Source organism: Rhinolophus ferrumequinum, chromosome 8, assembly GCF_004115265.2.
Source record: "Rhinolophus ferrumequinum isolate MPI-CBG mRhiFer1 chromosome 8, mRhiFer1_v1.p, whole genome shotgun sequence".
In the NCBI taxonomy this organism is placed as follows: domain Eukaryota; kingdom Metazoa; phylum Chordata; class Mammalia; order Chiroptera; family Rhinolophidae; genus Rhinolophus; species Rhinolophus ferrumequinum.
Genome location: NC_046291.1, coordinates 72704571 through 72848749, shown reverse-complemented (window position 1 = coordinate 72848749; position 144179 = coordinate 72704571). Strand labels below are relative to the sequence as shown.

The window sequence follows — 144179 nt, the reverse complement described above, 5'->3', positions numbered from 1 at the left end:
ATACAGGATAGTTAAACTCACTTTGTTAAACAATTAAAAAAAAAACACAAACAATGTTTAGATATAAAATAATATTTGAAAGCTATTAAAATTGCTTCTAAAACATAGTAAGCAGTATATAAAAGCTTATGTTTATCATTAACTGGTATTACTACTAGAAATAAACTTAGTTATTATTCATTACATAAACCACTCAAAACAACAACAAAAAATCGAGTGGCATCTTCAAAGTGCTAAAAAAAAAATCTATACCCAATTAAATTATAGTTTAAAAATGAAAGAGATACAAAGACCTTCTCAGGTGCAAACAGATAGAGAAAGTGAGAGAGACTGAGAGAGAGAGAGAGAGAGAGAGAGAGAGACAGAGTTCATTGCCAGAAGACATGAATTACAAGGATGTTAAACGCAGTTATTTAAGGAAGAAGTATGATACAAGGCAGAAACTTGGAGCTTCACAAAAAAATTTGAAAATACAAGAAAATGAATAAATGAAGGCAAAAATTAATCTTTCTTTTTTTAAATTGCTCTAAAATTCTAGCTGCATAAAGGAGAAATAGAAGCAATGGTATTGCATATATATTACAATTAAGTTAAGTAAACTGCACGGCAAAAATAGTATCAAGGAAAGAATTTGGAAATAAGAGAATATTGTTGTAAAGTCTTTACAAAACACATGAGCCACCATAATTATAATGTAATTAATTATAAGTAAATACTTTAAAATATAAGACCACCACTTAATTATTTTTAAATTGATATGAATATTTAGGCCATAGTAAAGATGAAATGGAATCATAGAAACAAAAAATTAATTTTAAAATAAGACAGGAAAAGAAAAGAAAAATGGAGCAAAGTACACAAATAATAAATCAAAATCAACTAACAAAATGGTGGATTTTATTCTAGCCATATCAATAAGTATACTAAATGTAAACAGCCTAAACATATCAGTTATAATATAGAGATTGTTAGATTGGATAAAAATCTAAAACACAACTGCTTGTCTTCTGTAAGAAACCTTCTTTAAATATAAAGAAATGTATAGGTTAAAAGGAAAAGAATAAAAAAAAAAAAAACACGTACCATGAAAACACTAATAAAAACAAAGCTGGAAGAGTTATATTAGTATCAAGCAAAATAGATTTCAGAACAAGGACTACTACCAAAGACACAGAAACACGAATGATAAAGGGGTCAAATATCAAAAAAGAGAAACACAATTTTAAATCTGCAAGCACTTTTCTGTAGAGCTTCAAAATACATGAAGCAAAAACTGATAAAACAAATGATAAATAGACAAATGCATGATTATGGTTGGAGACCTCAATACCCCCCTCAGTAACTCATACAACAAAATGTAAAACTTCACAGAATTCAAGGCAGAAATAGACAGTTCTACAATACTATTTGTAGACATCAGTATTGCACTTTCAATAATGAATAGAATATCTTGACAGATCAATAAGGAAATAGATGACTTGGACAACACTATGCCAATTCAATATAATAACCATAATGGCAACCTTGTACCCCAAAACAGTAGCATATATATTTTTCTCAAGCACACAAGAAACATTGTCCAGGACAGACCAAATGTTGGGCCACAAAACAAGTCTCAATACAAAAAGACTGAAACCATAAAAGTATCTCCTCCCATCATACTGAAATGAAATTGGAAATCAATAACAAGACCAGAATATTAACAAGCATGTGGAAATTAAACAACATATTTGTAAACAACCAATGGGCCAAACTAAAAATTACAAAGGAGTTTAGAAATTACTTTGAGAAAAATGGAAATGAAAACACAGCATACCAAAATTTATGGAATGCAGAGAAAACAGTGCTTAGAGGAAAACGTACAGTTATAAATGCCAACATATAAAAAAATCTCAAGTCAATAGAGCAACTTTAAACTTAAATGATTTAGAAAAAAAACAAACTAAACACAAAGCTAACAGAAAGAAAGACATAATAAAGACTAGAACAGACAAACAAAAAACATAACGGGAAAACAATAGAAAGAATAAATAAAATCAAAAGTTTGTTTTATAAAAAGTTCAACAAAATTAACAAGCCTTTAGCTAGACTGATTAATAAAAAAAAGGAAGGTACAATTAAGTAAAATTAGAAATCAAAGTGTGCTCATTACCACGGACCTTACAGAAATAAAAAAGATAAGAATACTATGACAATTATATGCCAACAAGTGAGATAACCGAATGAAATGGATACATTTCTAGAAACATAAACCACCAAAATGGTAAAGAAGAAATAGAAAATCTAAACAGATCTGTAATAAAAAAAAGAGATTGAATCAGTAATAAAAACAAAATCTAACAAATAAAAGCCCAGAACTAGATGGCTTCAATGGTGAATTCTACCAAATATTTCAAGAAGAATTAAGACCAATACTGCTCAAACTCTTCAAAAAAATAAATAAATAAAAAAGAAAAGAAAAGTTAAGACTTTCTAACTCATTCTCATTCTATGAGGCTAGCATTACCTTGACAACAAAGTCAGATAAAGATATAAAAAGAAAATTACAGGCCAATATCTCTTATAAATATAGAAAAATCCTCAACAAAATGCTAGGAAACTGAATCTAACAGCATATTGAAAGGAGGATAGACCATGAAAAAAGTGACAAATCATTTACCCCAGGAAAGCAAGAGTGGTTGAACATATCAAAATTAATCAATGTAATATTCCACAAAAATAGAATGAAGAAAAAATTACATCTCAATTAATGCAATAAAAGCATTTGACAAAACCCAACACTCATCATGATAAAAATATTCAGAATACTGGGACTAGAAGGAAAGTTTTCAACATGGTAGAGGAAATAGATGAAAAACCCATAGTTAACAATATAGTTAGTAGTGAACAATTGAAAGCTTTACTTCTAAGTTGGGGAATAAGAAAAGGATGCTCCTACGCCACTGTTTTTAAACTTTGTGCTGTAACTTCTAGGAAGAGAAATTACACAATAAAAAGTAATAAAGACAAACAAATTGTACAAGAAAAACTACCTCTTCACAGATGATATGATCCTACATATGGAACATCATAAGGAATCCACAAAACAGCTATTAGAATTAATAAATGAATTCAGCAGTGTCTCGGGGTAAAAGATCAACACATACAAATGGCTAGCAATAAGTAACCTGAGAAGGAAATTAAGAAAACTATTCAAAAGCATTAAAAAATGCAATTCTGTCCAAATTCCAGAAGCCAGTATTATTCTGATATGGAACAAAGGTATTAAAATAAAGAAAATCATAGACCAGTATGTCTCATGACAAATATGCACAAATCTTCAAGAAAATACTTGTAAATCGTATCCAACAATATTTAAGAATGATAACACATTATGGTCAAGTGGGGTATATCTTTGGAGTACAGGTCAGTTTAGCATTAGAAAGTAAATCATTATGATTTAACAAACTACCAAACTAAAAACACCACAAACACCAAAAAAACAAAAAAAAAAAAACAAAACCATCTCAGTAGAAAAGGCACTTGATAGAATTCAGCCCCCATTCTTGATAAAACTTCCAAGGAAAGTAGGAATAGAAGAGAATGCCTAATCGTGACAAAGGGCATCTACAAAAAACATACAGCTAATATCATACATAATATTAAATGACTGAATGCTTCCCTTCTGCAATCAGGAAAAAAAAAGGGATATTCACTCTCACTACTTCTCAACATTTTAGTGGACTTTTGAGCCAAATGCAATAATAAAAGTAAGAGAAATAAGAGGCATCCAGGTAGGAAAAACAGAATTAAAGTTGTCTTTATTCACAGATAACATAATTGTTTCTGAAAAATATGTGGGAGAATACACCACAAACTATTATAGCTATTAAGTGTATAGTAACATTAAAGGATACAATATACAAAAACAACTGAATTTCTATGTACTGGCAACAAATAATTCAAAATTGGAATAAAAGTACCATTTACAATAGATTCAAAATTATAACATACTTGTATGCAGGGATAAATGTGGTGGAGAATGTGCAAGTTTTATACACTAAAAACTACAATTTTAGTTAAAGAAACTTTTTGGAAGACCCCAAAAAATGTAGAGATAAATCTTCTTCATTGGTCAGGAGACTCAAACATTTTAAGATGTCAATCCTTTCCCCAATTCATGTACAGTTTCAGCATAATTCCAATAATACTCAAGGCGACTTTCCAGGTAGAAATTGACAAGCTGATTCTAAAGTTCGATGTGTTGCGACTTTGTTAAATTATAACTTGTTAAGTAGAGCCCCAGGGTGTTGGACGGTAGGCAGTGATTCAACAAATGGCCACAAGGTAATTGAAATAGAAAAGTTTATTCTTCACAGGTCCTGAACTCACAGGCACACACAGGGGCCACACAGGGAGGTCATGGCTGGGTGCAGGCTGAGAGGTGGCAAGACCTGGGGCACATGAATTTATTAGGGTCCCTGGGTGAAGTTCTTTGGGGTTCCTGGGCTGAGGATGGATTGTTTAATTTAATCAAAAAACAGCAGGGTTTTGGTATGCCTTGTGGGGAATTTCATCTATGGGGTGCACAAGAGCAAGGCCCTGGACCCACAGACCAGTGAGTAATAAGTATAAGTCAATTGTACCTCAATGATTAAAGGGAGGAGGAGGAGGAGGAGGAGGAGGAGGAGGAGGAGGAGGAGGAGGAGGAGGAGGAGGAGGAGGAGGAGGAGGAGGAGGAGGAGGAGGAGGAGGAGGAGGAGGAGGAGGAGGAGAGGAGAAGAAGAAGAAGAAGAAGAAGAAGAAGAAGAAGAAGAAGAAGAAGAAGAAGAAGAAGAAGAAGAAGAAGAAAGGAAATAGAAGTTTCTATTTGTATGGCTAAACTTAAAAACTTATGCTAGGAAAATGCAATGTAGTAATCTTATAATTCCCCTGTAGTCGGGAGAAACAGAAGTCATTGTTTATAGAAAATGAAAAAGGAAGCATACATGTGGAGAAAGAAAATGAGAGCTAGAGAGAGAGGATTTTATGGGTTCTCTGTGGCCTTCCAGTTTCTCATTTTAGACCACTTTTGAGACCTGTGGGCATGCAACCCCACAAATTCCAAGACACACTCTATTTCCTGTAGAACATCTTTATTATCAATTCACATATTCACATTTAGTTGTTTTGTTTGTTTGTTTTTAAGCTAGCACAAGTAGGCTTCTGTTCCTTGCAACCCGAAGTATCCGAATAATTATCCCATAACCTATTATACTTGAAACTGCAGAGTCAGTCCTTTTGTTCCTACAGGCAGATCTATTGCGGAAGCCAAATTATAACTTGTTTGGTGAGTGTGGATACAGCACAAAAATGAGTTAGCTAAATTGAAGTATTAATAGCGTCATACTCACATGGCCTTATATTTTAATGTCATAACAGCAAGGCTTGATCTTGCCGACCGGGTTGTAATGCACAAGTCCATTTTGTAAGGCTCTGTCTTCTGGACAGTATTTGGAATAACACTTATTTCCAATATTATCTTCCGTGAATAATTATTTCTATCTTCATGGCTGACCAATCCACATTTTGATACTATTTGTTTTAATATAGTGATACACTCTATTAAGTTTGAGTTGAAACTTGTGAGTGACTCTGCACATTTTTTTCCTTATCTAATAAATGTTGATATAAAAAACTAATATTTGGAGGAAAGTAATATTTTCCTTATTTCCAAGTTCTTCAGAGACACACCATTATTCCTAATTATATTGGTAACATAGCTTCTTAGCAGAAATAAATGTGAAAATTTTTTGATATTGTAAACTGAAAACTCTATTCAAATGTGAAATGTTAGTATTGGTATAATAGTCAAAAATAGTGTTTTAACACGGATTTTAGCCTCTGTATTCTATATGATTTTCCTTATAGGAAATGTAAGTATCTTTTTTCTTTAATCTCCCATGTCATTTAGTAGCTAAAGGATAAAAGACATTAGCCTAAAATATACATAAATAACACATACTCATAATAACCAGGAGTCACACCATCTTGGTCTGTACTATTGAGCCTGTAAATGATCATGTTAAACAAAAATCAGGAAAGAAATGGGATGGCCGTTATCTACCACGGATGGATGGATGGATGGATGGATGGATGGATGGATGGATGGATGGATGGAATATTAATAACCACGGAGAATTTAGGTAGTTGGTAGTAAATAAAATGGTCATGGGTAATTTGGGAATAAAAAGCCAGACATCAGTCATTAAAAGGTCCAGATATGTAAGCAAGAATAAGAAACTCACATGCTCCAGTGATCAAGGTCAAACTGCCTATCAGTAACCCAAATGAGCAAGCAAGCAAGACACCTCAAAGAGAGTCTGAAACTGAGGAGATATTTGGCCAAGTCAGAAACGTTATGAATTTATAGTCAGGGTAAATATTGTCCCTTGCCCAGAAGTTAAAAGCAACCTATTAGGAAGTATCAAAGAATGTAAAAGTTAAAATTTATTCTGCCGAATATATTTTGTTTCAAGAACACACTCTGGGGCCCTCTTGGGTTCTGATCCTCAGCCATTTACTGACTATGTGACCTTGGGCTTAAAAACTATCTTTGTCTCAGTTTCCTCATTCGTAAAATAGGTTATTAATTATTTATAGGGTTGTTGTGATGATTAAATAAGTAAAAGACTGAAGGCATTTAGGCATATGCCTGCTATGTGGTAAGTGCTTTAGAATGCTAACTATTATGATACATAGCTAAAGACAACTCCTCAGAACCTCCCTCTTCTCACCATTCCAGAAGGTTAGGCCCAGGTCTAGAGGGCCACATAAGTTTATGTTGTACATTGCATCATGCATGTATGAGTATATGAGAAAAACAAAAGAGTGTACATGTTTATACAAGTCTCTTCTTACTGCTAAAATATTCTTTACTCTTAATTGATTTACTTCTCTACGACTGTAATTTCTTTTTCTGTTTCTTGGACAATTATGCATCTCAAGTGTACTTTTAATTTCTCTAAAGAGATCTCAATACTTTTACTTTAAAAAGATTAATTTACACATTATCTACCAGAAGGGAAGTTCTAGCTTCTATACATATTACTCAAATTTATACTTACAAAATTAATAAAAATAAAAGTGTTTATTATGAGATAAACATTTTACTAAAATTCCTCCCTCCCACTCTCCCTCCCTCCCTCCGTTCCTCCTTCCCTTCCTTTCATCCTTCCTTCCTACCTACTTTCCTTCCTTCTTTCCTTCCATCCTAGCACATATCATCTTTACAATAACACTATGAAATAGTTATTAGTATTATGTCTGGTATACAGATACAGAAATTGAGGGAGAGAGAAGGTGAAATACGTTTCCACAGTCAGGCTTCTAGTAGGAAGCCAAGCCCGAATTTCAATCCAGGCAGTCTGGCTTCACAGAGAGTTTACTGGTCACCAGACTCAGTGTCAAGCATTTTATGTGGCTGCTGCCAAACTTTACCAAATACTATAAAAATCAGTTTCAAAATCCAACAGGACCCAATCTGTAGTGGGAAGCTTGAAAGATCCAGCACATTATTCTCAGTGTACTGGATTTCAGATACCAAAGTAGATACTACACATATAGTAATAAATAAGCCAACTACCTAATGAGGCCAGAGGCTGAAGTTAGGTCCAGAAATCAGGATGCAGGTGATAGTACGCACTCCCCTGAGCAGATGGTCAATCAACAACTTTTGGTCAACATTATAAGTAGCTATTATGCACATAGTGCTGTTTGTTGGGCACTGAATAAAGCCACAGAGGTCAAAACATGGCATTAGACTTCAAGGGTCATAAATTTCAATTCAAAATATAATTACACATTATAAACTATAGTAAGTGGGAATAACAAAATCATTGATTTTAAGAGGTCTGAGGAAGAAAAAAATCCTGAAAACGGGACATTAAGTATACTTTCTAACCAATTTATAATAGGAACATATTTTACTATGTATGTAGGTAACATTTGGCTTGAACAAAGAATTTCTTGGCTAAATAGAGTCCAAAAACAACCAGACTGTAAATCCCTTTCATTATTTATAGTTTATAGATCAATATACGGTAACTGAGACAAGTCTCTCCTTTCTACATTTATGAATCCCTTTTGCATCAGCTTCTCCCAATACTCTAGATTATGGGGTTCAACCTTCATTCAGATTCCAAAGTTGCTCCAGACAGAAAGGAACAGATAACCTTTTCATCCCTCCTCATTTTCCAGAACTTCTTGCCCCTCTACCAATTGTATAATTCTGAGTTTGGTAACAGAGTGTGAGGAAAGCTGTGTTCAAGTGACAGTAGAGAATTGGTAGGACAACAAAAAAGAATTTCACTGTTCAAAAAATATATAATGTACGAAGAAAGGAACACCTGATTACAGCTAAGTAGAGTTTTATAAAATTATCACTTGACAAACCAAAATAAGAGAGAGTATTCACTTTGGAATCAGATATATATGGGTTCAAATTACAGATCTTTTAATTAATCCAGATAATACTGGACAATTTCTTTAACCTCTAATTGGACCTCAGGAAATTGGGATAATAATATTTGAAGAATGAGTTATTGTGGAGTTTAGTAAAACAAATTACCTGGTATATAGGAAATATGGAAAAAAAAGAATTTTAACCTCTTATATTTGGGAAGACGGGAAGGAATATTGTTATCTGTTTTATTTTTACATATGTGGATACTGTGTTTTATCCTGCAAACATTTACTGCAAAACTAATTTTGGGGGGCACTGAGCTTTATAATGGGACACAATACAAAATGTTTTCTAGTAAAATAGTCCAGGTTACCTGGCTGGTGCCAGAATCTGCTTTCCCCAAAAGTCTGAGTCAAATTGATCCCCCGATCACCAGGTGCTGGCCACCAGCATCCTCACATAATTTCCTGTACAGCTGGAATTCTCATAAAAAGGACGTGCTGCCAAGTATTATCTTTTTATACCCTACTTGCAAGGCTGTTCTCACTCTTGTAGCATAACACTGTTGAAGTGCGGGGGGTGGGGGGGGTGGGCGCTCGGTTCCTCCCCTGGAGAATTACCCCACTGTGCACCCAGCAATGCCATAGTCCCAGCTTGTCTTTCTTTTGGATTCAGAGGCAACAAGAGACCACTTGCCTCCATTTAGCTGACCCCTGAATTATATTTCCCCAATAAAGCCTGTTACTTACCCACATTATATGACATTGTAATGTTTGTTTTTGCTCCCTTTGCCACATAAATGTATAATATGGTATGGCTTCTTTACTTGATAACTTAAAATATTTAGATAATATGATTTATAATATGTAGTAAAAGCATAAACATATTCTATTTAGAAAATATACTCAACATTTTAGGTTAATATTTGAGAAAGGTCATGCTTGATTTTTATACTGCAACTTAGAGTCCCTTAGTAATAAAATAATTAATAAGCAAGTTGTTGTAGTAGCTGGGAATGAATAAACTATATATGATCACGGCCAATATCTCTGCCTAGTGGCTTGAGCACATCTGGGGTTCTGGTATAACTTAGAAATGATAGAGACCATTTTAGTTTTCAGAATCTTGCAAATCAAGACGTAGTAATGTCTCCTGGTCAGAGGTGGCGGCAATGCTGCATTCTGAATCCTGTTCAAAACAGTATCTTGGATAAAAGTCATGCCTTTTACCACATTTAAAAATTATTTGGCATTCCAGACACTCTACCACTTGTTGTAATAAATTAATAAAGCATATCTCGTAAGAAACAAGAGTTTTTGAGGAGATATGAGAAGAGCAAGCCTTCAAGCACAACCTTTCCTATAGTTTGTAGTTATTTGTTTCTATTCATTTCTATCAGGTGGTTTTCTTATCTTTCTGTGGCAAGTTAGCAGCTTGTGACCTACACCACCTCCTCCTTAGCCTGGAAAGGTGTTGAGCTGAATTCAACCATTCCTACTCAAACATTTAGTGTCCCCAAAAAACAAAAATAAGAAAAATGATATTCTAGTCCATTTCCCAGGTCTTTCTAACCAATGTTAGAAAGGTTTCTAATGGTTGCTTCAATTCATAGATTTTTTTAAAAAATACATAATGTTAGACAATTATCCAACCACTGTCTAAAATGAGAAGAAAGGAATGCAGATATTACCTGGTTTAAAAATCTATATCTCCACAGACCAATTAATCAAAGTGCATCATCTTTTAGGGAAGTTAAAACAAAAGTCAGGAATAAACACAGAACTTTACTCAAAATATACCATAGACTTAAATGTAAATGTAAAAGTTAAAAGAATGTAACTCGTAGGAGAAAACAGGAGTAAACCTTCATGACATAGTGTCACACAATCTTATTAGATATGACATCAAAAGCCTAAAGAAAAAAAAGGTAATTTAAACTACATCAAAATTAAAACTTTTTTGCTTAAAAGGGCATCATCAAAAGGTGAAACAAACAACCCACAGAGTGGGAGAAAATATTTGCAAATCATATATCTTAAGTATAATAAACAAGTATCAGGAGTATGTGAAGAACTCCTAACATTCAACAATACAAAAGGCATCTCAATTGAAAAATAGACAATTTGAATAAATATTTCTCCAAAGAAGATATACAAATGACCAAAAGTACACGAAAAGATGCTGACTATCATTAGGGAAATGCAAATCTTTAGGGAAATGCAAATCAAAACCACAAAGAGATACACTTTATGTGCATAGGATGGCTATGATAAAAAAGACAGATAACAACAGGTGTTAGTAAGGATGTGGAGAAATTTGAGCTCTCTTATATCTTGATGGGAATGTTAAATGTTGTAGCTACTTAGAAACACTATATGGCAGTTCCTGGAAATGTTAAACACAGAATTGTCATATGATCTAGCAATTCCACTCCTCAGTATGTAACTGAGCAATGAAAACATAAAAATATGTATGGCCACAGAAAAACTTGTATACAAATCGCTTATAGAAGCATTATTCATAATAGCCAACAGTATAAAGAACCCAAATATCTATCAACTGATGAGTATATAAAATGTGGCATGTCCATATAATGGAATATTATTCAGCAAGAAAATGTAATGAAGTACTAATACATGTTACAATATGGATGAACCTTGAAAACATTAAGCTAAGGGACAGAAGCCAGTCACAAAGGACTGTGGATTATATTATTTCATTTATGTGAACTATCCAGAAAAAGCAAATCTATAGAAACTGAAAATATATTAGAAGTTGACCAAGCGTAGGGGGTTGGGGAGAAACAGAAAGTAACTGCTAATAGTTGCAGATTACTTTTGGGGATGTTGACAATGTTCTAAAATTGACTGTGGTAATGGTTCTCCGACTTTGTGCATATACCAAATAGCATTGAGTTGTCCTCTTTAAAGGATAGATTACGTTTTAAAAATTGTATCTTAATAAAGCTGTTTAAAAATACTCAGGAGTGGGATGATGTTTGAATAAGAGATTAATGACAATCTCACTACTACTGCAATGACAAGTTCAGAACAGAAAGCAGAGTGAGAAATTCCTCTAAAGATAAATCAAGGCCTGATTCCTAGGATTTGACCTTGATGTTGCAAACCTATTTAGAAGTAAAAGACTTTGGGTAGGGTGAGGTAGCATTCAGAGCAGATATGTCCAGAGTTAGTAGGTCTGTATGTCAACAAAATCTTGACTTAAAGAGTTTAACCATCCCTTAAATCAAAAAGAAGAGTCCCCAGCTTTCTTCCTGGTAAGTTCAAGAGTAAAATGTCAACAATCAAAAGCCTTCAAAATTGCCTAAGATCACCAAATCAGGTAGGAGCAGTCATGCACCAGAGATGGGTGACTTTACCACTGAAAGTGCCAACATATAGATGATGCTTAAGTAGACATCGTGGAAAATGTGTCTGCTAACATGAAAGAGAAGCAGATTCTTAAAATGATCTCTAACCAGGATCTGCGACATTATAGAAAGTGTAGAGGAGGTCACTGGCTGTCACCCCGTAACTCTTAGATGATGGTCATCATTATTATTAAAGGTAAGGGGCTCAGAGGAAGCTGCAAGCACATGGCATACATACACATAGAAAGATGCCAAGCTGACAGTTGTGGAGATGTTTGATGTACAAAATTAAAAATTCTCTCTTCTGTAAAGTAATTTATACTATAATGCGTGATATGCATTGTTTCAGACCGAACTCAAAAGTTAATAGTTAATATTTTCATTACATCAATTACTTTGGAAATAAAATGAATGATTTAAAATATATATTTACATACACATGCCATCAAGGAAGTTTATTGAAATGAGCTAATTAAGTGAATACTAAAGGGACCTGATGATAAACAAAAAAATTATCAAATGAAGCTTCATCAGGAGAATATACTCAATCTAAAAAGAAAATCTTGCTTTTGTTATTAAGCTATTGACAAAATTTAACCATAGTTATTTCACAGAGTATTGTTGAGAATTGATTATTATTGCTAGTTACACTTTAAAAGATGACCGGTTTAAAGACACACTCTACCTAAATCAGAGTTGCATTTAATTAATTATTTGTACTGTTTTCTTGGGGGGATTTCTGTGGGTTTTTCAGGAATAACTAGATTCACTGGGCCCAGGGACAACATTGTTTTCTATAGCACTTCTCATTTTTCTTAAAATCATGATCCATTTGATATCTTAAAAACAGCAACATTAATTTTAATTTGTCATATTGTAGGGTATAAATTGACTAAATGTTAATAGCATTCTTCTTGAGTAATCAGTTCTACATGATTAACCTAAAAATTGCTAAAACATTGTTTACTCTTCATTTGTATCCAAAGGAAAAAAAAGGCATGATGAGTCAGACAGAGTTGGATTAATTTACTTTCTGATTTGTATTAAAACTTGCCACGATGATTCATAATCATTTTACTCAATATTTATCCTGACAAAATGGCTTAATTTTGAAAGCAGCTGATTGGAAAATAATTCAAGGCCAAGAGACATTTTACTTCATAAAACTACAATTAAGTTGTATGGGAAATTATTCTATTTTATTCATTCATTCATTCATTCATTCATTCATTCATTCATTTATTATTTATTTCTGCTTCTCTATTAAATACAAATTGGGTAAAAATACAACCTCTGAAACCTTGTAAGCACTCTCTTTTGAAGACTTTTTTCCCCCCAAAATAAAATCAAAGTAGGTAGCTTGTGGTTTTATCACCATCTAGTGGGCTTCTTTTGTGATAGCAAGTGAAAGCTAAAGAGAGACAAAGAAGCAGAACACAGGCCACTGTGACATTTTAAACTTTCCAGGATTTTCCTGTGAGGGGATGTTTAATCTGCAGAGGGTTCACACTGAAGATCACACCTGGTTTTATGTCATATTAAAAGAAAAAATAATTAATTTGACATCTCTTCTTAAGAACAAAGAAATGGAGCAGTGATAGCACAAATACTTTCCTGTCTCTTTTAAACTTTTTCTTTTTTTTTTCTATAAACAAATAATTCTGACTATAGACTATTTAGTAATACAACAGAAAAGAATATAGCTAATGAAAATAACATAGTGGAATGTTAAAAATATAAAAGTTCTTTACCCTGTTTCACAAGAATAAAATTTTAACACAGCCGTTAAAATCTTATATCAGTCAATAACTTCAAGGGCATAACAATTGGATGATTTTAAATTCACTGCAGCAAAAGATGGAATATAGTTACTTCCCTTGCAGGGCATTTGGTCCTATCCAAAACATCCCCGAAGGCATTTGGTCCACGCCAAAAGGTCCTTGAAATTTGGTCCAATTCAAAATGTCTATGAGAATATTTAGTCCATGCTAAATAATCCTTGATACAGTTAGTCCTGACTTAATGTCATAGATAGGTTCTTGGAAACTGTGACTTTAAGCAAAACATATAATGAAACCAAGTTTACCACAGCCTAATTGCTATAAACAAGAGCTAAGTTCCTATGACATATTTCTGGTCACAAAAACATCACCAAACTTCTAAATAAAAACCCAAAACACTTCTAATTTTAAACATTGAAATAAATGTGAACCATACATACATTTTTAAAAGATCAGTAAAAACAAGTTAGATAATTACTATCCAACCTGTTTATTCCAGTTCAGGGTCATGGATGGCCAGAGCCTGTCCTGGCAGCTCAGGGCACAGACAGGATCCACCTTGGACACGCTACTCTTCGACGGCAGGGCCACTCACTCCCACTGTCACTCACTGCAGACATGGAGTGAATGTGCAAACTCCACACAGACAGTGGCCCTGGATGACCAGGAATCAAATTTTTTTTTTCCTCATCAATGTTGTAAGAAACAATGTTGAACAAAGCAATGTTATGGGAGGATCGCTATCAATAACGTACACTCTTAAAATATTTCCCTTGGTTCAAACAGCCCATAACATTTATTTATACTTTTGGTTTATAGGATTAATACATAAGAAATACTATCATGTTTTCTTGGTCCTATAATTGTGTTGTAGCTGTATTGCCAATAATAACCATTCTTGCCTCAGTAGACTAGTTGGTCATGGCACATGGGATTAGAAAGATGGGTGGGTATGGACCAAATGTCTCCATGGACATTTTGGACAGAACCACATATCAAGGACCAAGTATCAAGGACCTTTTGCCAGAGACCAAATGCTTCACTGGTTGTTTTGCTATAGGACCTAATATCAAGGACATTTTGGACAGGACCAAACGTCTGCTAATCATCACTGTACATTCTTTCTTTCAAAGCTATCTGGCATTAAGATAAGATGGAAACTGAGTGATCATAGTTTATATATATTTCACACTACTCTAACATTACATAAAATCTTTGCCACATACTATAACAACCTATATATTCAAACTTAGCTTATCATAAATAATTTGTTTTCACACACAGAGAAAGAAAGAGAGAGAGAGAGAGAGAGAGAGAGAGAGAGAGAGAGAGAGAATGTGTCCTTCCCTTATGACACAACCTATAAAGAGAGATATATATTAAACAAATGATTACACAAATAACAATAGTTAATATTTACTGGATGTTCAGCATATGCTAGACACCTTTTAAGAGTATAAAGAAACTAACACTTTCAACACCTACAGTAATTCTATTAGGTAGGTATTATTTTTCTCATGTAGAAATGAAGAAAAAAAATTGAGGTAGTGAAAGATTAAAGAATTTACCCAAAGTCATCAATCTGGTAATTGACAGAGTCAAGATTTCAATTTAGGCAATCTGACTACAGAAGCTACACTTTTAACCATATGTCAAGGGCCTAGGCTCAATTTTTCATTATGTAAAAAATTGTATTAAATTCATTGGGGTGACATTGGTTAGTAAAATTACATAGGTTTCAAGTGTACATTTCTATAATACATCATCTATATATCGCATTGTGTGTTCACCACCCAGAGTCAGTTCTCCTTCCATCACCATATATTTGGCCCCCTTTACCCTCTTCTACACCCCTTATGTCCCTTCAATTTTGCATTTCTTAAAAAGAAACCTCTGTTGGTTTTCTATTGCTGGCTTAAAACAACTAATTATTTATTTGCTCAGAATTCTGTAATTTAGGCAGGACTCAAAAGAGTGCAGTTTAGTTATGTTTCTATAGCATCAGGGGAGCAGCTGGACTGGGGCTAGAAGAGCCACCTCCAATGTGGCTCAATTACACGGCTGATAAATAAATGGCATTGGCTGGGAGCTCAGAGCTCAGCAGATGAAGTAGAATGGAGCCCTCCATTTTTTTTGTCAGCTAGATCTCTTGGTTTCCGCAATGTAGCCTCTCCACAAGGCTACTGAGTGCTTCCTCTCAGCATAGTGATGTCAAAGCAGAATTTCTTGCATGGTAATAGGCTTCAAAGAACATAAAAGTCAAAACTCCCAAGACTTTTTACATAGGCTTAAAGCTGTCACAGCATCACTTGTGTTACTTTCTGTTTGTTAAATAAGTTTTAGCACCAGTCCATACACAATGATGGGTTCTACACAAGAATGTGAATACCAAGTGTGATTCATTCAGGGCTATCAAGAGTCTATAACAGCAAGTAAAACTGAGGTGGTAAGAACTAAATGAAATACAGATAATGCTGGAGAACTTTAAACCTCTGAATTTATTGCAACCAGTAGCTAATAAATATTAATTGAACACCTATGTGGCACCCTATTTTGTTCATTCATACTTGGCATATAAGGAAAGCATGAATGTGAGTCCTTTCTAGTTATTTCTACCAGTTTCCAAAACATAATTTTATAACTTTTGGTAAACACTTGTACTCATGAATGAGTTATAGAATAATATATGATGATATATATTCCCTTATTGATAGGTACAAAACAAGCTTTCCTCCAGATGTTCGTATAGAAGAGCTAATAAAAATCAGAGGGGCAGAATTGATATAGGTAACTTGAGAGCTAGATTATTAGTGAAAACAATGAGAAACCTATTCATAGAGGTCCAATTTAACATGAATCAATCATGAAGTCAGTAATGAATATCACAGATTACAGATGACAGAGAAGGTAGAAGAAATCTTAACACAGATTTGTTGGTGATGATGTTTGAGGACCTAACTGAGATGTTTGAGTGTAGGGTTAAATGCATTAATGAAACCATCATTGACCCTTAGGTAAAAGGACTTGGTTTTAATAATGCCCACAAAGCCAAGGAAGTTGTTACATGACCATTCAGTAGAACTTTACTGATCCACTTATTAGAGAGGTAAAATTGTTCCCATTTTATAAAAGAGGAAAATGAAATCCATAAATGAATGAATAAATAAAGTTCTGAGAGAATCCTAAGCTTACACAAGTTCTCAAACCTAGAAAAGAGGAGGGATCAGAGCCTAATTTACTCACTCAACACCCAGGTTTCATCTAGCTATAACACAACTGCTATTTGAGTGGTCAAAAAGAAGACACCGGGATGTTTTAATTTATAAGAGGATCCCTTTATCTGTTCTTTCAGCAAATATTTATTAAATAATATCCATGTTTAACCACTGTTCTGAATGTTTTGATGTATCGCAGAGATCTGGTCTCTGTTATCCACCAATTTACAACCCAGTTTTAGAAAAAAAACATGTATACAAATACCTACCCATAATAGTAGTATATGATAAATTTATGAGTACTACAAAATTATGAAGGAGTAGAGTATCTTTGAAAGATAACTTTGAACAATCCTTTTCAGGCCATGAAAGGGCTTTCCTTGCCATTTCCTATACATGGACATTGCTTTTGCTTGAGAATGTTTGGATTTGTCATACTGTCACAAAGAGAGCATCATACTGCAAGATTTAGACCGTATGACTCCTATAAAGTGATTGATCCAATAAAATGGAAGTAGGACAAAAGCACAAGATGTTCTATGATCTTTATGCCTTGCACTATGTTATAAGAGTTTTGCTATTTGTTCTCTGATGCTAACTAGAAGAAACCCTCTACTCTGGGCCCCAAGTGAGGAAGGAATAGAGATTGGGTGTCATTGTCAAACACCTTGGACATAAGAGGAGACAGAAGTCACCTCAAGTGGAAGGCAGAGTGAGCACAGTTGTCAACTAGCTCCGCTTAGACTTTTGAAACTGTTCAAAGAGAAATGACTGACTATTAGAGGATGAAATGATAGTGCACTATCTGATTTAACTTAAGGTTATCTTGAGGTACAATTTAGCTATTTTTAAGTCCTTTGAACGATGTCTATTTCTTGACACATCTTCTACGAAGAGCTAATTAAACAATGTGGGGCCTGAAAAGAAGAGTTTCTCTCCTCACACAATCCCATTCCCTCCATCACATAAGACATCCAGTCAAGGAAAGACTCAGAAAAGGTGTTTCTATAAAACCTGAAAAACAGAATAAGATTTTGATAAGTCAGAGGAGGTAAGAAGGTTCTAAAGTTTGAATGTTGTGTCTTTCCAAAATTCATATGTTAAAACCTAACCTGCAGTGTGAAATTATTTGGAGGAGGGGTCATTGGAGGTACCAGTTTATGAGGGTGGAGTCCTCATGAATGGGATTAGGGCCCTTATAAATGAGGCCCTAGAGAGATCGCTCACACCCTCTACTAGGTGAGGGCACAGCATAAAGCCAGCCATCTGAAAACCAGGAAATGGGCCATCACCAGATTTGTTGGCACCATGATCTTGAACTTCCCAGCCTACAGAACTGTGAGAAATAAATTTTTGTGATTTAGAAGTCACCAAGTCTATGGTATTTTGTTAAAGAAGCCCAAATGAACTAAGCAGAAAATGAGGACATGAACAAAAATATGAAGGTGGCAAAGCTCAATGTTTAGGGGAACATCCATTAGATCATATTGAGGCTTTGTTTATTTGTCTGCTTATAGGAAAGATGTAAGTTAGGAAATGTAAGTGAGTGCCAGGATGTGGAATATAAGGACCTAGAAGAAGGATTTTGAAACTATCTCTATAGGTAATGGTCAGTCCCTCGATAAGACTGTGACATGATCTTAGATAATTTGGGGGAAATTATCTTGGGACGGAGTTATTACAGAAGGCAAAACATCAGAGGTAGAGAAACCTCTTAGTGTCAATTGTCTAAGTACAATAAACCTGGTTTAAGCAGTTCATAACTGAAATAGGGAAAATCTTTGGACATGAAAATGATGTACATGAGATTCGTGGAAAAAAGAAATTAGCAGGAATGAAAACTCTTCCTGAAAGTAAGGGGTGACGGGGAGGGAGGAGCAAAAGGGTTTAAGCCAAGGAGAATGACAGAAAGGAAAATACAATTAACAAAAATTGGAATGTGAGAAATAAAAGCAAATTTTAGATGAAAACGGAATAGAGGTAGAATAATATTTATTGATCTTGAGATGCTGTTTGGATATCTATTTGGAAACATCCTATAGGCATTTGGAATATCAAAACTGGAACACAGGAGAGAGTTCATGGATTGCAGTGTATGATTTTTTTATAAAAAAAGAATACAAGGATTTAGCAAAAGAAGAAGAAGAATCAGCAAAGAAACAGATTAGGAAATTCAGAGAGGTTGGAAAGAGGTCAAATTAGTACCACCAGGGGAGACCCCCTTTTCAAGATATGAATCAATATTCATTTCAGCAAAATTCATGCTCAGAATTTAAATTTAACTCCAAAACTGTCAATTATCTTTCATCAAAAATTATAAGTAAATGGGTCAGTTTAACAATAATAATAAACCACAATTATTCAAAGAAAATGTGACTTTATTCTAGCAACGATTCTTGCCAAAATTAGTTTCCTTAAGATATTAGCTGTTCTAGAGCTGAATGTAACTTATGCATTACAATAAAAAAACTACATACTCTATCAAAGGATAAAATTATATTTTTAAAGACATGGATTCAATGCTATAATTCTAACTTTGTTATAATTCTAATTCTATTTGAACTATCTTTAATTTACATTTTACCTAAATAAAAAAAAAAACGCTTTCAGGAAATGTGGAGCAAAATTTTTCAAATCATCTTCTTGTTTTCTAGAAAAGTTAAAAAATATTTTAAATGCCATGATCTTTCTCAGAGTTCCTGAAACATTCTATCAGAGACAATATTTTTAAGTACTATAGGCGTTGTACCAGACACATCAGAAATCCTATCTTATAGCTTAAAATATCATATAAATACAATCATTTTTCAATTAATTTTTGCCTAGATATCATGTACCTGTTCATTCATTTTCATTCAAAAAAATGTATTGTGAACTTGAGATGCCTCAGTGAACAAAACAGACAAAAAATGTCTGCCCTCTCATTAAATAAGGTTGGAGTTCAGATAGTAAGGTTGAACCCAAATTCTAACTTGACCCTATGAAAGTGAAGCATTTGCTATTAAATGTATCACTATGTTTATGCTCTGTATGTGCACAAAGCTTTTTGTTTCCTCTCAGAAAATCTATGTGTTTCAAGTATAGGGAAACCAAGTGACCTTTACTCCTGTCTACTTCCATAATACTTGACTGTTAACTCTCTCTCAAATGTCCTATGTCCCACTCTTAAAAGCAAACATACTTTAAAAAAAAAAAAAAAAAAAAAAAACTTAGATTATGGCAAAAGATAAAAGACAGAACAAATTCCAAACAACTGACCATTAAGATCCTATGTCTGAACTTTGTCCTTCCTGGAGGGACCATAGATTTTGCACCTAATTAAGTTGTGACTGAGCAATGGATTAGCACTCTCAATGATTTTCTGATTTAGTTGACTAACTGAAAATTTCCACAGGGCAGAGTGCAATTTACTTGTGTGCCCCAATTAGCACTGCTAACTGGGGCACAAAATTGGCATAAAATTGGGCCCTGATTTTGTATCAGCCACCATTCCCAGAATGGCAAATAGCCAACAAGACTCAGAGGGAAGGAAGTCTTTAGCATCTTTCCCTTTCTTATTTGTTAAACCATACAGTGGCCAGTTATTTTTATAAGAAAGTTTACAGTTTATGGATTACTGTGGATCTCGAAAGGAATCTGATTCATTAAAAAAGGGTGTGAGGACTGAAAGCCTTATATGGATGGGAAGCTATAAAGGCAAACCAGGCATCGGTAACACTTTTCTAGTTCTTGAGTGCCAAGCTGCATCCCAAGTGCAGTATCTTTTGTCGACAGAAATACATTAAAATGTTGAAAGTAATTTTGTATCTGACTAAAAAAATTTGTGCCATTTTTTCCATAGATTATTGGTTTGTGAGGCCCATGTAACCACATAATGAAATTCCCTATCTGTGCTTCACAGGTTTCCTCTGCCGTTTTTTACTCTTTCAGAGGTCCGTGGAGCCACACGTAAAGAATGAGAATTTTTAACACATTTGCTTGCCATTTAAAAGCCCAACATTTTCTTCAATCTAATATTACATTTTCCTGCTATTTATTCATTTAATAATAGGCCTCAATACAAACACACAGTAATGTTACCAAAAGGGCAAGTGCAGTAAATAGCCTTATGAAGGAAAGTCTGCCAGCTTTTCATAATGCAAATTGGGAATCTTGTTAAAACATGATTGTGTTTTGGACCTTTACAGAATGAAAACAACTCCTCTTCAGAAACCCATCTTGACTTTGCTTAAATTATATCAGAGCAAAAGACCAATTGCAGCTCTTTCATTAGCCTCTACCCTGTACTGCCTCTCTTCTGTGGATTGCTGCAGGCACCAATCCTGTGCTAATACAGGTGAGTGGTGCTAGTGAAAGCAGGCAAAGCAAAACTGAAGCAACAGATTTAAGATAATATCAGTTTAGGAGAACATGCAGGTATGGTTCAGGTAGGTCTCCAAAACTTACCAACCATCTCACATAACTCTGACACTAACACCCTACCTCCACACCATTAGGATGAGAGCTTTATAGCTTTTGACTGCCCTAGATTTTTTGGAAATGACACAAGCAACCAAAGCAAAACTATACAAGAGGGAATTTCATCAGGCTAAAAAGTGTCAGCACAGCACAGTAAATAATCAACAAAAATGAAAAGGCAATCTACAGAATGAGAGAAAATAGTTGCGAAACATATATCTGATAAGAGTTAACATCCAAAATATATAAAGAATTCATGCAACACAATAACAGAAACAAAGAATCCAACTAAAACCTGGGTAGATGACCTGAACAGACCTTTTTCCAAAGAAGGCCTGGAAATTGTCAACAAGTACATGAAAACATGCTCAACATCACAAATTATCAGGAAAATGCAAATTAAGACCACAATGAGATAGTACCTCCCACTTGTTAGGATGTGTATTATCAAAAAGACAAGAGATAACAAGTGCTATTGAGGATGTAGAGAAAAGGGAACCCAGGTGCACTGTTGGTAGGAATATAAATTGATACAGCCATTATGTGAAACAGTGTAGGAGTTCCTCAAAAACTTAAAAATAGTACTACAATATGATTCAGCACTCCCACTGCTGGATCTGGATCTGAAGGAAATGAAATCAGAATCTCGAAGAGACATCTGTACTCCTATGTCCACTGCAGCATTATTTACAAAGCCAAGACACAGAAACCACCTAAGTGTCCTCTGATAAATTAACTGATAAAGAAAATGTATCACACACACACACACACACACACACACACACACACACACACACACGGATATTATTCAGCCATAAGAAAGAAAGAAATCCTGACATTTGTGACATCACAGATGGACCATGAGGGCATTAAGAAGCTGAAATTAGACAGATAAAGACAAACCTTGTATAATCTTACTTATACACGGAATCAATCTAAATGAGCCAAACACTTAGAAGCAGAAAGTGGGATGGTAATTTCCAGGGTCTGGGAGTTGGGAGAAACGAAGAGATGTTGGTCAAAGAGTACAAATTTCCAGTTATATGGGGAACAAGTGCTGGGATCTAATGTACAACATGGTGACTACAGTTAACAATTTTGTACTGTATATTTGAAAACTACTTTGAGAGTAGATTTTAAATGTTCTCACCATCACAACTACAAAATGGTAATTATATGAGGCCAACGAATGTGTTAACTAACCTTATTGTGGTAAATATTCTGCCATATATACATATAGCAAACCATCATATTGTATATTTTAAACTTATACAATGTTATATGTCAGTTATAGCTGAGTAAGTCTGAGGAAAAAAGAAAAAGAACTGTAAAACAATTGCCAGCAAAGACGTGGAGAAATTGGATCTTGCATATGTTTTTGGTGGTGATGTAAAATAGTATAGCCACTCTGGAAATCTGTCTGGAAATGTCTTAAAATGTTAAATATATATTAATACTTAGTCTATGATGCATGAATCTCAATCCTGGGCATTTATTCCATAGAAATGAAATTTTTATGTCCATTCAAAATCCCTATACACAAATGTTCATGTCAGCTTTATTTGTAATAGCCAAAAACTGGACACAAGTATCTTTCAATGGGTGAAGTTTAAACAAAAAGTGGTACATCCATACCATGGAACACTACCCAGCAAAAAATGGGAATGAATTATTAATATATGCAAAAAAAGGATTGACTATTGGGTCATGTGACTGTATTCATATACTCACATTTATAGTTATAGTTACGTGACCCAGACCATATCTTTACTTGCTAATAAAAATCACTCAATCCTAGGTTCATATTATTTGCATGTGTTTTTGTGTGTATGTGTGTGTGCATGAGAGAGAGAGATAGAGAGACAGAGACACAGAAACAGAGGAGAAGAATGAGTTACAACTGGATGAAGGAGAGGAAGGGAAAAGGTAAGAACGGGAAGGAGAAGGAGGAGAAGGAGAAGGGGAAGAGAGAAATATTGGCTTTATTCCCACGATGGAGTCTTTCATACCTAGTCATGACTGAAAACCCACTGTAAAAGCCAAAGATTGTCTTTAGGTGTTCCCAATGTCATCTCTAAATGTCATCATTTTATACCAGTCTTGGTGATTTTGTTTATATTTGAGTTTTTAAACCACCTCAGTTTAACTTTAGAAGACTAAAAATTCCCTTTTCAGACTACGGATTCAGGACTAGAATGTGCAATTTTGTTCACGCTTCTGAATAGCAATGCCATCATCACTAGAAGCCACATTAAATACACGAATCTGTTATATAAAAGAGATGGCAAAAACTTTTCTGAATTCAAAAGGAAAGTTGGGACTTACTATTCCACTCACAGGCTGTTGACCTGATCTATTATATGAAAGTCACTTGATTTTGTAAGTTACACCAATTACATCCATTTCCATTCAGTTATTTCCAGCTATTATATCTGTATACTCTTGTCATTCAACAGCAGTCAGATATGATTGTAACCTAAAGGAGATGATGAAGTCATAATTACTTCATACTAATTTATCTGTCTTTAATAATAGCCATAGACTTACGACCTTCGTGACATTACGTTTAGTTATCAACATATTTCAGTCGTGAGTTGAAACTAATTCACATGTTCTTCTTGTTTTGGTTACTTTGCTGACAGTTAGTTATATGCTGAGTTTAATTTTAATATTTCTGTGTTTTACTGAATAAAGGAAATTTTGGAATATAACTAATGCAGTTTTTGATTTTGCTGTTTTTCCTTTAGCATTTGTTAGATACTTCCATATAGTTCATATAATTTGATCCTTACAAAAATACATATGAAGACGCTGGACACATTATTATCCTTATTTTATGTGATAGAACTGAGGCTGGGAAAATCACTTGACTCTTAGGTGGCATGCTTGGAACTAGAATCTTGTTGTATTCTTTGCAGTATCACATATACCCCCTCAACTGACATAGAAAAAAATAGGCTCCCTTGTGATAATTTTATATTCTTCTACAAATGAGGAATTGAATCAATATCTGTATGAATTGTTGCATGTGAAAATGCAACCCTGCACAAAAATGAACTAAAAGTAAACCATAGACCTAAACGTAAACTACGAAACAAACAAAAAAAGGTTAAACACACAAACACACACACACACACACACACACACACACACAATCCCTATATTATAATAGGAGAAAATCTAGGTGATCTCACAGTTGATTATGATCTTTTAGACATAACACTAAAAGCACATGAAAAAAATTAACTTGGACATCACTAAAATTAAAGACTTCTGTTTTGTAAAATACAATGTTAAGAGAATGAAAAGACAAGTCACAGACTGGGAGAAAAATCTTTAGAAAAATGCATATTTGATTATATCCAAAATATACAAAGAACTCATAAAATTAAACAATAAGAAACGACCCAGTTAACACTCTGTAAGAGCTCTAAATCGACACCTTAACAAAGAAGATATACAGGCAGGAAAAAACCATATAAAAAGATCTTAACATCGTATGTTATTAGGGAATTACCACTTAAAATAACGATGAGATACCATTACACACCTTCATATGAAAATGTTTAAAATTGAAAACATTGACAACGCCAAATGCTAGCAGATATGGGGCAAGAGGAAGTTCTTTGCTGGTGGAATACACAATAATACAGCCACTTTGAAAAACAGTTTGGCAGTTTCTTACAAAACTAATCATACTCTTATTATATAATCCAGCAATCATGTCCCTTGGTCTTTATTCTAAGGAATTGACAACTTATATCCACATAAAAACCTGCATACAAATGTTTAAAACAGCTTTATTTATGATTTTCAAAACTTAGAAACAACCGGGATGTCTTTCGAAAGATGAATGGATAAACTGTGGTACATCCATAAAGTGGAATATTAATTAGCAATAAAAAGAAATGAGTTATCAAGCCAGAAAAAGTCATGGAGGATTCTTAAATGCATAACACTAAGTGAAATAAGTCAATTTGAAAAGGCTACATACGCTGTGATTCTAATTATACAACGTTCTGCAAAAGGGTAAAATTGTAAAGATGGTAAAAAAGATCGTGGTTGCCAGGTGTTTGGGTAGAGAGAGGGATAATAGAGCACAGGGGGTTTTTAGAGCACTGAAATTGTCCTGTGTGATACTATAATGGTGTCACCGTACATTTGTCAAAACACATAGAATGTACACTGCAAATAGTGAACTCTAATGTAAACTATGAGATTAAGTTAATAATAGTGTATCAATACTGGCTGATCAATTATAACAAATATATCACAGTAATACAAGATATTAATTATGGGGGAAATTATCATGTGTGTGGGGTGTGGGGATACATGTGAACTCTGTATTTTCTGCTCAATTTTTCTTTAAATTGAAAACTGCTCAAAAACAGTCTATTAATTTAAAAAACATAATCTCAGAAAATATATAGCACAGGTCCTTTCAAAATCCTGTGAATCTTGTTTTTACAGAATTAATAAAGATAGGATTGCTAGCCTCTGCTTTAACAAGCCCATAAAATGTTCATGTAACTGCTCAGAGTGAAAGATGAAGAGATAAATTAACGATCCTTCTTCACTCAATAAATCCCCAAAGCCTTTATTCTTAAGCTGCTCTATCTACAGTGTTAAAAGCAAAAACTGAAATCTTATGCAGTGAGCACTAAATGCATTTTGTACTAAACGTAGCACAGTCATCACATGTACAAGAAAATGTGTGTAAGTGATGTCTGTATACATTTAGTGTTGTATGGTGCATAGGATTTTGATTTGGAGCTCCTAACTGTTAAAGCAATAACAGTGCAAATATAAGGGTTAGATAGAGCCATATGTATGTATATGTATATCTATATCTATCTATCTATCTATCTATCTATCTATCTATCTATCTATATCTCTCTATATATATACATTCAAACACATATACAAGCTGATGAATGCAAACATGGACACTATTAATGCCTTTGAGTTTAACTTTCCATAGATGATTTTTATCTAAACTAAAATTTTATATGTGAAAATCATAGAATTGAAGCTTTCTCATCCCTTTCAGAGGTGAGATAATATCTATGTCTATTTAACTTCGATCATGAAGTGGTAGGAAAGGGACCACATCATCTTCCCCATTGAAAATAAGGGTAGGACTCAGGCCCCCACCCCCCACAACAATTAACAACAATAGTAATAATGGTAATGTGAGAGCCAGCTTAAGCTATAATGATACCCTAGATAAAATGAAGATCTGACATCCTCCCTATCATTGCATTCAGCAGGCTTGCTAATCAAATACTGGCAGAATGAACTGGAGTTTAAGTAACATCATTATTACAATTTAAATGTAAGCTCTTGTGAAAGACTGACAACCTTGGAAAGTAAAGTCATCCATTTATTCACAAAATAGGCAGAGCACTTGCAGTGACAATGCTTGCTTCCCCTTCACTGACCTGCCAAGCAGTCTGAACTCTTTTCCAAAAGACCACATCTGGTGAGAGGAGAGTCTTAACCATCAGGGAGCAAATACCCACATCATCACAACTAAAATAACAAAGCTGGTGAACGGAGGCATAAAGTGCCCTATGTGCTCTTCCCAGAAGACCCACAGAAGTTGAGGCTACTGCAAATGTCAAGATATTGGGATGTTATACTTCCTGTCCCAGGAAATTTGCATATGATAGAATCTAATTAAACTAAAAATGGAAGATATATTTTAGCTTGCATTCCATCCCCAAATGTTACTGTGTGAGAGTTTTTGAGGATCTGATATTCTATAGGGACTTGATGGGAAAGACCAATATAATCACCTATCCTTTCTTTACTCTTCACTTACCAACTACCCAGCTATTTCTTTTTTATATCTCAAAACTCATGGAGGACACTGTAAGCAGGTTGAAGTATGTATAATCAAATTTGCATTACACTCTCTTATTTTTTCTTACACCAACATCACCCCACAGTGTCTTGTTCACCATCAACTTCCTTTGAACTCCCACGACACTCCAGAATCACAGTCTTTTCCTTTTTCCCTGAATGAGCAACCTCAGGACTGAGATTCTCTTTTATTGGGACAAATGCCAACCACTACATATACAATCATACTAAAAGCAGATTCTCTTTTTGAGCCCTTTGTGATGAATTATTCTATGTATTTTACCTGTATTAATTCATTCAATTCTCAAAAGCAACCTGACTATGGTTATCTCCATTTTACTGATGATAAAACTGAAGTCACATCACTAAGCTAATACTGGTGGATCCTATATATAAAGATTGATGGTCTTGTTCTGCTTCCTTCCTCTCAAACCATTGAAGCAGTATAAAAGCAAGTCCACAGGACACCCAATACTACTTGCATTGTTATCGAATTCCATTTGGTTAAAAAATAGGTTCAACGGTAAATATTTGCATAGTCTGACTCTTGCCTTGACGACTATTTGGCTTCTCTCAATCTGCTTCAGATGTGTATGTGAGAAATAATTAAAATCCAGGGAAATTCCTCAAGTATCTCTATTTCAAGAAGTAATTTCTTATCTGGAGATACAATTCATGTAGAACAATAATAAAATCTAGGTGGGATAAGTCAGAAAGAACCTGTGACAAAAATGTGGTAAGTTCTATGTATAATCAATAGCTAGTTTCCTCTGTCCTAGCCCTTTATGAACTATGTACCCTCACCTTCTTCAACCAGAAACAAAACAAAACAAAATCTACCAATGCCACCTCCAAAACACACCACACACACATACACACACACACACATACACACTTATGAAATTATAAGTGTTTCAGATATTTATATATTTGAAATGAATTTTTAAAACTAGATAATTTATAAGTTATAATTAACAAATTGTCTCATGGAGAGATGTGAACTCAAATGTCCATGGCAAATACTGATAATTGATTGTGTTGGTCTTTCCCATCAAGCTGTTATAGGGTATTAGAATCATTCATAACAAATGCATCGCGCAGCAACATCTGGAGTTGGATTGTAAGATAAACATATTTCCATATTTCCTGAGAAAATACAAATACTGTACGAATTTAACCATTAGTGGCAAAGGCATTATTATTATACAAGTCCCAAATACACAAGAAAAAATGGCATATGTATTGTATTTGGCTGCGTCTCCTTTCAAAATCACCTGTCACAATTAACTACCTGGTATATTGTGCTGGGCAGAGTGTTCAGAAGTAACCCTCACAGAATCCTACTTCTTATTCACATGGTTTGAAAAATGGTGTGTTTCAGTTTGTTACCATGTTCAGCTATCAATCAACCTTTACGTATTTTACTTTTTTGCAAGTTTTGTTCACTGTATTTTTTTTCAATTTGTAGGAGAAAAATATGTTAATTCCCATGAATAAATCTGCTATCTTTATTTTTCAAGGACTATGCTCCCTTCTGGAGATGTACATTAAACGGAGGGAGAAGGCAATCTAGGAAGCTGAAGTCTAAAAGTGGTCTTCCAGTAACTGCAATGAAGCAGAGTTTACTTGTACTTCAAAGATTCTACATGGTATACAAAACATGAAGTACCTTCTATACCACCGTTTTATAAAACAGGGAATGGGTGAACATGAAAAACACACCTATTCCCCAGAGGAGTCAAAAGAAAAAAAAATCTCAAAGTTAAACTCATATTTATTGAAAATTTGACCTATTTTGAATGTAAAGAAAACATATTTTGAATAAATGACAAATAAAAAGTTGAGACTGCCCCTTATCATAAACAATATTCTGTCCTAATGTAATCTACTTTTTATGGTGCTTGATTAGTTTAAACAATGTAATTGTAAAAAACTGATCATTGTTCTGAGAGACCACTTATTTGAGGTTAATAACTCTTACAAAAGAACGGAATGTACATTTTCTATATTAAGAGCTTTGATCCCCATTCCCATAAGGAGCTAGACACATTTCTGTATTCTAACTCACAATAAAGTTGGTGAATATTAGGTAATCAAAGGAGAAGCTTATTGGACAATTAAATGAATGAGATAGTGATGGTGACATTGATAATGTGCTCCAACACTTATTCTACCAGCAATCACCTCTTCTCCCACCTTGCTCCTTAACCTTTAATCACATTGCATTAGGAGGGAGATCAGGGTGAACAGTCATGTTTTATTTGTTTGTTTTTCATTCTCAAACAACCAAACAGTTTTAGATAATTGGGCAGGAAGCTCTATTCTGTCCATGTTTTTTTTCTTATTCAAAGAATTTTACAGACGGAAATACATTGATAGGGTGTCTCATCAAGCCTCTTATGTCATTACTTAAGAAACAGAAATAAATAAGATGAGGGTTTTCAACAATATCATGCAGCTGAATAGACGGTTGTCTCCAGAAACCTACTCCAGTATAATTATTATTACTTCATATTATCTCTGAAATCTTTCACATCTTTTATTTCTCGTGGATTCTTGACTTATCTTTAACTCATTTTTTTCTTTTATTTTCATCAAAGAGCTTCCAGGCATCTGTGTAGCCATTCACTCATCAAATGGAGTTCTTATGGAATATGGCATTCCATATTGTAAAGACTGAGAGATGAATCATAGTCAGGGGTACAATATGCTCTTTTAGAGATATTACATAATTTTAAGTCAATGTAACATTAACAAAGCTATTGATTGTCAGGAGAAAATTACCATTAATCTGGATCTAAAAATATTAATTGATCTTCATAGTAGAGTGGGCTTGAGAAGAAATGTGGGTATAGACAATATAGACAATCCGGGAAGTTCTGGCTTGGAGAAATCTATGAGGGATCTGCTTAGCTCTCTTCTTAACAGAAGTCTGATATAAATTAGAGGGCTTCTCCACTCCATCTTCAGTGTACAGTGAGGTTGGCTCTACCCTGGACATCTCTACTTCAGAGTTCAAGCCCAGCAAGAAAGCTACGTTCACTCAGCCTACTTACCAACCTTTCAGAAATTCTGACTCAAGGCACTGACATTTCTTAGCTGCTTCATTTCTTAGGAAAAGCTACACTTTTCCTCTCAGACCCCAGTTCTCTTTTTTCACATCTTAAATAATTCATACCAGATGTTCTTCAAACTTTTTAGAGCATTCTCTAATTATAGATATTTACTTATCAAATAATAACTTATTTATACATTATTATTCTAACAATGCCGTGTATATAATAAAATGTACACAAAACCCAGACATTCTTAAAGGATAAGATGATGACAAAGTAAAGATTTTTATATTTGTTTCTTTTTTCATTTTCTGTTAATAGTACAAAATAGTTTTATGTCTTCAAAAAAAATATGATTAACTCTATTTTAATGAGAGAAATGTGAGTGAATTTACTATATTATTTGTGAAAATATTTTTTCAGAACTTTAATGGCATAGCAATTTTTCATTCAGTTTATTTCAATCATTGGTTTTAATGATTCTCATAGCTTAAAAGTATATCTTGCAAAAATATGTAGATAGATATAAAAGAAATGCATTAGTATTTGCTCTTTCTAATTAATTATACTCATTTTTCATCTTACTCACCAATTACACAGTTATTTGTTTAAATGTATCTAGTAAATTTCTGCTCTCCCTGATATCACTCATTTTTTTCTTCACAAACTAATGGAAAATCACAGTATTTTTATATTATAAAAATTAATTCAGTATTCATTATTTTCTTCAATGGAAAGGTTTAAAATGTTTTAAGCTTTCAAATATTTAATAATCCTCATCATAACAAACAGTAATTGAAAATTTCCCAATGTCAGATCATCTCTTAACTTTTTCAAATTATTCCTCATGGTAACTAAGAAACAGGTATTATCTCATATCTATTTATACATGAAGAAACACGTATGAGCTTTTATAAGTAACAGAGCATTTCCTCACCATCTTCTAATAACTCTCTATAATATCACTTTTATTTTGGAATGTTGTTACTTTCTCAGTCAGGTAACATAACTTGAAGGAACACTAAAGTTTAAGAGAATGGTTGTGGGTGTGTGTGCGCACATGTGTGTATGTTTAAAAATTATCTATATACCATAGTACTGAAAGCCATCTGTCATCCCAAAATTTTGCAGCAAATTTGACATCCTTTCCATAATCACTCTCAATATCTTCACATAATAATATAAAGATTTTACCAAAAACATAAAGCCCAAATCCACACCTGGCACATGAAAACTGCAACTGGTTGCAATAAGGTGAGAGCAAACGATAACAAAAAGGAGCCACTGTCAAGATTTCCTCGTGCTGCTCCCTCTCCTGCTCTAAAGAAAGACTTATTATATACCAACCCAGTGTCAAGTCAAGCTATACAAAAAGGCTTTATTTATTTCTTATTTTTAGATTGAAATAAATAAAAATGGGTAGAGATCCAAGATGGCAAAGTAGATAAACACTGTGCCTTCTTTCTTCCCTGAACACATTAAAATTACAACTAAGTTATAGAACAATCAACCTGTAGAATCATTTGAAGTTTTATAACTAAGGATATAACAGTTTTTCAATTAAGGATAGAAAGAAGAAGCCACAGCGAGACGGGTAGGAGGGGCAGAAACGCGAAACAGGAAGGTCCCAAATTTCCATGTGGCATTTGAGAATCAGAAGGAATATCTCAGACATGAAAGTTCCCCTAAGAGAAGTGAGAGACCCCAGCCCTACACGAGGTTCCCCAGGCCAAAATACTGGTGCTGTGAAGAGGAACCTCCACAACATCTGGTATGAAAAAGAGTAGGGACTCTGACCATCTGGGTGGGACTGAATGCTGCAAGAATTTCAGAAGTCTTCTTAAAGGGTGCACACACAGACTCACTCACTTGCAGGCACTCACCCTGGGCTCTGGAGGAGGGACGGTGACTTGGAGGGATGTTGAAGATGTACTAGAAAAGACTGAGTTGTGTGGTCACAAGGCAAAAACTGGAGGGACAGTTGTCATTTTCCCTGTCTGGGTCCTTCTCCCATGCAGCTGGCAGGCGGGAGCCATCTTTCTTGTGTTGAGCATACCCCCACGTGGCCAAATCCGAATCTGATTGGACTGGTGAGCTCTGCTGGGACCCTGTCCCTCCCAACTTCTCCAACATTGGAAGCACTTGCTCAGCAAGCAACCAGCCTGCCCACTTTGCACTCTTTCTTGAAAAACCACCAGAGTCCACAGGCCCCAGGTGGGCAGTGACTAGCTTTGGAATGCCCTGACACTTTTGCTGAGTAGCTCCAGGCTCAGCACTGGCACCAAACCAGAATCTACATTAACCTGATAACCACAACTCTTCCCACTCTAGTGATTCTCTGAGATCCTGCCTCACCTAACTTGCATAATACATGAGACTTTATCAGTGCCTGAACATTAAAGGAACTAGCAGGTGGCAGTAGGCCTCGGGGTGCAGAGCCACCCCAGGCCCGGTACTGGTGTCAGCGATTCTTGGTTCACAGTGTGGCCTCTCCCGTGTGCCTCCACTTTTAGCACTAACAGCGAAAAACCACAGATTGCTTTGTAGCTCCTACCAGGTAGTCTCCAGCCAGTCACAGGCAGTGGGTGACCTGGGCCTGCACCGGAGCCCCTCCAAGAGGCCCCAGAACCAAAATACTTGCAGTATGACTTTAGAACACAGCTGAGCAGTGCCCAATTAGCCTCACAAGTGGCAAACCCCAAGGGCAGTCTTAACAGGCACCAAAGCATGCTGGGGTGAATCCCACTCAGTAGGGTAAACCCCCTGCACAGCAGCCAGTATGCTGTGGACGTGGCCAAACCATACAGCTTCTCAGCCTGAGAGTCAATCCCCCCCCACTGCTGTGCCAATAGCAATAAATGCTCAACTATAACAGGAAGACACATACAACCCTCACAAAGGACACTCCTGGAACACTCAAAGCAGGTGACTAGGGAGACTGTGCCAGGGCCCCGCAAGGCACGTACTACGTAAGGCCACCTGGCAAAGACTGGAAGACATAGTAGGTCTACCTAACATATCGAAACAAACACAGCGAGGCAGCCAAAATGAGGAAACAAAGAAATGCATACCAAATGAAAGAAAAGGAGAGAACTCCAGAAAAATAACTAAACAAACTGGAGGCAAGCAACCTACCAGATAGAGTTCAAAACAATGGTTAAAAGACACTCAAATAACTTCAACAAACAGCAAGCATAAAAAAAGGATATAGAAACCATAAAAAAGAATGTGTTATAAGTGAAGAATACAATAACTGAAATGAAGACTGCACTAGAAGGAATCACCTACTAACTAGATGAAGCAGAGGATCAAATCAGTGATTTTGAAGACAAGGTAGCAGAGAATATCCAGTGAGAACAGCAAAAAGAAAAAAGGATGCAAAAAAATGGGGATAGTTTAAGACACTTCTGGGACAATATCAAGTGTAGCAACATTTGCATCAGAGGGGTACCAGAAGAAGAAGAGAGAAAGTAAGGAATTGAGAACCTATTTGAAGAAATAATGTCTGAAAACTTGCCTAACCTAGTGAAGAAAATAGACATACAAGTCCAGGAAATGCAGAGTCCCAAACAAGATGAACCCAAAAAGGCCCACACCAAGGCACATTATAATTAAAATGGCAAAGGTTAAAGATAAAGAGTGAATCCTAAAAGCAGCGAGAAAAGGGTAACTAGTAATTTATAAGGGAATTCCCATAAGATTGTCAGCTAATTTCTCAACAGAAACTTTGTAGGTCAGAAAGGATTGGCACAAAATATTAAATGTGATGAAAAGAAAGAACCTACAATCAAGGGTACTCTACCCAGCAAAGCTAACATTTAAAACTGAAGGACAGATAAAAAGCTTCCCAGACATGAAAAAGCTAAAGGAGTTCATTAACACCAAATCAGTAAACAAGGAATGTTAGAGGGACTTCTTTAAGATGGAAAAAAAAAGAACAAAATTATGAATAATGAAATTGCAATAGCTACATATCTATCAATAATCATTTTCAATATAAATTGATTAAACACTCTAATCTAAAACATAGGAGGGCTGAATGGTTAAGAAAACAAAATCCATACCTATGCTGCCTACGTGAGACTCACTTCAGACTGAAAGACACAACAGACAGAAAGTAAAGGGATGGAAAAAGATTTTTCATGAAAAAACAAACAAAAAAAACCCTGAGGTAACAATAATTATACAAGACAAAATAGACTTTAAAACAAAGACTATAACAAGAGACAAAGAAGGACCCAGTAAGCCCACTTCTGCTTATTTACCCGAAGAAACCCAAAACACTACTTTGAGGGGATGTATGCTTCCATATGTTCATTGCAGCATTTTTTACAAAAGCCAAGATGTGGAGGGAGCCTGGGTGTCTGGATAAAGAGAAGGTAGCACATATACTCAATGGACTACCATCAGACCATAGAAGGTCATGGGTTCTTGCCATCTGAAGCAGCACAGATGGACCTGGAGGGTATTGTGCTGAGTGGAGCATGTCAGACAGAGAAAAAACAGATGGAATGTGATTTCACTTATATATGGAATTTAAAGAACAAAATAAACAAACAAAACAGAAACAAAGTCATAGATATAGAAAACATTTTGATGGTAACCAGATGGGAAGGGGGTTGGGGTGTGGGTGAAAGGGGAAGGGACTAATAAGTACAAATTGGTTATTACAAAGCAGCCATGGGGCTGTAGGGTATAACATAAAGAATATAGTCAATAATATTGTAATAATTATGCATGGTGCCAGGTCGGTACTAGATTTGTTGGGGTGATAGATTTGAGGGGGTTGGAGAGCAGGGTGAAAAAGGTGAAAGGATTGAGAAGCACAAGTTTGTAGTTACAAAATAGTCAGGGGGATGTAAAGTAAAGCATAGGGTATATAGTCAATGATATGGTAATAACTATGTGCAGTGCCAGGTGGCTACTAGACTAGTCAGGGGGATAATTTCTTAAATTATATAAATGTCTAACCCCTATGCTGCACACTTGAAATTAATACAAAATAATATTGACTATCAACTGTAATTAAAAAATTAAAAAATGGGGAAAAGGTGAAGGGAAATAAGAGGTCCAAATTACCAGGTATAAAACAAATAAGTCATGGGGATGTAACGTACAGCATAGGAAATATTGTCAGTAATATTGTAATAGCATGGTACATGCAGTGTCAGATGGTTGCTGGACTCATGGTGATCACTTCTTTAGGTATATAAATGTTAAATAACAATGGTTTACCCCTGAAACTAATATAATATTGTATGTTAGCTACATTTTTAATAAAAATCTTTAAAAAAAATAAAACTAAATTTTAAAAATGAATATTTAATGATTTGTTTTAATGTTTTATTCTGCAATTTCCCCAGCATTTTGAGCACCCCACGTTGGAGTTTAATCATGCTTGCACCATTAGGGACAGAAATGTGTTGCTAATGTCTGTTGATGTGAAGAAATCTAGAATTAGATTAGCTTTTCTGGAGATGCTAGAGGTTTCTCAATTTCCAGTCTATTTCCATCCCTCAACTGACAAGTACAGGAAATTAAACTTCTTACGTGGACTGCACTGAAAACCAGATATCTGCTTGCAGAGAAAATAAGAAGGGAAATGGCTGTGGGAGGATCAATCTGATACTCCTCATCTCATCTCATGTTAGGATTTGGGGCATTTAGAAAGAAAATTATACCAAAAACATTATTTTTTGCTATGGTAACTTTTCCTCTTGAAACACAAAAAGGAGTATGTCAAAAGACACAAAAAATTTCCCACTTTCATTGTGACACTATAGATGCAGAATCTTGGCAACTTCATTTTATCTTTTACACCTTAGTTTCCTTAAGTGTAAACTGAGAGTTAGCTGTAGCTTAGTGGTGTTCAAACTATAGTTTGCCAGCAAAGCCTTTGATTATGACATCTTAGGTTGGCATGATAAACATTAAAAGGGATGAGGCTCCTTTCCTCCCCTACAGCAGCTTGCAAGGTGTGTCTGGGGAACCTGAAAGTGCCACAGAACACAATTTGAAAAACACCAAACTGGGTCTCAAGGGCCCTCTCTAGCTCTAAGAAACTATGATCGATGAGTCAGGAAACTTAATTCAGTTTTATACCTTCTCCTTGACTCAACAGAGGATGACTCAGGATTATAAAATGGGAAATTTATGTAACTCTGTCACTTCAAGGCAGAAAAATTGTAGTCCAGACAATTCTACTGAAATGTTTTTATCTACATGGAGTTTATCCTCAACAAGGTCACTGAGGTTATTGACTAGACCCTTTATACTCAACCATTCCCAAATAAGTTAAGTCGCTATTCATTAACCTTTCTCTTTCTTGTTAAATAGCAGCATTAGAAATCATCAATAGATGAGTGCTCAAATTATACTTCTCATGATGTGTATTCTTATTTTTGCCTTGTTTTTTGAGGTCAGCAAACAAGCCAAAAGCCCAGGAAGGCACAGAGGCAATAGGGACATGGCTATATAAAGAAGGCTTTCATTAACCTTTCTGACCCACCATAATTTCAAATGTCAGCAGCTAATCAGAGACTCACTGACATCATCAATGGATGGAGAGGAGAGATATCCTGTGGGATCAATCTTTTCTCTGAGTCTGAAATATATATTTATAACGCCACAGGGTTAGTTTTGCTCTGAAGTGATGGTGGGAAATTTTCCCTCTACTATTGAAATACAAGCTTCTAATGCTGAAGTCAATCATTAATTTTGATGGAACAGCAAAAACATTTATTTAAATGTCAGAAACTGACTACATTATTGGCTTCTCTTCTACTAAATTCTCCCATGGCATTTTGACAACATGGGCAGCTGTAATGTTTAGCTCACTAATCCAGAAAAGAAAAGGTAACCTATATTTCTTCTCTTATAAAGAATTTTTATTGCACAAATTGCATTTATCTCAATGGGGAAAAGGTACATAATTTCTTTTACTGCTAAAATTTCTAATATAATAAAATGTCCAATAATTTGCCATTCTCCTAGTAGCATCAATCTCAGACACATACTAAGAATATTTAAAAAGGTTTAACCAAATCTAAGAGAAATGGGAGGTGAAAGTTTACCTAAGAAAGATAAGAATTTGCAATTTGAATTTTATTAATATCATAGCTTATATAAAAATTATCATTAAAATGGGTTTCTCTTGGTAAAATCATTGCTTGGATCATTACTGACCCAACAAACCTAGCTGAATATGCAAATAAATATGCAGTGATACCCCAAATTGTCAACATATATAATGTATAATTCCTGGTTTCTAACAATCATTTTAGATCTAAAAAAAAAAAAAAAAAAACTCGTAAAATTCCTGATTCAAGACTCTTGTGCCTTTCATGAAACTCAAATAATCTTGTCCCCATTCATGGAAAGCAGAGTGAGACTGTGGGAGCCTAAAATAAGCACATTTACATTTAATTTGATTCATTTCATCTCATTTAAAAACTATTCTCCAAAGAGTTGAGCTTATACTTTAAAACAGTTAGTTGATCAAAACACGGAAGTAGAATCTGAAATGGATCACGTGCTCTTTGGCATAAAATATCAACATATGAAAGTGAAAAGGAAGAGTAAACCCTATAAAAAATGTTTTTGAGAAAATAAGAGGAAAAAAAATCTATAAATTACAGTTAATCATTAGTACATGTACAGGGAACATCGGCACCTAATTTTCAAGGTTAAAAAGCTGCTCTTAAAATGCAAAATGAAAATATTTACAACTAAAGCTATATTTTCAGTTGTAAGAGTATATTAATAGAATAATCAATTCCTTTACAATAATCCAGAAACGTGTAGACTGTTCAAAAGTACTGCAAAATTACTGATGGGTTATTTAAAATTAGATTCCTCGTTTTGCAAATTAGAATCCTCTATATAGCAAATTCAGACTAATGAAAGAATGACTCTATACCCATTTTCACTTCAACTGATTTGAAAATCCAAGTAATTAATTTCATCATGGAAATATTTCATTACAAAATAATAGACAGAGAAATTGTTCTTACAATTTGAGTTCAGAGTCTGTCTCTTACAAATTTTGTAACCTCATGTGAATCACTTAATGTCCCTGGTACTTTTATGAAGATCAACAAAATTTAATAATCTCATTTGAATTACTTAATCCCTATGAGATTGTATTGAAGATTAAATAAAAGACAACAAAAGAAGTCATAACATTTTCCATTGACCTGATATATTAGCAAAACAGCTCCAGAACTGGCATATTTCTGATCCCACCATTTGAATCATGTGCTTACACAAACCAGGCTCCACCAGATGTGCTTGCTTTACCGTAATTTAATTTAATTTAATCTAATCTAACATGAAATAAGATGATAAACTATGGGTGAGAAAAATAGATGTAGAAGAGACAAGTATAAAAGTTTTGGGGGAAAGCAACATAAATTTTCACTCATATCATAAGTATATTTAAATTTGCGTCCTCTTAAAGAAAAGCATACTGGAAACCATAAAACATCTAACATCATTTGTTTATTCAATAAAGTTAATTTTAAATCCTAATCATCAGGCTCATATTTCAAGAAAGGAGCCTAAATTCTATATCAAAAGATTTCTAAATGGATGTGCCCATTTTGATCTAAAATTAAATGTTTATGGTTTATGTAATGCTTTTTGTGTCTCCTGATTTTTTCAGCTAACAACTTCAGGTTCTAATAAGTTTATATAAGAGAAATTCTATAGATAGATTAGATAGATAGATGATAGACAGATATAGATAGATAGATAGATAGATAGATAGATAGATAGATAGATGATATATAGCAGATAAATATAGATTTTTCTCACACTCTGTACACACACACACACACACACACACACACACAACTATAAAGTGTTAAATCAAGCATGATTTTTAAGCCTTCATGATAAATCTATTTGCCCAAACAATTTAGAGTGACAGTATACCATATGCTTGTCTGTATATTATTTTTCTTAAATTAGTTCTGAATATTAAAATATAGGAAATAAAGTTATAGAATTCTGAGGATTTAGTGCATAAGATTTTAGGTTGTCTAAGCCAGGCTGTTCATTTTGCACAGGAGAAACTGAGCACCCTCAGCCTCAAGATGAATTGCCTTGTGTGAAACATGGAGAAAAATATAAGTGCATATAACAGTTTTCTGTTATGGGTCATTCAGATGTTCTAGCCTCCAGCTCCCTCCATGACATGGTTTATTCTTACAATGTCAAGGTCTTGGCTTAATTTCTTCACATATATGAGACTATAAAATATCTAGCATGCTATTAATTTACAGATACAAAGGTCAGTTTAACAGAAACAAAATTATTGAAATTCATGATATAATTTATAGTATATTATTTGTATACTTGGAAATGATAACTTTTATTTCTTCTAGACAACTGTTACAGACTTAATAATTTAGAGAAATATTTTGGAATAGAAGTTGGATGCTCTCAGCATTAAAAACATATCTTAGGTACCAACCCATGAACAATGTCCACTTGGGAAGTGCAAATTATATTTTTATCTTCACTTAATTCTTTTTTAATTTTCAATTAAATGGGTGATATGCATTTTATTTATAATGTGGTGCTAATATCTGGACTTAGGTGAAAAAATTAGGGGCTTGAAGCACAGTCCTGATTACCAAAAGCCCTTTGCTTTACCGTAAACATATCTGATTGTCTCCTATTTCTATATTTTGAGCCTCTGTCTATAAAGAAAATGCTTCAGCAAATATAAATGCCATAGTAAAAGCTAACCTGTCTTACTAGGTAACTATTTTATTTTCTGTATACCATTATGCCTGGCATATAGTAAGTACTTTTTATTTTTGAGGGAATGAATAAGTGCATTTGTTTATATAGATGAGATGCATAGAAACAAAACCTACCATTTGTTCAAGTCCTATTTCCCAAAGATGACTTTCTACAGCATTTATGTATTAACCATTCTTTTTTTCTGTTTAGTGTTTCTGCAATCTTAAAATTCAATTAAGTGTTTTTTAGTTTTATCTATTCTAAACTAGCAGTTGTTACTCTTTTTCTTGCTAATGTTAGCATTAATTTCTGTATATAATTCATTCTGTCTTTAAAAGCTCTGAGAAAGACTCTTACATCCCCTCATTACCCACAACTTATTTGGGCATTAAAATTTCTTAAATTACCCTTTAGTGCTGTTGTGCTGGTGACCCTTTTAAGTTTGTAAACAAATACATTTGTTCTCTATATGTTTATGTTTCGCCTTCTAAACAGAGTGAAAATGAACCTAGAATCTTTATCTTATTCTCAACAGGCTTTGATGATACAATTAAAATACAAAGTAACAGAAGTTAAATTATCAATAAGAGTCATTTATTTTGCATTTTTATTTTAAAGAATACTTAAGAGAATTGTGATGAATTAGCAGTGACAAACTACTTCTTGCAGGCTGATTTTGTGTGGAGAGTTTAATTAAACATTGCAGCTGTTTATCTCTATGGTGATTAAATTTTCATATGTAAATTACATGTATTAAGATCAAGATACTTATGTAAATGTCACTTGCCTTAATGTTTTGTGTTACTGTTATTAACATCTAACCATCAGTTTATAATCTTCTTGTATTAAAATCTATTGGCCTGGATACATTGTTAAGACAAGTAGATTCAGATCCTAAGAACAAACAAGTTTATTTTGTATTTTTATATACAACCAAACGTTTATCATGCAATCTAAATATGTTTACAGAAAAAGAAAATCTAAAGCATCTAGGAAGAACACCTGTCTACTTCCAAATTCTATTCCTTAAAGAGTACACTCTATTTATAACCTAAATGTATATAAATAGATGGTTAAGAAAAAATACCAACAATCAAAAACAGTAATTGTCCTTTCCAGAAATGTAAAATGTGTAGACAGGACCAACATGGCATGTGATTTTGGATCACTATGTGGGTATTGTCAACACAGATAACTTTAGAAAATGTAGTCAATTCATATCACTTCCATGTAAACAATCTGCTAAGCTTTTGCTTTTCCGACTAGCTCTTCACTTCCTGGACAGAGGGAAGGTTAGGATAAAGCAAGGTTATTGAGAAAATCCTCAAATAATGGTGGTCCTCACATTGCTCAGCATAGCTCCTACCCCAAGGTCAATTTACTCTTTAAATGGGAAGAAATTTGATCTCTAAGTGCAATAAAAGAGAGTGGCTTACTAAATGTCAGTCAGCCAAAAGGCCACTGACAATACAAATCTTTCTTTGCAGACACTACAGACTGGTATGAATTGGAGAATGCGTCACCTTTGTGACAATATTTGTGCCAAGTCTTGATTTATTATCCACATTTGGATTCTCCCTACTATAGCACGTGAGGTGCTATCATCATTTGAATTATAAACAACACTCTGCTTTGTACTTGTATGGCTCCAACAAGATTTTTCTTAATAAATCAAATTAAAATTAAAAGAAAAGGGTGATTTCCCTTTTACTTGGTGAGTACTGTTGTTTATAGCAATGGACTCCAAATACTCTAAATACAGACCTCCTTCAAAAATGCATTGGTCTTGCACCCCAATATATGTATATTTTTTATAAATTACATATCTGTCATTGCTATGTTATATATTTGTAAAGCTTCATTTCTTTTGTATATAACTGAAATATATAGAAGTTCTAATATTCACTTGCACATCCACTTAGGTGCATACTCCACATATTTGAGAGCACTGGATTAGTATATAAGTAATCTCAGGTCTTGTTAAAGTTCTTTAGCATTCCTCTGCTTCTTGAGTTTACTAACGCTTTCATCTATATTTTAGACATATTATGTTCATAGATTATGAGAGGATAGGAGCAAGAAGAGGAAATGAAAGATTTGGGTAGATTTGTACTCCTACATTATTCTATTGTTAAAAAAGTTAACATCATATTATAACAGTAACTCTGAACTTCTCTAATAAGACACTAAGTATTTTCAATTGATATATGTTTACACCTTTTTTTTATGTGCCGTGGTCTAGTACATTTTGGGTCTTGATACGTATTTGTCAGAATATTGTTGAATAATCATAGTTCGTATAATCTCACACAACACTTTCAACTACTTTTTTCTTTATTTTTACTTTGGGCTTAAATAACAGTTTTGTTTTTGTTTTTGTTTTCTTTCCTCAGTTTTGGAGGGCTGAGAAGCCAAGATCAAGGTGCCAGCAGATCTGTTTCTTGATGAGGACTGTCTTCCTGGCTTGCAGACAGCTGCTTTCTGGTTGTATGTTTACATAGTGGAGAGAGAGAGACAGAGAGACAGACAAAGAGAGAGAGAGCAAGCTCTGTTGTCTCTTCCTTGTCTTGCAGGAACACTAATCCCATCACACGGGCCCCACCCTCATCACATTTCATGGATGTATACTGATCCTCAAACTTACTGAATTATATGCATTAAATATGTATAGCTTTTTACATGTCAATCATACTTCAACAAAGTGTTGGGGTTTTTTTTTGTTGTTTTTTTTTTTTTTTAAAATTGAAAACGACTCAAGAAAAAATTCCTATGAAAAATCTAAAAGTCAGGCAAGTAAACAAACTTTCTGGGAATCAGATGAAGTGTGGTTTTATATGTCTGTGCATATGTACATATGGTTTGGTTTAATAGTTTAATAAAACTACTTAAAAAACAAAAGAGCTCTCTGAGACATAGAAGCAGAAAAAGGGTTTTGTCTAGTATTACAAAAGCCAAAGGAACAGAATGGTTCAAGGTAGAGAAGGTGATCAAGTCCAAGGACGACTGTAAAGTGTCCATGGACTTGGAAACATGGAGGTCCCTGGTAGTTTTGATAGATGTAATGACGATCAGTGCCAGACTGGACCAGAAACATATGGAAGGTGCATGAGTGGAGACAGTGTCTTTTCAAATTACAAGTCATTTGAAAAATAAATGGAAGAGAAAGAGCAGAAAATGGAAAGGAGCATGTGATGCTGGGAAAGATTTGTTGTGTTTTTTTTCAGAGAGGGAATGGTAAAGCATGTGTATCCTTTATGAATGGGTTTGGTTGTGAGATTGTTATGGACTGAATGTTTGCTTTCTCCCAAGGTTCATAATTTTGAAGCCCTAAACCCCACTATAATAATATATAGACATTGGGCCTTTGGGAAGTAATAAACTCAATGAATTTATTTTCAAAGAGCTCTCTCAGAATTCATATTTTTCAGGTATTTATTATTACTTTAATACTTACAAGCCTTCTGTCAGTGTCTCCAACTTTCCATTGATACTTTATATGCTTATAAATTACACTATTTTTTTTCCTTTATTCATCTTTAAAATGAGAAAGGGTAAAGAAATATCACATACCATAGAAAACAAGATTTGTCATTATCAGAAGGACATTTAAAGATAATCATCTTCACCTATCTCCTTCAAATGAAAACATTTAGTAAGCCTATTGATCATAAGCTTACCAAACTCCTTCTTCCTTAATTTAGGAGAATTGAATATGAAAGCAGTTATTTCTTATTTAATCCACAGATAGCTGAGTTCCTTCAAATTTTATCTCAGTATAGTGAAATATTTAAAGAAAATACAGATCTGACAAACATTTTGTAAAAACAATGTAAGTCTTCACTGTAAGTTTTCTTGAATGGTGATGCATTGGTTTACACAAAGCATCTCACAACACAATTTTGTGAACCATTTCACTTTTCTCCCATACCCCCGACCCCCACTCCTGAGAGATGATAAACATTTATCCCTCTCGCCCTAATTATTCCAACTCTTTATCCTTATCTGTTTTCTTGTTCTCTTCTTCCCAAACATCATACTACTTAGCTACAGTCTTCCTTTCGAAATTCTGGATCTTTGTGTGTATACGAGGTCTGACAACTGAGTGTGTGAACTCAATTTCATGTTTGTGAACATGAAAAATATGTTTTCAATGATATTGCTTTGCTAACCTTTTTTGATACCAGAGGGATTACTCATTATAAATTTGTACCAATTAGATAAACATTTAACCACATTTACTATTTGGGAGTGTTGAAAAGGCTGAGTGAAAAAGTGAGACAACCTGAACTTTCCACCAACAATTCATGGCTCTTGCATCATGACATCGCAACAGCTCAGAGGGCTCTGTCTGTGAGGGAGTTTTTAGCCAGTAAATAAATAACTGTATTGGAACACCCTCCATACTCACCTGATCTGGCCCCCACTAACTTCTTTCTTTCCCTGAAGATAAAGGAAATATTGAAAGGAAGACATTTTGATGACATTCAGGACATCAGGGTAATACGACCACAGCTCTCATGGCCATTCCAGAAAGAGTTCCAAAATTGCTTTGAAAGGTGGACAAGGTGCTGGCATTGGTGCATAGCTTCCCAAGGGGAGTATTTGGAAGGTGACCGTAGTGATATTCAGCAATGAGGTATATAGCACTTTTTCTAGGAAGAGTTCACAAACTTAATTGCCCAACCTCGTATTTCCCCTCCATGGGAATCCCCCTGAGAAGTCTCAACTAACTCCCTTTCTGACTCTTGTTCTCATAGAAGTTCTAACATTGGAAGTCTGGAGAATAAAATCCTCCATTTTGTTTCACTCAGTTGAAGGTGAGATTTAATGCCCACTCTTTCACTTACTTGAAGGTGGTCCATCCTTTCTAAACCTCCCTATTTCTTTACTTGTCAGCATTATTCCCCACATTTCAACAAAGAGCAGTCATAATTATTTATTAACATGTTTAAATCAAGATTTCTGGATTCCCCGTAGGAAGACAGTGATTGCGTAAATTTAATTATCTCCAAAAAGCATACAGATCACTAAGGAGAGTTAATACAAGCACATACTTTCAGCCTAACTACGGAACAGAATTTATATATGAGTGAGGAAATAAACATTCGATGTCATTGAAGTGGACAGTCTGGCTTGGAAACACATACTCTGACACCCATGTTTCTCTTATCTTGCTAGGTAGGAATCACTCCCTTACCCAATGTTCTTCAGCCACCCTGCTCTATTTTCCTTTCCCAAAAATGTAAACTCCTTCAGAGTTTACAGATTTTTCCCAAGCTTTTCAGATGGAAGGAAACTCTTGCTCCTGACTACATGACTGTAAGTTTCAGCTATCTCCTTTTATCTGTCTGTCAAAAAGAGCACTACCCAGTTCACTGACTGCCCCAGGATAAGCACTTGTCTCTGTGTGATATTTTTGGTTGTTTGTTTGTACATTTATTTTTTTATCCTCCTTTTCCTGACACTACAATGTCAGTTCCATTAGAACAGGAGGCACAACTTCCTTGTTTAATATTTTCTTACTGGTACCAAGACCAGGGTCTAGACATAAGTTATACTCAGTACACATTAATGAGTTGATGTATTTGCTCTAAGTCTATTATTATTCATGGCTATGGTGATTGAATCTACATTTTCTTGTAAATGACACTTTCTCAAATACTTGAAGACAGCTATCTTGATATCTTCATTTCTACTAGCTAAAAATCCCACATTTTGGAAGTATTTTTAGTCTATCTCTGATCCTGCTTCTTTCTTTCCATACATTCCATTGTGCCTATACATGAAATGTGTGGAAAATTTAGAAATAAATTTGTTTCCCCTTTAAAACTACAGTGTACAAATAAAATTATATAGGACTTACCCTTAATTACATTTACATTTTAATTATGAATTTAGAAAAATACCAAAAAATATTTATCCGTTTCTACCATAAATGTTTTGACACATATTAATATTTGCCTTCTTTGCTTCAGAGCCATCATTTTTCTTATCAAAAACAAAAACACAAAGATACATTTAAAGCATTGAAGCTTCCATTCTCCACCCTCAATTACTTTTCTCTTCATTTCCTTGCCAAATGTTGATGTTCTAAACTAATTAAATACTGCTTCTCTGATAGGTGGGGCCAAATTTTTATTTTCCATATACTCAGGCAATTTTCCCTGTGATATTTATTCAAAAGGTGATTTTATATTGTTATCTCTGTCATATGTCATGTTTCCATGACAATACAAGTGGCATTTATTATCCATAAAATTATTTCTCTCTTTCTGTGAAAGTACTGCTATTTTAAATACTACAGCCCTTTGATTAACCATAATATGTGGTACAGGAAATATTTGGAATTTTGATTAGCATTATTTTGATTTTATAGATTAACTTTTGGGTGAAGTATGATCCTTTTCAATTTATCTTTTTCAATATACAAATTTAAGGATATAAATTTCTATCACGTTAGTTTTATCTCTTAAATTTTGATATGTACTAGCATAATTGTTCAGTTTTAAGTATGTTCTAACTACAATTATTATTATTATTATTATTATTATTATTATTATTATTTTGCTGAACCATAAATAATTTGAAGTGTATTCTTTAATTTCCAAATCATGGGATTCAGGTGATTACTTTTTTGTTATTTCTTTATTAACTACTTTGCAAGATCATGGTCTGTATGATACTGAGCAGTTGGCATTATTTTACAGTTGCTTTTCTATTTTCATACTTTGTAACATTTTTGGTACTCTTGGTTACTAAATTCTATCTTATATCATTTCCCTTCAGTCTAGAGGACATTTCTGTCAATGAAATCTGTCAACTTTTATTTAGCTAAAAGTATCTTTATTTTACTAAAATGTTGAGGAATTTATCACCTGCTACAGGTTTTTTAACAGTTTTTTTTGTGTCCCCCTCCCCTTATTTAAAGATATCTTTTGGCCACCATTTTTTTCTGATGAGAAGTCTACAGTAATTCTCATCCCTGATTCCATGTACACAACACATCTTTTATTCTTTGAGCACTTACAAGATTTTTCTAAGATTGATTGGTTTCTAGCAGTTTGAACATTATGTTCCTAAATATGGTTTGTTTACTTGTTTATGTTTTTATTTACCCTGCTTGAGATTGGCTGTGCTGACTAGATATATATGCATAAGTAGGTGTTTTTCATCAAATTTGGGAAGGTTTTGCCATTACTTTTTTCAATTTTTTTTTTCCACTCCATCTTTCTTTTCCCTAAACTCTGATCTCTGTCTCCTTCACTCAGGAGAATTGTCATGCTCTACTGGGACAAAAGCTTTCTGAGAGTTTGGGAACTCGTCCCCCATCCTTATGAATTAACTATCTCCGGGATGGCCGGTTTGTGTGCCTATTAGCTCCTGTCTGAAAAAGTTAAACAATTTCCTTACATATATTACCTAGCTTTATAAGTTTCTTTTTTTGTTTTTTCTATGTTGGAAGAGTCAGTCTTTAACCATTCCCTGCATTTTAGAAGAATACAACATCTTGATGTTGTATTTATCAATTTCTGAACTCAAATTTAACATCTTCCATGATAGTTTTAGATTTGCCTATTTGTCCAAATAATTTGTTACATTTTGCTTTATATATGTTGAGGGTATATTATTATTTGGTATATAGTTTCATAAAATTTATAGTCAATTTTCATTTCAGCCCAGCCCTGAAAGATTGTTCTACTTTGCTTTCATATGTATTCAAGTCTACTTTATCTGGTGTACATATAACTACTCTAGGTCCTTTGTGATTAATACTGTCAGGTATTATGCTCCCAAATCTTACATTTTCAGTTTTCTAGCAACAATAATATTTCAAGTCTTTGAGATAATAAAATGATTTCAGAGAAACTAGGGTTGGCTGTGGTAGAGGCTGGGCAGGGCACAGTATGTTTAAAAGAATTGAAGACGCAGCAGAGTATATGGTAAGAGAGCAGATCCTGGAGTCAGAATGTCAGTGTTCAAAGCTTGTTTTGATCATGACCTAACGGGGACCTGGGAAATCCATTTAACCTCTTTGTATCTCATTTTCCTTAACTGGCAAATGGGTAACAGTAGTAGTACAACATATTTTGTTATAAGAATTAATTTATATTTGTAAAGTACCCTGAATTGTGCCAGGGAAATAATAAATGCTATGTGTTTGTTAATTAAAAATAGGAATTAGAAACCTTAAGGAAGGAATAAGAGGGCTTTAGGTTTTGTCTCAAAGAGAATATAGCTATATTTATTTCACCAATATGAGAATATCTAAATTCCACAAGTAAATTTCATCTGGCCACACTTTTTTGTGATTAACTCTACATTTAAATTTCATTCTATGATCTCTGTTTCCTATTGGCCAATTTTTTTTTTTCTTGAGTGTGTTTTCCTCTTCTTTCTTATCTTCTATTGAATTGAATGCAATTTCTTTATGCCACCTTTGTACACCACCTACTGATTCAGAAGTCATCCATTCTGTTTTCAGTCCTTTAGTGGACCTTTTGGGAGACAACTCTCTATGAGTCATTTGCATTTCTCCATGTCCTACAAGCAGAGCCACTGATTGCCTTTGTTCCAGACTATCTCGTCAAGCATGTTTGCACAGCAGACAGACTCTGAAGAGATAGTGTCTGGAACAAAGGGCAGTCTTGTTTTCTGTGCACTATAGTAAAGATCATGTCTCCTCTTGAGCAAAAGTCAGATAGGCTTCCTGTTCTCTATAAAAAATTCAGGTTCTCTAAGCTCAAGGCTCCTTAGTTGAGCCCAAGATCCTCGAATGCGTGTGCAGCGCCTACCTGAGGCCTCCACATCACACTCATAATATATGGGGGTGAAAGTGAAATGATACAAACATAAAATTCATGCTGCTTGCTGCGTCACGAGTAAAACCGTCCTTGGCTTCTCACCCAGGAATCTCACGTCTTCTGCCAGCATCCAGGAAGCAGAATCTAACAAGTTAGTATTCAAGTGGAGCAAGGGAGATAAGCCATACCACTACAGGGTCAGACAGTGGCTTCAAATGTTGATATTTTGTTCACCATGGAGTTTTGACATTAATTTGCTATCTTTCAAAGTATTGCTTTAAAATATTACTTGTCTTGGTTACTCAGTTTGTTGGCAGCTCCTCAAACTTTGTGCCCAAAGTGAGAGCCACACTCCCTCATTTTGGTGTAGACCCGTTTTGAGACAAGAAATGCCCAGAGCTATCAACAATGAGGATGTAGAGATTTTCATGAATAGGAAACACCAGAAATTGGTGCAGTTTTAGCTATGAGCAGTTGTCCAACCACGCAATACTGAAAGTAATGTTCCTTATCTACTGGTATGGAGCTGTGCTCTCCCTCCATGCACCCTGATACCTTTAGGCACTTCTACTTTGAACTCAGCTGCTTTCAGGGCAATATGTTTAATGATACTGGGATCTCCTCATCCCCAAAGAAGACCAAAGGTCATCCGCACATATCAGAGTATAATGGGTAGCTGTGGGGGAAAGAAGGGGCTCAACTTGCATAGCTGGATACAGTTTCCCAAGGTAACATCTTAACGGGTCTCACAAGGTAGTGAATACCCAGAATCAGTTAATGGGTTAGGGAAGAGTTCACAGTAGAGAATAAAGTTAAAGTAACCTTGTGGGAAAACTGTTGGGTTGATTCCATGTATTTATTTTTATGGATTTAATTGCTAAAAGTATTACATACATGCCTGTACTGTACATGTTCTCTAATAAGACCAACTAGTATAAATCTGCTAAATGAATGGGCATCATCTATATCGCTACCGTTGTTTCCAGTAGCCATTATTGTGCCAGAATGGCAACACAGCCACTACCATAGACAGGACTTAAAGTAAAGGACTCCATGATATTGATGCAGAGGCTCCCACTGCATGCCAGAATTGTGACTCCTACCAACATTTGATACTGTGCTGTGGTAAGAGAGGTCACATTGCATGTTTACACTTAGCACAGGGATTTTTCCCTGATCCTGGCAGATTGACTCTGTCAGACTTTTAAATGCATTCCATATACATCTACTTATTTTTTATATCATAAAAGTTATGTATAGGGGAGGAGCAGGGTGGAAAAAAAAAGTTATGTATATATGTTCTTATCTTTTTTATAATTTCATTGTCAACTTTTTCTTTGGATGTGCAGTACCTGTTGTATTTGTTTATAAACTTTTTTAAATTGGAACTTAGTTTTAGAATTCTAGAAAAGTTGCAGATATGGTACAGAGAGTACAAAACCCAATTTCACCTATTGTTAATATAGTACATCATTATGGTACATTTTGATTCCATAATTTTAGAAACAATTTTGATAAATTAATATTAACTGAAGTCCATACTCTATTTAGCTATCTTTAGTTTTTACCTAATTTCTGTTTTCTGTTCCATAATCCCATTCAGGTTACCATATTACACTTACTTATGATATCTAAGGCTCTTCTATACTGTGATAGTGATTCAGATTTTCCTTAGCTTTGATGATGTTGGCAGTTTTGAGGAATACTTAACAGGTATTTTATAAAATTTTCTTCAATTTCGGTTTGTTTTACATGTGTGTTCATTATTAGGTTAGGGTGACATTCAAATCGTATAATATCACGGATTCATAGCAGGAACATGACTTATTATTGATGATGAAAATCTTGATCACCTGACTGAGATAGAGTTTATCAGGTTTCTCTACTGTTAAGATTCTCATTCTCATTCTCTCTTTCTCAATCTCTCTCTCTCTCTCTCTCTCTCTCTCTCTCTCTCTCTCTCTCTCTCTCTCTCTCTTCTGTAATCTTTGGATGGAAGTCATTGTGTGCATTGCATAGTTAAGAGTCGAAAAGTCATGTTTCACCTTCTTAGAGAGAAGTGTCAACATAGTTATTTGCAATTTCTCTATATAGGAGATTGGTCTATTATCCTCTATTAATTTATTTATTCAAACATTTATGTATGTCATCTGTTTGGGCACATGAATATTTGTTGTATTTGGGTTATAACTTAACAGTACTTATTTTGTTGCTCAAATTTGTTCAAATTGTTCCAGGATTAGCTATTTGGAGTTCTTTAAGTTGGTTCATGTGTCCCTTTGACATTTTGGGTTTTAAACACCTCCTTACTTTCTTGCAATGCAAAATGATACAGGCTTATATTGTGTATTTCCTGCCCCAGCCTAAGATTCATCCTCTTTTCCAAGTAGCTCTAGATCCTTCTGCTGGAGTGAAAGGTATTAGATACCAAATGAAATGTCTCTATTTTTCATTCATTTCTTGGATAGGATTCTAAACTTAAAATTTTTCAATCTTTCTTTTTTTCCTTTTTTTTCCAACTACATGTATTTGAACTCCAAAGATAGTGCCCCTTGAGATAGTGCTTTACCAAATCTAAAATTTTAGTGGATAGTATTTTTATTACCATTATGTTCTAAATATTCTCTGATATCAATCTTAATATATTATTTGATTAGTAAATCATTGAGAAGTAGGTTTCAAAATTTTCCAACGTGTTGTTTTTTCTTTTTTTTTCTAATTTTATTGAATTACAACTAGAGAATGACATCTTTACAATAATAAAAAGATGATATTGGTTGAGATTTGTTTTGTGGCCTACTTTTAATTGTTTTTTGTTTTGTTTTATATGTCAACTTTCTTTTATGTATTTGGAAGTTATGTTTTTAAATGCAGGTATATATGAAATCATTTCACACTCTCTTATTGTGCAGTGTATTTCTAATACTGATTTTACTTTAAAATATGTTTTGATTAGCTACCAGGTTTTTTTCTAAAGGCATGCTTCAATTTTTATTTAACTTGAAATTCTGGTCATTTAAAACATTTAATGCTTTTATCTTTACTGTGATGCCTTTATTATGAATGTATTTGCAACTGATTTTTCTGTTTTCTACTTGCTATGTGTCTCCTTCTTCATTTTTATGTTTCCCAGCTTCTGTTTTATTAATCAAATGTTGCTACTTTCTCCCCACTAATCTGTAAGTTCTGCATTGTGTTTGTATTCTTGTAGTGCTTAATCTTAAATTTTAACATGAATATTTGACTTAGTCTCCTCAAAATCCCTAACTCCTACTGAACAATATTTATGTGTGTACGCCTATTACTTGATTCTCTCCAACATCTGTTGTTCAACACATTGTGACCCATTTTATACTCTCCAAAGGAGTCATTATTTAACGAGGTGTGATAAAAATATATGGTGAATGTTTAAACAAAAAATTACAGTAAAAGACACATTGCCACTAATCCCCTTCCAAATACTCCCCCTCGCTTCGAACACACTTATATTTCTTGCCATTTTCTAAAGCAGTTCTGGAAGTCCTCTTTTGTTGAGTGTCTTTGGTTGTGCTGTGGCTGCCTCCATGTCCTGAATCATTTTGACTTTGGGGAAGAGACAGAAGTAGCATGGTTCCAGATCCGATGAATAAGGTGGATGAGGATACAGCATAATAGTTTTATTTGACAGAAATTGCCGTATATCAGAAATGATGTGTGACACGGAGCATTGTCATGATGGAGGATGATTTACAGCACACTTTAAAACAAACCTTCTCTCAACCATAGCTCATACCTGACTTACTACACTAAACAAGTTGAAACTTGTCACACACTGTTACTAAGGTTCAATATGCCACTTACTGTACTGAATGAACACCACTGACTTTCTGTTGGATGGCACTCGGCAGCAGCATGCACCACATTTTGTGATCAAAACAGAAAAGTTCTGTGTCACACATTGTTTTGGTATAGCAATTTCTGTCAAATAAAAACATTACCATGTGTCCTCATCTACCTTATTCACCGGATCTGGCACCATGCAACTTCTGGCTCTTCCCCAAATTCAAAATGATTCAGGATATCGAGGCAGCCACAACAGCGCAACTAAAGACACTCAAGAAACAGGACTTCCAAAACTGCTTCAGCAAGTGGCAAGAACCATAAAATAAGTGTGTTCAAAGAGAGGGGGAGTATTTTGAGGAGGATTAATGGCAATGTGTCTTTTACTATAACATTTTTTAAAATTTAAACATTAACCATATGTTTTGATCACAACTCATATATTACGTAGCATAATTCTAATTCAATATATAATGTTTATTAAATCAATGTTGTTCAAAAAGCAAACTTGTTGACCAATTACTTCTTGCATTACATTCTTTTGTGTTTCTGAATTATGTCTTTCCAAGATGTTGGTAATTCTATAAGGTTGTTCAATTTAAACTACCTCTCTATACTGAAGAATAAAGTGGGGCAGTTACTCTTCAACATACAATGTTTTATTTTGCTCAACAAATTGATAATTTATCCTATACCTACAAAATAATATATGTAAAATGCTTAGTATGGTTTTTATTTTAAATTAATAATTTGCAGTAACTCATGGTTCTAGGGCTATTATATGGCAACCAAATAGTTTTTCTTTTTTCTTTTTGTTGAGTCACATCTATAATCTCTTGCTGCTTTTTTTTTCCTGTTATACTCCATACCATTCAATGTGATAAAGGGTACACAGATGTCATCTCTAGAAAATATTTATTTTGAAAACCTGTCAGTCCAACTATTACTAGGAACTAATTATAATCTTGGCTTTGTGACATGAACAATTGGTAAATGAGCAACACCATATTGTTCTGTGATACAAAATGAACAAAATTAATCTGAGTCATTTATGTAGCTCAGTCAGTGTCTGTATCTTCACAATCCATGTCCATTATTGAGAGACTGATATAAATTAAGCACCAGAGAAAAGAGATCTGTTATCAGGGAAAATGTTACTCTTGGAATCATATATCTCAGTAATTAGTAATAATAAGGAAAAGTTCTAAAACGCACGCACACACACACACACATATTTGTATATGTATCTGAGTGTATGTAATATTTTAAAGAATTCCCATATTGTCATATAGCTTCACTGATACTTTAGGTTCTTTTCAAATATTTATATACAGAATATTTGTTGGTGATTTTTATATTCTCCAATGAGAATAAAAACTTAGTTTGGCCTGCATTGTTTCATTTCCCATAGACTTATTTTATTAATTTCTCTGTTGGTAGTTGAAAACTATAACAATGAAAAATAGAATAGTTAGTCAGTTGAAGATTCTCAGCAATTACCAAGAGTTAATTAGAATTATTAAGATAACAAACACTCACACATAATGCTCTTGTTGATAAATTTTAACTACATTTAATAAGGAAATCCAAGACTAAGCTAATCTCATAAATTGTTTTATGCTACATTAATGCTCTCTCTGACTGGTCAAATTAAATATTGATAGACTGTCCTCTCAGAAAGGGTTAGACAAAGACATTTTATTTATCTTGAAGACTAAACGCAAAAAACAACAAACCTAGAAACAATGTGTTAAATCAGTTAAGCAGTAAAAATGAACATCATTATTTGTTCTCAATTCTATTCTCATCTGATGAAGAAGAGAAATAATACTATGGGGCTGAGATCACATTGGGTTCTCAGCCCATTTCTTTTGTTGTATTTTCAGTGTCAATAAATATTTTAAAAATGTGTTTAGTTTTTTTTTCCAAACAAATAAGTTAAATGAAGTTTTAATGGTAATTAAAAATCACTAAAAACAAATTATTGCTTTCCTGAGTAGATATTTACTCTCAGCATTGCTAAGTGTCACAGAGAGATTTCCACGGACATAAAAGACAAGGCATCTTTCTTAAAGAAGTTTCTAGTTGCATGGAATAGCAGACTGATACACATAAAATAATTTATATTATATGCTATAAATGCTTATATTAACATTTAGTGTTTATCTTAACTATTACTAAATAGGATATCAAATAAGAAGCAATATTAGTGAAATAAACTTTTGGGAGTTACTAAGAGTAATATAGAAACATAGATTCTAGATGATTTTCTTTTAAAATTAATATTTCAAAGTGCAATTCATTTTCATCTTAAAGGAAGCAGTTGCTTCATCTACCAATAAACAAAAAAAAAAAACAAGGCACACTGAGAAACTGTCTAAAAATTTGATTGCCTTATTTTCCTATTATTGATATTTGAATAAAAGTAAAGAAAGTTCAAATATGCTGCATGCTGTCTATTTCTCCAGTGTCATACTGTTCTTTAAACTACTGTTTCACTTATCTCTAACACCAAAGCATTTTAAAGTCACCCAGTTTGTAGAAGTTTGTTCCAGCAGCCCTATGAAACTAGAGATAAACTAATTTTCATATCATGCAACTTTACCTCTTAGCTAATTCAAGAGTACACAATAAAAGATGTGATCATTTTATCTCTAGTGGTAATTAAAAATAACAGAGCTCTGATTAAGTTAAAAATCAGCTTGATTAATTAATGCTTATCATCATTACCTCTACCGTCCTTGTCATTTTATCAATATGACAATTTGTAGCTATGAGGAACTTTGTGATTATTTATTAAGCTTTGTAAATCTCTAATACAAAAATTTAAGTTGGTTTGTTGTTGAATATTTCTCCAAGTATTCATGAATCAGACTGTGCTGTGCTTTATCCCATAGTCTTAGGAGTTCAGTGTTTATTTTATAGTGATAAGAGTCTGTGCAGCATTTGCATACTGAGGATAGTAAAAGGTAATAGAGCCTAAGAAAACTGAAGACTGGAATGTGTACTGTTTCTGTGGTCATGATTTCTCCCTCATTTTCCTCAGGATTACCAAGATGCATATTAGCAGGCTCTAAATATAGTAGATAGGGACAAGCTATAAACCCACATCACCTACTCGATTCTCCTTAGTCAAAAGTGAGCTTCAATCCACACTTGCAACATCATGGGTAGTTAATTGGCCTTGACTCATTTTTGTATGAGGATATTCAGTTACACCTATAAATTTGGTGCAGTAAGGTAGTTTTGGTGAGCATGGAGGAAGGTTTCAAAGACAGCCTCAAAACAGAAATGCAGGGACAAGACCAGAAATAAAGAAGGTAGCATAACATTTTAATGGTCTGATACTCCCTTACCTTTTCATGTTCTCCCTCCAATTGCCAGCTATTATCTTTATTCTAGGATTAAAGACATTAAGGCCCCAATGTTTAAGGAGGTTTCTTACCCTCCCTTAAGCCCAACTTTAATATGAAGAGAAAGAGGCAGACACTAAGGCCTAAATAGCCATTATTTTCACTAAGCTTTTAGTTGGATCAAATTTTTGAGATTTTAAGACTATTTTCTTTATTTGTAGATGAGAAAACTGTGGAGTATGCATTTTATGACGTGTAAAAGTTAAACAGAATGGAGGAATTTATTTAGTGCATGCTATGCATCTTACAAATTTCTGAGCTCGGAAATAGTGGAACCATATAAGAACAAGATGCACCCTATGTCTTCCAAGTTCTTTAAATCTAGAAAATAAAACTTATACATCTAAAACAATTCTAGGTAAATATCTCATCTGATAAAGAATGTATTATTAAGTGGGGAAAAAATTAGCAGGGGGAAGAGGGTTGCCTTTATTTGTAAAGAGTGAGTCCTACATTTGAAGGAAATGCAGGCTTGAATTGACGTGGCTGATGGCAAGGCAAGTTGAAGCATTCCAGGAAAATGCAGTGTAGAACATCTAGATGGAGAAAAAGCATAAAAATATACACGGGGTTAGAAAGAGAATATCTCTAGTGAGGAATGAAGATCATTCTCAAAGCAGTTCAGAATTAAGGACAGGAAAATGAGTTTTAATAGTTAAGATGGGATCAGACAGACAACTTCATGTTTGATTAGATAGAAAATAGGAAATGTTTAGAAAAGTACTGTTTCTCAGAATAGTCTCAGAAGTGGATAGGATAAACTAGACAGAACAAAGGCTAGAATACTAATGCAGGTAACAAAAGGCAAATTAAACAGGAAAGGCAAGAATAAAGATTAGGTAACTGACTGAATGGTGAGCCAGACAGAAAAAGTCTACTAGTCTATAAGAATGACATCTCAGATTATGAATGTTGTGCTCTGTAAAATGTCACCCATCTGACAAGTGGCAAGTGGAGATGTTGAGATACATATGTTAAGCCTTTGCCAGGGTGGAACTTTTTGTTTTATTTTGTTTTATTCGGTAATTCATCAACTCAGGGTGGGGAGTACGCTTTTTATTTTATCCTCCTCCAAGAAGTTCCAATCTCTAACTCACCAGTGCATTTCCAAGGCTGAGAAGAGACCTTAATATATAGTGGATGCTATACCAATATTGTATGACTGACTATTTGTATAAAGAATGTGGTACAGAAATAACGATGACAATAAAATCAAAAATACCTAGAAAATGACTGTGTTTATCACAAAAATTGGTTTAAAAACTATATTGTATTTGATATAAGAAAGAGAAAGCCAAGATACTTTGTTTCACAGACAATAAGAAATTAAGAATACAGATAAGTGGAGGGTTCTGGAAGATGTATGATATTTAAAGGAAAAGGTAGAGTATTACTACTGAAGTAAGAAGAGCTTTCTTTGGGAATGATCTCAGAGGAAGAATAGAGTAGACTGAGAACTCAGTTTTGAAGTCTTTCCAAAAGTAATGTTTGAATCATTTAAAAGGTGATTTCCTTTTAAATCACCTTTGCAATGATAAAAGTAAAGGGGCCATTAATAATAAGCAAGAGAATGGGGGATATTCAAAATAATATAAACAACATAAAAAATTTTAAGAAGTTGCAATTAACAATCAAATAGCAAAGAAAGACAAAATGTGATAAAATCTAAAGAGAAAGATGTTAAATTGTCTAGAAAAATATGCTGATTATCTAAAAATGTATAAAAAGAATGGGTTTTAAATTATAAATTATAGAGAAAATAGTGGTGGGGTGGAGAAGAAAAGAAGAGGTAATTTCTAAAGAATTTGGCTATGAAAGCAAAAGGGAGCAAAAAATTCAGTAGAACATAGTAGTTAAGAGATTTAGCCTTGTATTAGGGAATAATATTTGGGTTGAAAATGAGCTTCTGCACTTACCTACTCTATCACTAAGGACAATAAGTCAACTTCTCTGAACCTATGCTCTCATTTGTAAAATAGAAATAATAACATACATCTTATGGGCTTATTATGATGATAAAATCAAATAAAGTAGAAGTATATCATACTTGGTAGCTATAGCCCCAAGTCACATTGTAGGGACTAACCATATCCAGTAAAAAATTGTTTTTGAAAAAGATAAACTCCTATAAATCACAATAAACATAATTTTGTGCATAGAACTCTATATAGTAATACACAAATAAATTTTAGCATATTCCAATTACATAAAAATGTAATTTCTTTTTCTTCTTCTTTTAGTTTTCACTAAAATCCTAGTATTAATTTTTTATGGCTGCTGTAACAACATATCACAGTCTGGGTAAGTTAAAACAATTTATTTTCTCCCAGTTTAGGAGATCAGAAGTCTGAGATTAAGATTTTTGCAGTTGTTTTGTTTCTGGTTAAGATGGCAGAGTAGGTAAACACTGTGTTTGTCTCCTCTCAAGACCACATCAAAATTACAACTAAACTACAGAACAACAATCATTGATAATCACAAGAAGTCTATCTGAACAGAAGTCCTATAAATAAGTATATACAGAAAATGCCACACGTAGACTGGTAGGAAGGGTAGAGATGCTAAATGGGGCTGTTCCCATATCCACACATGGCAGAAAAGTTGGGAGGGATACCCTGAGGATTGAGAGGCTCCAGCCCCAGACAAGCCTCCCCAGCCTTCAACAGAGCCCCAACCTTGGCCTTCAACAGAGCCGCTCGCATAAGGCCCCAGAACCAACACACTGGCCCAGCTTCCTAACACACCCGAGCACCACACAACCACTTTCACATACAGCGCACCCAAAGGCCAGACTGGGCAGGTACCAGAATCCTGCTAAGGCAAATCTTGCTCCATAGGGTCAGCCCCTGTACAACAGCTCCTCCACTGTAGTCCCAGCCATTCCTCACAACCAATAAGCCTGAGGGCCAATCCTTCCCAGTGATGTACAAAGAGTAACCAAGGCTAAACTACAACAGGAGAGCAGACACAACCAATTCATGTGACAAACTTGGCACACTCAGCTCAGGTGACCAGGAAGACTGTGCCATTGGGCCCCACAAGACATTTCCTACATAAGACATAAGATCACCCCATTAAGATTCGGAAACATAGAAGCCCTACCTAATGCATAGGAAAAAAAAAAAAATAGGGAGGCAGCCAAAATGGGGAATCAAAAAAACATGTTCCAAATGAAAAAAACAGAACAAAATTCCAGAAAAAGAGCTAAACAAAATGGAGACAAGCAATCTACCAAGCACAGAGTTTAAAACACCAGTTTAAGGACATCCAGTGATCTCAGTGAGAACTTCAACAAAGAGATAGGAAACATAAAAATGGACATAAGAAAACATAAAAAGGAACCAGTCAGAAATGGAGAATGAAATAACTGAAATGAAGAATACATTAGAGGAAATCAACATTGGATTAGATGAAGCAGAGGATCGAATCAGCAATTTTGATGAAAAGGTAGCAGAAAACACCCAATCAGAACAGAAAAAAAAGAATGAGAATCAAAAAAGAAAAAAAAAAAAGAGGATAGTTTAAGGAGCCTCTAGGACGGGGTGTCCAAACTTTTCTCAACGTTTTTCACCAAGGGCCCTATGCGGTAAAATACACAAACAGCCGGGCCGCTCACTCGAGGTGAAGCACGTATTGCCTCACCTGGCTTATTTAAGTAAACTAAATATATTTTTGGAATTTGCTGTGGGCCAATTAAAAATGGATCGCTGGCTGCAGTTGGCCCGTGGGCCTCAGTTTTGACACCCCTGCTCTAGGACAACACCAAGCATACCAACATTTGCCTCACAGAGGTACCAGAAGGAGAAGAGAGAGAGCAAGGAACTGAAAACTTATTTGAAGAAATAATGACAGAAAACTTCCCTAACCTGGCAAAGGAAAATACATACAAAGCCAGGAAGTGCAGAATCTCAAACAAGATGAACCCAAAGAGGCCCACACAAAGACATATCATAATTAAAATGCCAAAGGTTAAACACATAGAAAGAATCTTAAAAGCAACAGGAGAAAAGCAGTTACCTACAAGGGGGCTTACATAAAACTATCAGCTGCTTTCTCAACAGAAACTTTGCAGGCCAGAAGGGACTGGCACAAAATATTCAAAGTGGTGAAAAGTGAGGACTTACAACCAAGATTACTCTACCCAGCAAGGCTATCATTTAGAATCGAATGACAGATAAAGAGCTTCCCAGACAATAAAAAACTGAAAAAGTTTATCACCACCAAACCAACATTAGAAGAAATGTTAAACAGGGGGAACGACAAAGACGGTGCAGTAGGTAAACACTGTGTTTACCTTCTCTCACAACCACATCAAAGTTACAGCTAATCTACAAAACAACCATTATTGAGAATTGCCTAAAATCAAGCTGAACTGAAGTGTTTCAATTAAGAACGTGCAGAAGAAGCCAACTTCAGACTGGTAGGAATGTCAGAGACGCTGAACAGGCTGGTCCCACACCCATGTGTGACTATTAAAGATTGAGACGGCTATTTTGGCTGTGGGGGTCCCCTTCCTATCCCCTAGAAGAGGGACACAGGTTGTGGCTCAAGTAGACCTAGAGCGGATCCTCTCCAAGGTGATCCTGGGGCTGGTGCCCCCAGCGGCCAGCTTCAAAATGAGCTGGAGCATCACTTAGCCATCTCTAAATACAACACACCCAAGGGGAGGATTGGGCAGGCACCAGAGCCCTGCTGAGGCAGATCCTGCTCTGTAGGATCAGCCCCTGCACAACAATCCTTCCACTCTAGTCAAGGCCAATCTTCACAACCAGTGAGCCCAAGGGTCAGTCCCTCACACTGATGTGCAATTATCAAACAAGGTTCAACCACAAGAGGAGAGCACACAACCCACACAAATGCAGGTCTGGCTCAGGTGACCAGAAAGACTGCGCCACGGAACCCCACAGCACACCGACTATATAAGGCCACTCTACTAAGACTGGAAGACATAGCAGCCCTACCTAATACATAGAAACAAACACAGGGAGACAAAGAAACATGTCCCAAATAAAAGAACAGAACAAAGCTCCAGAAAAAGAACTAAGTGAGGAGAGATAAGCAATCTATCAGATGCAGAGTTCCAAACACTGGTTATAAGGATGCTCAGTGATCTCAGGGAGAACTTCAACAAAGAGATAGGAAGCATAAAAATGGAGATAGAAACAATCAAAAGTGAAGGATAAAATAAAGGAAATAATATGTTACGGGGAATCAACAGTAGATTAGATGAAGCGGAGGATCCAACCGGCAATGTAGAATATAAGGTAGCAGAAAACACCCAAACCAGAACAGCAAAAAAAAAAAAAAAAAAAAAAGAATCCAGAAAATTGAGGAGAGTTTAAGGGGCCTCCAGGACAATATCAAGCGTACCAATATTTGCATTATAGGGGTATCAGAAGAAGAGAGAGTGCAAGGAATTGAAAACATATTTGAAGAAATAATGTCAGAAAACTTCCCTAACCAGGTGAAGGAAATGAATATCCAATCCCAGGAAACACAAAGAGTCCCAAACAAGATAAACTCAAAGAGGCCAACACCAAGACACATCATAATTAAAATGCCAAAGATTAAATACAAAGAGAGAATCTTAAAAGCAGCAAGAGAAAAGCAGTTAGTTACATACAAGGGAGTCCCCATAAGGCTGCCCGCTGATTTCTCGACAGAAATTGGCAGGCCAGAAGGGACTGGCACAAAACATTCAAAGTAGTGAAAAGCAAGGACCTTCAACCAAGATTGTTCTACCCAGCAAGGCTGTCATTTAGAATTGAAGGACAGAAAAGGAGCTTCCCAGACAACAAAACGATGAAGGAGTTAATCACCACAAAACCAGTATTACAAGGAATCTTAGAGGGACAATTTTAAGATGGGAGGGAGGTTAAGAATGGGTGAAAGGGGAAGGGATTAAGAAGTACAAATTGGTTGTTACACAGCAGTCGTGGGGATGTACGGTATAGCATAAGGAATATAATCAATAATATTGTAAAAACTAGGGTATGGTGCCAGACAGGTACTAGATCTATCAGGGTGATAGATGGGAATGGGGTTGGGGGCAGGGTGAAAAAGGTGAAGGCATTAAGAAATACAAATTGATAGTTAATACAGCATGCGGCATATAATCAACAATGTTGTAAAGGTCATGTAAGGTGCCAGATGGGCACTAGACTCATCAGGGGGATTACATCATAGACTGTATAGATGCCTGACCAATGTGTTATACACCTAAAGAGCTGAAGTAGAATAATATTGAATGTCAACTATAACTAAATATATAGGGATATATAGTCACGGGATGTGGAGTACAACATAGGGAAGATAGTCGATGGCATTGTAACAGCTATATAAGATATATAAGGGGTAGTAGCTTCGGAGGTGGGTTATCACTTTATGAGGGATTTAAATGTCTAACTATTACCTTTCTTTGTACACCTGTATCTAATAGAAAAATAAAATTAAAAAAAAAGAAACGTTAAAGGGACTTTTTTCAGAAGAAGAAGAAGTGGGGGGAAGATTAAAAAATATGAATAATAAAGTGACAATAACTACATATCTATCAACAACTGTTTTAAGTGTAAACTGGCTAAATGTTCAATCAAAAGACGTACGGTAGCTGAATGGATAAGAAAACAAGACCTTTACATATGGTGCCTACAAGAGACTCATTTCAGATCAAAAGACAAACACAGATTAAAAAGTAAAAAGATGGAAAAAGATATTTCATGAACATGGAAACAAACAAGAAAATCTGAAGCAGCAATACTTATACCAGACAAAATAGACTTTACAACAAAGGCTACAACAAAAAAACAAAAACAGCAGGACCCAGTAATTCCACTTCTGGGTAATTACCAGAAGAAACTTAGAACATTAATTTGAAAAAACATATGCATTAATATGTTCATTGCAGCATTATTTGCAATAGCCAAGATATGGAAGCAACTAAGTGTCCATCAATAAATGAATGGATAAAGAAGAGATGGTACATATATACAATGGAATATTATTCAGGCATAAAAATAAAAAAAAAATGAAATCTTGTCATCTGCAACAACATGGATGGACCTAGAGGGTATTTGCTGAGTGAAATAAGTCAGATAGAAAAAGACAAATATCATATGAATTCACTTATAGGTGGAACCTAAAATACCAAAACAGAAATAAACCCATAGACAGGGAACATTTTGATGGTTGCCAGATGGACCAGGCATTGGAAGGATAGGTCAAAAAGGGAAAGGGATTAAGAAGAACAAATTGGTAGTTATAAAAAGGGCATGTAAAGTACAGCATAGGGAATATAGTCAATCTTGTAATAACCATGTATGGTGTGGGATGGGTACTAGATTTATTGGGGTGATCACTTTGTAAGTTATATAAATGGCTAATCAGTATGTTGTACAACTGAAACTAATATAATATTGCATGTCAACTGTAATTTAAAGATAAAAAATTATATATTAAAAAAAAAGTTTGGGCAAAGTTGGTTCATTTGGAGGGTCTGAAGGGAAGAATCTGTTCCAAGCTTCTCTCCTTAACTAGTGGATGACTGTCATCTCCCTGTCTTTACACCGTCTTCCCTCTGTATATGTTTGTGTCTACATTTCCTCTTTTATAAGGAAACTAGTCAAATTAAGGCAAACTCCAAAGTCCCCCTTCTAGCTGACTTATCTCTTTAAAGACCTTATGTCTACATACACTCACATTCTGAGGTACTAGGTAAGGTTACTACTTCAACATACGAATTGTGGGGCACAAATTTCAGACCATAGCACGGTTATAAATGAATGTCTATAAATTAATTGTATTACTGTTTGGATTGGTGTCTTCTACAGAGTAACTCTTTAATAAATGGTCGCTATTATTGTTAAAAAGAATACCTTTGCAATAATTTTGCATTTTGAAAAGTCCAAACTGGGAAAGTGAAAACTTGTTAAAGAAATTTCCAAAATAAGAAGTTGAAAGAAAATTTTTCAAAGAGAGTAGAATACTAAATATTTTGAGTCATGGTTCATTACATCAATAGAGATGGTCTCAATGCCTTTTTTAAATAACATATCCAATATTGCTCATTTACACGTGAACATGTCAAGTATTTGTACAGCCATTATTTGGTTAAAAAATAAACTGAGGAAAGCAAGTTAAATGATAATTCTTCATCAGTTTCATAAATTACATAGTAACTATGATAAACCCAGGCTTCATAATCATAATCTACTAGAAGTTATATCTTCAGAGTACCAAAGGGATAAGCTATCTGTCCTAGATTCTATATTTAGGCAAACTACGACTCAAGTACAAAGGTGGTTGGCAAATACAGAGTATCTGGTATTGGACTTCCTACCCCTTGCTTAATATCACCATTAATAAAATAAAGTTTCACAAAACATATAAAACAACTGATTTAATGCATGAGAAAACAATCAACATGTAGCTTCATTGTTTGGAAGAAAGAAAGCACATGAAGTAAGCCTCATTACAGCTACCTTGGTTTTCTCCCTAAATGTATTTTAGAAACTAGTCTGCAAGGAAAAAAATCCCAAATAGAGAGCGGCAGTCTTACTAGGGTGGAAACAAAAATCGGTGTTCAAGAAAGCTAAAGGGCTATCTGTGTAAAAATTACACTCCAGTCCTTAATCAACTTCTAAGAGATTCAAGCCAAGATTCTAAGGAACCTAGACTGTAGATTAAAGAAGATAAAAGACTGAAGAGATGAGCAGAGATTTCAGAGATACATAGTACTGAGGAGACACTAGGATTCAGTTCCAGTCAGAGTAAAGAGTCTTTGGAGAACAATCCAGGCTTTCAGTTGAAATTCCACAAAGACTGTGTCTTGAAGATAAGACCACATCCTAAGAAAAAAGGCAAATTTGAAAAAGACCCATCCTAATCCAGCCTAAAATCCAGCCTGAAAAGTAAAGAAAGTCACGGCCAGTCTCTGACATTGCAAGATATTGGAAGATGTCACTACCATCCTCACAATACGAAAAAAACTAAACAAAGTGAAAATCAGTAACTTAGATTTAACAGACAGCTGGCCATAGGGAAAGTGGATGCCCATAGGGCAACTGGCCATAGGGAAACAGGGCAAGTGCATGCCCTACAAACCGGAGAGGCAAGTGAATACAAGCAATAGCTTAACAGGATGAAAACTTGCTAGAGCCAGAGTCTCATAGGAAAGCATAAACGGTAATCAACTGCTTCAAATCGAGCGTGCACTCCTAACGGGCAAGTTGTTTTAAGGGGGTGAGTTTTTTGTTTTGTTTTGTGTTTTTTTGAGACTTACCTCCTGAACCACCACCAAGTTGTCACCATAAAGATGTGAGAAAATCTTTGATAATTTTAGCAAGAAGTGGGGGGAGAGGGAAGTGACAATTTGCAGATATTTCCAGAGAATTCTGTCTTCTGCCTATCCTCAAAGGAAATTATTAACCAACCTGCAGGAAGAAAAATACCCAACTCGTTACCTCTAGCCATTTTCCCATCCAGACAAACATAAAACTGAAGGTCTATTTACCACCACTCTTATTACCCAATGTATCATGTCCAACTTCCAACCAAAAATTACAATGTGTGCTAAAAGGCAAGATAAAATGAGAGAGAGAGAAAGAGGCAGAGAAGTCTGAAAGGACAAAGTAAACAACAGAATACGACAGACATATGGCAGAAATTTTGGAAATATCACATCCAAAATTTAAAATAACTATGGTGAATGTGCTAAGGGTTCTAAAAGAAAAAGTAAATAACATACAAAAACTGATAGACAATGTAAGCAAAAAAAGGTAAACTCCAAGAAAGAATCAAAAAGAAATGCCAGGAAAAAAAATAATAATATTTGTAACAAAAATAAAGACTGGATTTGATGAGCTCAGCAGTAAACTGGACACAGACAAGAAAAGAATCAGGAAGCTTGCAGATATGTAAATAGAAATTTTTCAAACTAAAATGTGGAGAAAAAAATTAATGGAAAAAATACCCAATAATTTTGGGACAGTGTAACATACATAATGTGAAAACCTTAAAAAGAATAAAGATAGAGTAGAATAGAGAAAGAGTAAAAGAAATAGCTAAAGTAATAATAAAAATTACTTCTTAAGCTTGATTTTAGGCTGTATTAGGATGGGTCTTTTTCAAATTTTCCATTATTCATGGGCTGTAAATTTTACAAAATTATCAATGGACTATAAACCAACCTGGGAAGTTCAGAGAACATCAAGCAGGTTAAATACCAAAATATAAATACCTAAGCATTTCACATTCAAATTAAAGAAAACCAAAGACAAATAAAAAATCTTGGATGAAGCCACAGTGAGGGGAAAAAAATCACCTGACCTATAGAGGAAAAAGGGTAAGAATTGCATCGGATTTCTCTTCACAAACCAGGCCAGCAAGAAGAGAGTGGAGTGAAATACAGAAAGTATTGAAAGGAAAACAACAACAACAACAACAAAAACAACAGCAAAACCCTGCAATCTACAATTCTGTGTCTGGCAAAAGATTTATTTTGGTTGTTTCTTCTTTTTAATTTTGTTTTGTTTTGTTTTCCTATTTTCCTATTTGAGCTATTTTCTTTTTTCCTATTTGAGGGTGATTCTCAAATTTGTACTTAAAAATTGATTGCCTAGTTTTGCAAAATTTGTAGTTATAAATTAATGAGTTTGGGGTTGTTGAGGTTTCTAGAATTTTTAGTGTAGGATACCAGAGACAGGGAGCTATGTAGACCTGCCCTAGAAATCTGCACTGGGGTGTCCCTGGTTGAGGGCTGTATAATACAATCTCTGTGAGTTTAGCAGAGAGCAGTCCCTAGGAACAGAGTAGCCAATCATTTCAGTTTTGGGGGGCTGAGGGAGTTCCCAAGACATGGGGCTTTCAGTTTTAAAACTGGGACATTCCTGGGCAAATCAGGATGAATTTTTTCATACTAACTGGGATACAAAAAGCTGAAGAGACATATCAGAGCATGTGCAATGCTGGAACACAGTAGAGCTCTGGGGCAGGCAGAGTACAGAGGTTACCAAGAAAATTCACCATTGAGATCCAGAAAAGTAATAACTCAGAAGTAAGAATTACAATCTAGATTAAGGGTCATGTTATAGAACTAAGGACAAAAATTATACAGATAAATTCTAACACAGTCTTAAACTAAACTTGACAGGATCAATAGAGTCAGGAAATAATTTATACAACTGTTAGAAGAAAATTCAACTCCTATTAAAGAAACAGAAGGTCTTTCAGACTCACTATTTCATAATATCCACACTGTTCAGAATATAGTTTTAAAAATTTTAGTTAGTAAAAAGTGACCTCAAGGTGATACAGATATTCTAAATTAGCAGACAAGGATATTAAGGAGGTCACTATACAACAAGATTTACCAAGACAATTGCATGTCTTGGCATAACTGACATTTTTGGACTAGACATTTCTTTCTTGTGGTTGGCTTTCCTACGCATTGTAAGATGTTTAGCATCATCTTTGGCCTGTATCCACCAGATGCCAATAACAGCTCCCCCACCCAAGTTGTGACACCTCAAAATGTCTTAAACATTGTTAACCCTGGCCCCACCTGGGGAGGATTTCCATTTAAGAACCACCGTCAAATGGAGTGACTATCAGGATATATTATAAAAGGCAAACTTCAGAATAACATGAATGGAATGTTCAATTCTTTGTAAAAAGGAAAAGAATATTAAAAAAATGCATCTATATTTGAATATACTGGAAAGATAAACTAAAATTGATTATGGATGATTATTCCAAAGAAAGAAAGAGAACGAGTTAATGGAGACAGGAATAGAAGTGAGACTTCTTTGAATATAACTAGCTGAATAGTCTTAACAGTGGAAACATAGCATATTTTACATTTTCAAGAATAAAATTATATGAAAAGAAAAAATATTTAAAACTATTTTAAAGATGGGAATAAATTCAATCCTATATCAGAAAGAAGAATTATTTCAAGTGACTTTATAGCATAGTATTTTGACTGTACATGCTTAGAGGAATATAGGTCTTAAACAAAAATAGAACTATGAAAAAATCTTAAACTTTAGTCTAACTGTAAATATTATTATTATTAATTTCAAAATAATTGATACCATTATGTGATAATGGAAATAAGAATTGGAGGTATCTATGGTTCTAATTCCTGATCTCAAAAATAGCTAATAAAGAAATCATTGAATATTTAACTCAACTTTCCTTTTATAAACTCTATTTCAAATTAACTCGTAATTATAGTTGAAAATGGGAAGATTTAATCCAAGAATTCTAGCTAACACATGTGGAAGAAATTATAGATTTATGAAATCAATACTTTGCAACCTTAATAAATAATTAATTTAGTTAATGAATATCAACAAATAAAAAATTAGATGAAAAGTTGGTGGGGAACTTTACTATAGGAAAATCAGCCTTAAATAGGTGAACCTGGAGCTCAAATGTCTATCCCTAATACCATTAACTTACACTTATAGTGTACACTAAAACCAAAAAAAAAAAAAGTTAAATGACACCAAGTAAATAAACAGGCAAATCCAGAATGTAAAATATTCTACAGAAGAACTCCTCTATAAGCCATCAATAGCAGGATAAAATAAGGAAGGGTGATTGTTATAGATTAAAATAGATTTAAGAGAACAAACAACCAAAAGTAATGTGTGGCTCTTGTTCAGATTATAACTCAAAGAAACTAGCTGTAAAAAGACATGCTTGAGATACCTAGAGCAATTCAATCATGTACTATTAGGTGATACTAAAGATTTATTTTAAATTTTTGTTGGCTTTACAGCTATATAAAATGTTTGTATTACTTTTAGAAAAACATACTAACATATGTACAGATAAAATGACTCCACTCGGGCATTAATTTTAAAATACGACAACAAAGGGAAACAAAAGACTGATGAGGCAAACGATGTAAAATCTTGATAAATGCTGAATCTGGATGATGCGTAAATGTGGGTTCATTGTACTATTCTTATTACTTTCATTTATGTGTGAAAACGTTAACAGAATGAAGGATAAAAATTATATGACCATTTCAATAGATGCAGAAACACTAATCAAATTCAACATCGTTTCATGATAAAAACTCTTAATAAATTAAGTATAGAAGGAATGTGCCTAAACATAATAAAGGCTATATATGACAAGCACGCAGCTAAGATCATACTCAACAGTGAAAAGCTGAAAGATTTTCTTCTCAGATCAGGAATAAGACAAGGGGCCCACTCTCACCACTTCTATTCAACATAAAGACCTAGCCACAGAAATCAGGCAATCAATCAATCAATGACATTCAAATCATAAAGGAAGAGTGTGAATTGTTTCTGTGTGCAGATGACATAATCTTATATATAGAAAATCCTAATGACTACACACATACATGCACACACACACGCACATGCACAACTATAAAACTAAAAAATGAATTCAGTCAAGTTGCAGAAAAAATAAAGAAAAACATCAGTATACAAAAATCATTTGTGTTCCTATATACTAACAACACACTATTTGAAAAAGAAATTAAGAAAGTAATCCTATTTACAGTAGCAACAAAAGATAAATTATTTAGGAATAAATTTAACCAGGGCAGTAAAATATCTGTACCCTGGAAACTACCAGACACTGATGAAAGAAACTGAATACAATACAAATAAATGGAAAGATATACCATACTCATGTTTTAGAAGATTTAATGCTGCTAAAATGTCTATACTGTCCAAAGCAATCTACAATATCGTTGTAAACCCTTTGAAAATTTCAATGACTTTCACAGAAATAGAAAAAAAATTCCTAAAATTCATGTGGAACCACTAACGACCATTGGCCAAAACAATTTTGAGAAACAACAAAGTTGGAGGCATCACACTTCCTGATTTCAAACTATATTATAAACTATAGTAATCAAAACAGCACGGTACTCACATAAAAAATACATAGACAAATAGAAAAGAATAATAAGCCCCCAAATAAATCCATGCATAGAAGGTCAACTAATCTTTGACAAGGGCACAAAAATACACAATTGGTAAATAATAGTCTATTCAATCAATTGTGTTGAGAAAACTGAATACCCACATATAGAAGAATGAAACTGGATCCTATCTTACACCAATTACAAAAATTAACTCAAAATGAATTAAAGAGTTTAATGTAGGATGTGAAACATAAAACTCCTAGAAGAAAACTTAAGAGAAAAATCTCCTTGACACTGGTTTTGGCAATGATTTTTTTAATATAAAACCAAAAGCACAGGCAACAACAACAAAAAACAAAAATCAAGAAGTGAACTATATCAAACTAAAAAGCTTCTGTACAGCAAAAGAAATACTCCACAATATGAAAATGCAACCTAGGAATAGGGGAAAATATTTGGAAACCAAATAGTTGATAAAAGTTTAACATATAAAATACACAAAAAACTTCTATAAAGCAGTAGCATCCGATTTAAAAAAATTGCGAAGGACCTAAACAGACACTTTTCTTTTCTTTTCTTTTTTAATTAAAGTTTATTAGGGTGACAACGGTCAGTAAACTTACATAGGTTTCAAGTGTACAATTCTGTAATACATCATCTATATATCACATTGTGTGTTCACCACCCAGAGTCAGTTTTCCTTCCATCACCATATATTTGACCTCATTTACCCTCATCTACCACCCCCACTCTCCCTTAGCCCTGTTAACGACTAAACTATTGTCTGTGTCTATGAGTTTTTGTTTCTTTGTTTATCTTGTTCCTTTATTGCTTTCAGTTTTATATCCCACATATCAGTGAAATATCATGTGGTTTTCAACTTTTTTTGTGTGACTCATTTCACTTAGCATCAAAATCAATCCACCTTGTCACAAATGGCATTATTTCAACTTTTCTTATGGCAGAATAATATTCCATTGTGTATATTCAAAAAATTAAGAGTAGAATTATCATATGACCCAGCAATTCCTCTCCTGGATATTTACCAAAAAAATTTGAAAATATTTATCTGTAAAGATATATGTTCTCCAATGTTCATTGCAGCTTTATTTAAGGTGGCCCAGACATGGAAACAACCAAAGTGTCCTTTGATAGATGATTAGATAAAAAAGATGTATATATACACAGACACTTTTTCAAAGAAGATATACAAATGGTCAACAGATATATGAAAAGATGGTCAACATCACTAGTCATCAAGGAAATGCAAATCAAAACCACACTGAGATATCACCTCAAACTTGTTAGGACGGCCATTATCAAAAAGTCAGGAGATAACAAATGTTGGCAAGGATGTAGAAAAAAAGGAACCCTTGTGCACTCTTGGTGAAATGTAAATCAGTAGAGTCATTGTGGAAAACAGTATGGAAGTTCCTCAATAAATTAAAAATAGAAATACTATATGATCCAGAAATTCTACTTCTGGGTATATATCCAAAGGAAATGAAGTCGGTATTTTGAAGCGATATCTGCACTCCTATTTTCATTACAGTGTTGTTCATAATAGCCAAGACATAGAAACAACTTAAGTATCTACTGACAGACGAATAAAGAAAATGTGAGATACACCCCCCTACACACACACACAGACACACGCATGCACACACACACATAATGTGATATTATTCAGCTATAAAGAAAAAAAGGAAATCCTGTCACTTGTGATAAAATGAATAAACCTGGAGCATATTATTCTATGTGAAATAAGACAGACATAGAAGACAAATATAATCATGAGTCGCTTAATGACAGGGATGTATTGTGAGAGATGTGTCATTAGATGATTTCGTCATTGTGCAAATATAAATTGCACTCAAACCAACCTAGATGGTACAGACTACTACACATATAGTGATATGATATAGCCTATTGCTCCTAGGCTACAAGTCTATAGAGCATGCTACTGTACTGAATACTGTAAGCAATTGTAACAGTATTAAGTATTTGTATATCTAAATATAGAAAAGTCATAATAAAAATATGGTATAAAGTCTACATTTTATATTTATAATACGAACATTTATAATCATAAAAATGCATATACTTCTAAAAGCAATATTCATAAAGCCATATATAAGCCCTATACTAACCTGACACAGCTTTTAATCTTTGTCTCTGCTGTGCCACACCTTTGATTATTTTAGCTAAGATTAACTTGTCACCTTCCCATTAACAGCTGTCAGAAATTTCACCTTTGGTATTATCTACTCTAGTATTTCAACATGTCTGATTATCATCATTATTAATAATTACAATACTGTAGAAACTGATAATTTTTAGTCACAACACTATTCATTCAGCAAACATTTACTCTATGTCTAGTGTTTGCCAGACACTGTTCTAGGCACTAGGGCATAAAACACTAAAAAACAGATCTGGTAGAGCTCAGAATCTCAGGCACCAAAGAAAAAAAAAATGAATGACATAATCTCAAAGACATCAAACAGCAATGCCATCTTTTTCAAAATTTTTATTAAATTTACTGGGATGATATTGGTTAGTAAAATTATATAGGTTTCAAGTATACATTTCTATAATACATCACCTATATATTGCATTTTGTGTTCACCACCCAAAGTCAGTTCTCTTTCCATCACCATATATTTGACCCCCTTTTCCCTCTTTTACCACCCTTCCCCTTTCCCTCTAGTAACTACTAAACTGTTGTCTGTGTCTATGAGTTTTTGTTTGTTTGTCTGTCTTGTTTGTTTGTTCCTTTCAATTTTATATGTCACATATGAGTGAAGTCATATGATTCTCGACTTTTTCTGTGTGACTCATTTCACTTAGCATGATAATCTCAGGATCCATCCATGTTGTCACAAATGACAGGACTTCATTTTCTTATGGCAGAGTAATATTTCATTGTATTTATGTACCACATCTTTTTTACCCAATCATGTATTGATGGGCACTTTGGTTGTTTCTATGCCTTGGCCACTGGGAATAATGCTGCAGTGAACATAAGGGTACATATGTCTTTATAAATAAACATTTTCAGGCATTTTGGGTAGATTCCCAGAAGAGGAATCGCTGGGTTCTATAGTAACTCTATTATTAATTATTTGAGGAATCTCCATACTATTTTCCATAGTGACTGTGCCAATCTACATTCCCACCAGCAGTGTATGAGTGTTCCTTTTTCTCTATAACCTCTACAACACTTGTTATTCCTTGTCTTGTTCATAATAGCCATTCTAACAGGTGTGAGACAGTATCTCATTGTGTTTTGTATTTGCATTTCCATAATACCTAGTGAAATGGATCATTTCCTCATATACCTGTTGGTTGTTTGTCTTCTTGGGAGAAGTATCTGTTCAGGTCTTCTGCCCATGTTTTAATTGGATTGTTTGTTTTTTTGTTGTTCAGTTGTATGAGTTCTTTATATATTTCAGATATTAGCCCCTTATTGTAGGTGTTTGCAAATATCTTATCCCATTTGATGGTTGCCTCTTTATTTTGTTGATGGTTTCTTTTGCTGTGCAGAAACTTGTTAATCTGATATAGTCCCATTCATTTATTTTAGCTTTTACTTCCCTCGCTTTTGAGGTCAAATTCATAAAATCCTCTCTGAACCCAACATCCACAAGTTTACTATTTTTTAGGTCTTTGATCCATTTTGAGTTAATTTTGGTATATGGTGACTGATAACAATCTCATTTCATTGTTTTGCATGTGGCTTTCCAATTTTCCTAGCACCATTTATTGAAGAGGCTTTATTTTCTCCATTGTAAGTTTTTGGCTCTTTTGTCAAAAATTATCTGCATATATATATATATATATATATATATATATATATATATGTTTATTTCTGGGTTCTCAATTGTATTCCATTGGTCTGTGTGTCTTTTTTTTTTTTCTGCCAATACCATGCTGTTTTGATTATTGTCAATTCATAATATAAACTGAAATCAGGGAGTGTGATGCCTCCAGCCTTATTCTTCTTAAGATTGTTTTGGCTATTTGGAGTCTTTCGTGATTCCATACAAATCTGATTATTTTTTGTTCTACTTCTAAAAACACTGCCATTGGTATTTTGATGGGGATCACATTAAATCTGAATATTGCTTTGGGCAATATGGCCATTTTAAGTACGTTGATTCTTCCAATCCATGAACATGGAGTATCTCTCCTTTTGTTTGTGTCTTCTTCAATTTCTTTTAATAATGCCTTATACTTTTCAGTGTATAGGTCCTTCACATCCTCTGTTAAGTTTATTACTAGGTATTGTACTCTCTTTTTTGCAATTGCAAAAGGAATTGCATTTTTCATTTCTTTTTATGAAATTCTATGGTTAGTGTATAGGAATGCAATGGATTTATTTACATTGTGTACAACTATATTGTATTTGATTATTGTTTCTAATAGTTTTTTGGTAGAGTCTTTAGAGTGTTTTATATAAAGAATTATGTCATTTGCAAAAAGTGACAATTTAACTTCTTCATTCTCAATTTGGATGTCTTTTATTTCTTTCTCTTGCCTGATTGCTCTGAGTAGGACTTACAAAACTACGTTGAATAACAGTGTTGGCAGAGGGCATTCCTGTCTTGTTCCTGGTCTTAAAGGAAAAGCTTTCAGTTTTTCACCATTAAGTTCACCATATCAGCTGACAGAGCCTTTCATCCTAGAACAACAGACTATACATTCTTTCTAGTGCACATGGAACATTCTTAAGGATAGACCATATGGTGGGACAAAAATGTATCTTCAGCAAATTTAAAAAGACTGAAATCATACCAAGCATATTTTCTGACCACAACGCTTTGAAACTGTAGATCAACTGAAAAAGGAAAGCAGGAAAAACACTACATGGAGATTAAAAAACATGCTACTAAAGAACGACTGGATCAAAGAAGAAATAAAAGAAGAGATCAAAAGATATATAGAAACAAATGAGAATAAAAATGTATTGTATCAAAATTATTGGGATACTGTGAAAGCAGCATGTAGAGGGCAATTTATATCATTACAAGTCTATCTCAAGAAATAAAAAAAAAAAAATCCCAAATAAACAACTTAACATTACATCTTAAAAGACTAGAAAAAAAAATGAAACCCAAAGTCAGCAGAAGGAAACAAATAACAAAAATTAAACCAGAATTAAATAAAATAGAGAACAAAAAGGCAATAAAAAATTAATCCACGGAGCTGGTTCTTTGAAAAGATTAATAAAATTGAAAAACCCCTAGCTAGATTCACTAAGGGAAAAAGAAAAAAAGACACAAATAAACACAATCAGAAATGAAAGAGGAAAAATCATGAAGGTTACCACAGAAATACATGTAAAAAGGATATGAGAATTCTATGAATGACTATCTGCTACCAAATTCAATAACCTAGAAAAAATATACAAGCTCTTATAAATGTGTAACCTTCCTAGACTGAATTATGAAGAACTGGAAATCTAAATAGACTGATCAACAGTACGGAAATTGAAACAATCATCCAAAACCTCCCCAAAAGCAAAAGTCCAGGATCAGATGGCTTCATTAGTGAATTCTACCAAACATCCAAAGATGATTTAATACCTGTCCTCCTCAAACTCTTCCAAAAAAATTGAAGAAGAGGCAATAATACTTCCTAACTCATTTTATGAGGCCAACATTATCCTCATACCCGGTAAGGATAACACAAAAAAAGAAAACTACAGACCAATATCTCTGATGAATACAGATGCAAAAATACTAAACAAAATACTAGAAAATCAAATACAACAATACATTAAAAAGATTATACATCACGATCAAGTGGGGTTCATTCCAGGGGCAAAAGGATGGTTCAACATATGCAAATTGATCAATGTGATACACAACATCAGGAAAATAAAGGATAAAAATCATGTGATCATATCAATAGATGTAGAAAAAGCATGTGACAAGGTAACACATCCATTTATGATTAAAATACTTAACAAAATGGGTATAGAAAGAAAGTACCTCAACATAATAAAGACCATATATGGCAATGCCACTCTTTGAAGCAAGTATACATATGACATCTTTAGTCTTGCAAGATATCCAAATACTAGGACAAATCATATAAAATACCAACATTCAAATATTTGACCTAAAAAGTGTCATTTTCATAGATTTCAATCTAATGATTTTCTCAGACTTATATTTTAGAGACGAAACAGACTTTTGAGGTAATTTGTTTAATTCCTTTCTTTCATAGATGATGAAACTGTAGACCAAAAACAATGATGACTTACTGAAAATCACAATGAATCACAAGTGAATGAGGAGTAGAAAAACAGATATTTCATGTAATAAAATTAAGGGCCCCTTTCTTCAGTTACTGATTGTGTAAAGGAAGAATGAGAAGCAGACCAAAAAATCATGTATCTTATAATTTCCACAACTTAAAAAAACCCATTAGCCTGCCAAATTTTCCATGCATACAATATAAACAGACTGACTCTTAGTTCTAGTGCTCAGATCTAGGAATAAAGAAGCTGGGTAACAACCAAACACATTGTGTGTGTGTGTGTGTGTGTGTGTGTGTGTGTGTGTGTGTGTACACACATGTGCATGCATCATATGTGTATATGGGTTTGGGAGGAAGGGGCACTTGTGTGGAAGGTTTTTCAAGATGCTGCAACTGGGGAGAACTGGGCAGCAGGTGGAGAGAAGGTGACATAATTCTGTATCACCTAGAAAATATTGGGTAAAGTATTTGAAATACTGAGTAGCAAAATTTTAAGAATTAGGGGAGGTACATTGAAATGGTGTTACATTTGTGTGTGTGTGTGTGTGTGTGTGTGTGTAATCAAATCACTCCAGCAAAGTCCATTAGTCATCCTTTATAACTACTCCCTTTATAACTACTCCCACAGGCTGCTGGAGAACATGTTTTACAAATGCTGTGAGTGCAACTGTCTTCCATTTTTTTGTGGTTTATATAAGTCACATATGAAAGCAAAAACCAAGAACTCTAGAAATACAATTGATTAAGCTGGGAGCTTAAGTGCTTTTCATTGAGTAGTTGTATACATATGACTCAGAACGCTGAAATTTATATATAAGTTCAGATCCAGATATAGCCAGTCTAATATCAATGAACCATGCTGCTTACTGATATAGAATATTAACCTTTATGTGTGGGATGGAAGGGAAACTGGTGAACAGCAAGCCAGATTCTATCACTTTTTTGTGAGAAAGGATTAGTAGCTAATTACAGACCCACATTGTAGCTACATCTGTTTATTGTTTTCAATTGTTAAAACATGTTTATGTCTAAGTTAACTGTTTTTATATTAACATAACTATAGAAAGTAGATTTCGTTTTTCTCAACAAATCCTCTTTCTTTAGAAAATCCTAAGACCCTTCCCCTTAGAGCTCCTTCCCTTTTTAAGCCTCCTTTTTATTGAATAACTAAGTTGCTAATTAACTAGTTGATTCAACAATAGTTTGTTAAACAGCAAACTGTTCAAGTGTGGAACGAGCATCAGCTGAGATGTTGGCAATGCAAAGGTGCATAAAAGAGACAGGGATCCCCGCTTCCCAGACTACCCTGTCACATAAGTGTTTGCCCTGCACTGGTTCTCGTTCTTATTAGAAAGGTTTTAAGCCAGGTAGATGCTAATGCGCAGATTAAAAGTATTACTTCATTTTTCTTTGAAGTATCCTACAATGCTATGCATGATTAATAATATTCACTCATTTTACAAATAGGAAATCAAGTAAATATTTTAAAGAACATCAAGTTCTTGGCAACCTCAACAGAATAGAGGTATCTTAACATCCAGTTCATATTACATTGAATTAATCAGTTTAACATGTGGGTTTGCTTCATTCACTTTATTTCCATTTACTCGACATTTTCCTGATGGTCCACAATCTGCACTAAGATAGTTATAAAATAGTTTAAAAAAGTGAAATTTACTATTTGAAAATAACGACATGTATTAGAAACTTAGGAAACAAAACTTTTGTGACATAATGTACCAGAAAGAACACCAAATTTTAGCAATCAGGTCCAAAAAAATTGAATTTATTAAAATCTATAAAAATTTCTAAATCTCAGGTCTATTTGTATGCAAAAATAGGGATAGCAGTAGCTACTTTACTGAGTAGTTTTGATGGTCAAACTTGTCTTTTAGTTAAAATGCTTGATAAAATTTCAATTTGCATACCTGATTATAAACTGAGTATGAAATTGAGTATATATATTTTATGGATGTTAAATATACAAGTTATTTTAATTCATATTAAAAGTATTTTTTATTTTAATTTATAAGTTCATAATTTTCACATATTTGTTATAATAGATTTGATTTACATTGTTTTAATTCATGTTTTCTTTTATATTACTTTTTAAATTTTTGTACAGTATTGCCTCTTTTTATATTGTTCTTCACATAATTTTATATTTAAGTAATGTAATGAATCCTTTATTCCCCCAAACAATGTCTCTATCCATAGGTTCTTATGTTCATTCTACCTTCATTTGTCTGTTTTCAAGTAAACTTTTCTAGAAGCATGTCTGGATTGTATAATTCCTAAAACTTGTGTATTCAAAAATGTCTTTCCCTTCTTTGTGATGTCACTTTGGGGCTGTGTAGCTAAAGAATTCCCAGCTTACAATTTCTTCCCCTATTAACTCTGTAGATTTTCTTGTTTATGTTCCTGGTCATTATCTTTTTTTTATTATTATTATTTTCATGCTTGATGATATCGATAATTTGTCTTGTGGATTCTGTCTTTAAAAAATCTATTCTCTAATTTAAGTCCTTAGTGTATCTTCTCTGAGATTACCTTCATGGGTATAGTTTTCTTAGGATTTTCTTGATTTGTCATCTATAGCACTGATTATGATTACTGAAGTAGTTCTCCTTGCTGTTGCAATAAGCTTTAAAATTCTGCCAAGTCATTATATTTCTCCTAAATTTATTTCCCTGCTTGTTATAGCTTTTTGTTTCCTAAATTGATTATATTCTTCAAATAATATTATGATTCCAAATTTTGTAATTTAAAATTGATATGAGTTTCCTAAATTATCTAAATTATTCTTTTTCTATACTTTCATCATACTGTCTCCATCTTCTTTTTATATTTTCTCTGTAACCTACTGCCATAGGTTCCACGCTGTTTTCAGTACTATTGCTTCTACTATTATTGCTACTTTACTCATCTTGTTAGTCAAAGTGCAAATTGATATAATTTTTCTAGATTGCAATTGACAATATGTATTTGCAATCTTAAAATTATTCAGGAACATAACTTAAATATTTAAATATGCATACAAACATTTGGAACAAGGATATTCATTTCAGTGTTATAAATAACATTAAGACATTGGAAACATACCCAAATAAAGGAATGGCTAAATAAAAGTTTATATATATTATTAATCATTGATTATACAAAGAATTTCACGATCTAAGTTCAAAAGATATAAAGCTATATATGTTCACAAGTATAAACATATGTACACATATGATATATATTTCCTGTATGTACAATTATTTGTGAAGATACCCTTCATATGCATAAAAATACTAGATTCAAACACACCAAGATGTTAAAAACAATTATGCCAAATAAGTGTGGGAAGGGGAACTTCTTGGTGACATGATTTTCTTCTTGTGTATATTTACTATATTGTTTATAATGAACTTGTGCTTCTTGCTTACATTAAAATAGTATTAATAAAAAACAATCTATATTACAAAACTACAATAAGTAAACACTTTAACTGGGTTGAGCTACATTTGTCAAACAGGGCAAATATCCAATAGAAAAACCAAATTTGAGTGCTTTTAAAACCCTTGGAAAATATATTTTTATAAGAAGGATGTAATTTTTTTGAGAAGTTAATATTAAATCAGGCTAACCATAGGACACTGTCTGAAATGGGAAGTATATGTTACTTACATCACAATCATGGCCAAGTATGGCACCAGAAAGGCAAGCTTCTTATGTTAAATGATTTTCAATTTCATTGTAAAACATTCAAAATTATTCCCTTACATTTTAATCAAGATATCATACTAGACTCCAATATCTTTTTTGTTTACTGCAGTTAAAGCTATTGTTTTGGCTGAAGTTTATTGCTTTTGTTTTATTAGACAGTCGGTCCTTCCCCACGCACAATAGTAGTGAGCAGGATATCTGTCCTCTAACGGAATGTTTCTCGTTTAGAGGATTAGGTGTTCAAGTTTAAGAGCAGTTTCATTTGCATAAAAAGTTATTTTTGTTGTTTTTGAACCAGTGGTCATTCAAATATTTTCCTAAACCTTAGAATATTTTGGATATTTCATTTATGACTTTGGAGCAGAATTAAATTATTCCCATGTTCCAGGAAAACCACTAAACTAATAACAGAATGCTTTGTTTGTATGCTGATAAACCCTGTGGTCCCCAGCAGCTTAATTGTGCATGGTTATTAATTATGACTTAACAGAAGCACTGAGACAGATTTGGGTTTCCTGCATCAGTGAAGTAAACCACAGTTGCTGGAACCTGAAAGTCCACAGTAGGAATACAACAAGTTTTGCAAGCTAATGCCGTCCTTATCAGGACTCAAAAAAAAAAATAAATAAAATCCTCTAAAAACTCTTTGGAAACAAAACGATCCAACGGGTTGGTGGTATAGTTACCAGCAATTGTTTCTTGTACAGTAGTTGCCCAGACATAAAATTAAATCTCAGTATATTTTTAGCATCATATTGCCACATGAGGGTGCTCTCTCCCCAGATATGTGTCTGTAAGTGAGCAGGCCGCCGTTCGGAAAGAAAATTGTGTTGATTCTTCCCATATACGTTTTGGAAGACATGAAAGGATTTGTTAGAATAAACATGTGTGACAAGGGAAAAAATAAAACAAAAGTCTAGACCTAAATACAAATGGGCTTATATACTCTATACATACTTATACAGTATGAATCAGGCATACAAAGAGATATCATTGATTTAAAAATGTGGATCTTCACAAAGGTTAGGCTAAGTGTGGTCCATGGACCACCTATACCATTTGGGAGAGGGAGGGCAAGGGTTTGTGCTAGTTAAATAAACATGTCTCTGTGTTATCCTGGCCTACAGAATCAGAATACCTGAGTGTCAGGCCCAGGAATCTGTATTTATATTTTACTCCTTCAGTAATTCTTACCTACCTTAAAGTTTAAGAGGTGCTGCTTGGAGTCATTAAAAATGACTACTATTGTAAGCACTGACCTATATATAAATATTTAAATTTAATAAACTAGATGATTCTAGACAACCATGCCATCCATCAACTTTTTTGGAAGTAGTTCATTCACAACAGAATTTTATCTGGAATACAACTGAAAATTTTCTCCCAAAGTTCTCACAACCTTCACAGATATAATACATAAAACACCTGCACTTTGAGACAACAGAGAATATGAACTTTACTTATCTTGCCAGCTCATTGACATTTTTTTTCCTTTCCTTTTTGACCTAGTTCAGTAAATAAAAGGTAATCCCTGTTTCAATACGTAAATTTCACACCCATAAGATTAATCGATGCCTGTCAATTTCAGAAAATTGCTTGTATATGCAAGAGTTTAATTACTAACTTAAAAAGTGAAAGTATGTCCTATAAAACGCAATTGTAATTATAATTGTTTTCTGTGGAAAATGAATTTATATTCGAGAAAATTTAAAACTTAGGTTACGCAGTAAGCATAGTTGATAGAAATATTTATCAGCATGGCTAGCTCTTGATCATTTAAAGACCCAGTGTTATGCTTATCATCCCTAGGCCTTGACTTTATGCTTGGAACTTTACATCCCAGAGAGAAAATACTGGAAGGGAACAGGTTGTAGTGTATGAACTTTGCACTCAGGCCAAGGTTGATGAGTTTTACATGCAATGAGGGGGTCTCTAGAATCAAATGAATGTCCATAGACATAAAACCGGTATATTTATGTGATATATATGTATACATACATAAATATATATTAAATGTGTACATAAATGCCATAAACTTAATCATACATATACCTACACATGTATGGCTACTCACATAGCCATATTTGTGCATAGATCTATGCTTGGTAGTAAAAAAAAAAAAAATTACAGAATATTAGAACTCAGATGGAATCTACAAGCCTATTCAGTGCACAGCTCATTCTATAATTTATCTACACGGATAGCCAACCATCTGGTCTTGGCTTGAGTGTTCCCTGGAAAAGGAAGCTTTCTACTGCCCATACAGATCATACTTTCTACTGACCATACTATTTTAAATAGTAATTGTCTAAAACATCAATGATGGTGTTTTAAATACTGAAACTGGATCAGTAATGTTCACCCATTACTACTAGTTCTTTCTGAATCTATTCATAATAAGTTTATTTTTTCACTTAACACCTCAAAAATTTAAAGTATGTTAATTTAGTTTAACTCTTCAAATTTCCTACTCTTTTATACATAAATAGCTAAATTATTTTTAAAAACGTTTTATTAATCTCTGTTAAAACGGATGTTTTCAACTCCCTTCTTCAAAGGCATAAATGCAAAATAAAAAGTCTGTGGTGGTGAAGAGAACAAAGGGATTTATGCCTCTTAATTTGGCTCCCATTCCTATAAACTGCTTTCTTACTTAGAGGCCTCAGAAATGATAAACATTTAACTTGGATACATATTTTTTTTCTCATCTTTTGGACAATTGCTTTATTTGGTCATCTTTAATGTGTTCCCATATTCATGCATTCATTCAGAAAAAAATCTGCACACCTACTATCTGCCAGTACTATTCTAAGAGTGAGGGATAAAACAGTGAACAAAACAGGCAGTATTTCTTGACATGGTGAAGTCAAGGAAAATATTAGAGGAAAAGAGATAATAAAACAATGTATGTTATACTGTAGAAGGTAATACATGTCATGCAGAAAAGTTAAGTATGAAAGCAAGTTTGGGATAAGTGGAAACTGAAACTTTTTAAAAGAGGAATTAGGACAGTCTCACTGAGAAAGTATATTTGAATAAAAATTTGAACATATGAGGGAGTAAGTAACAAAGGTATCTTGGAGAAATGCATTATTCTGAAGTGAAACAGAAATAGAGAGGGGCCGATGTGGAGGTAGATATTACATTAGGCCAGAAATGTAATGGGGTAGGAGTGACTTGTAGACCACTGTAGAAACTTCAGGAGTATATTTAAGTGAGCAGTGGCCTGATTGGAGGACTTTGAGCTGAGAAGTAGCAGGGTTATTAGCTTTAAATGGATTAATACAGAATTCGAAATACACAGAATGTGGCAAGGGTGAAAACTGGAAAAGAGTTAGGGGCTATTGAAATAGCCAGGTGAGAGATGTTGGTAAATTGGATAAAGGTTGCAGAATTGAAGATGTTGAAAACCTAGGAATTCTGGAAATATTTGCACAAAATTTTCTCAAAGATCATATTTGGAGTGTAAGGAAAAATGACGAGCCAAAGATGACTCCAAGTTTTTGTCCTGAACTACAGCAAGAATGGCAGTACCATTCATTGAGATGGGGAACACTGAAGCTGGCGCAAGTTTGAAAGACAAAATTAGGAATTCAGTCAGCTTAAGTATGAAATAATTACTAGAAAGTCAAGAGGAGAATGTCTATCCAAGTAGGCTGCTATACATATCAATATGGAGCTCAGAGATAGGTCTAGACTTGAGAATTAAAATTGGAGAAGTCCACATACTTCAAAGAATCAGTGATATCAGTCAGCGATTATTCACTAAAAGAATGAATGGAGATGGAATAGAGGTACAGACACTGTAGCTCTCCAATGTTGATAGGGGAGATGAGGATCAACTAGTAAAGATGACAAAGGAATGGTATGCCGAGTAGGAGTAAAACAAGGACTCCAAAACCAAGTAAGGAAGGCTTTTCAAGGAGAAGGTGTATCAGCACAGCTGGTTTGATTTTAGGCTGCATACAAGGACATCACTGCCAACTACATTGTTCAATTCAACCCACTGTTCTAGGCAATCAAGGTAATTTGAATCTTGAACATGCAGTTCACAATTTCAGAAATACAAGTTCATGCCCTTAAAAAAATTTCTCCATTAAGCTTCACATTAAAAAAAAAAAAAAAAAAAATCCCCCTTAACTTTTTTTAGTTTTGAGTCATCAACTCTGTTTAAATTTTAATTCTGACACTGCATATATTAACTTTTCCTCCCAGTTTGGTGTCATCTGATAATTTAATAAGCTTGTCTTTTATGAATTATTTCATTCAAGTCACTGATAAAACTATAAAACATGACACATCTCAACATATAATCTTCTTATTTTATGAAATCCTTCAAGAGATCCCTCCTGAGTTACCATCTATTTAGTTGATTATATTTTAAGTAAAGTTATTGACTTAGCTATAAATCCACATAATTGTTCTAAACCTTGTATTCAAAGGTATTCTTTTTTCAGTAGTAAAAGCGTACTATTTTTGAACTTGAAGATACCTTAATGATCAGCTAGGCAAATCAAGATCACAGAACACAATGAAATGCCTTGAAAAGTTCTTCATTAAAATCTTTTGAGTATAATCACCAAATATCTGAGGTGATGGATATGTGAATTAGCTTGATTGTGATAATCATTTCACAATGTATATGTACATCAATACATCACATTTTATACCTTAAATATGTATAAATTTTATTTGTTAATTATATCCCAATAAAGCTGGGGACATTTTTTAACAAAGTGAAAAACAAAACAAAAAATCTTTTGAGAGACGTCATCAAAATGGCAGCGTGAGGTGAGCCTCTGTACATCTCCCCTGGAATTTACAACTAATTGAACAACTATAACTCCACAAAGGACTCCCTGCACAGCAGACAGGCAAGACGAAGAGGCCCACTACTGAATTCACCTAAAGCTGGACAAATTGCGTGAGCAGGGATGAGGGAAGGGAGAAGTGCAGAGACGGAACTGCAGGGGCACATGATGCAGACCTAGCTCTGTGCTCCAAGCTCGCTGCATCCCAGAACTACTGCAGCTGCGGGAGAGGGAAGAACTTGGACTGCTAGGGCTCCGTTTATAGCCCACAGAGCTGAGGGGACAGCATATAATACGGCTGAACACAAGGCTTACGGCAGAGACCTCGGAGCAAAGACGAAGGGAAGAAGGCTGAAAATGGTATTTTAAGCCCTCACTGCTGAGCAGAGAACGGAAGCCTTAGGCACTGAGACTAGCTGCCCCCTCCCTACCCTCCCAGAGCTTGCCCTGCCCCCACCTGCCCAGTGCTAGAAGCGGAACAGTAGCAGTGTCGGATCAAAAGAACAGAATATTTACTTTTCTGAGAACTGTGGACCACAGACACAGACTTGCAGCCCAACTAGTTCCAGCAAAGGGGAGGGAGCTGTGGAAGCAGGACCGGCTGTGGTGGTGGTCGCCGCCATTGCTCTGGGCCACCTCTCACAACTCACCCTGCCCCTGGCCCCCACCTATCTGGGCGTATCCCTGCAGGAGTAAACAGAACTGCTGAAACACACGGGCTCTGAATCTGGTACAGGAAGAGCTTTGGAACTTCAAAAGCTCTCCACATCCCTAAAGGGATGCAGCACCTTATGAGCCAGATGAACTGTTAACAGAGGAGAAGCCCGCCTTCCAGGGAATCCCCCATTGTGTCAGATGCTGGAATAGGGCAGAGAAAACATAACACTACCGTGTGAGAGAAAAAAAAAAGGCTGCAGCCGGAGAGAAAATAAAACATTGTACAAACACATACTGGAAAACAAAAGAAGGACCTCTTCCTATCAACCTGTTGCAGAACCCACTCCTATAGAGGTCTAGGAAGAGAAATAATAAATCATTAATTGCCATCAATAACCAAGGCAACAATACAGCTCAGAAAGAAAGTGAAAAGTCTCCAGAAAATGAACTTAAATATATGGAAATATGGGACTTAAATTACAGGGAATTCAAGATTGCAGTTCTGAAAAAACTCAACGAGATGCAAGAAAACACAGAAAGGCAGTTTAATGAACTCAGAAACACAATCGAAGAACAACATGAACATTTTACCAAAGAGATTGAAATTTTAAAAAAGAACCAAATAGAATTTCTGGAGATTAAGAACTCAATAGAAGAAATGAAGAATGAAATAGCCAGCTTAGGTAGTAGAGTTGACCAGATGGAGGAAAGAATCAGTGATATCAAAGATAGAAACCTGGAAATGACACAGATGGAAGAAAAAAGAGACTCGAGTCTTAAAAGATATGAAAGAACTCTACAAGAACTTTCTGAGTCCATGAAAAAGAGCAATATAAGAATAATGGGCATACCAGAAGGAGAAGAAAGAGAGAAAGGAACAGAGAATATTCAAACAAATTGTCGATGAGAACTTCCCAAACTTGTGGAAAGAACTAGATCCTCCAATCCAAGAAGCAAATAGAACACCTAATTACCTCAACCCCAACAGGCGTTCTCCAAGGCACATTGTATTGAAGCTGTCAAAAATCAACAACAAAGAAAGAATCCTTAAGGCAGCCAGGGAAAAGAAGACAGTAACCAACAAAGGAAAGCCCATTAGATTATCATCAGATTTCTCAGCAGAAATTCTACAAGCCAGGAGGGAGTGGAACCAAATATTCAAACTATTGAAAGAGAGAAATTATGAGCCAAAAATAATATACCCAGCAAAGATATCCTTCTGATATGAAGGAGGAATAAAGACCTTTCCAGATATAGAGAAGCTGAGGGAATTTTCTAATACATGACCTGCAGTACAAGAAATACTAAAGGAGGCTATTCGACCACCATCAAAGGAATAATTTTTGGCAACCAAAACATTAAAAGGGGAAAAGTAAAGTCCTAAACCGAAATATGGGAATGGAGAAAGTAGGCATGCTGAAGAAAATGGAATACTCTAAAGATGAAACTTTCCTTTACATAAACTTCAGGGGAACCACTCAAAAACAATCCAGAACTGAAATATATACTGTAATAAAAGAAGAAACAAAGGGAAACATCATAGAATACCACCACACAGAAATAGCAGACAACAGCAAAAAGGCAAAGAAACAATGGAGACACAGTCTTACCAGAAAACTAATGATAGAATGATAGGAAATCCTCACATATCAATAATCACCCTAAATGTAAATTGACTGAACTCACCAATAAAAAGTCACAGAGTAGCAGATTGGATCAAAAAACTAAATCCAACCATATGCTGTCTCCAAGAGACGCATCTCAGCTATAAGGACAAGCATAGATTCAAAGTGAAAGAGTGGAAATTTACACTCCAAGCAAATGGTATCCAGAGAAAATCAGGTGTAGCTATACTGCTATCAGATGAAACAGACTTCAGGGTGAAAAAGGTAACAAGAGACAAAGATGGACATTTCATAATGGTAAAGGGGACTAAACAACAAGAAGACATAACAGTCATCAATATTTATGCCCCCAATCAGGGAGCACCGAAATATACCAAGCAACTACTAACAGAACTAAAGGGAGAAATTGACCAAAACACAATTATACTAGGGGACCTAAATACGTCATTGACAACTATGGATAGATCATCCAAACAGAAAATAAATAACGAAATAGCAGCCCTAAATGACACATTAGATGAAATGGACATAATTGACATTTATAGAGCACTTCATCCTAAAAAATCAGACTATACATTTTTTTCTAGTGCACATGGAACATTCTCAAAGATAGACCATATATTAGGACATAAAACTAACCTCAGCAAATTTAAGAAGATTGAAATCATACCAAGCATATTCTCTGATCACAAGTCTTTGAAATTGGATATCAACTGCAAAAAGAAAGCAGGAAAAACCACAAATACATGGAGATTAAACAACATACATTTAAAGATCGACCGGGTCAAAGAAAAAATTAGAGGAGAGATCAACAGATACATAGAAACAAATAAGAATGAAAATACATCCTACCAAAATTTTGGGGATGTAGCCAAAGCAGTTTTAAGAAGGAAATTTATATAACTACAGGCCTATTTCAAGAAACAAGAAAAATCCCAAATAAATAACCTCACATTACACCTTAAAAAACAAGAAAAAGAAAAACAAATGAAACCCAAGGTCAGCAGAAGAAAGGAAATAATAAAAATCAGAGCAGAACTAAATGAAATAGAGAATAAAAAGACAATAAAAAAATAATGTGACAAAGAGCTGGTTCTTTGAAAAGATTAACAAAGTTGACAAACCCTTGTCTAGGCTCACTAAGATAACAAGAGAGAAGACACTAATAAACAAAACCAGAAATGAAAAAAGGGGAAGTTATCACGGATGCCACAGAAATACAAAGGATCATCCAAGAATACTATGAAGGACTATATGCCACCAAATTCAATAACCTAGAAGAGAATGGACACGTTCTTAGAAACATATAGCCTTCCTAGGCTGAACCATGAAAAACTGGAAAATCTAAACAGACTGATCACCAGTAATGAAATTGAATCAGTCATCCAAAACCTTCCCAAAAGCAAAAGTCCGGGAACAGATGGCTTCCCTAGTGAATTATACCAAACCTTCAAAGAGGATCTAATACAAATCCAGCTCAAACTCTTCCAAAAAATTGAAGAAGAGACAGTACTCCCTAACTCATTTTATGAGGCCAACATTACCCTGATACCAAAACCTGGTAAGGACAACACAAAGAGAACTACACACCAAAATCTCTGATGAATATAGATGCAAAAATCCTAAATAAAATTCTAGCAAATTGAATTTAACAATTCATTAATAAGATTATCCATCACGACCAAGTGGGGTCCATCCCAGGGTCACAAAGATGGTCAAACATGCGCAAATCCATCAAGGTGATACATCACATAAACAAAATAAAGGACAAAAATCATATGATTATATCAACTGATGCGGAAAAAGCATTTGACAAGATACAACATCCATTTATGATTAAAACACTTAATAAAATAGGTATAGAAGGAAAATACCTTAACATAATAAAGGTCATATATGATAAACCCTCAGCTAATCTCATAATTAACAGTGAAAAACTGAAGCCCTTTGCTTTACATTCAGGAACACGACAGGGCTGTCCCCTATCATCTCTGCTTTTCAACATAGTGTTGGAATTCTTCGCCAGAGCAATCAGGCAAGAGAAAGAAATAAAAGGCATCCAAATTGGGAATGAAGAAGTTAAATTGTCACTCTTTGCAGAGGACATGATGCTATATATAGAAAACCCTAAAGACTCCACCAAAAAACTATTAGAAACAATCAAGGAATACAGTAAAGTTGCCGGCTACAAAATCAACGTACAAAAGTCCATTGAATTCCTATATACTAACAATGAAATCTCAGAAAAAGAAAAAAACAGTTCCTTTTGCAATTGCAACAACAAAAAATACCTAGGAATAAACTTAATCAAGGATGTGAAAGACCTGTACGCTGAAAACTACAAGACATTTTTAAAAGAAATTGAAGAAGACACAAAGAAATGGAAACACATTCCATGCTCATGGATTGGAACAATCAACATAGTTAAAATGGCCATATTACCCAAAGCAATATACAGATTTAATGCAATCCCCATCAAAATCCCAATGGCATTTTTTAAAGAAACAGAAAAAAAAATCATCAGATTTGTTTGGAACCACAAAAAACCCTGAGTAGCCAAAGCAATCTTAAGAAAAAAGAACAATGCTGGAGGTATCATACACACTCCCTGACTTTAGTTTGTACTACAGGGCAAAAATAATCAAAACAGCATGGTATTGGCAGAAAAACAGACACATAGACCAATGGAATAGAATTGAGAACTCAGAAATAAAACCACATAAATATGGACAGATGATTTTTGACAAAGAAGCTAAAAACATACAATGGAGAAAAGACAACCTCTTCAAAAAAATGGTGCTGGGAGAATTGGAAAGCCACATAGAAAGAATGAAACTGGATTGTTATCTGTCACCATATACCAAAATTAATTCAAAATGGATCAAAGACTTAAGCATAAGACCTGAAACAATAAACTGCATAGAAGAAAACATAGGTACTAACTAAACTTATGGACCTTGGGTTCAAAGAGTGTTTTATGAATTTGACTCCAAAGGCAAGAGAAGTAAAAGCTAAAATAAACGAATGGGACTATATCAAACTTAAAAGCTTCTGCACAGCAAAAGAAACGATCGACAAAATAAAGAGGCAACCAACTGAATGGGAGAAGATTTTTGCAAATAGTGCCTCCGATAAGGGGCTAATATCCAAAATATACAAGGAACTCATGAAACTCAACAACAAAAAAAACAAACAACCCAATTGAAAAATAGGCAGAGGACATACAAATGGCAAATAGACATATGAAAAAATGCTCAACATCACTAATCATGAGAGAAATGCAAATAAAAACCACAATGAGATATCACCTCACCCCAGTTAGAATGGCTGTCATCAAGAAGATAAATAGTAACAAGTGTTGGAGAGGCTGTGGAGAAAAAGGAACCCTCATACACTATTGGTGGGAATGCAGACTGGTGCAGCCACTATGGAAGACCGTGTGGAGGTTTCTCAAAAAATTACGAACAGAATTACCATATGACCCAGCAATCCCTTTCCTGGGTATCTACCCAAAAAAATCTGAAAACATTTATCCATAAAGACACATGTGCTCTAATGTTCATTGCAGCTTTATTTACAGTGGCCAAGACATGGAAACAACCAAAATGTCCTTCGATAGATGAATGAGTAAAGAAGTTGTGGTATATATACACAATGGACTACTATTCGGTGGTAAGAAAAGATGAAATAGGACCATTTGTGACAACATGGATGGATCTTGAGATTATAATGCTAAGCGAAATAAGTCAGACAGAAAAAGCAGAGAACCATATGATTTGACTGATCTGTGGTATATAAACCAAAAACAACAAAAGAACAAGACAAACAAATGAGAAACAAAAAGTCATAGACACAGACAATAGTTTAGTGGTTACCAGCGGGTAAGGGTAAAGGGGATCAAATATATGGTGATGGAAGGAGAACTGACTCTGGGTGGTGCACAATGGGATTTAGAGATGATGTAATACAGAATTGTACACCTGAAATCTATGTAACTTTACTAACAATTGTCACCCCAATAAACTTTAATTAAAAAAAATCTTTTGATACAGTGGCTTAATTAATAGATATTTTGCCATTATTTGTTTTTCTCACAGGCTGGCTCATTATGTGCCTCTTTTCTTAAGTATTCCTAAACCATCATTTTGGGGATCCATTATATAATTTTACCCATCCAAAGATTAATACGTGCCAGTCTCTTTCTAATACAGTTTCCAGGCTCGCCCTTCCTTCCTTCCTTCCTTCCTTCCTTCCTTCCTTCCTTCCTTCCTTCCTTCCTTCCTTCCTTCCTTCCTTCCTTCCTTTCTGGAAATCCATCTGTTCATAACCACAGTTGTTGCCAGTGGTAGTTTTTCCCATTCTATGTATAAATACTTCCATTTCTTTAAAATGCAATCCATTTGGGCCAGTGTGCTTAAATATATTTAAGGAGATTTAGATTATCTTTTTAAATACTTTCCATTTTCTGTGCTCCAATTCAATGGTTGCTGGTTGTTTACTTGTTTGTGCTTTAGTATTTTCAATTTGAAGTTTATCATCCTTGGATTTTGCTTTTGTCATTGCTCTTTATAAAGATTTTACTCTCTGTATTAGTATTGTCCAATACAATATACAAATCTTCTCCATTTATGTAGAAAGACAGCTTAAAATACAGCTAGAAATGTAGCCAGTGTGACTGAGGAACTGAATTTTTATTTGTATTTAATTTTAATGAATGTAAATTTAAATTATTGTATATGTCTAGTGGTGACTATATGGAACAGTGCAGATCTATACTTCTTTTCCCACCTTAGACTATAGTTCAATATGTCCCTTAAATTAGTTCTAATAATTCAAAGGTGCACATTTTTGTGGTGTTGTGATAGGACCAACAAAGCCTAGGTGCTAGACAGATCACACAATGAGTGAAGGAGACTAGTGGAAACTGTGGGGGGACTATAAAATGTATAATCATTCTATAAAATAACAGGACCTACTCCATCAAAAGGGGCCAGCTGATTCAGCCAATTGTAGCTATGCTAAACCAGAATTGCCAGGCCTAATTTTTTAAGAGAAGCACCAATCCTAAACTTTAGGTAAAATTTCCCAACTTTTAAGTGTTGACAACGTATTCAAACATTTATAAAATATTACACATATCAAATACAAAATGTTTAGAAGTTGCCTGTTTGTGATAAATTTCCTAAGAGATTTTTACGCTATCTTAAAAGGTACAATTTATGCATGTATGTCCATCTTGATCATGTGCACTATTCTAGGTTCTCTTACACAACTAATAATAGGATTAGCTAATCTAAGATTCTCTATAGCCTCACCCTTTAATTTCAGGAGACTCCCACTTTATCACTTAACAACAGTTTCTGATTAGTATCTCATAAGAACTATTAAAACGCTTTAAAAAATGTAAAAGTTCATTAAAAGCCCTCAATTTTGATAAATTTCTCTAAGATTTACTGAACTTAGAGTTAAGAGCCTTGAAAATTTGCAGCTTGCAATTCCTTCATCTCGAAGTTCCAGTGTCACCTCAGAACTCAATTTTAGACAGTTTACTAGCAAAAAAGAAAAACAAGTATATAGTAGCTAGTTTTTTTTTTTAACAATGCACAAGGCAAAGATATTTGAGGATTTATTTTAGGTATTCCTTGGGAATTTTATCTGTAAATAAAATTAAATGGAAAGAGAGGGAGTTAAAACTAAACTGAAGGCACGTATGACTTCACCTGCTTAATTACTATTTGCTTAATAACCTACCTCATGCATGAGCTCTCTGAAGCATAATCCCTTAATTACTTAGCAAGCAATCATTTGTTAAAACAACTATGTTCACAGCATTGCACCAGGCACTAAGGAGGAGTGTTGGGAAATATAAAATCTAGCACCTGACCTCTAGGAGCTTAAGATGTTGAGAGAGAATCCCACATGAAAGCATCAAGGAGCATATCAACAAGAGCAAAACGAGGCAGTACACAGACTACTAGCTCAGAGGTTTTATATTTCATTTGTTTCTTATTTAAGAAAATTGAAGGGATTTTTCTTTTAATAATGGGCAGAATGTTGGCCACATCGGTTCCACCAACAGACACTGATGTCATTCCACAGCAGGAATACTTAAAGTGTAAATATTGAAAACGTCCAGTAAAACCTTTACATACCCTTTACATACCCTTTAGAGCAATTGATAAGTTAAAGCAAAGTTGTTAATTAGAGTAGTAACAGGTACTGAGTTTCTTTCAAAAATTAAGAGCAAATTAAGTCTCCAAATTTATTTGTTCATGATAAAGGAGAAATTTAAATAAAATATGAAAAAACTTTCTTCCTTATAAATATGGAAGGAAAGGGTGAATACTTTCTATTTCAAATATTTCCATACATATATCCTTTCTTTACTAAAATTTCCATTTTGATTAGGAATTGATTCACTTTTGTCTAAGATAACCTCCCTGAGTCTGTTTTCTCATTCTATGAAATGAAAACAAAAGGGACAAATGATTTCTAATACACCATCTTATATTTGGTACTGCCATCCTTAAATTCTCCTCAAAACCAGGTTGTGTGTGTGTGTCACAGTTAAAAGCTTTTTCTATACTGGCATTCTGAAGAAAACAGATAGGGTATCACCTGAATCTATAGCTTTGGTTTCTTAGTGCTTAAAAGTCTAATGGCAGGAGCAAAGAGCAAAATGTAGAAATCTGCAAATGCTACTAACACCTACACGTAATTCAAACTGCTCACTTATTATTCCAATAGTATGGAAGTGCAGCCACATGTCACTCAACTAAATACTTAGTCTAAAATAGGAAAACTTTTTACCAATGTGTAAGAACATCCAATAAAACTCACAAAAAAGCTCACATTTCTCCCTCACTGAAACCATTATATCTTCTTGTTTATTGAGAAAGTCTCAAGTTCAAGAATCAGAATAATGCTATGAATTCAGTGACTGAATCTTTACTTTTAAGATAAACTTCTTTACGTTTAACTAAAAAACAAACAAACAACAACAACAAAAAAAAACCTGTTACTATCAAATCTCCCAAAAAGCACCAATTCCTTCACCTTCAAAATTAAAAATGTACCTCTACTTGGGTCTCTACCGTAAAATGCAAGGGACTTCTCTGAATAAGTCACTTCAACTTTTATATAAGGAGGCCATTTCTGATGGTCTTTTGCTTCATATATTATTTTAATGTAGTTAAAATATGATTTTACTAAGAAAATTGAGGGTAGCATCAATATTAATTATAGCACTACACTTTAATCAGATAGGCTGACCTTGTAGAAACTATTAAAATACCAACATTGTTAATACCACCTTAGATTAATTCAGATATTATTGATTATACCCACAGTTTCTTGGCAAAATAAATGACTACAGATAGCATTACAATGTATTAAAAGATTTTAATGATAAAATGATATTTTGGAGTTTCAGCTTTTATTTTTGCTGAGTCTTTAAGATCTTTATCTAATATCACCATTAATATTGGTTGCAAGGCACACTATGGAAGGCATCTTACCGGTTCCATTAACTCTGAAAAATTTCAATGTCTAACTATTGAACCTCTAACTATTTCAATACCACTATTCTTAGCATGTATTGACATGTAGGTAATCTCAAAACTCCACCAGCATGATTTGACTGGTGGGATCCAAAGATCCCAAGACAGCATTTTGTCACCTAAATTTTTCTACCAAGGGAAACTCCAAAACAACTAATAACAAATAAATACCAGTGGTGAATCTCGTGAAAAGGCCCCTAAATTTTCCTGACATAAGAGTTACACCAGAAATGCATTGTATTTTGTGAATTTTTCACCTAATTAGATGCTCTTTCCCTGACTTTGGAGTTATAAGACGCACCAAATAGGAATCAGCTAATATGAAGAGCAAATTTGGATATATACAAAAAGATAAGCCAATAAGGAGAATTTCTGAAATAATAAAAACCTATACAAATCATAAGTAAACAGAAGTCTTAAAAAGAAAGATGCATTATGGCAAAGAAAAAGAAAGAGAGAAATTAATCAGTTTGCAAGGACAAGAAGTTGAAACTGAATGCAACTTGAGTCATCATAAAGATGGAATATTAGATAGTGTAGAATGTTCTCTACTGAGGTAGTTCCCCAAGATGCTTTGCACATAAACACTTCATTTCTCAAAAAAAGATAACGTCAAAATTTGTTTTAAATTGTATGCCAATATTTCATGGATCTGTTAAAGGAGGTTGCTTTCATTTTTTAATTCTGTATCCATCATATAAACACTTCCTTCCAATCACCTAAACTAATATAAGTGGATCTCTATTCTTTACCCCTACCTGTGTCTTTTGAATTCTTCTACATTTTCATACATCTTAATCCTTCTTGGAAACGTAATGATTGTAAATTTTGTAAAGTGATTTTGCAATTTACACTACATTATTTCTATTTTGATTCTTTTTCCAATATTTCATCTATACATTTAACATTACAAATTTGAGGGCTAATTGTAAGTTAAGTTGTAAAAACATTGATAAATCTCTGAAGCAAGACATGTCCATCCAAGGATTTTTCTTTGACAATATTTTAAATGATTTTCTTCTCACCATTGGATGTTTAATTTCATGACCAAACTAAGCGATAGTAATTGTATATTCAACAGTAATCTCCCATCAAGAAAGTGGATTTGCTTTTGACACACCATATTGGCACATAAACTGACATATAGCAATGGACAATGTGAAAATCATTATTTATTTTCTAGATTAATATTTTATTCATCGTTTTCTGATGAATAAAAGTTCTAACAGTTTCGGGAAACTGGACATAAAAGAAATTTAAATTGGCTTAGATTCTCCTACTTTATTATAATTATTTTCTACTAGCATTCATATCTTTCAGAAAGCAAATAGTCATTCATCATTTTCTTATTTATTCCTTCAACATTTTAAAAATGTTTACCATGTACAAGGTGCTGAAACACATGAAGAAAAATTGTTTGCCATTTACTTCTTTGTCTAATGGCAGTCCTTTGTGTTTTAATAATACTAAAGCAACAATACAAAATGTATTTTAAAATTTAGGCATTTTGACTTTTCTAGAAAGGTAGAATAAAATTACCACAGTATATGTATGCCTGATTCATCATCTAAATTTGGGAAGAAGAGGAAAGAAAGAAAATGTAATGTTAACAGCTGGCCCCATCTAATCTTTTTTCTTTCTTTCTTTCTTTTTTTAAATTAGTTTCAGGTGTACAAAACAATGTACTAGTTAGACATTTACACCCTTCACAAAGTGATAACCCCTACCCCCAATCTGCTACCTCTCTGATATTATATATAGCTGTTACAATTCCATTGATTCTATTCCATATGCTGTACTCCACATCCCGTGACTATATATACATATATTAAATTATAGTTGATATTTGATATTATTCAGCTTCAGCTTCAGGTGTACAGCACAGTGTCCAGACATCTACACCATCTATGAAGTGGTCTCCCTAATAAGACAAGTGCCCATCTCCCTAATAAGACGGTCCCCACTCTCTAACACCTTACTCCATGCCTCTTGTCTCCAGTTACATCTAGAAATCTGAAATTTGGAAAAATTGAGATATAATTAAATAGGGAAAGGATTGTAGAATAGATAGGTAGATGATAAAGGGCAGAGCTTTATCCAAAGTTGTTTTAGACATTTAAATAACAGAAACCAGAATGCAAACCTTAAAAATAAAAGCTTAATTATGTTTTCCCTCTCCCTTTCTTTTTAGTTCAAGCTCTGTCTCACTATTCCACTATACTGTTTCAGCATCCTAGCAATCAATTAAACAATGCAAATAAAAGCAACATAGAGATCAGAGATCTCATTTTCATCCAATAAAATTGGCAATGGTCAATAATATGTGTCATTAGCACAGGGGTGGGGGTGGGGGATTGACATTCTAATACATTGTGGTGGGGTGTAAAATGTCACAGCTCCTTAATCAGAAGTCTTAAAATATGTTCTATTGTCCAACAATTCTATTTCTAGGATATTTTTCCTAATGACTTGCCTTTTCAAAAAAAAAAAAAAAAACACATCTAGATTCGAGTAGCTAAAGTAAGTGAAAAATGGCTGCAAATGTCGCCTGCATTTCTGAGGTGTGAGTCTTAGTTGTGTGGAGAAAGAGCTTTAACAGGTGAGCACACTTTGGCGTAATAAAATTTGTTTTCTGCAGTAGTAATTGCATGCAGTAGTTTCAGGTTTTCTAGTCCTAGAGATTCTACTTAGCATTCATCTCTGTAATGATGGTTAGAATTTCAACAAGGAATTTCACTCATCCTGCTACTAAAAGTCATAAGAAAAAGAAACAAAGTACTCTGTGCTGGCTGGTAACGATGATTACCATCAATGGACCAAGGAACTTCTAAAAGTTTATAGCAGCCTCATTCACAAAAGCCCCAAATGGAAAACACACTGAAATTTCCATCCATTATAGATTAGACAAGTAAATTGTGGTATATTCACAGAATGGAATGTTATAGAAAAATAAAAACAAATGACAATGACATAAAAATGGATGACACTTTCAAGAATTAATTTGAAAGAAGTCAGACACTCATACACAAAAAGTACGTACTGTATTATGTACCTACTTTTTTTAAAAAAAATAGGCAAAACTAATCTGTGATGTTAAAATCAAGATAGTGGTTAAAAGAGTGGTAGTCAGTCAACCTACAACACAAAATTCCGACAGTTAAACCAGACAAAATCAGCTTCAAAATCCAGTTTTCCAAAATCAAATTGATATATTAAACATTTGAACTATATTCTAGTATATGCATCTAGGGATTTGAATATACCCTGGAGGGTACACAAAAACTTTCCAGGTGACACACAGGCTCATAGAGTCAATTTCTAGATCTTCAATGGAGATACGCACTCGTTACTAAAAATAATCTGACTGAGAAAGCAACTGCAGTAGGAAAATTATTCAGGCTTTCTTTTTTCGCTTCACCTTATACACCCACATTTTCCACACTTTACCAAAGAGAGTACTGTGACCCAACCATCTCAGTACTGCACAATGCCTCGGAATGTAAAAATTTATAGGGCACCAAAAAAGGGGAGGCAATTCAAATATTGAAGTAAGAGAGACTCCTTTAATTAAGGCAGCATAAAATCTTGGCTTTTACATCTTTTTGTTAAGGATGAAACATACAGTATGACGCTAAAGGAATAAAACACCAAAAAAGAAGAAGAAGAAGAGGAAGAAGAAGAAGAAGAAGAACAACAACAACAACAGCAGCAGCAGCAGCAGCAGCAACAGCAACAACATTGTGGATGAATCTCACAAACATAATTTGGATATTCTGAATTAAAGTATATTTTGTAATGGGATGGTAGAAATGATGATAGTTTTTGTTTTACAACATTATCTGTTTTATCCATTAACTATCATTATGGAATCCATTCCTTTGAGGGAGCATCACATGAGAACGAAACAAAGAGAGTGTCAATAAAAAAACACTGAGGATAATGAAAATTGATTTCATCAAAATGACACACCAATGTAAAGCTCTATGCTTATTTACTTTACAATCAATTTAATAATGTACCTAAAATTAGAAAATGTGAAGTTTGAAAAGTCATGCTGAACATATCAATCTGTTATGAAGGGTACCCTCTATAATTCCATCATTCTCAGCAATGAAAAAGAGTTTCAGGAGGAAATTCACATTGACTAGTGCTTATCTCTGTGACATTTTTTTTTTCCATGATTGCAAGGAAAATATGGTAATGTAAATTCAACATTTATCTCCAACAAGTCAACAATGTATTTTTGAGTAAATGGATCATATACTAGAGACAAGATGGTGTGTATTTTCTCAAACACTTATTTAGGCTCATAGGACAAACATTTTAATAGAATACTTATTGAATTCTGAAAACCCATATTAATTTTTACTTAGATGGAATTCTGACTTTTTTTCATTCCTACCATGTATTTATAAGATTTACACATGTCCTAGGAATTTTGTAAGATCTACTCTAAAAATGGACTCACAAAAAATTATTCATATATTTTTATATGTCTTATTTTTTGTGGCCCACGAACTTTTCTTCTTCTCACAATTAATTTCGACAGTACACAATATTATTCTAGTGATAAGTAACATTAATCCAAAAATGTATAACTAATTGAAAAAAGTATCATTAAGAGATTCATTATCAATAATTTTATTCTTGTGTGTTTAGTAAATTTGTTATATATATTGTTCTGACAGCATACACAAATATTCACAATTATAGTCAATCCAAAATAAATTTCTTAAACCTTGGATACCAATGATACAGGAAATAAAAATGCTAACATGTAGATATACAGATATTTGTGGCAGAGACATAGAAAATGTGGTTAATGGAATAATTTCAAGAATAAAAATGTAAATAATCTGTTTGCATAACAGAATGGAATTCTGAAGCAGAAAGCAAAATTTTTGACTTGCTGTGAAATCATAGAATATACATATATGCTTCTGTCCCTGGTTCAAGGCATAGGACTCCTACAACCTTTGTACTTTCTTAATTGATAACAGCACTAGGAGCATCTTTTGTTCTAATATTTGGTCTTTGATCTAAGTTCCTGACACATAGCTCCTAAATCTGTTGGAATTTCCTGAGTGAAGGAGTATCTTCTGTTCTAATGCATCTTTTGTTCCTGGGCTCCTGGATGGGGCCGGTCACCAGATAGACCAAGCTATGATTAGAGGCTTGGAACTTTTAGCCCCACCCCCAATTCTCCAGAGAGGAAATGTAAATTGATTTACTGATCAATAATTTCTATTTGATAAAGTCTCTACAAAATTCCCCAAAGTATGGGGTTTGAAGAGCTCATGGGTTGCTGAACACATCTACAGGCTGGGAGCATGGCACACCCCGACTCTATGGGACCAAAAGATCCTGTGTTTGGGACCTTTTGGGACCTTGTCCTGTGTATTTCTTTATCTGGCTGTTCATCTCTATCCTTTATCATATCTTTTATTACATAATAAACTGGTAAACAAAAGTATGTGTTTCTGTGAACTGTTCTATCAAATAATCAAATCCAAGGAGGGTGTCATGAGAACCTCCAATTTGTAGTCAAGGTGGACAGAAGTAATGGATAACCTGGGACCTACTCTTTGCCCTAAGCATCTGAATGGGCATGGCTTCATGGCACTGAGCCCTTAACCTGTGGGGTCTACATTAACTCCAATCAGTGTGAGAGTTGAATTGAATAATAGGGCACCCAGCTGGTGTCACAGAGAATTGTCTGATGTGGGGAAAACCCCACACATCTTCTGTCAGAAGTACTGTGGGTGTGGTAGTATTGTGAAAGTAAAGGAAAAACACAGGAAGAAGAGTGAGTTTTTCCTACTCACGGGCTGGGAACATGCCCGTACACCTTAAAATTGATTTGGGTAGATATTAAATTGCTAGAGTAATTAGATTCTACAGGATACGTTTAAAAAATATGACAGTTTTATTTTAAATATTAATAATCACAATATGCCAGAAATTGCACCGTTTGCAAGGATTTAAACTTATGATTTAAAAAATAAGATTCCAATTTAAGATGTACAAAGGGATAAATTAATTTTAAAGTTCTCTTAGAAAATTAGATGAACAAAATTAATGAAAATAACTCCTCTTTCTATGGTCTATCATTAAATTTAGTGGGAATAGATGTTTGCCAGGTACGTTAATAAACATTAATTTCCTTTAGAATTTCCTTCACAAAATTTTAATGCTTTCATTATTATCTTCAGCTTATTCCTTATTATAAGACATAATAGAAATAGAATGTCTATAGAAGCTGCAAAAATTTTGTGAGACATATTTTCTGAAAAGATCCTCTTGACATAGACTTTCCTCATTGAATGCTATGCTATAGATAGTTTCTTCATCCAAATAAATTCCAAGTTCTCTTTGACAAGACTATAAGAGCTATCTAATTCATCTTTTCTTTCTTTATGACTTCCTTGTTACAAAGCTCAGAACGAAATTTAGTGCTTAACTTTTTAGTACTATAATTTCTCCATTCATTTCATGACTTTGGATTTCCAATTTTTTATTTACTTTTTGTCTCTTACTTTAATCTAATTTAAACGCATTAGAAGTAAATGGTTGCATAGCACAGTGATAAAAACACCTAGTTTGGAGTCACATGCCCTGTCCAAACCCTGGCTTTACCACCTAGTATGGTATGACCCTGAATAAATGTAAGATCCCTTTAGTTTATTCTTTGGTAGAATGGGAATGATAAGAGACCCTGTCTCACAGAGTTATTATGAGAATAAAATCAATGATTAGTCATGAAGCACTTAGAACAGTACCTGACACACAGTGCTATTTAAGTGTTTGTTAAATAAATAATTTATAAATAATAAACAGGGAGGACTTCAATCCTCATTGTGAGTTCTGAAGATCACATATCATGATTCATCACCATGAACTGAGTGCCAACTATTTAAACATTCTTTTACTCTAAAAGTCCCATAACACAGAAAAGGCATGAAGCCTGCAATCAAGAAGTTTTTAATAAATATTACATATATAGCAAGGTGTCAGCATGCCAACTTGAATTAAAACAGTAGTTAGTACTAACCAATTAGAAATCTCCACCTCTAGCCAATTACTAAAAATTTTTATGTAAATCTTGTGAGTTTTTCACATCCTCATGAATAATCCTAGGAGAAAGTGATGTGAAACTTAGATATCCTTCTTCTTGTTGTGTTGTTAGTAGGTTATAGTTTTCCATTTGTAGGCTCAGTCCTAGGATTAACACAAATAGAACTCAAAATTAATCTGCAGAGCCATTTGGGACTGTCTTTGAAGTCTCAGATTTTCAGCTCAAACTCCAAAGCTGAGACCAATAGATACTCGTATAATGTTCCCCAATATTCTAAACAGTGGTAATAAATCACCCACTCAACACTGATCAAATGCATCAAAACCAGTCAGGGTATCATGACCCCTAAAAGTCAATATAAGGGAAGAGTTGAAATTTAAAAATAAAACGTTTGAAGATAATTCCTAGAAAGAGTGCTTTAACTCTTGTCCTCTTCTTAGGAGAGGGGATGCATTTGCCCTCATTTAAACAAAGTGATGGACACCACAAGAGAAGTACTTACTAGGATTCACGTGCTTACAAAAAAGGGAAAGGCACCTCATTCCCTAGCAGGAGATTTGTAAGAGCTCATTTTGCTCCTGTCATCTAGATGGGAGAAGGTACGAGAGCTCAAAAGAAAACTCAATTTTAGGAGCAAACAACATAGAGATGCGTGCCTACTCATTATACTAAAAGGTCTAAAAGCAGAATGCTTGGGCAGGATGAGGAAGGAAGAGTCAAAAGTTAGGCAAACTGTCTCCCACACTTTAGTGAAACAGGATGCATGAGTTTCCAGTGGGCCATAGAGCAGACATAAGGCACTTCAATGGACTCCATCTAAGACAGAGGAAGGGAGTGTGGCAGGACACTACCAGGGATGCAAGAAGACCTCAGAGGAGATTTTCCAAAATCTCAAACATTTATTCCAGGTTCAAATATCAGCCATGATCATGTTGTTTAATGTTAGTAAATGTCATGCAACAGAAAGGCACGCACAGACGGTACCAGTCAGACGCAGACTATTTGTACGTCTTTCTCTCAACTTTCCTCCCCACCTCCTGCTCCAACCCTAGAAGGACAGAAGATGAAGGTTGGGAAGGAAGAGTAGAGAGAGAAAAGAGATAAAAGAACAGACCATCCCCTCCCCACCATCCGGCTCATGGGTTTTTTTTTTGTTTGTCTAATTCAACACAGAGCATGTCTAAACTAATGAGAGGGGCAAAGTTTTTAATTGGATTTGAAATTGAAATTTTAATTTAAACTTGACTGAACATTTTAATCATTGGAAATAAAATTATTCTTATAGTCAAAAGAGATAAAGTTATGGAGTATGTGTGAGAAGCCATCTAAAGACAGGCATGGGAGATTTGATAGATTTTTCTTGAATGTTCGTTGAGGAGAAAAATAATTTCCTGTTTGTCCTACCTTGAGTTCAGTCTGACCAACTTACCATGTAAACAAGGTTATGTAACGCATGTCTCCAAGACCAACGATAACATATCCTTCCTAGATAGTTCTTCATAGTTTATATTATGAAAAGTGATAGAAAAGATGACTTCAACTTATACTTTTTATAATATCAAAGCCCACAAAACTGAGGCATTTATTCATTAAGATTCGCCTAGCAGTAAAATAAGCTACCCACGCAATTTCCCATTAACAATTAAACACTCTGTAATAATTCCTCCACCCACATTCCGCCCAGTTTTGCAAAGTGAAAAAATTAGTCTTACATTAATGTGCATGTATATTTCGATTGATTTAAAATTTTCTGCCATTAGTTCTGCCAGTCATATGAAAAAGTCTCTTCCAAATAAAAAATTAATCACTTTATCCATATTCTCACATTAATTAAGCTATAAAATGAGTTTGACTTTTAGGTCTTTGTTCCTTTAACCTATTTTCTGATGTTGTGTTCTCCATTCAGAAGGTTATTTAATTTTTAAATTCTGTTTTTCATAAAAATCTCTTGACATCAACAACCTACCAGCCTGCTGCACATTTCTCCTCATTGGTATTCAACATTTCTCTGTCTCTAAGATTCTAAAATCTCCTCCTCATCTCACTCAGACACTACTACTAAATTTGGGCTTGGTTCTCATCACAAATTCTAGGTGTTTCCTGTTTTCTTGTCTCCAAGTTAGTTCATCTCAACTTTTATCATTTCATTTGCCCCTTTAACAAACGCTGACATCGATGTCAAAAATATTACTCACTTCTACTGAAGAATTTCTATTATCTCAAGCACTCCTTGACAATCCCCAGGTCTCACTGACCTCTACAGCCTGTATTCTCTCTTGTATCTCTGAGGCTGCTTAGTATTCGTGGAAAAAAATCACATAACTCTACTAATAAGATTCACTACAAATTCAAGCTCCTCAATCTCAACTTGATGCTTTGTGATGAATGGCATATGTTTATTTTATTCATCTGCTGTTTGTACCAAATCAAATTTATAAAGAAGACTATACCAGACATTTTCACTAGCCTTAAGTCCTATATACAACCTTACTGTTGTATTATTAACATGTGATGTCATATCCTACTTTCCCAAGATATTCTGAATCCAATGTGAATATCTCCACAACTTTATGAGACCTCTAATTCTTTCTTTCAGTCTTTGAGGGAGAACATACCTTCCTTCTGACCAAGTTTCCTTCCTCCGTCATTTTGGTTCATCTTCGTTGGCAGTGTATTCATTCTCCTAAAATGAATGTTAGCTCTACAATTTCCTCAAGCTATTCTGCTGTGTAGCTTTCAAAAAGATTTCATCATTTTGCAATCTTTATAGATTATTCTACCTCAACAGCTTCTAATTCCCCTTCAGATAAGTATACCATACACCCTAGCGATCTGGTTCCAAAGCTCACCAATCTAACTTTAACTAGTTCTTCAAAATTCATCACTGACAACTTAATCTCTGCATCCCCTGGCTCTTCCCAGTTTTCTGGTCTATACCTGTTTCTGGTTGATTGTGTGCCCCACAAAATGACATGTTAAAGTCCTAACCTCCAGAATGTGAAGTTATTTGGAAATAAAGAATTTGCAGAGGTAATCAAGTTAAAATGAGGGTGCACCGTTATCTAATATTGACTGGTGTCCTTATAAACAAAGAAGAAATTTGGATACAAAGAAAGAAATGTACCGAGGAAAGATGATGTGAAGACACACAGAAGGAGGTTGGCCATGTGACTGGAGTGGTGCATCTATACGCCAAGGAATGCCACAGACCACCAGCAAACATCACAAGCTAGAAGCAAATTCAAGGGAGAATTCTTCCCTAGAGCCATCAGAGAGAGTAAGGCCTTGCCAAAGACTTGATTTCAGATGTCTAGCCTCCAAATCCATGAAAAAATACATTTCTGTTGTTATAGGCCACCCAGTTTTTGGTTCTTTGTTACAGCAGCCCTAGAAAAGTAACACACTACTTTTCTGTATCAGTCTACTATGAACCATGCAGCTTCATAGATCTTTTCTATCTTGGTTTTCAAAGTCATTATAACATCTGCCCCCCTCTCCCCAACTTTCAACTACACTCTTTATTCTCTTGCTTCACTCCTGAGTTATCCTGTCTCTATTTTTCCTGCTTTCAAACTTCTAATTCCTCAAATCCACTGCTGTCTAAAATAGTACCCCTATTTGATTACCTAGGTCAATTTTTTTCTTATTCATGCAGTCTTTCCTCAATATCCCAGCCAAAAAAATGATCGTACTCTCTTTTGTATCTGTAAAATATTTCATTTTTTATCTCTCGGCAAGCATGCATATTTTATATTTCTCTGACTAAAGTTATATTTATTACTTATTCTAAGTCAGGGGTCAGCAAACGTTTTCTTAAAGGGACAGATTGTAAATATTGTTAGGCTTTGCAAACCATACAGTAGTTTTGCCGACTACTCAATTCTGCTGTTGTGCAAAAGCATCATAGACGATAGATAAATGGAGGCATGGGTGCATGCCAGAAAAAATTTATTTACAAAAATAGACAGACAGCCAGCTGCCCATAATTTACCAAACCCTGTTCTAAGTTATAAATTTCCTGAATGCAAAAGTTATTTTTTAGTCTTTTATGTATACCTTGCAGAACTTCTAGCATTTGTCTTTTATACTATGATCGATAAATGTATCTTCAATAAAACAGACAAATATTCTCATGTACTTCCCACTTTCTTTCCGCACATTTTAGCATCTAAACTTTTAAGTACAAGATGCATAAAAAATGCAAAACCAATCAGTTTATTTTATCTGGTCAGATAACTAAAGGTCTTCGAGTACAATGAATGCCATTTAAAGAATAAGTGGCCCTCTCTCTCCTTAAAATATGCCAGTCTATAATAAAAGAGCTTATATTTTGGTTGGTATATAAGAGAAGTTTCTTAAAATATTAATAAGTACAAGACAGCATTAGCTGATATACAAGTGTCATAGTTGTTCTAAGGAGGAATTAAATGCTGAAGGATATAATGTTTAAGAACATGATGACAGAGTGTATTATGCATCAATTATCTATTGTTTTACATTACTGTTTAGTGTTCTATAACAAACCATCCCAAAACTCAGTGGCTTAAAACAATAGTTTATTCATTCTCATAATTCTGTGTGTTGACCAGGCAATTCCTCTACTGGTTTCACGTGAGCTCACAGATGAGGCCACTTTCCGATGGAGGACTGGCTGACTAAGAAGGACTTACAAGTTGGTGTTTTCCGGAGCACCTTTGTTCTTCTCCACATGGCCCTCATATTCCAGTAGAATGGACTGGCTTCTTCACAGCATGCTATTCCCAGGGTTCCAAGAGGGCAACAGTGGAAACTGTAGGCCCCTTTAGGCATAAGCTTCAGAATTGACACAAAAATCACTTCTGTTACATCCAACTGGTCAAGGCAATTCACAAGCCCAACCCTGATTCCAGAGGTGAAGAAACAGACTCCACCTCCTTGAGGAAGGAGGGGCAGGTCATAGTGTGAAGGACTATGGGTACATGGCGATGTGACTCATGGAGGCCATTGCTCTATTGCTCCTCAACATGATCCTTAGAGGGAGTCAAATGTGACTGGCATTGGGAGATTGCATAGAGGAGTAATAGGAGAAAAGACAGGAAAATCAGATAAAGGTGAAATAACAGAAGTTGGAAAAAGCCAAATTAAGGATTTCAAATTTATCCTTTGATAGTGAGATGTCACTGGATATCTGAGCAGAAAAGTTCTCCTCCCTCACAAGCAATTAACATTATGAAAAAGAGGTCATATACAATGTCAGTGTGATCTTGTTTTTATTTTTCTTGGGGCTGAGGGTGTGAGGGAAAAATGATGATGTCTGGTGTTACTAAGACGTGAATGGCTTCAAACCATAGCATATAGCAAGGGCTTTTTAGTTGAGAGAATATCTTGATTAACATACAAACCTTAAAGTTACTGGAATATGCTGACTGTCTTAAAAATTAATCAGAACAATATCTTTTCATCTATTTGTGATACCTTCACTTCATCGCAAAACACAGAAGACTCTAGCATTTGGGAAAAAGAAGAGTAAGGTCTTCACAATTTCAAGATCTTCCTGTTTTGAGATTTTTTTTCAGATATTCCTTGTCATGCCCTTACTTTCTATTTATTTGACCCTCCATCTTGAAGCTGACAGAGGCAAACAACCAATCTTCCCTTCACTTCACTTTCTATTGTTGGAACACAATTCTCAGGATATGTTTAATTCAAACTATCTGACTCCGTCACTAGAAAACTCAGACAATAATAGCTTTGTTCTGTATGACTCTTAAATAATATAATAAACTGTGTTAGAGAATGCAGCATAAATATGAGGAATTCCTGCATAAGGTAAAACCTACAACATGTTATGAATCAACTACTTGGCCCATTCTTCTTAATCTCTAAATTACACAAAAGTAGTTTAGTCAATTAAATTGTTTAGTATGGGGAAAATCCCAAAGTTGTATAATTTAGTGGTTACTGTTAAAGAAAAAGGCCTCCCTGTTTGCACTACTTGTAAGTGTAGCACTTTGAGGTAGGAAAGAAACTGACATATTTCCGTCTTGTTGAAAGTACACGTCTATAATTCAGATATCCTTTTTGAATGGTCGTGCCAGATTATATACATAAACTCCTGTAGATAGCCCCAGGCTCTTTAAGCAGTATTTTGAGCAGTAAACAGCACCAATAGTGAAAGGATTTGTTGACATTCTTCGCTGGTTGCCACAGGGATAAAACCAAATTGAAATCCTCAATATATAAAAGACCCAGAGTATTAACACACAAACTACTCAGTCTGAATTCAAGACAGACCTAATTCTATAACCTTCCAGGTGTTCTCAACATGTCTGAGTCCTAATGTATTTAGCAACACAAAACTTACTCGTAGGAATTGTAAAGTTAGCACTGCAGTAATAAAATGAGGCTATAACTTCCTATTGATTCAGAATATACCTGTATTTATTTGGTTTAGTCTTCATATGGATTTAAAAAGGAAGCGTATTTACAAAGATTATGAATGTTTTATGAGGGGTGTGTGTGTATGTATACATTTTGTATACATGATGTAGCAGCATTAACCAGGAAAAATATATCCCTCGCTTTCTATTTTATTAACCTATCAAAAAGGTAAAAGAGAAAAACATTTACCCTAGTTCACTGCATAGCATGATGCCTTAGAGGTAACACAACTAAAGTTCATATTAGGCTTCTCTTTTTTACAAGGTAACTAATGAAGCTGGGTATTACCTGGCTTTTCAGGTAATTCACAGTCTGAAAGTGGAATCATGATATTTAAACAATGCTGAAATTCAGGAGGGTATAGTGAGATAAAAATAAAGACCATGCAATTATATGATCTAATATCCAATAAGTATTAAAATAAAAGAAAAAGAAAAACTTAAATTTACCCTGGTTTTTTAGGCAAAATACAGCACAATATCTAAGTTATATAAGACATTAATTAATTTTACTTCAGCTATCATGCTTAAAAAACAGATGTCATTAATCACACATTTTTAATTCCATTAAACTTGTGTCTAAATCAATCTTTTCTTATAAACTTCAATATCTTGAATGTCATAGAAAGTCAAGTGACAGATTGCTTTGTTTCATTCAAAAGAGTCAATCTATAAAGCTACACATGAGGATTTTAGGATTGTGTTGGTTGATTTACAAACTTTTATTTATAAGCACTTTCTGGAGTCACATGACTTTTATGTGCCACACAAAGCTGCAAAGATAAGCTAATTTAAGGACCTTTATCAGGACATACTCTAAGAGACTTTAAAGTCACCATGGCAACAAGTTACCAACCCTTAACAACCTCAAAGATGAATATTTACTCAACCCACTAGACACCCACTATGCCTTCACTGTCACTAGGGCGGATAGTTTCTATTTGACAGTTACATCACCCTTGCTGCTATTTATTCAATTTCTCACATCTCTGTGCTCTCCCCCACCATCCAAAGTATCCCTTTTCGTTGCCAAACACTTAAGCAGTTCTATTTATTTTCTCAGCTCTAGTTGCTGTGCTGTATCCATTTCTCCTTTCTATGCATCTTTGAGGTACAAATGTTTAGTTCATTAAAATAATAGTAATAGTTACTGTTTGTCAAGTGTACATACTGTGTTGTATACTGTACTTATTTTTTTTCTACATATCATCTTGTTCAATTTTCATAACAAACAGGAACCCAAGTAGCCTGTCTATGTCAAATCCTGGCTCTGCCCCTTACTAGCTGTACATCCGAGGACAAGCCACTCAGCCTCTGTGTGCTTCACAATGGCCATCTGAAAACGAAAGACATGTACCTACTCCCTGGCGTTATCAAGAGAATTAAATGAGTTAATACATGTAAAGCACTTAGAGGAGCATCTGGCACAAAATAATAGCTGGCATATATTGTCAGAATGATATTATCTCCAATATGTATGAGGAAGTGGGTTGGGAGACATCAGGTAATTTGCCAAGATCATATCACTAGAAAGGGGTGGAGATGAGATTCAAATGCTGATCTCTTTACTCCTAAATCTTGGTGTCTCCTAAACTGTGTTGCCTTTTTTCCTGAGGCAAGTCTTCTATTGCAAACACATTTTTATGGTAATTTGTAGTTCATAAAGCTCTTTTATATAGTTTGTTTTATTTGATCTTTACATCCTAGAAATAATATCAGCCCTACATATTACACTTTTTTTTACTGATATGTGGTATATGAAACTGAAAACAACAAAGGAACAAGACAAACAAATGAAGAAGCAAAAACTCATAGACACAGATAATAGTTTAGTGGTTACCAGAGGGTAAGGGGGGATAGAGGGTGGTAGATGAGGGTAAAGGGGATCAAATACATGGTGATGGAAAGAGAACTGATTCTGGGTGTTGAACACACAATGTGATAACTGTGTTTCCCTGAAAATAAGGCTTAGCCAGACAACTCTAATGAGTCTTTTGGAGCAAAAATTAATGTAAGACCCGATTTTATTTTACTGTAATATAAGACAGGGTCTTTAATGTATGATATGATATGATATGATATGATATGATATGATATGATATGATATGATATATGATAATGGGTCTTATATTAATTTTTTTTTTCCAAAAGACACATTAGAGCTGATTGTCCTTCTAGGTCTTATTTTCGAGGAAACACAGTATATAGATGATGTATTACAGAATTGTACACCTGATACCTATGTAACTTTACTAACAATTGTCACCCCAATAAACTTTAATTTAAAAGTAATAATTATTTTTTAAATGAAAGTTTATTGGGTGACAATTGTTAGTAAAGTTACATAGATTTCAGGTGTACAATTCTGTAATACATCATCTCTATATCCAATTGTGTGTTCACCACCCAGAATCAGTTGTCCTTCCATCACCATATATTTGATCCCCTTTACCCTCATCTACCACTCCTTAGGTGAAGAAACTGAGCCTTAGAGAGATTATATGATTTAACCCTGGTCTCATAGAGAAAAGGAATCAGTCCAGGGTTGGAATTCAGCAATTCTGATTTCTTGGCTAAAATTCTGTTAAAACATTTTAAAAGCAAATAGAAATAGATGATTAAATTGGTTAATTTTTTTTCATTAATCTATCTTTGTCTCCATTTCTTCATCTGTATAACAGGGATTACATAGTACTTCATAGGGTTGTTAGGATAATTGAGTTAACCTGTGTAAAACTCTCAGCACAGCACCTGACACATAGTAAGAACTAATTCATTAATTATAGATACCAGGCAGAGGAATGGAAGAAATAAGAGAAAGTAATTTTCTTTAAAAAGCAAGATCTTGTATGTACTATTCTCAACAAGTTTAGTGTCTAGTGAGGAAATAAGCTTCATTGCTTTACCTTTTACAAGTAATTCTTCAATTCATTTGGAATTCACGTCTGCATGTGATAAAGATTTACTTATCTCATATTCCAAAGGATGACTTTTTTCATAATTCCCTCTTTTTTTTAAGTTTTCATCTTTAATGAAATGACTTTGGAAATAACATATCCTCTTTTTGATATCAATAGGATTGATAAACTCATTTTAATTATTGATATTGGTAATTTGTGATTTCTCTCTTTTGCTTGATCATTCTTATTAAAATTAATATTTTTACTAATCTGTTTATATAACAAACTTTTGAATGTTTATTTTCCATTTCATCAAATTATACTTTTATCATTACATTATTTCTTTTCTTCTACTTTCCTTTGGTTTACTTAGCTTTTTGTTGTTCATGTTTTTTTTTCCTTTTGGTTCCTGAGACAGAAGCTTATATCATTGATTGTTCAGAGTTTCTTCTTTTCTCAAATATGCAATTAAGGCTATTTCTAGTTAGCATTGCTTTTCTGTTTTGACATTTTTGGTCCATGGATTATTTTGAAATATACTCCAAAACAGTTGAATTATCTCTATTTACCTACTCAGTATTGATTTGTAGCTTAATTTTATTAGATAAGAGAATAGTCAATAAATAATATATAATTTTGGAAATGGGTTGAGACTATCTTTTTGGCACAGAATATGGTCAGTTTTTCTAAATACCTCATGGACATTTGAAGAAAATGTAAATTCTATTGTTGGCTACAATATTCTATAATTATCAATTGCATATAACATGCTTCAGATAATCCATATCCTTATTGGGTTTTTTTGCTTTTATTATCAGATTGAAAAAGTTGAGTTCATGTTTCCCATTATAAATATTCATTACCTATCTTTCCTTTAAAATCTATCAGTTTCTTTATATAATTGAGAGCTATGTTATTGAATGAGTACACACAATTTTTATAGTTACAATATCATTGCATTGGAATGATGCCTCAATCATTATAAAATTTCTCTTTTTCCCTATTAATAATTCTTTCTTTAAAGTCCACTTTGTTGGTCTTCTAGAATAACTGAACCTGCCTTCTTTGGGTTAACAGATGAAAGAGATAGCTTTTTCTTCCATTTACTTTCAATGTTTTGCATCCTAATATTGATGTAAGAATTCTTATGTACCGGTAGCTACTATGATCTTAATTACTGTAGCTTAACAGGAAGTTTTCGAATCAGGTAAGTAAATCTTCAAATTTTGTTTTTATTTTGAAAAATGTGTAGGCCATGCTAGTTTGTTTGTTTTCATATACAAGTACATCAATATGCCAATTTATAAGATGTTGGGCTGAGATTTTGATTGCTATTGCACACAGTCATGTTTGGTATTTTGCATACAATGTTAAAATCTGCCTATTTAATCTATTTATTTTTACTGTGGTTTCTGATAATACAGTTGTGTTTATCATCTCACTGCCTGTTTTCTATTTGACCCATATGTTTTATGTTTTTGCCTCCATTATAACCCTATTAGTATTTAATCAAGTATTTTTAAGTTTTATGTAAGTGTAATTGATATACAGCAAACTGCACATAATTAGAGTATATAATTTGACGTTTTCATACATGCATATACCTGGGAAACCTGCACTACAATCAAGATAATGAACTTAGCCATCATCCCCAAATATATTTGTGCCTTTTCACAATTCCTCACTCCTGCCCCTTCTTGCCTCTTTGTCTCCTCTAGCCACAGGCAATTATTGAGATGCTTTTTGTCGCAATATGTTATTTTGTGTTTCCTAGAATTCTATATAAATGGAATAACAGTATATATTACTTTTTCTGTTTCTTTCTCTTAACATAATTATTTTGCTATTCATCAATATTACAGCATGCTTCCCATTGCTGAGTAGTATTTCATTGTATAGCATACCACAGTTTGTTTAGCTATCACTTATTTACAGGCACGTAGATGTTTTCCAGTTTGGGCTATTAGAAATAAATCTCTATGAAACAGTATGCAAGTCTTTGTACGTAGATATGTTTCTTTTCTCTTGGGTAAACACTAGGAGTATAATATCTGCATCTTATGATAGGAGTGTATTTAACATTTAAAACATTTGTAAAAACTACTGAGCTATTGTCCAAAGTGATTATCACATTTTACATTCCTACCAGCGGTGTATGAGAGGTCTAATTCCTCCACATCTTTGCCAAAACTTGGTATGGTCAGCTTTTTTAATTTTAGCCACTGTAGTAGGTGCGTAGTGATATTTCACTGTTGTTTTAATTTGTGTTTTTCTGGTAACCAATTATGTTTAACGTCTTTTTCATGTGTCCATTTGCCATCTGTATAGCTTCTTTTGTGAAGTTTCTGTTCAAGTTCCCCCCATTTTTATTGAGTTGTTTGTTTTCATATTAATGAGTTTGAGTGTTCTGAATATATTACAGATACAAGTAATTTTAAAATATGCATGTTTTTAAATATTTTATTAATCTGTGACTTGCCTTTTCATTATATTAGCAAAGTCTTTTGATAATGTACAATTTATCAATTTGTTTTTTATGGATTTCGCTTTTGGTGTCATATCTAACATATCTTTGCCAACCTCTCACAAAAGAATCTTCTATTTCTTTTATTATAAGTTGTATAGTTTTAGGTTTTACATTAAAGTCTGTAATTCATTTTGAATTAGTATTTGCATATATTGCAAGATATAGATTACAAGTTATGAACTGAAGTTCTTTCTGTTGTTTTTTGACTTGATTTTGTTGTTTATTTTGTTCCATATAGATATCCAATTATCCTGGCACATTTGCTGAAAAGACCATTCTTTCTTTTTTGCACCTTTGTCAGTAATCAGTTATCCATGAATGTGTGACTATCTCTAGACTTTTGACTGTATTTTATTAATCTATATATTTATTCTTATGCAGCAACTATGAGTTTAATTACTATAGCTTAACAGGAAGTCTTGGAATCAAGTAAGTAAATCTTCCAATTTTGTTTTTACTTTGAAAAATTTCTGGCCATGCTAGTTTGTTTGTGGGTCCATATACATTTACATCAATTTGCCAATTTATAAAATGGTTGGTTGGGATTTTGAATCCACAGATCATCTGGGTGGAGAACTGTCATCATAACAATATTGTATCTCCTAATATATGAATGTAGCATCTCTCCCCATTAATTTTTAACTTCCATAATTCCTCTCAACAAATATAGGGTTTAGGGTACAGATCTTCCAAACATTCTTTTTTAATTCGTTGCTAAATATTTTATATTTTTGTATTAGTGTATATGGTATTGCTTTTTAAGTTTCAATTTTCATTTGTTTATTCCTAATCTATAGAAGTACAATTGATTCTTACATATTAACCTTAAACTCACTTATTGTTTTCTGGAACTTTTTGTAGATTCTTTAGATGTTTAAACAATTATGTAATCTGCAAATAAAGATCACTTTACTTTTTTTTTTTTTTTTTGCATCTAGGTTTAGAGTTTTTTTGGTCAAACAGTTATCAACTCAGAATTAGATTTCACTGCTCGAATTATCAAGAAACTTTGGCTTCTGAAAAGATTGCCTCTGTCGCCACAAGTCCTCAAGACAACTGATTTGAGCCTCTTCCCACTGCCTCTAGTCATAACTTGTACAATTTTATGTCCCTTCTCTTGGAAATCATGGTGTCATCTGATGTTCAATATCTAAAACCTATTATAATTCCAATTTCTGTTACCCCATCTTGAGACAAAGCAGAGGTATCAAAACTCCCGTTATTTAATATTCTCTATTTGATCTCTCTCTTAAAACCACAACTTCATGCTGGTTTAAATAAATCCCTTAAAGATTGTTTTTGAAGCAAATCTATATAAAGAATCATCTTTCTTTCTAACACTATATAATTATTTCATACTTAACTATAGGAATAATTCCAGGTAGTACCCTGACGCAAAGATATGTTATGTAATTTTTTTTGGGGGGTGGGTATATTTAAATCTGGTATTCATGTTCAGTTTCCAAGCCTTATTATACCCTCTGCATTTCAGGCAACAGTGTAGGTAAAAGCAATCTCTAAAAATATAAGCTTTTTCATTGTTTGGATCTAATTAACTGAAATCAATTAATAATTATTATTCTGTGAAGACACTGATATGTCACTGGATAAAAAAGATTTTCTCTTCAGTCTTCTATCTTATTCCTATCTAATGTCAGTAAAGACAGATATCAAGTCCTCATCAAAAGCTTTGTAAAGTCAATAACTAGCAAGAGATACAAATCTCCCTGTTCTCCATTGATGTCACCAGCTCTCAGAATCAAAGATTAGCATAATTGAGAAAAATTATAACTTCACTTTGGCCTCTTAGAAAAAATATAAATACTAATATGGCTAATTGTGAAAAAATTATAAAGGCTGATGTGCATAAACCAAGGATTTGGTGAATTTGGGGGAGCAGAAATTGTTTTATGTTCATAACATCTCATTTCCTCATGTAACACTACTTTGAATAGATTGACACTGAGTGCATTAAAACCTCTATAAACCTTTGTAATTGTATCTATAAAAGAGGAAAATTTGTTTTGTGATGGTCAAATAAAGATTGAATCTTAAAAGACCACTATGAAAATTATGAAGAAAACTATAAAGTCATCATACACTTAATGTCAGTGGCTATAATTTATGAAGTGTGATAAAAAAATACAGTGAATGTTTAAATTGAAAAAAAAATCAACATAGTAAAAAACACATTGCCATTAATTCCCCTCAAAATACTCCCCCCACTTCAAACACATTTATCCCATCATTCTTGGCACTTTCTGAAGCAGTTCTGGAAGTCCTCTCTTGTGAATGCCTTTAGTTGTGCTGTTGTAGCTGCCTCAATGTACTGAATCCATTCAAAACATTTTCCTTTCATGGTCATTTTGAATTTGGGGAAGAGCCAGATATTGCACTTTGCCAGACCCGGTGAATAAGGTGGATGAGAACACATCGTGATGTTTTTATTTTATAGAAATTGCCGTACCAGAAGCGATGTGTGACACAGAGCATTGTCATGATGGAGGATGAAGTAAAGACACTCACAAAAGAGGACCTCCAGAACTGCTTCAGAAAGTGGGAAGTTGATGGGATAATTGTGTTCAAAGAGAGGGGGAGTATTTTGAGGTGGATTAATGGCAATTTGTTATTTACTGTAATAATTTTTTTAATTTAAATATCCACCATATCTTTTAATCGTACCTCGTAAAATCTAAATTATGGTTCTAATTTTCATCAACCTCATATCATGAATGTAAAAATAAGATAAATGTTATCTGGTTATTGAAACAAACATGTTAAAATATGTTTCAATTCAGAAAAAAAATAGCTTGAATGCTATCTATGTACTTTAAAAAATAGAATCTGAAGGCAGCACCCTCATTAGTGGCTTTGAGTAAAGAAAATATGAGAAAAATTCAGGTGTGTCTTTGACTCCTGCCCAAACATAACTGATGCTTCCTAAGCAAGCATAAAATTAAAAATATTTTGAAGTAAATGATATATGCAGCAACTGTAAGTCATTCTTATTCAAAATTATCTAAAATAAGTACTGAATCAGGAAACTTGGAATACTGAATATTGAAATCAATATATAAGTGAAGTTTCCAGATAAAGTTAAAATTTCCTTTTCAAACTGAATTTGACAGCTTCTGAAACCGTACTTTTTCCATTGTATCAACACTTTCTTGAAGAATCCATTTTCCAGGGAGCATACTGTCGGTAGAAGAGTGAGCGCACCAAAATGGGGATACAGAACAAAGTGCGTTTTACATGTAAATAATTGAATGTCAGAAGGTTGACTATGTGGTTCTAAATTATGTACACAAATTATCTGATTTTTCTCTTAGAGCTTAATTCCCTGCCCCTTGAGAGTGGGCTATACATAATGACTTACTTTCAAAGAGTAGATTCTGGCAGAAATTATGGAATATTACTTCCCAGAGTAGATCAGGGAAGCTTCATGGCTTCCATATTGTTCTCTTTCAGATTTTCACTCGGAGAAAGCTATCTTCCATAAGTAAGAATAAGTCCTATATAAATGCCCATGTGAGAAACTGAGGTCCCTCGCCAACAGCCAGCGAGGAACTGAAGACTCCTGCCAACAACCACATAGATAAGTTTTGAAGCTGATTCTACAATCCCAGTCAAGCCTTCAGCTGCCTCCCAGCCTGAGTAGAAAAACCTTATAATTCATTGGACATTAGCAAAGTAGATTTTTGCCTCAGTTGAAAGACACAATTCTCCCTAAGCAGTATTCTGCTATCACTTAACAAGGCTTAAAAGCAACACTTGAAGATTCAAACTGATTCCAAGTAATTTAATTGTGTTCCAGAACAAATGTTAAGAATATTTATAGTACAAAAATAGAACCCAACAATATAAAACTGATGATGTCTAGCATCTAATACAATTGTTAGACAGCCAAAGAACCAGTTATCTATAACTTATAACAAGGGGACAAAAAACTAAGTCAAAATAATGAAATGACATAGATGATAGAATTAGTACACAAAGACATCAAAGCAATCATTATAACTAATTTGATATACTCAAGAAGTTAGAGGACAGACTGATCATGTTAAATATAAACATGGAAGATAAAAAAAGACCCATATTAAACTTTTAGAAGTGAAGCCTATGTTTGTTTTTTGTGTGTCTGTTTGTTTTTCATGAAATTCTGGAATCTTGAAGAGAGATATTAACATAGGAATTAATTGAGGTGGAAGTAGAACCTCTTCTTTTTTACACATGTAAAATGCCACTTATGTGTTTCAAAAGTACCCACATGCAATACTATATAGAGGTGGCTTGTTTTAAAATCAATTTGTTACGTAACAACTGACATATTAGGAAACAATTTGAGCATTAACACACATTTCATGATTGCTTACATGCAATTTTATCTGAGAAACTAGGTGAAAACAAAAACTCAGCCACATGAGAATCCACAAATCGCACACACAAGACACACTCTTTAAAATCACCAGCTACTTATGATTTCTGAGACGAAAAAATACACTAGATAGGACTGAAAGCCAATTACATGTTGCAGAAGTAGAATTAGTGAACATGAAAATTTATTAATAGAATGTATACCCAAACAAAAAAAAAATGCACAGAACAAAAAGATTGAAAAAAATGAAAAGAAAATCAGTTCTGTGGGACATCAAGTGACTTGATATACATGTGAAAGGTGACACTTAATGAGAGAAGACAGACTTAAAGAAAAAATTTTCAAGTATGTCCCAAATTTGGTGAAAATAATAAACCCACAGAACCAAAAAGCTCAACAAAACTCAAGCAAAAGAAATATGAAGAAAACTACACTAAGTCACATCATAAAACAAATGATAAAAAAACAACAACAATCTTCTCTATAAGAAAAAGTAAAGGAAATCAAGCAGGCAGGAAATAACAACAACAACCAAAAAAAAAACAGATGCAAATCTTCATCTAAACAAAGGAATGAAGAGGACTGAAAATAGAAGTTAAATGTGTAATTATAAAACATATTTTTCTTATTTAAATCTCTTAAAATGGTAATGGACCATCTAACAATCAATCAATCAATCAATCAACCAATGGTGGCCTAGGCAAAATGATGTATCTCCCCACCCAAAATGTACACCTTTTCATCCCCAGAACCTGGGAATATATTAGGTTATATTACAAAGGAGAATTAAGGTTGTAGATGGAAATAAGATTAATAATTAAATGACCTTGAGATGGGGAAATTATCTTGGATTATCTGTGGGAAGGGACAATGTGATCACAAGAATCCTTATAAGTGAAAGATAAAGACAGAAGAGTGGGAGTGTCAGACTGATGCAATATGAGAAAGCCATGACCAGCCATTGCATAGTGCCTTTGGAAGAGCACTATGATTCAAAGAATGTGCCAGCTTCTAGAATCTGGATAAGGTAAAGAAAGGTATTCTCCCCTAGAGTCTTCAGAAGAAACACAGCCCTGCTTAACGAGACCTATTTCAAACTCCTGACCTCCAGAAGTATAACATAATAAATCTACGTTGCTTAAAGCCATTAAGTATGTGATAATTTCTTACAGCAGCCATAGGAAGCAAATAAAAACAACAGAAATGTATTGTGCGATTCATAACATACGTAAAATTAAAATGTATAAAAAAATGGCATAAAAGCTGGAGGGCAGAAGTGGAATTATTCTGCTGTAAATTTCTTATACCATTAAGTGACATAATATCACTTGAAGCAGACTATGATAAATATGTTTACTATAAATCTTAAAATAACTATTAAATAACAAGAACAAAGAATCATCTAAAAAAAAACAGCGTAGATAATATTAAATCATAAAAAATACACTAAAAAAAATGGAGAAAAGAAAAACAGATGAAACAATTAGAAAACACTTGCTTACTGCAGCAAAACCTAGCCTGTATTGATTAACACACTAGCTAAACTATACGAAAGCAACACACATTGTCACATCTGCAAAACAAATTTTATCTTCTGTGAATTGATCACTGAATACTTTAAACAAAAGCTCTTTTAAATGAAACCGAACAACTTAAAGATAAGTCAAAATAAAATTTAATTTGGAGAAGGTATGGCAAAACCAGTAGGGCTGTAAATATAGATATAATGCTTTACAATATCAATATTATAAATCTCAAGTTAAAAATATGAAAAACCAATAAATAGTGGAGTGGAAACAGAAATATGTGTCAATTGAAAATGTTTTCATTTTATCAATAATGGGAGTTAAACTTTATCACATTTAAGGAAAACCCTGTTTGACCTTCAAAACTAATTTTTGTATTTATAATCTTTTTAACACAGAAGATAAAACAGATGTTCTGTATTGTTCATTGTTATATTTTTATATTTAATTATTTTCATATGTTAAATTAAGTTGAACACTATTTTCTTAAAATAACGTGCATGCACAGTAAAATGTCAAATTCTCAAGAGTTTTGACTATCCATTTATCTCTCTTGTTATCCATGTGTGAGGTCAGTGAGTGAAAGTCTATGAAACAAGTCTGACATAATGTTCATCTAAAACTGATAATATTTCAGTCTAAGAGTTAGATAAGAAACAGAGAAACCAACAATGACACTAGTGCAGTGTGTCTGGTAAAAGTGCAGTGTGCCCTGGCCTAGGGTAGAAGCAGCAGTAATGAGATAATTGACTGAGGCTATATGTGGGAGACATACTCAACAGAATTGCTAGTGCTTTGAAACAGGAAGAACACAGTAAGTGAAACAACATTCAAGAGAAAGAGAATAATCTTAAGGCCTGACATATGGTAAAAGCTGAATACATCTTAGGAATTATAATTATTAATTACATATATCATTTGACAGAAACTAACTAGCTTCCTTCCAACCTCCTTTACACAAGAATGTCAGTTAGATCCAGACCTGGAGGAGAGGAGAGCCTGAAGGTCATAAGTCAGAGACTCTACATCAGGAGTCTACCTCAGATAAAAGCTCTTTATTCAAACAGCACTCATATAAGATAGCTAAGCTTAGGAGCCTGCCTGCTCAGAAATCAAAAGCTAAACTATAGACGTAGGATTACGGTACACTTGATTTCTTCTGATCTTCTAAAATCCAGAAGCTAATTTTTCGCTTTTTACGCAAAACCTTAAATTATACCAACAAGCATAAGGCAAAGCTTTATTTAACAAATATCTGTTAACAACAGAAAGGTATACGCAAATTCAATTTAGAAACCTGAAAAAAATTGCATGTGATTGCTACCATTTTCTCCATTCTTACCAAGGTCATGTTAGCATTCTGAATAATTCACCATCCTCTTCTCAGACTCATTATCCCACATCCAAAACAAAACAAAACAAAACAAAAAAAAAACTCACAAACAGACTGATTTCTTCCTAAAATTTAAGTGAATAACATCACCACCTATGAGGTAGCTCCATTTCCTTTATTATATTTATACGTTTTAAATTGAAATATAATACTGAAAAGTATCTAATTAATACAAAATTATATATAATTATATATATATAAATAAATATACCATCTACAAATTTTCTGAACTTGAAAATACCCATATAACTTACACTCGAAAAACAAAATTGATTATCAGTATTCTCATAAGTACACATTATTTTCCCTCTTATTTCCTAGTCCGCTTCAAAAAAGATTCTGATTCCATCAAAATAGATTCATTTTGTTAGGTTTTTAATTTATATAATAGATTTACATGTCTGTATTCTTTTGTGTCTGGATTCTTTTTTTCATTATATTATTGTGATCATTATTGTAGAATAAATCTATGACATTGCTTGTAACAGGAATTTGCTTGTTTTCATTGCTGTATAGTATTTAATTATATGAATACACCACAAATTATTCATTCTACCTGTTGATGAACATTTGGCTAGTATCTGGGTTTTAACTATTGTAAATAGCGCTGCTATGAACATTTTTGTATCTGTCTTTTAGTGCCTGTGTGCTTACAGTGAGGAGTACTAAAATAGGTGACCGTTCAGGTTGAGTGAAAAATGCCTAAAAGGTTTCCAATGTGGTTTTCCCAATATACACTCGCAAGGTCAAGGATGAGTTTCAATCCCTGTACATTCTCAACAACACTTCGAATCGTCAGTAATTTTCATTTAAGTCCTTATGGATGGTGTGTACTGAAATCTCATTTTGGTTACATTTTGTATTTCCCTAATTTCTAATTAGTTTGAGTCCTTTTCATGTTTAATGGCTATTTGGATAACCTGTCTTGTGAACTACTTGTTCAAGTCCTAACTGTTTACTGGAAATTTTGTCCTTTACTTATTGATTTGGAAGAGTTCTTTATTCTTCAGGGAAAGGGCCTAACATTTATAGAGACACTGTTCTATACATGTTTCAATAGAGACCATGTCTCTATACATGGTCTCTGTATACAAAAGCTTTATATGTATAGTTTCCTTCAATCTTTTCCAATAAACCTAACAGGTACATATTATCTATGTCCAACAGAGGAAAGAAATGGGCCTTAAAGGAGTGAGGTAACTTGTTTAAGGTCACATAGTTAGGGAAGTGGCACCATCTGTACTGAAAGGATATGTCTCTAGTCATGAATACAAGATAAATGTAAGCACCAGAAGAGAAAACTTTGAGTCTTCAAATCTAGAAGAAAGGTACCAAGTAAGAAGATCAACATCAAAATTCAAGAAGGAATTGAGGGTTCCCTTTTATTTGGGGGGGAAGAATTATTTTTGTTCCATCCTCATATATTGTCACAGGGAAATGTTAAAATTATAATTCAAAGCATCAAGTTGTTTCTTAACACATAATATGAGTCATATAATAGACACTCAGAAAATATTTCCTGGATTACAAAACAGAATTTTAATTTTCCTTTATAAGCACAGAGGGCTTCTAAATTGTTAACACAAAATGACTTTACTCAAGTCTACTAAAAGGGAGAAAGAAATGAAAATATTTCCTATGTATTCAGTGTCAAATAAGCAGGCATATATTGTACAATACAATGTAAGGTTTTGTAACACCTTTTTGTAGATTGATGTAGATTTCAACTTAAAAAAGAATTCACTTGATGCAGATTTAAACTTGAAAAAGAATTCACTGGCACAGTATTTGACAAAAAAAAAAAAAAAGGTGACTTTTTTTTTTCTTTTTAAACAATTCACACCTGCTGACAAAATCTTTCCAACTAAGTAAATCAGGTACCTATTCCAATTCCATTTTTTTTTTTTTTTTTTAATCACACTTAAAGTAAAATTAATATTCTGAAGGAAATATATTTGCTATGCAAAAGAGTATAAGGATCTAAAGTGAAAGAACTTACCTGCTTCTTCTCCCCCTCATTCACCATGAATAACCACAGTTTGGACTATTTTTTTACATGTTTTTCTAAATTTAGACATACAGAGTTTCTTCCTCTATTTCCTGACCTTTTCGGGATAAACCAACATATTACAACTTCTTTCCAGAATCTGGAGCTCATATCCACTATCAGGAACTTGATTTATTCCAATTTAGCTTTCTTCAGAGTCAGATTCTCTATGGAGAGATTAGGCAGCCCCCAGTGGCTGTAGGTAATCGAGAGCAGAGGTTCTCCTTCCCCACACCCTCACTAGTAGGTGGAATTTAAAGTGAAAGCATAGAGGAAAAGCAGGTCCAGTTTCCACACATATAGATGTTATGCTCTACAGGCACAAAAAGTACAGAATCTGTACATAAACTACTCAATGTAGTTCCCATTTCCTGTCTCCTTTTACAAAATAATTGCACAAAGACACATGTAAAATTATACCAAAAACAGGATAATGTCACATTCAAATTGGATTAGGTGACAGAATTATCTATTAAAGGGGTAGAACAGGACAGTACAGAGTTTTGACCTAGAGTCCTTCTCTGAAGATACCTACTTGACCAGATTTATAGATACTATTTACAGAGGCTGTGGTGCCAGCACAATAGGTCTAGCTAACTCCAGATATTAACCAACACTCATTGCATAATTGAAAAATCATTTCTAATATTTCTCTTGTTAATTACATATGAGGTGTGATTAAACAATATGGAGACTGTTTAAAAAGAATTGCTACAGTAAGACACATTGCCATCAATCCCCTTCAAAATACTCCCCCCCAACTTCAAACACACTTATCACACACTGTTCATACACTGTTACTAAGGTTCTTGCCACTTTCTGAAGCAGTTATGGAAGTCCTCTTCTGTGAGTGTCTTTAGTTGCTGTCGTGGCTGCCTTAATGTCCTGAATAATTTTGACTTTAGGGAAGAGCTAGAAGTCACACAGTGCCAGATCTGGTGAATAAGGGGGACAATGACACACCATAATGTTTTTATTTGACAGAAATTGCCATATACCCGAAACAATGTGGGACACATAGCATTGTCATAGCGGAGGATGATTTACAGCACACTTTAAAACCTTCTCTGAATCGTAGCTCACACCCAACTGATTGCACTGAACAAGTTGAAATGTGTCACACACTGTTACTGAGGTTCAACACTCTGCTCCTTGTATTGAAGATCCCAGCCTTTCTGTTGGATGGCACTTGGCTGCAGAGTTCAGGTCTTTTCTGATCACAACAAAAAGGGTCTGTGTCACATATCACTTCTGATCTGGCAATTTCTGTCAAATAAAAACATTATGGTGTGTCCTCTTCCACCTTATTCACTGGATCTGGCACCGTGCGACTTCTGGCTCTTCCCCAAAGTCAAAACGACCATGAAAGGCAAACATTTTGAATCAATTCAGGACATAGAGGCAGCACAACTAAAGACATTCATGAAAGAGGATTTACAGAACTGCTTCATAAAGTGGCAAGAATGATGGGATACGTGTGTTAGAAGGGAGGGGGAGTATTTTGAGGGGGATTAACAGCAATGTGTCTTTCACTGTAATATTTCTTTTATTTAAACATTCACCATATTGTTTGATCACACTTCATATCTTTTTTCATCCCTTGTCTTTTAATCTGTGTATCTTTCAACCTGGAGTGTTTTATAGGCAGCATTATGTAAGGGTCTTGTTTTCTTACCCATTCCGCCACCTTAACTTTTAATTAGAGCATTTAATCCATTTACATTGAAAGTAATTATTGATATGTATGCAGTTATTGCCATTTTTTATTCATATTTTTTATCTTTTTTTTAACTTAAGTCCCTCTAAGATTCGTTGTAATACACATTGGTTGGTGATGAACTCCTTTAGCTTTTTCTTTTCTGGGAATCTCTTTATCTGTCTTTCAATTTTTAGTATATGTGCTGCCGAAGCAAGCACCTTTCTTTCAATTTTAAGTGATAGCTTTGCTGTGTAGAGTAATCTTGGTTGTAGGTCCTTGTTTTTCATCACTTCGAATTTTTCGTGCAAAATTTCTGGCCTGCAAAGTTCCTGTTCAGAAATAAGCTGACAGTCTTACGGGAGCTCCCTTGTGGATAACTAACTGCTTTTCTCTTGCTGCTTTTAAGATTCTCTCTTTGTCTTTAAACTTTGACATTTTAATCATGTTGTATCTTGGTGTTGACCTATTTGGGTTCATCCTGTTTGGGACACACTGTGCTTCCTGGGTTTGTATGTCTATTTCCTTTGTCAGATTAGGGAAGTTTTCTTAGTTCCTTATAGTTCCTCAAATAGTTTTTCAACCCTTGGTCTTTCTCATCTACCTCTGGTACCCCTATGATGCTAATGTTGGTATGCTTGATATTGTCCCAGAGGCTTCTTCAAGTATCTTCATTTTTTATTGGATTCTTTGTTCTTTTTGTTGCTGTGATTGTGTGTTTTCTGCTAGCTTATCTTCTAAATCACTTATTCTCTCCTCTGTTTCATCTAGTCTACTATTGATTCCCTCTACTATATACTTCATTTCAGTTATTGTATCCTTCACTTCTGAACTTTTGTTTTGTTTTGTTTTCTATGTCCATTTTTACATTTCCTATCTCTTTGTTGAAGTTCTCACTGAAATCATTGAGCACCGTTCTAAATAATATTTTGAACTATGTGTCTGGTAGATTGCTTGTCTCCATTATTTTAGTTCTTTTTCTGGAGCTTTGTTCTGTTCTTTCATTTAGGACACGTTTCTTTGTCTCCCCATTTTGGCTGCCCCCCTGTGTTTGTTTCTAAGTATGAGGTAGGGCTGCTATGTCTCCTAATCTTAAGAGTGGGCTTATGTAGTAGGTGTCCTGTAGATCCCAGTGATACAGTGTCCCTGGTCACCTCAGCCAGGTGTGTCACTTGTGTGGGCTGTGTGTTCCCTTCTATTGTAGTTGAGCCTTGGTTTGCTGTTTGCACCTCAAAGTGAGAGCTTGGCCCTCAGGCTGATTGATTGTGAGGACCGGCTGTTACTACAGTAGAGAAAGTGTTGTGCAGGGGCAGACCCTATGGAGCAGGATTCATTTTAGCAGACCTCTCGTACCTGCCCAATCTGCCATTTGAGTTTGTTGTCCTTGGAGGCAGTGGGGTGATGCTCTTGCTGTTCTAAAGCTGGCCAACAGATGTTACAGCCCGGGAGCGTCCTGGGAGGCGCCCCCCAACAGGCCACCTTGAGCTACAGCCTGTACCCTGCCCAGGGCTACCTAGCATGAGCCACAAAGCAATCTGCAGATGGCCATCACCAGGACAGGGTTTGGAGGTGCCTGTAGAGGCAAAGCTGTGAACTGAGGCCTGTGGTCACTAGTGCCAGGCTGGGGCTGTTCAGCAAGTGTTACAGGACATGCCAAAACCTGATGCTGCTTGTCTAAGTTTTGTGAACCTTTGAGGGACTTTAGGAAAGTCCACAGCATGAGCCAAAACAGGATGTTTGTAAAGAAAAGCCACTGGAAGCAGCTTGGGTGTGCCCGAAAGTTGACTGTGATGGGGTCTCAGGGAATCATCAGGATGGGGTGAAGAGTGTTAGACAGATTGATGATGAATCAGATATGATGGCTGCCTGAGTCTGAATGCAGGGAATAGGGAGGATTCAACAAAGAAACAATAGCTTCTGCCAGCAATTCAGTCTGAGAGAAAATTGCGCTTCCAGCCCTCGCCCTCCTTGTATGTCTCTGGCACCTTTCCAGCAACTGCCCCAGTACTGGAGGTCAGAATGAGTGAGTCCCTCAGTGAGTACGTCCACATATGGAACTTTTAGGAGAATACCTGGGACTCTAGCAGCCCTCTCTCTCACCCAGCCAAAACCTATGCTAGTTGTCACAGGCAAAAGTCATGGGGACTTCTCACCCCAACACTGGAATCCTGGACTGGGGAGCCTGGTATGGGGCTGGAACCCCTTACTCCTCCAAGAGAGACCTTTGCAGCCAAGATATCCCTCCCGAGTTTTAATGGTCACATGCAGGTGTAGGACCAGCCTGCGCCGCATCTCTGCCCCTCCTACCGGTCTCAAAGTGGCTTCTTTATATCCCTACTTGTAGTACTTCAGTTCAGCTAGACTTCAGGAGATTCTCAATGATGGTTGTTCTGTAGTTTAAATTCAGATGTGGCCATGAGAGGAGACAAGCAAAACATTTACCTACTCCACCATCTTTACTGGAAAGTACTCCACTATTTTCTGACAAGAATTCTGCCACCGTTTTTATCTTCATTTCTGTGTATATGATGGTGTGTTTTTTTCCCCTCTCTGGGTGCTTATAATATTTTCCCTTTATTACTGTTTTTTAGCAATCTGATTATGATGTTCCTTGATGTAGTTTTCTTCACATGTTTTATGTTGGGGATTTGTGGAGCTTTTTGGGTTTATGGGTACAGTGATTTGAATAGTATTAGGTTTGTGCAAAAGTAATTGCAGTTTAAAAGGTTAAAAATAATTGCAAAAAAAATGCAATTACTTTTGCATCAACCTAATAGCTCACCAAAAGTTATATCCACCACCCAGATCCTGTGAATGTGACTTTATTTGTATAAAAGAACTTTGCAAATGCATTTAAGTTCAAAATATCAAGATGGATTATCCTGAATTGTTTTGTTGGGCAAGTAATCCAATGATGAGTGTCCTTATAAAAGACACAGAGACATTTAAGATCCACAGAAGCACATGCTAACGTGGTGGTACAGGTAAATTTATGGAGATATAAGCCAAAGAATTCCTGGTGTCACAAGAGGCTGGAAGAGGCAAGGAACCATTCTCCCTTAGAACCCTCAAGGGAGCATGGTTTTGCAGACACCTTGAAATAGAACTTCTTACTGTTGTTTTAAGCCATCAAGTTTGTGGTAATTTGTTATGGCTGCCCAAGAAAGCTAATACTATGGGTTTATCTTTTTAATCAAATTTGAAAAAATCCCAGCTATTATTTCCTCAAATATATATACTATCTTATTCTCTTTCTTGGGATTTTTATTACAAGTGTATTTAGCCTATTAAAGTTTCCCCAAAGTTTCTCTATTTGTCTTTTTTTCTCTGCATTTTTTTGAAAAGGCTTTATTACGATGCCTCCAAGATCATTAATCTTTTCTTCTGCAATGTATAACCTGCTATTAATCTCAATCTCATTCACTGTATTTCTTATTTCAGACACTGTAGTTTTCATCTGAGAAGTTTATTTCAGGTTGTTTGAAAATATCCTGCATATCTCTATATATTTAATCTCTTCTCTAGCTGTGGAATATGACCACGGTAACTCTTTTAATACCCTTCTCTATTAATTTAATCATCTGTATTATTTCTGGGCCAGTTTCAGTGAATTTCAAACTATCCTTATTATGGGTAACATTTTTCTATTTCTTTGCTGCTGATAATTTTGATTGGATTCTAGAGATTGCGTCTTAGTCTGTTCAGGCTGCTGTAACAAAAATACCATAGACTCAGTGGCTTAAACAACATTTATTTCTCACATTGTCAGAGACTGGGAAATTCAAGATTAAGGCCCTGACAGATTTGATGTCTGGTGAGAACCCACTTCCTGGTTCATAGATAGCCATCTTCTCCCCATGTCCTCAAATGGTGAAAGGGGTGAGAGAGCTCTCTGGGGTCTCTTTTCTAAGGATATTAAACCCATCATGAGAACATGACCTAATCACCTTCCACAGGCCTCACTTCCTCATACTATCACATTGGGGATTAGGTTTCAGCATATGAATTTTGGGAAAACACAACCATCCAATTTATAGTAATGTGAGCTTTAAATTTTAGGTGCTTGATTTTTGGATTTTTTTTTAAATTCTTATAAATATTCTTGGAGTTTGTTCTGGGAGGTAATAAATTTACTTTGAAACAATATATTTGCATCTGGCTTTTCTGCTCTACTTAGGCAAGACCAGAGTAGCATTTAGTTTTGGGTTAATTTTCCCTGGGACTGAAGCAACTCCATTCTTAGTACGGTAACTTATTCTTCATGCATTATGAGGCTTTCCACTATGTCTGTGGGGAACAGACATAGTATGCAGGTTTTGGTATTCCTTTCTCTGTCGCTTCCTCTAACACTTTTTTCCTAATTTTTAGCGTCCATAGCAAACTCCAACACTGCTCTCTGTTTCCTCAGTCAGGTGAGACTTCTGCTTATTGCAGGATTCACCTGTACCCAGAGGATCTGAGGCATGTCCTTGGGGAAAAGCTTGTTATCTATTCAACTTACCTAGTATTTTTCCGTTCTTTCAAGAATCATTTCTTTCTAGATTATGCCCTCCGCTCTTTAGTTGCCCTTCAGTGCCTTCAAATATATGCCTTTTATATTTTGTCCAGTTTTAATAATTGATATTGGCAGGAAGTCTAGTCTGTACTATGCCATGATGACAACCAGTACTTTTTCTGTTATTTGGAAAGCTTTTAAAAATACCAATGGTTGGGCCTCACTCCAGACTAATTAAATCAGAATATCTGCAAGTGGGGTCCAGGCATCCATATTTTTAAATTCTTTCCAAGAGATTCAAATATGCATAGAAAACTGAGAACCACTGGGTGTAGAATGACTAGTACTGACGGCTCGCCTGGAATTCTTTAATTCAAATCAAAATCCCTGTGGTCCACACCTGAAAAACAAATTTGATTGTAAGAGCTTCAGTGGTGGACAAAAAGCTCCTAGTCCTCAGGAGCAGGAGAATTTCTTTCTTTCTTTTCTTTTTTTTTTTTTTTTTACAGAATTGTCTCTTCTTTTTCTCTACCTCCAAAGCATCAGTGGCAATTTACACAGATGCTCACTCTCTTTATTAAGTGTACTAGATTCATAGCAATCACCACAGCTATAACTGAGCAGGGAAACAGATACAGCATTTCCACATCCCTTCAATTCACTCTCAGAGTTTTCCATTGTTCATTCCCACTTCTAACACATGCTGTCTCTGACATCAGGGCTATTCCAGAATTCTGATGGGACAGCATACTTTTTGGAATATTTCTGTTTTTAACTACATGGAATTTTAGGTTTCTTGGAAATGAGGAGGTTGAAATTCTAAGTAATTCCTTGGCTTTATAATTTTCAAGATTTTCTTTACTATTCAAGTCTTGTGACAGATTCTTAGTATATTTATATCATATTTATGAATTTATTTTAATGTCATGTTTCTTGTATAACTGTAATAGCTCTGGGGTTGAAATAAAGGTGCCAGTCGTGATGACCTGGGAGTTTTAGGTTACAAACCATTTTGGCTCAGACTAGACATACAATTTTTATTTTGATTGCATTTATAGCATTTCCTCTGCCTCCCTCAATTCTTAGGGAAAAAAAAATAAAATACAACAAAACCATATACGTCAAAGTGGTTAATGTTTTTCTTAAGCAAACAGTCATGTTAAGTAATTCAATATTTTGATGATTAAGTCATAAATGTTCAGAAATTCATTATGGTATTTTTGTCAACTTCCTTCTCCCAGAATAGCTTACTGGGAATAGACATCTCTTTCCTTCCTATGAAACTTCCATTGCATCTTCTACTTTATGTTAAATATAAGAACCACAGTCAAAATTTATAGTTTTCCCTTGGAAGAAAGGCAAAAAGCAAACTCTTAAAGCCATTGGCCACTCAGTGATTAACTACTGAATAATAGGTTTTTATTGGCAGTAAGGTATCATGATCTTTGTGAAACATATAATTTCATCTCCTGTGAGAGAACAGTAAGCCAAACTGCTAAAATTCACACTGACATTTCTTGATAAGTCATAACCTAATGCTAAGAAGCTGTTCTTAAAAATATAATTTTCTTTTTTCAGCCATGCACATGACTGAATAAAACTTTTTATTCTTGTCTCCTTTAAAATGTAATTTCTTTTCAACTAAGATGGAGACTGCTGATTCATCCAATCCATCCCAACTTTTATTGTAATGTCCAGAAATTTAGCAAACAACAAGAATTTAAAGGAAGAGCCAGAAAAATGCCAGGAAGAGAATTAAATAAATGAAAAAGAGACAAACCTGCGAAGCAAGTATAAAAGAAAGTCAAGATTATTTAGAATAAAGTTTGATGACTTCTTGGTAACACTTACAAGTATGATTGCAAAGTCATCAGTATTGTGAATTCTATCTCCATTGAAAACTAAACAGGAAAAAAATATGTTTAAAATTAGTCCATGAGGAATTCTGTTTGACAAAGGATGGGATCTCTGTTCAATAGGTAACTAGCAAAGTAATGACACTCATGTTATCCAACATCTGGAGAGATTAATAAAAGGATTTGCAAAAAATAATACTTGTCAGAGCTCTTTAGGGAAAGGGCATCTCAGGTGCCCCTAACGTTTTTTTTTGTTTTGTTTTTAGAAATATTCACCAAATCACCTCTTAAAACCTATTCTACTATATAAAATAAGCTCATTGTGACCTACAGAGAATAACATATATTTAAAGGAAACTCCACTGACACCTGCTGAGGCTCAAACTACATAGCAGAGAGGAAGTGGGGAAGAAGTAAGAATAAAAGGAAAGTAAGGGAAAAAATAGTTTTAAATAAAAACAGTGATAAGAGAGGAAAGGTGAGAATCAAGTCTGAGGCATCAGAATTTCTAAACATACTATTTCAGGCACTGATAGAACTCTCAGGGAATAATTATGGCTCTCTCTATTCAATAGATGTATTATAAACACACAGGGATTTTCCCTTTTTAATCAAAACACTCTTAGATGTTTTTGTAGGCAAAAATACTCCTTGAGATAAATTCTAAGGAAAAGTATGGTGAGTCTCTGGAAGCTCTTTAATTGAGAAGTTTGAGAAATTAAATTTCTATCATCACCAATAACAAATTATATAAAATCAGCTTATTTTAACCAATGGTGCCAAAAGACAGAGAATCTCTTCGGCAACTCTCTTAGCCTCTGCATTAGGACACATACCCATTCCAGTAAAATATAGCAGGGCATTTAGGAATATGTGCTTTCACTCTAATGAAGATAAGGATGATCATTAAAAAGATGAAACATTTCTAGCTCAGAGTAATATGTCTCAACTAAAAAGCATGGGCATGAGATCAAACCATGGAAGGGTTGTGTCTGCCTCAAAAGTGAAAAATGATGGATGATGACAAGAGAAATCAGAAGAAAAATAAAGAGTTTATACCAATCTGGAAAGTACCACAGTGCACTCAAAGCAGCTAAATTGTGTTCTCTGATCAATACAATAAAATGCCATCAATAAACTAAGTGAGCAGGAGCCCCCAGAAGGCACACAGCTTGTAAGCTACACCCATAAGTCATTTTAGACTCCACGAAGAGTACTTCTCTCAAGAAACGGAGTGTGTGTGTATATTTATCACAGACATGAGCCTATTCTCACACAAAAGTTTGATGAAATCTTTCTTTTGGCCAAATATAATTTTGTTATTTATTTTAAATATAGAGGAAATTTTAATAGAAACCCAAAAGCTTGTTGCACCCAAAGAAGTGCTCTTGACAGAGATCTCAGTCAGCCTACAGGATAAATTAAATGTAGAATAATTTTTTTAAAAGACAAAACACTTGAAATAGTTCCCAAATAAAGCGGTCATATATGTAGTGTTTCTCAGAGCAGCAAGGGATTTCATTGGATTGAGGATCAAGGATCAGTTATGGAAATGCAGTTTGACATGAAAATTTATGGACTCTGGTGCAAAAGAGTCCATAAATTGGTGCAAGAGAGTCCATTTTGCAGCATGCAAAATGTATTCTCTTCCCTTAGAAGAGAATGGGTATATTGACTCTTCAGTAAAGGGCAAAACCCTCTTCATTGTAAAAGAAGGGTGGATTGAATGTTAGGAAGCTGAGAGTCTAGTCCTGTTCTGCAACTACTTGTAAGTTTGGTCTAAATTAGGTAAAACCATCATTCTGAGTCTTAGTCTACATATGGAAAATGAGAGGGCTGCATTGGATTTCTTCCAGCGAAAATTTAAAAATCGCATTTCAATCCATGCCTTTAATAGAATAGCAGAATATGCATGGTCAATTTGCCATGGTGTGTCTTCTGTTGCTAGAATCTTAGAAGAGGGTAGGGAAGGCAGCATAGCAAAAGCAAAGTTAACAAAAGACCTGAGAGTTCTAAATGCAAGGTCAGCCTATCATTCCATAAATTTCCCTTCTCACGCTTCCATGTATGTATTATATAAACTCTTCTGGATTTTCCTCCTTTGCCACCATCATTGCCATTTAAAGGCTTTAATAAATTCCATGTTTGTTTTAATATGTTTGCACCTATGAAGTAAGAGGGGATTAGAGCATATAAACTAAGGCTATAACTGCTTCTTCTCTAAAACATATGGTTGCCACAGAGGAAACTCACTGGATTTTCTTACAGGAAAATCCTAGGGGATTCCCCCAGTCTATCTGCAGGATTTAAAAAACAACTTGGAATCCACTAAAAGGCTTTTACACGTTTTGGAGTTAGGTGTGGACTAAATCTCATACACAGGCTTACTGGTCATGTGACCTTGGGCTTAAAACTGACTCTCAGTTTCGTCATTTATAAACTATAGATAAAATATCTACTTCACAGAACTACTAAATTTAAATTAAGTAATTTTTGTGATATATTTTTACTCAATATTTGTTAGTCTCCTAAACCCACTACAATGTATACATTTTAAGAACATTAAAGAACCTAAGTTCATAGTAATGAGGCCATAGCCAATTCCTAGGATTGCCAAATAACTTCACTGTTTTCTAAGGAAAACTGTGGATCCTCAAAAGAATTCAACTGAGGCAGACTGGGAGAGTCAGCAACATGCAGCTGTCCTCCCGGAAATCAACTCAGAGGTGAGTCAGGATAGTGGTCCTTTAAGTGAAGAACAGTCTGTTATAGTGTACTTCCAGTGCATTTAGACAGACTACCTACAAACCTATTCTAAGCCAAACTGAGAGGTATTACTCATCACCATTTTTTTTTTTTTGAATGGGCTTTTGATGCAATCAGTTCAAACCACCACAGAATGCCTATTCTTCCACTTGATTCAACATAAATTCAATGACTGGCAGAATGTATTACCTCCAAATTTACAAATTAACTTGGATCAAAGCTAGTTATCTTTTGAACACAAAAGAGGATTTGGCATCCTTTTGATGGAAATCACATCAAAAGTCAATATACCAACAGTGTGCTCTATTAATCAAAAATTTTATGTCACGTTTCAGTCACTTAGTTTTTAAGTCAAAGGAGGCACTCATAACCTCATGTTCCAACAGGTTGAATATAATCCAAGCAACCAAAACTACCTGAAATAGCATTATGGAAATATTCTTTCTGTTGACTTGCAAAAAAAGTAATCCAAAAATTTACTATCGTAATTAAAAACACATGACACTGAATGTGCATACATGCACCCGAAGAACATTTAAGTCACACAGAAGACCAGGGGAGAGAATGTTTAGTAGCTAGATCTCCTGATAGGATCATAACTTGTGTTATCTAATACATTATGTATTAGGACGTGCTATCATCTTTCCTGCATATTAAGGATAAGGATAGCTTTTTGCTTGCCGTCAAATGTCACTGAGGCACTTTTTCAACAAGGAAGTAACTAATCCTAATTGTATACTGCTTATTTATTTTGCTAAGAGTTATCTGTATTCCTTATGCATTTTTTACATCACACTTGACTCATTTCCATGTAGAAGAAAAACAATCCATATACAATCAATATCGTACACTATTGTTGCATGCTGCACACAGGCCGCTTATGAGTTTAATGACACATAATTAGGTAATCGATGTGTTTCATATTTTATATTCTGCAGAAATTCTTGGTAGATAAGTGTTTAAGCATATCTTAGTGATATTTGGAGAGTTACTTAAGGTTTTGTACTGGACTGAGAATAACATTTCCCATTTAAAAAATAGAAGATTCATCACTTTTTCGAGAGCGGAATAGATTCAGATGATCTAACATGGGCTTTTATGGCTAACAATAGTCAAAAGACTATTTTCTACATATAATCAGTAAATTGTTTTCTTAACAATAGTGATTTATTTGAGGACTTCTAGTTGCTATTTATGTAAAATTCATAAGAGCTCATATACTTAAAACTAATCTGTGTGGGTTCAAATCTTGTCTCTATTAATTACTATCTGTGTGAATTACAGCAAGTTACTTCAGATATCTGTTTTTCATTTTCCTCATTTGTAAATTGGGAACAATAGTATTATCTCATAGGTTTGTTAAAAGGATGAAATGAGTTAAGGTTTGAAAAGTATTTAAATAGTGTCTGGCATATAGTGAACACTAAATAAATATTTGCATGAGTGAAAGAGAGAGAGAAAGGTAGGTCACTTTAATAATAGGAAAAATGGACTTTTTAATTAAAAAGGTATTTAAATTGTTCAAAAGAGATTTACCATTTTCTTTTTTAAGTGGAAGATGGGAGATCCATAATGTAAGCTCAACTGACAAGGACCTGAGTTTATGAAAACTTGGTTTGAGAACCTAATGGAGAAGCTACAAAATGCAGATAGCCTAAGGAATACAGGGGAGAGGTGAAATTTTTTGGCAGAGAGCAACAGTTTGGTTACCAAGGTAACAGAGGTAAATTCAATTGGGTAGAAAATAATCATTGGACAAGTAGCCTAAAAAAAATGCCATGTGTTTCTCCCTTGAGTTTGGTTTGAGTGGAGTTTTGGAGGTTGAATGGTTTAAGACAAAAAAGTTCTGTTGTATCAAGTAAGAACAGGAGAATAACAGACAATTTAAATGGAAAGGCTAGTTACTGGAAAGAAAAAATGTGGTTCTGTAGCTAACTACAAAGCAAACCTTGACACTGCTGTTAGTGGAGTCAGAAAAAGCAGCACTTGTCAGTACTTATTGCATAGAAACTCAACAGAGGAACAGAGCTGTTAACATCTCAAGTCAAGCGTTTGTTCAGCTAATGTGACCACCAGCATTTTTTGTGAGTTTAGGCATTCTTGTTTCAAATGCCATCACCATATTTAACATATTTTAAGAATGGGTTATGTAAATCAGGCAAGAATAAGGAATACTTTCATTAAAAAAACTTCAAAACAACAATATTGAATGTTTATGTTTTTAAATGCCTGCAAAGCATGCCTGGAGACCCTCGGTTGGCAACTCATAGCTGCTAAATAAAATATGTATTACATCTAGAGCCAAAACCCTGTAACAGCACACAAACTACAGGTCTAGAGATATACGTCTCAGAGCATGTGTCCAATGTACTGCACAGTCCACTAGCAGATTTTCTGTTGTGATCAAGTCATAAATTCTATTTATTTTGACTGTTTCTACTAATACCTTTAATAGACACTTTTATGATGGTCTGTTAATGTAATGGCGGCGTCAAATACAGTATATAGAAATGAAATAGTTTCTGAACATAAGTATTCATACAAGAGGATCTATTAATTTGCTAGTCTATAACTCCGTATCATGAGGAGCTCAAATTTACAAATAATAACTGGGATAATAACTTCTAATTCTTTTGTATCACAGGATAACTTTGGTTGCAAGTACCAGAAAGCATGGTACAAATTATTTCAAATAATAAGAAAACATATTGTCTTTTAAGAGTGAGAGAACATTTCCCACAAGCCTTCTCTCATCTCATTGGCCACAACTGGTTACGGAGTATCCCTAACATAGTGGGTTTCAAAGTGCAGCCATTGGAATCATGAGCATCTGCAGGAACTTGTAGAAATGTTAAGTCCTTCAACTTCACACAAGACTTACTGAATCAGAAACCCAGTGGGGTCCAACAATGTGTGTTTTAACAATCCCTCCTGGTAATGCTGATACACACTCAAATGTGCAAACCACTTCTATGAACCAATCATGGCAAAGGAAAGATTACTACAATTGGCTTAAACTATCTGAATATACTCACACATCTTGGAGTTTAGGTTAAGGGCCTTTTATGACATAGATAATTGAATACTAGTATTGTGTTAACCATAAAGAAGATATCAGAAAATGGGAATATGGAGGAGTGAGTGGATAAATGTTGAGAAGCCAACCTTTTTACATTCCTTTTTCATCAAACAGTATAATGCAGTAGAAAGACCAAGAGCTTCTGAATCCAGATTTGGTTTGGAAACCTACTTTCACCTCTTAGTGGAATATATGGCAAGTTATTTCATTTCTAGGCAGCTCTGCTTTCTCATCTGTGAAATTATAATAATGCTTTGCTCAAAAGGTTTTGTAACTGGGATAGAGTGATCACTGAATAAATTGTAATTTCCCGTCACAATTTCATCAGAACTACCAACGGCAAGATTAGCACTTTTGCACTTTTTATATTTTATTCCACTTCTGGCTACCTAGCTTAGATGTGTTAGTAAGAGTATTTCAATTTTGTTTCTTTATTATTCCTTTATACAGCAAGGGTGTTACCTCATAATTAACAGGTTATTCCTTCTGCAAATGGGCTTTTTTTTTTTAATATATAAAGCTGGTTTATCTAATGAATTGGATATTAGATTTCCACAGACTGTTGTCTAAAACTTTGAAACATAAACATTTTATTGTTTTAAGTACAGACGGTTTTCCAACATTCTATCAAGAAGACGACTTCTTAGAGTCACCAGATTTGGCAAATAAAAATGCAAGACACCCAGTTAATTTTGAATTTCAAAAAAACAAAGAATATTTTTTAGTATAAGTATATCTCAACCTGTATATGGGATATATTTATACTTAAAAAAAATCATTGTTTATCTGAAATGCAAATTTACCCGTGTATTGCCTTGCAAACCTACAAGTGTTTCCACTTTTATATTGCATGGTCCCACTACTAAGATTAGCTATAGGAAGCAGCTGAGAATATTGATCAGTAAGTTTAATCCTCCCACAATCATAAGCACAAATAGAGTCAATGCATTTAGGCTCAGTTTACTTAAGAGTGAAATTTAGACTATGGGACTAAAGGATATCTGAGGTCCCTTTTTTTTTCTAAAACTGATGTGTAGGAAGCTTTACAGCATTTCTAGTATCATATGAAAAATCAGATGATATATTATTTTCAAAACTATAAAGTACTACACAAATAAATACCAGTAATAGTAATGATGGAACAGCCTATCATTTCAAATTATATGTCTGACTATAAAACTATTCAACGCCTTCTTATATATTTGTGTTTTGCTATATATTTATTCTTTTATTGCTTATTGATATTTATAAGGTAGGCCTTGAGAATCCTTGCTACCTTAGAATCCCTCTTAATTTAATGGAGTAAGCTACATTGGTCTGTTACCAACAAATTTACTAACAATCCATAATGTAAAATATATGTTGGGCACATTTGCTTCTTATCCCATTTTCAAAGAATAAGTAAAACCTGGTATGTAAATAAATAAGAATAACTGAATAATCAATACATAGTTACTTTTATCAAATGGTGTATTCTAATAATTATGTCAACACTCTATATTTTAGCCATTTCGTATGTAAATATAAAAGTGAAATTGTTTTTCTCTCAATTTATTTGTTACATTTATTTTGCTAATATAACTAAATTATAAATTGCATGGTTTTCCTACTTTTAGTACATTAAAATATGTATTAAAACAATGAAACAAAAATATGATAATACAGCTTACATTCATCAAGCAAAACACCTATTGATACGTGTGTTTTATATTCTACAATGACAATGAACAATAGCCAGCCTAGTAAACTTAGGGCATTACAATGAAACAGAGTTCAAGGACACACACACTGAGCTAGGAGATGCTTCAGGGGCTTGTTTAGGAGTCAGCAACATGGCAGAAGACATCAAGATCCAAATCAAGAACTATCACACTGCCACTTTTGAGAGCTGCTTCCCCAGGCAGAACCAGACCAGGAACTGTTGGCAGAACTACCTGGACTTTCACCACTTTGAGAAGGCAATGATGGTTAAGGAGGGTGATAACTGCATGCCAGTGGTACCAGTGTATGTACAAGTCCCTCTGCCGCACATCCTGGGTGTAGGCCTGGGACCACAGCTGGGCAGAAGGCGCTTTTCCTGGGAAGGTCTCAACTAGCTCCACCCACCTCTCCTTTTCCCTCCATCCTTCTCCCAAGGAGGTGAAGGGGAACCTGGATACATCCTATCCTGGGATCGTGAATCATGGCTTAACTAATAATAAATACTTGATGGAAAAGTGAAAAAAAAAAGACATATTTGCATTCCTTATCTATTCTGGTCATGGAATTAATTTAAAAAATTAATCCCAAATCTTTATTTCCAAAAAACAGCCTAATTTTATCAATATTTTAAGTGTCAATTTTCCTCAATGTTACAAATCGGTTGTGTTTCTAAAGATAATTCACTTATGCCAACTCCTGACAAAATAATGTAGGTGATATATCATGTTTATGTAAATAAAGCTTGATTAAACAAAAGTTATGGCTGAATACAAGTAATTAAAACAGAAAAGAAAACAGAGGTAAGAAATCGATTTCAACTTACAGCATTTAAGCTTAAGGAAATAAATTTAGCTAAAGAGATTGGATAAATTAAGGCATAAGAAGATTGTAAAATAGATTTTATTTATTTTAGATTTATTTATTTAGATTATGAAATTGCTGTTTTTAAGGTCAAATATCAGTAATTTCATATAACTCAACCTCGTGGAATGACTTTCAAATGCCTTGGGAGTTGAAACTGATCCTTTAAATTTAATTTTACTCCAGATTTGTAATTTATAGTTTGATAAAGACGCTATTGCAATAAAATATAATTAAAGTAATTAGAAGCAGTTTTAGTAGGGATATAATGAAGAAAACTATATTTTATATATACTATGGAATATTATACAGTATGTAAAATAACATTTATATAACTTTTTATAATGCTTTACAATAGAAAGTCTAAAAAGAAGAAAGAAGCAAAACTACATATGTAGTATAATCTCAACTACTATATAAATGCATATATCAAAGTATCATCAGTGGGCGATTTTTCTGTATGTGCCAGATTTTCTACTATAAATACCTAATCTTTTTTTTAATGATTGCATTTTTTAAAAAGCTTATGATTCTGCTCTCCAAAGGAACATGGACAGAAGTGACCATGTGTTAGTGCCACATGGAGGCTTTGCAAATTTCTTCTATCTTACTTGTACTTTTGCCCTCCACCATGCTCAAGTTAGGATGTGTCCCTTCAGTTTACTTTTTGCACAGAGAAAACATGCAAAGTAAACCTAAACTTGACTCACAGCCTGGAGCAGAGCCACCACAGCTGACCTGAAGATCCATGGGTGAAAAATAAATATTTATGTTTGTAAGCTACCAATATTTAGGGCATAATGCTATTACGGAGCACAGCAGCAAAAGTAGACTGGCAGAGGAAAAAGATAGGAATTACCACGTATTCGGTTTGGGGTATCTATTACACATCCCAGTGAGGTTGTGGGTATACAACTAGATGTATCAGTCCTACCTGGTCTTTGGGAAATCTACACTGCCATCCTCCCTGGTATCCCAGGCTTCAGATATGGCCTCTATTGCGAGGTTTACTCTGCTCGGCATCTTCCTTGGCTTTCTCCCCAGTCTCTGGCCTTTCAATTTTCTCAGCTTTCATTACCTACTCCCCACTAATCTGACTTCCCTGACCAACTCTTTCTCCAAAACACAGAAGAATTATAGGGTCAGGTTCCATGCCCATCTAGTACCATGCTTGGTGAATCTTCTCAAAGAGGCTTGTAGCCTCCTCGGGCTACAGCTAGGAAATCCCCTTTATCTCAATGGGTGAGTCTACCAAAACCCCCTGGGATTTGACCTCTACGACGGAGAAAATGTGTCTTTTATTCCTAAAACTCTGCATTCCATTTGCTGATAATTTTGATTGGAGTAGAAAACCCATTTTTATATTGTCCTGTACTCTTTTGCAGTCTAGAGGTCAAGATATAAATTCTAAAAGTTGTCAAGATACCGGATCCTAACAATCAAACAGCAATGTACACACAAATAAAGCTCGTTCTGAATTCATAACTATTGTATAGTTTTGTAATTTAAATTCAATAACTTGCCTCTTTCTTTGTTTTAAGTGGTATCTTCTCTCTGAGTTTTAGAGTCATCTGCAGAGGCAGATGGACCCTCACCCAAAATTTGGTTCTGATGTTGAGACCAATAATGCCCCCCATACACACACACACACACACACACACACACACACCAAGAAAGCATGAAAAGGTTTGGTGCTTACATAGTTGAGGACTCTGGAAAGAACAGGGCAAAGCTCTTGGGCAGGTCAAAAATGGTTTGAGAGAGTAAGGAAAGGGGACGAGGCACCAGGCTTTCTTAGCAGCTTGCCGAGATGGGGGCAATTGGCTGTTCTGGCGAGGGGAAGAGAGAGGAGTGAGGGCTAAAAGCTGTCAGCAAACATTAAAAAAGGACTTTCACACTCATCACACTGAGCTTTAAACGTAGAAAGGTCTGGAAGTCAAGTGGGAACAATGGCAATGGGAACGGAGAAATGCCATCACCTTAAATACCTCAAATTATTTTAATTAATCAGTATTAACATTAGTCAAGATTAGGCCATTTTTTTCTTTAAAATAGTTAATGTATCAGTTTGGGGGAAAAGGAAAAGGGGGGGAAGAAAAGGAAGAAAATTAACATTTCTTGTGCTTGTAATATATTCCAAATGCTGCAACACACGATGTGAGAAACTAAGGGAGATATTTGTATTTTGTTCTAAATTAATTAGTATATTTTTCTGTTCTCCTCTCCCAACCAAGAAGTAACCAAGACTTTCTTGTTTCTTTGCCCAAGAGAGGAATTTGTGTGGAAAGTCCCAAAGTAGAGTTATCTGAAAACAATATTTTTCCCCCTGAATTTTGCTTTTTAAGGTCTAAATTACGGGGCTCACCTTACATCATATCCAAAGGAAAGGGAAAAGAGGTGGGTGCCCTGAAGAGGTGTTAAGGGTCAGAGGAAGAAAGAAGAGTCTTTCTGGGAGCAGGAGGACAAGAACCCTGCCTCTGAAACCCAATGCCTTGAAATGCCTGAAGAGGCAGGACGTATGGAAAACATGATTAAACCTTGCGTGTTGTAAGGCTGGCCTGCGCTGCCAGGTCTTGTCAAAGAATCCCTTGAATGCACTTGATAGTAAAGCAGATTCAACTTCAGATAATCCAGTACGAGTGGTGACCAGTGTGTATGGAAATCAGGAGGCCTTACCATAGTATTATGTTCTGCCAAAAATCCTGGGAACTGTTTCAGAGAACCAATCATCCCAATGACTGAATTATCTGCACACCTGGCATGATGAGAGCAGAGAGTCACATTTCATTTGATTTAGTTAAAAAGAAGACATGCAATATTCCTTCTACACCTAAATTTGGAACACAAAATTCATCTCTTCTAAGACATATTGTCACATTTGACTGGGCTAGTTAACTAAGGGCTAGTCTATGTTCAAAAGATGGGAAAAGCAATGATTCAGATTTGGCTTAAAGTGCTTCTACCATCAAACTAGGAAACATTTAGCGCAAAGGAAACACACAAGATAAGGAAAACGTGAGTGGACTCTGCCTTCAATGACTCCTTCTCTCAGGCACATGTGGAATTCAGTAGAGAATGCAAGCAGAGCAGAGAGTAGGGTGAGAGGTTCAGCATGGGGGAGGGTCCATGGATGCTCAAATAAATGTCTACATACCACTATCAAGGATGTGCTGGCTATGCCAGGGGTAAATACTGGCAGGTTTTCTTACCAAGTCATGACTTGCCATACATTTAGCAACTTTAACAACCCAGTAACTATAACAAACCCAATGTGTAGATGAGGAAACGGAAACTCAGAGAGATTGTGCAACTTCTCCAAATTAACTGGATTAGTAAGAGTTATTAGGAACATTAAAATGAAATTCTGACATTAAAGATTGCCTTTTGTCCTAAGTTATGTTACCACCCAGTATTTTGGTTTGTTTGTTTTCCCTGATCTTACCCAAGATTTAGATGAATTTACAAAGAGGACTAAGGTGAAAGCACAATATTATATTAAGTGGAAAGACTGAAGGACAAAGAGCTGATCTTAAGTGACAAAAGCCAAAGAAAATTCAGGGAAAGCAGGACTACTGCTTTTTTTCTGTTTCAACACATGAGGGAGCCTAAGGAAGGTACAGTCATCAGGAGGGCTTGAGGTCTCAAAGACCAGAATTCTATAGCAAAGTCTGATAACCTGGAGAAGAAAAAGCTAAGGAAAGAGTAAAGCCTGAGTTATCCGGGGCAACTGAGGGTCAAAGGGAGGAAAACAAACTCGGGGATACAAGCAATAAGTGTGGAGCCCGTCCATGAGGAAAAGTAAAGCCTTAGGTACAAAACCAGATGGGCGGTAGCAATAACTGGAACAAATCAAGGGGATCAATACAATGGAATAAACCTTCCAGAGATAAATCATATCAGTCGCTCAACCACCTAAAACATTTCAACTGCTGTTTTATAACCCTTAGAATAAAATCCAAATGTCTTGTTCTGGTATAGAGGGCCCACCAGGAGCACAGCATATTTCCACGTACTTCTTTCTGTATAAACTATCCTGACTCTTGCATCTACTTTTTTGTCATATGCCACACTCCCTTAGTCCTAGACTTCTCAGTTGCTATGTCTTCATGTATAATCTCCTAAACTCCTCAATCTGTAGTAGTCTAAACTTCTCAGTCTAAATTATATCCTTCCTTCAGCTATAATAAAAATACCTCCCTTAATCAAGTTGTTCAGTACCTTCTGGACATTATGGAAAGAATTCTGTGCATAATATGTAATTCACTGCTTATATCGGCCTTTGACAGTGGGTATTTTTTGCATGTTATACATAAGGAAACTGTGTTTCAAAGAGGAAAAGTATTATATCCATCACTCTCCCATAATAATTTACAGTGTGGATTTACACGCTCCTTCCTGACTCCCAAACCCTTAAATTGATAATTAATGGGCTATTAAACCCTATTAATGCTGCTTCTAAAACTTAAAGGTGAACACAAAATAATCCTAATCTCTTTTGGAGAAGAAAATGTATAAGAGAGACTACAATCATCTTCAAATTCCAAATAAATTGAAGGTGTCCCAAGAGCAAAACTGTAAATATGTTAAATTTCATCTCTAGAGATCAGAGATTGCTGCTCAGACTAGGGAACAAATCTTCAAAACCATGATCTAAAACAATAGATTTACTCAAAAAACTCTTTTCCACTGGTGATCTTCGGAAAGATTTTCTTTTGTCCGTGCCCACAGTAAGGGCATAATAATAATGGTGACCTTCAGAGAGGACTTGTCCCGTCTTGGGTGTGGACATCTTTTCTATTTACTAACCTAACTACTGAAATAACTATTTAAATATAGATACTAGAAGACCATTAAAAACCAAAGAGGGTAAGCGGGGATGGGGTTGAAGAAGGGGGAAAAAGGGGTCAAATATATGGTGATGGAAAGAGAACCGACTCTGGTGGTAAAACACACAATACTATATAGAGATGACGT

General features: G+C 34.4%; 1 pseudogene; it reads left to right on the top strand.

Moving 5' to 3' along the window:
• Window positions 1-138475: 138475 nt before the first annotated feature.
• On the top strand, window positions 138476-141886 carry LOC117025569 (cytochrome c oxidase subunit 6B1-like; annotated as a pseudogene).
• The last annotated feature ends 2293 nt before the right edge of the window (window positions 141887-144179 follow it).